The 144,179-nt window shown below is 43.8% G+C and overlaps 2 protein-coding genes across 10 annotated transcripts; one reads left to right on the top strand and one right to left on the bottom strand.

Annotated features, from left to right (window-relative positions):
* Positions 1-2,662: 2,662 nt before the first annotated feature.
* Positions 2,663-26,422, bottom strand: sod2 (superoxide dismutase 2, mitochondrial). Of its 2 annotated transcripts, none has more exons than XM_068044738.1 (5): positions 26,326-26,422; positions 26,024-26,226; positions 18,355-18,492; positions 6,707-6,886; positions 2,663-3,072 (listed from the first exon to the last, which is right to left on the bottom strand). In XM_068044738.1, exons 2-5 carry the CDS (start codon positions 26,109-26,111, stop codon positions 2,927-2,929), a joined length of 552 nt encoding a protein of 183 aa, XP_067900839.1. In that variant the 5' UTR covers positions 26,112-26,226; positions 26,326-26,422; the 3' UTR covers positions 2,663-2,926. The 2 variants fall into 2 exon arrangements, with proteins under 2 accessions (XP_067900839.1, XP_067900840.1); XM_068044739.1 differs by having other exon boundaries at positions 18,376-18,492; positions 26,326-26,420.
* Positions 26,423-32,476: 6,054 nt separating this feature from the next.
* wtap (WT1 associated protein) lies at positions 32,477-113,782 on the top strand. Of its 8 annotated transcripts, none has more exons than XM_068044730.1 (8): positions 32,477-32,498; positions 44,733-44,770; positions 44,854-44,909; positions 54,204-54,262; positions 84,232-84,359; positions 98,052-98,230; positions 102,616-102,770; positions 112,489-113,782. In XM_068044730.1, exons 1-8 carry the CDS (start codon positions 32,486-32,488, stop codon positions 113,088-113,090), a joined length of 1,230 nt encoding a protein of 409 aa, XP_067900831.1. In that variant the 5' UTR covers positions 32,477-32,485; the 3' UTR covers positions 113,091-113,782. The 8 variants fall into 8 exon arrangements, 7 of the variants coding, with proteins under 7 accessions (XP_067900831.1, XP_067900834.1, XP_067900832.1 ...); XM_068044733.1 differs by lacking the exon at positions 32,477-32,498 and adding an exon at positions 32,506-32,675; XM_068044731.1 differs by lacking the exon at positions 32,477-32,498 and adding an exon at positions 32,747-32,894.
* The last annotated feature ends 30,397 nt before the right edge of the window (positions 113,783-144,179 follow it).

Genomic DNA, 144,179 nt, shown 5'->3' on the forward strand with positions numbered 1-144,179 from the left:
AATTAGGGTTGGGCAATAAATGCTGGCATAGCCAGCAATGCCCATTTCCCCCAAACGAATAAAAAAAAAAATTGCCTTCAATTCCATAAGCTTCAAATGCCTTCTGAAAGTCCATTCTCATGTCCACTATTTTAGTCACCTCTTCAAAAAATTCAATCAAATTCATTAGGCCTATACTTTACTGGTACCCTTTACCTATGCTGGTTGGCTCTCTGATCAGCAGAAAATTTTCAACGTGTTCAGTCACCCTCTGTTTAAGCATAGACTCTAGCAATTTTTTGACAACAGATGTTTGGTCTATAGTTCCCTGCTTTCCCTCTCTTACCTTTCTTAAATAAGAGTGACATGTTCAATTTCCAAATTATAGTTAGGGTATCTGCGGCATCTGCAATGTTTTCAGTTACTTCCTTTAAAACCTTGGGATGGAAACTGGTCCCAAAATTGGTCACTCTTTAGTACTATGAATTTCTCCATTATTGTTACATTTATTTATTTAGAGATACAGCACTGAAACAGGCCCTTCAGCGCACCGAGTCTGTGCCGACCCATTTGTACTAATCCTACATTAACCCCATATTCTCTACCACATCCCCACCATTCTCCTATCACCTACCTACACTGGGGGCAATTTACAATGGCCAATTTACCTATCAACCTGCAAGTCTTTGGCTGTGGGAGGAAACCCACGCAGACACAGGGAGAACTTGCAAACTCCGCAGGCAGTACCCAGAACTGAACCCGGGTCGCTGGAGCTGTGGTGCTAACCACTGTGCCGCCCATGCTTACGTTAATTTTGTTGAGTCGCTATTGGGATGTCTGGCATGCTGATTTCTTCCTCAACTGTAAATACTGGCGCAAAGTAATTATTCAACATGCCTGCCATTTCATTATTTTCTTTGACAGCACCACCATCATCAGTTTTCAAGGGGCCATTGCTTTTGCACATCCTCTTTCCAAAGGTATTGTAAAAAAAATTGTGCTGATTTTAATATCCGTTCCAAGGTTGTTTCTCATACTTTTTTTTTAAAGCTTTGACTGCTTTATTGCTCTATAACTGCTTTGTCATCCTTTGCTACTCTTTGTATGTCACCCATTTGCCAGGCTGTGTGTTTTTTGCATTTTTGTAAGCTTTTTCTTTTAGTTTTGTGTCTTACCTTTTTAGTCATCCATGGCTATCTATGTTAACAAGTCGAACTCTTGGCCTTCAAGGGTACAAACTGGTTCTGTATCACATTAAATTCTTTTTTGAGCATCTCCCACTGATGATCTGTCATTTTACCCATTCACAGATTTGCCCAGTTTACTGTGGGAAGAATGCATTCATCTTGAGATGCAGCACAGATTCATCAGAATGCTTCTGGGGATAAAGGGGTTACATTATAAGGTTGCATAAATTAGGCTTGCATTCCCTTGAATATAGAAAATTAACAGGTGATTAATTAGGTTGATCAAAGAAGTTGATCAAGGAACTAATTCCTCTGGTGGCAGAGCATACACTTAAAATTTGGGGTGATGTTAGAAAGTATTTCCTCACAAAAAGGAAATCTGGAAGTCTCTCCAAAAAACTGGAGAGATTAGGTTAATTAAAAATTTCAAAACAAATTCTTGCTAAGGAAAGGTATTTAGGGTTAAGGAACCAAAAAGGGTAGATACAGATAATCCAGAATCTAATTGAATGGCGGAACAGGCTCGAGGCCTACTTCTGTTCCTATACACTGTTGAAGACTAAGATTTCAGTTTGCAAGCTATTAACAAAACTGTGATGACTTGCATAAGGAAAATGTTGGATAAAGCCTGAACTATAACACAGGGATCTGCTTATCAGTATACAGCAGTGTTGCATCACAAAAGAAAAAGTGGTTTCTGCACTAAAAAAAATTCAAACCTAACAGTATTACAGCTTTATAACCACTTTTCAAATTGTTTGTAAGTCAAACCTATACAGTGTTCAAAATGGCAGAATAGAAAATGACTAAATTTGTTCACAGTAGGATAGAAAAATTGAACATTAGCCCAGTTGCTTTGCACCCAGTAACAGCAAGCACTTGATACTTCAAGGCCTACCTTAGTAGCTTTTTAATGCACCAGCATTTCCAAAGTAAGATCCTAATGTCACATAGTGCTAAATATTGCCAAATTCAATTATATTTTAATGAGACATTCACTAAAACAGTTTGAAATGAGCATTACCATGTAAGATGGACAACATACTTGACTTTTGATATTTCTCCCACCCTTTAGTCCTACTTTATTGGGATCAATTATATTCCAATTCATTTTCCCTTGTTTCTATTCGATGGTCTCAATAGTTCGTTGAAGCTTGTATTTTTCCCTTTCCTTGGCACTCTAAACAATCGAGTAAAATATTTCATTCTTTCTCTTTGCTTGATTCAAACCCGTATCCCAGCAGTAAAAGGACAGCATTGTTAAGCACTAATGGCACCCAATCCTCACTAATTTTTTATTTTATAAAATTCAACTACAGGGAAGCACACTAACTGTTTAATCCCAATTTTCACTATAGTTCTCTGTAGGCACATCACACTAGCAAACAAGGATATTTTCAAAATACCCGTTACAAAAATGAATTTGTTTATAACTGACCATGCATTTGAGGGAACTTATTTCAGCACTACAGCCAGTGGCTAACAGAAAAAAAAACTAAATTTACAATTTTTTATTAGCGTGGGATTGTACAACACAAGTTCTTCAGAACCATAAGCATTTCAGAATGAAAGTAGTTGCCACATGTTTAGACAGGTTTTTTAAAAATTCAAAATGATACTTGCTGGATGCTTTCAAAGATTTAATGCTTTAAACATGGCCCTAAAAGCTGCAAACTGTTTCACAAATGTTATTGAAGAACATTTTAAAACAGCAATGGCAGGGTTCTGTTGGCTGCCTTGAATTCCAGCATGAATATTACTCATTTCATGGCAGCTTTGAGTCTCTCGCCTACATTCTCCCAGTTGATAACATTCCAGATAGCTTTTAGATAGTCGCCCCGGACATTCTTGTACTGCAGGTAGTAGGCGTGCTCCCACACATCTATTCCAAGAAGGGGAATTAGACCTGAAACATGTGACATGTTGGCTTTAGTGAGTCTACTCAAGGAACTTTGCATCAAACAATATGAGTTTTAACAATTTTACACATAAGCGTAGACAGAAACACAAACATCACTGAATAAGTATTTGAAAAAATGTAAAAGACAAACAGGATTTTTTTTCGTTCATGGGATGCGAGCATCCCTGGCAAAGCCAGCATTTATTGCCCATCCCTAATTGCTCTTGAGAAGGTGATGCTGAGCTGCCTTCTTCAATCAATGCAGTCCATCTTGTGTTGGTACACCCAAAGTGCTGTTAGGAAGGGAGTTTCAGGTTTCTGACCCAGTGACAGTGAAGGAATGGCAATATAGTTCCAAGTCAGGATGGTGTGACTTGGAGGGGAACCTGCAGGTGATGGTGTTTCCATGCATTTGCTGCCCTTGTTCTTCTAGGTGGTAGAAGTCACGGGTTTGCAACGTGCTTTAGAAACAGGCTTGACAAGTTGCAATATTGCATCTTGTATATGGTACATACTGCTGCCAGTGTGCGCTGATGTTGGAGGGAGGGAATTTTTAAGGTGGTGGATGGGGCACCAATCAAGTGGGCTGCTTTGTCCTGGATGGTGTCGAGCTTCTTGAGCTGCACACATCCAGGCAAGTGGAGAGTATTCCATCACACTCCTGACTTGTGCCTTGTAGATGGTGGACAGGTGGTGAGTTACTCGCCGCAGAATTCCCAGCCTCTGACTTGCTCTTGTAACCACAATATTTATATGGCTGGTCTAGTTCAGTTTCTGTTCAATGACAACCCCAGGATGTTGATGGTAGGGGATTCAGCAATGGTAATGCCATTGAATGTCAAGGGGAGATAACTGGTTCCCTCTTGTTGGAGATGGTCAAAGCCTGGCACTTGTGTGAGGCGAATGTTACTTGCTACTTATCAGCAGCCCATGGATGTCGTCCAGGTCTTGCTGCATGCGGACATGGACTGCTTCAGTATCTGAGTCATCGCAAATGGTACTGAACACTGTACAATCATCAGCGAACATCCCCATTTCTGACCTTATGATGGAGGGAATGTCATTGAAGAAGCAGCTGAAGATGTTTGGGCCTAGGACGCCACCCTAAGGAATTCCTGGAACAGTGTCCTGGGGGATAGATATTTAGCCTCCAACAACCACAACCATCATCCTTTGTACTAGGTATGACTCCAACCAGTGGAGAGTTTTTCTCCTGATTCCCATCGACTTCAATTTTGCTAGGGCTCCTTGAGCCACACTCAATCAAATGCTGCCTTGAAGGCAAGGGCTGTCCAGGTTGAAGAAGGACATTGGACTCAACAGCCTCCCTTCTGTACTGTAATTTCCAATGAAACACTCATTTTCCGTTTCATCAGGACTGTATATTATAGCATAATAATAAAAGCAGAATACTGCGGATGCTGGAAATCTGAAACAAAAACAAGAAATGCTGGATTCACTCAGCAGGTCTGGCAGCATCTGTGGAAAGAGAAGCAGAGTTAACGTTTCGGGTCAGTGACCCTTCTTCGGAACTGACAAATATTAGAAAAGTCACAGATTATAAACAAGTGAGGTGGGGGTTGGGCAAGAGATAACAAAGGAGAAGGTGCAGATTGGACCAGGCCACATAGCTGACCAAAAGGTCACGGAGCAAAGGCAAACAATATGTTAATGGTGTGTTGAAAGACAAAGCATTAGTACAGAATAGGTGTGAATAGACTGAATATTGAACATCAGCAAGTGCAAACCTGAAGAAAAACCTGAAAAAAACAGTGGGTAAGCAAACTGAACAAACCAAGATGAAATGAAATAAATGCAAAAAAAGATTGTAAAAAATGTAAAAAGGAATGCAAAAAAAAGGGAAGAAAAAATAACTAAAAATGAAAGTAAAATGGGGGGCTGTCATGCTCTGAAATTATTGAACTCAATGTTCAGTCCGGCAGGCTGTAGTGTGCCTAATCGGTAGATGAGATGCTGTTCCTCGAGCTTGCGTTGATGTTCACTGGAACACTGCAGCAATCCCAGGACAGAGATGTGAGCATGAGAGCAGGGGGGAGTGTTGAAATGGCAAGCAACCGGAAGCTCAGGGTCCTGCTTGCGGACTGAGTGGAGATGTTCCGCAAAGCGGTCACCCAGTCTGCGCTTGGTCTCCCCAATGTAGAGGAGACCACACTGTGAGCAGCGAATACAGTATACTACATTGAAAGAAGTACAAGTAAATCGCTGCTTCACCTGAAAGGAGTGTTTGGGGCCTGGGATAGTGAGGGGAGAGGAGGTAAATGGGCAGGTATTACACCTCCTGCGATTGCAAGGGAAGGTGCCCTGGGACGGGGACGAGGTGGTGGGGGTAATGGAGGAGTGGACCAGGGTGTCGCGGAGGGAACAATCCCTTCGGAATGCTGACAGGGGAAGGGAGGGGAAGATGCGACCGGTAGTGGCATCACGCTGGAGGTGGCGAAAATGGCGGAGGATGATCCTTTGGATATGGAGGCTGGTGGGATGAAAAGTGAGGACAAGGGGAACCCTGTCACGGTTCTGGGAGGGAGGGGAAGGGGTGAGGGTAGAGATGCGGGGAATGGGTCGGACACGGTTGAGGGCCCTGTCAACCACAGTGGGGGGAAATCCTCGGTTGAGGAAAAAGGAGGTCATATCAGAAGCACCGTCATGGAAGGTAGCATCATCAGAGCAGATGCGTCGGAGACAGAGAAACTGGGAGAATGGAATGGAGTCCTTACAGGAGGTAGGGTGTGAAGAAGTGTAGTCGAGGTAGCTGTGGGAGTCAGTGGGCTTATAATGGATATTGGTAGACAACCTATCCCCAGCGATGGAGACAGAGAAGTCGAGGAAGGGAAGGGAAGTGTCAGAGATGGACCATGTAAAGGTGAGAGAAGGGTGGAAATTGGAAGCAAAGTTGATAAAGTTTTCTAGTTCGGGGCGGGAGCAGGAAACGGCACCGATACAGTCATCAATGTACCGGAAAAAGAGTTGGGGGAGGGGGCCTGAGTAGGACTGGAACAAAGAATGCTCGACATATCCCACAAAAAGACAGGCATAACTAGGATATTATAGCCTTTTGTTTTCCACTGCTAGAAATACTGACAGTATCATTAGAAATAAACTAGGATAAACTATGGATGCCAGTGATAACAAAGGTTATTACCTTTTTTCTATTTTCTATGTTCTTTTTAACCTGTCAGTAACCACAAACCAGGAGGACAAAAATATCAGTTGCACCCAGTCAGTGCAATATAAAATGGGTAGGAATATGTTGAAATATGCTACCATTTCAGAAAGACCACATATGTAGAGTGTCTTTTTGATAATCTGATCACAGTAATTACAAATTTCTTCATACAAAATTGCAGAACCAATGGATTTGTCATCTCACAATCTGGAGACTTTAAAGAGTTCTGAAATCTTTCCATGACACTATGAAAAAGGTGGGATGGGTGAGGGTTTGTAAAGCTTCAGCTAAAACAAGAGAAGACAATCAGAGTCTAACCAAATTTAGAGATGGTCAGAATTTACCAGTAAAGTTAAATGATCATGGAATATAGAACAGCTAGTTACTATTTTGGACCATGTGCACTAATCCATGAGATCGGGAAAATGAAGATAAAAACAAAAAAGAATGACTAACCAGTTGTTCCTTGCAGCGGGTCCTGATTGGAAGCAGCAGCAAGCTGTAGCCTTCCTGAATCCTTGCTGTAACCCAGCCATCCCCATCCTGAGCCTTGAACACCTACTGAGATTGCAGACATCTTCTCCTTAAACTTCTCAAAGGAACCAAAGTCCCGTTTGATAGCTTCCATTAACTCTCCTAAATATAACAAAATACACAATGTAGTTAAGAAGCATTCACCAACCCAACCAATTTTTTTTTTATTACTTGTTTCATGGGATGTGGGCGTCACTGGCAACGCCAGCATTTGTTGTCCATCCCTAATTGCCCTTGAGAAGATGGTGATGCCTTCTTGAACCGCTACAGTCCATCTGGCGTGGGTACACCCACAGTGTTGTGCGGGAGGGAGTTCCCCAATTTTGATCCGGCAACAGTGAAGGAACGGTGATATAGTTCCAAGTCAGGATGGCGTGCGACATGGAGGGGAACTTGCAGGTGGTGGTGTTCCTACACGTTTACTGCCCTGGCCCTACTAGGTGGAAGAGGTCGTTGGTTTGGAAGGTGCTGTCGAAGGAGGAATGGTGAATTGCTGCATGGTGAGTGCATCTTGTATATGGAACACACTGCTGCCACTGCATGTCGATGGTGGAGGGAGTGAATCATTAAGGTGGTTGACAGAGTGTCGATCAAGTGGGTTGCTTTGTCCTGGATGACGTTGAGCTTCCTGAGTGTTCTCAGAGCCGCACTCATCCAGGCAAGTGGAGAATTCTATCACACTCCTGACTTGTGTCTTGTAGATGGACAGGCTTTGGGGAGTCAGGAGGTGGATTACTCACTACAGAATTCCTAGGCTCTGACCTGCTCTTGCAGCCACAGCATTTATGCGGCTGGTCCAGTTCAGTTTCTGATCAATAGTAACCCCCAGGATGTTGCTGGTTGGGTATTCAGCGATGGTAATGCCGTTAAATGTCAAGGGGAGATGGCTAGATTCTCTCTTGTTGGAGATGGTCATTGCCTGGCACTTGTGTGGAGCAAATGTTACTTGCCACTTATAAGCTCAAGCCCGAATATTGTCCAGGTCTTGCTGCCTATGGACACGGACTGGTTTCTGTATCTGAGGAGTTGTGAATGATATTGAACATCCCCACTTCTGATCTTACTATGGAGGGAAGGTCATTGATGAATCAGCTGAAGATGGTTGGGCGTACAACACTACCCTGAGGAACTCCTACAGTCCTGGGGATGAGATAATTTACCTCCAAGAACCACAACCATCTTCCTTTGCGCTAGATAGGACCCAACCAGTGGAGAATTTTCCCATGATTTCCATTGACTTCAATTTGGCTAGGGTTCCTTGATGCCACACTCAGTCAAATGCAGCCTTGATATCAAATACTCTCTCATGAAACAGATTCAAGACCATATCCTACCAGTTAAAGAACATGAATATTTTAAATGTTTTAGGCATTACAAAAGTAGGTTTAATGAGTACATTTTGACCCATTGTCTCATAGCAAGTTACTTTGAGACTGAGCCATCATCAGCACCAGAAACCACAGGTTACTGGACGTATGCACTGGAACCAAATTAGATTAATAACTCACTGGTCATCAAAAAACTTATTTGTTCACCCTTGCTAATCTACTGAGAAGTGCTCCCCATTCCGTCTGCTCAAATTAGCTAAATTCCATCTCAAGTAAATACAACAGTTGACAGCTCATGTCTCATCAGTTCTTCCAACCTGCTGCTGCCACTCCCTAGCTAAATCTCAATAATCTGTGGGCATCTAGATACTGGACAAGCCCATACCCATGAACCTGTTCCCCAGGCTGAAGCACAGCTGAGCTTAACTTCAGCGACACTGTCACTGAGAAGATGGGCAAAGATAGGGAATAATCACAGCTGCAGGATCTGCATAATTGACTATGTACCCCACATAATTCCAGACAGCAACTGTGCAATTGGATTCTCACTTTCCATTCCAAAAAAATTGGCTAACCCCAGAAAATGGGCATGGGTATAGAGGTGTGCAATGAACCTGCACCCATGCATTGCACATTAAATTAATGCTGCCTGGTTATATATATTCATGCAGCCAATGCTTATGCACGTCAGCAGGGTGCCCAATACTGTGAGTGGGCAAATACATGGCAGATGCAGTATAATGTGGATAAATGTGAGGTTATCCGCTTTGGTGGCAAAAACCGAAAGGCAGATTATCTGAACAGCGATAGATTGGGAAAGGGGGAGGTGCAGCGAGACCTGGGTGTCCTCGTGCACCAGTGACTGAAAGTAAGCATGCAGGTGCAGCAGACAGTTAAGAAGGCAAATGGTATGTTGGCTTTCATAGCGAGAGGATTAGAGTACAGGAGCAAGGATGTCTTGTTGCAATTATCCTAGGCCTTGATGAGACCACATCTGGAGTATTGTGTGCAGTTTTGGTTTCCTTATCAGAGGAAGGATGTTCTTGCTATAGAGGGAGTGCAGCGAAGGTTAACCAGACTGATTCCTAGGATGGCAGGACCTACGTATGAAGAGAGATTGGGTCGATTAGGCTTGTATTTGCTAGAGTTTAAAAGAATGAGAGGGGATCTCATAGAAGCCTACAAAATTCTAACAGGACTGGACAGACTAGATGCAGGAAGGATGTTCCTGATGGCAGGGGAGTCCAGGACCAGGGGTCACAGTCTAAGGATAAGGGGTAAGCCATTTAGGACTGAGATGAGAAGAGATTTCTTCACCCAGAGAGCGGTGAGCCTGTGGAATTCTCTCCCACAGAAAGCAGTTGAGGCCAAATTATTAAATATATTCAATAAAGAGTTAGATTTGGTTCTTAGGGCTAATGGGATCAAGGGATATGGGGCGAAAGTGGGAACAGGTTACTGTGTTTGGACGATCAGCCACGATCGTATTGAATGGTGGTGCAGGCTCGAAGGGCCGAATGGCCTACTCCTGCTCCTATTTTTCTACGTTTCTATGTTTTCTAATTTTAAAGTTGCCAGCTTCATCATTTCTCAATAGTGCTGAGTCACCTTGAAATCATGTTGACTTTAATGCAGCTTCTCTCACTACCAGTGCAATCTGCATAAAATATAATTTGTAAATATAAATCATGTACACACACTGTGTTTTGAGGTTGATTTAAAAAAACAATGGTATGCCACCTGTATCTGCAGATGTTACATGAAAGAAAATAAATGGAACTGCCCGAGTAAAACTAGCATGTTAAGTTTTCACGATTACCAAGAGATGGAACTCCACAGCCTAGTTGTAAGAGTCTTAAAACATACCTCCTTTCATAATTCCTTTGAAAATGTTGAGTTGAAACAGTGCTCAGATGTGTAGAAACTGTACGCCAAACCGATCTATATCCTGCTGTATCCTCTGACAATCCTCATCACTGTCCGCAACTCCACCAACCTTTGTGTCGTCCGCAAACTTACTAATCAGACCAGCTACATTTTCCTCCAAATCATTTATATATCCTACAAACAGCAACGGTCCCAGCACTGATCCCTGCGGAACACCACTAGTCACATCCCTCCATTCAGAAAAGCACCCTTCCACTGCTACACTCTGTCTTCTATGACCAAGCCAGTTCTTTTTTTTAAAAAAAAGTTTAGTTTAGTTTAGAGATACAGCACTGAAACAGGCCCTTCAGCCCACCGAGTCTGTGCCGACCATCAACCACCCATTTATACTAATCCTACACTAATCCCATATTCCTACCACCTGTCCCTATATTTCCCTACCACCTACCTATACTAGGGGCAATTTATTATGGCCAATTTACCTACAAACCTGCAAGTCTTTTGGCTTGTGGGAGGAAACAGGAGCACCCGGAGGAAACCCACGCAGACACAGGGAGAACTTGCAAACTCCACACAGGCAGTACCCAGAATCGAACCCGGGTCCTTAGAACTGTGAGGCTGCAGTGCTAACCACTGCGCCACTGTGCCGCCCATCTTGCCAGCTCCCCTCTGATCCCGTGTGACTTCACCTTTTGTACCAGTCTGCCATGAGGGACCTTGTCAAAGGCTTTACTAAAGTCCATATAGATAACATCCATTGCCCTTCCTTCATCAATCATCTTCGTCACTTCCTCAAAAAACTCAATCAAATTAGTAAGACACGACCTCCCCTTCACAAAACCATGCTGTCTCTCGCTAATAAGATAGTTTGTTTCCAAATGGGAGTAAATCCTGTCCCGAAGAATCCTCTCTAATAATTTCCCTACCACTGACGTAAGGCTCACTGGCCTATAATTTCCTGGATTATCCTTGCTACCCTTCTTAAACAAAGGAACAACATTTGCTATACCTGTAGCCAACAAGGATGCAAAGATTTCTGTCAAGGCCCCAGCAATTTCTTCCCTTGCCTCCCTCAGTATTCTGGGGTAGATCCCATCAGGCCCTGGGGAATTATCTACTTTAATGCTTTGCAAGACACCCAACACCTCCTCCTTTTTGATAGTGAGATGACTGAGACTATCGACACTCCTTTCCCTAGGCTCATTATCCACCAAGTCCTTCTCTTTGGTGAATACTGATGCAAAGTACTCATTTAGTACCTCGCCCATTTCCTCCGGCTCCACACATAGATTCCCTTCTCTGTCAAAAAAGGGCAAACCCTTTCCCTAGTTACCCTCTTGCTCTTTATATACGTATAAAAAGCCTTGGGATTTTCCTTAATCTGTTTGCCAGTGACTTTTCATGACCCCTTTTAGCCCTCCAGACTCCTTGCTTAAGTTCCTTCCTACTGTCTTTATATTCCTCAAGGGAATGTTCCAAGCCTTCCAGCCCTTACGAATGCTTCCTTTTTCTTTTTGACTAGGCTCACAATATCCCGCGTTATCCAAGGTTCCCGAAACTTGCCAAACTTATCCTTCTTCCTCACAGGAACGTGCTGGTCCTGGATTCTAATCAACTGACGTTTGAAAGACTCCCACGTGTCAGATGTTGATTTACCCTCAAACAGCCCCCCCAATCTAAGAAGAAAAAGCAACATGAAAAACTTTTTCACACAGCGAGTGGTTAAGGTCTGAAATGCGTTGCCTGAGAGTGTGGTGGAGGCAGGTTCAATCGAACCATTCATAAAGGGAATTAGACTGTTATATGAAAAGGAAGAATGTGCAAGGTTATGGGGAGAAGGCAGGGGAATGGCACTAGGTGAATTGCTCATTTGAAGAGCCGATGAAGACACGAGGGGCTGAATGGCCTCCTTCTACGCTGTAACAATTCTGTGATACACAACATCAACTGCATCAACCCTCTCTATTACCTCATCAAAAAGTTCAATTAAGTTAAGAGAATCACGATTTGCCTTTAACAAATCCATTCAGGTTTTCCTTAATTAATTTACACTTGCCCCAGTGACTGTCAATTTTGTCTCGGATTATGGTCTCGAAAAGCTTTCCCACCACTAAGGTTAAATTGACCGGCCTGCAGTTGCAAGATTTATCCTTACACCTCGTTTTGAACAAGGGTGTAACATTTGCAATTCTCCAGTCCTCTGGCACATATGAACATATGACCACCCCTGTATCAAGAGGATTGGAAAACTATGGCCAGTGCTTCTGCAATTTCTACCCTTACTTCCTTTAGCATCCTCGGATGCACCCCATCTGGTCCTAGTGACTTAACGTGCAATACAGACAGCCCAATACCCTATTTTTATCAATTTTCACCCATCCAGTGTCTCAACTACCTCCTCTTTCACTATGGCTTTGATAGCATCTTCTTCCTTAGTAAAGACAAATAAAGAATCAAAAGTACCTTTTTAATTCGTTCTTGCAATGTGAGTGTCATTAGCAAGGCCAGCATTTATTGCCTATCCTTAATAGCCCTTGAAACTGAGTGGCTTACTGTGCCATTTTGGAGGGCAGCTAAGAGTCAACCACATCGCTGTGGATCTGGAGTCACCTGTAGGCCAGATGTGCAAGGATGGCAGATTTCTTCCCCTAATGGACATTTGAGAGTCAGATAGGGTTTTACGACAATTTGTTTTGTGATCATCTTGACAAATATATGAATAGGAAGGGAATAGAGGGATATGGGCCCCGGAAGTGCAGAAGGTGTTAGTTTCGGCAGGCATCAAGATCGGCGCAGGTTTGGAGGGCCGAATGGCCTGTTCCTGTGCTGTGCTGTTCTTTGATCATTATTAAGGAGACTAGTATTTCATTCCAGACATATTAATTAATTGAATTTAAATTCCCCCAGCTGCCGTGGTGGGATTTGAACACACGTCCCCAGGCCATTAGTCTGGGCCCATTTAGTATCTCAGCAATGCCCTCTGCCTCTATGTGCAGATCTCCTTTTTGGTCGCTAATCGCACCCCCCCACCCCCTCCCACCTCTTACTACCCTTTCACTATTTATATGCCGATACAGGACTTTTGGATTTCCTTTTTATATGTTAGCTGCCAGTCTCTTTTCTCTCACTCAAATAAAATAAAAACAGAATTACTGGAAACACTCAGCAGGTCGAGCAGCATCTGTGGAGAAAGCAGCACAGTTAACGTTTCAGGTCTGTGACCTTTCATCAGAACTGGCAAAGGTTAGAAAAGAATTAGGTTTGAAGGAAGTGAAGATGGGGGGTGGGGTTTGGTGGGGAACAGAACAAAAGGGAAGGTGTGTGACAGGACAGAGGGCAGGAGAGATTAAATAAAGCTGTTAAGGGATAAAGGCAAAGAGTGTTAGTGCTTGTGGTGAAAGACAAAGCATTCGTCCAGAGTGTGTGTTAATCGCAGAGTAAAGAGCAGTTCTATCCAAAAGCACAAACATGAAAAACAAGCACAAGGATAAAAAATACAACAGAAAAAAAAAGCCAGTCATGCTCTGAAATTGTTGAACTCAATGTTGAGTCTGCAAGGTTGTAGAGTGCCTAATTGAAAGATCAGGTGCTGCTCCTCGAGCTTGCGTTGATGTTCACTGGAACACTGCAGCAGACCAAGGACAGAAATGTGGGCATGAGAGCAAGGGAAGAGGTGTTGAAATGGCAAGCAAACGGAAATCCAGGGTCATGCTTTCCGACTGAGCGCAGGTGTTCCACAAAGCGGTCACCCAATTTACGTTAGGTCTCCCCAATGTAGAGGCGACTGCATTGTGAGCAGCGAATACAACATACTGAATTGAAGGAAGTACAAGTAAATCACTGCTTCACCTGGAAGGAGTGTTTGGGGCCTTGGATGGTGAGGAGAGGAGATAAAAGGGCAGAGATTACACCTCCTGCGATTGCATGGGAAGGTGCCGTGGGAAGGGGGCGAGGTGTCAGGGGTGATGGAGGAGTGGACCAAGGTGTCGCAGAGCAAACAATCCCTTCGGAATGCTGACAGGAGAGGGGAAGGGAAGATGTATTTGGTGGTGGCATCACACTGGAGGGGCGGAAATGGCAGAGGCTGTAGGTGGAAATTGAGGACAAGGGGAACCCTGTCGCAGTTCTGAGAGGGAGGGGAAGGGGTGAGGATAGAAGTGCGGGAAATGGGTCGGACACAGTTGAGGACCAGGTCAACCTCAGTGGGGTGGGTGGGGGGGCATCCTCGATTGAGGAAAAAGGAAGACATATCAGAAGCACTGTTGTGGAAAGTTGCGTCATCAGAACAGATAGAACATAGAACAGTACAGGCCCTTCGGCCCACGATCTTATGCCGAACCTTTAACCTACTCTAAGATCAAACTAACTACCTACCCTTCATTCTACTATCATCCATGTACCAAGAGTCACTTAAATGTCCCTAATGTATCTGCTTCTACTACCACCGCTGGCAGCGCATTCCACGCACCCACCACTCTGTGTAAAGAACCTACCTCTGATATCTCCCCGAAACCTTCCTCCAATCACCTTAAAATTATGCCCCCTGGTGATAGCCCTTTCCACCCTGGGAAAAAGTCTCTGGCTATCCACTCTATCTATGCCTCTCATCATCTCGTACCCCTCTATCAAGTCACCTCTCATCCTTCTTCGCTCCAATGAGAAAAGCCCTTGCTCCCTCAATCTTTCTTCGTAAGAGACGCCCTCCAGTCCAGGCAGCATCCTGGTAAATCTCCTCTGCACCCTCTCTAAAGCTTCCACATCCTTCCTATAATGAGGCAACCAGAACTGAACACAATATTCCAAGTGTGGTCGAACCAGGGCCTTATAGAACTGCAGCATAACCTCGCGGCTCTTAAACTCAATCCCCGTTAATGAAAGCCAACACACCATACGCCTTCTTAACAACCCTATCAACTTGGGTGGCAACTTTGAGCGATCTATGGACATGGACCCCAAGATCCCTCTGTTCCTCCACACTACCAAGAATCCTGTCTTTAAGCCTGTATTCTGCATTCAAATTCGACCTTCCAAAATGAATCACTTCACACTTTTCCAGGTTGAACTCCATCTGCCACTTTTCAGCCCAGCTCTGCATCCTGTCAATGTCCCGTTGCAACCTACAACAGCCTTCCACACTATCCACAACTCCAGCAACCTTTGTGTCATCGGCAAACTTGCTAACCCAGCCTTCCACTTCCTCATCCAAGTCATTTATAAAAATCACAAAGAGCAGAGGTCCCAGAACAGATCCCTGCGGAACACCACTGGTCACCAAGCTCCATGCTGAATACTTTCCTACTACCACCCTCTGTCTTCTATGGGCCAGCCAATTTTGTATCCAGACAGCCAACTTTCCCTGTATCCCATGCCTCCTCACTTTCTGAATAAGCCTACCATGGGGAACCTTATCAAACGCCTTGCTAAAATCCATATACACCACATCCACTGCTCTTCCTTCATCAATGTGTTTTGTCACATCTTCAAAGAATTCAATAAGGCTTGTGAGGCATGACCTGCCCCTCACAAAGCCATGCTGACTGTCTCTAATCAAACTATGCTTTTCCAAATAATCATAAATCCTGTCTCTCAGAATCCTCTCCAATAATTTGCCCACTACCGACGTAAGACTGACTGGTCTATAATTCCCAGGGTTATCTCTATTCCCTTTCTTGAACAAGGGAACAACATTTTCCACCCTCCAATCATCCGGTACTACTCCAGTGGACAGTGAGGACGCAAAGATCATCGCCAAAGGCGCAGCAATCTCTTCCCTCGCTTCCCGCAATATCCTTGGGTATATCCCATCTGGCCCCGGGGACTTATCTGTCCTCATATCATTCAAAATTATCCTCGTGTTACCTATATTAAAATATGGCCAACAGTTTCACTTAGGATTAGGAATGGAAAAGAATCACATTACACATAATTACTTCAATATCTCCAGACATGGCAACAGATAACTCCTGTCTTGCCTGCCTCTTGGCATTAGTTACCACTCACCCAAGAGATCACTACAACAGTATGCATCTAAAGCACAGTTAAGCTAACTATGCAAAGTTTCAAGTTGTACAGCACTAAGTTAATGTACTTTAATAAATATTGACTCTAATCCAAAGAACAAGTTTTAAACTCTAACACAAAAACAAGAAATGCTGGATTCACTCAGCAGGTCTGGCAGCATCTGTGGAAAGAGAAGCAGAGTTAACGTTTCGGGTCAGTGACCCTTCTTCGGAACTGACAAATATTAGAAAAGTCACAGATTATAAACAAGTGAGGTGGGGGTTGGGCAAGAGATAACAAAGGAGAAGGTGCAGATTGGACCAGGCCACATAGCTGACCAAAAGGTCACGGAGCAAAGGCAAACAATATGTTAATGGTGTGTTGAAAGACAAAGCATTAGTACAGAATAGGTGTGAATATACTGAATATTGAACATCAGCAAGTGCAAACCTGAAGAAAAACAACCTGAAAAAAACAGTGGGTAAGCAAACTGAACAAACTAAGATGAAATGAAATAAATGCAAAAAAAAGATTGTAAAAAATGTAAAAAGGAATGCAAAAAAAAAAAAGAAAAAATAACTAAAAATGAAAGTAAAGTGGGGGGCTGTCATGCTCTGAAATTATTGAACTCAATGTTCAGTCCGGCAGGCTGTAGTGTGCCTAATCGGTAGATGAGATGCTGTTCCTCGAGCTTGCGTTGATGTTCACTGGAACACTGCAGCAATCCCAGGACAGAGATGTGAGCAGGGGGGAGTGTTGAAATGGCAAGCAACCGGAAGCTCAGGGTCCTGCTTGCGGACTGAGTGGAGATGTTCCGCAAAGCGGTCACCCAGTCTGCGCTTGGTCTCCCCAATGTAGAGGAGACCACACTGTGAGCAGCGAATACAGTATACTACATTGAAAGAAGTACAAGTAAATCGCTGCTTCACCTGAAAGGAGTGCTTGGGGCCTGGGATAGTGAGGAGAGAGGAGGTAAATGGGCAGGTATTACACCTCCTGCGATTGCAAGGGAAGGTGCCCTGGGACGGGGACGAGGTGGTGGGGGTAATGGAGGAGAGGACCAGGGTGTCGCGGAGGGAACGATCCCTTCGGAATGCTGACAGGGGAAGGGAGGGGAAGATGCGACTGGTAGTGGCATCACGCTGGAGGTGGCGAAAATGGCGGAGGATGATCCTTTGGATATGGAGGCTGGTGGGATGAAAAGTGAGGACAAGGGGAACCCTGTCACGGTTCTGGGAGGGAGGGGAAGGGGTGAGGGTAGAGGTGCGGGGAATGGGTCGGACACGGTTGAGGGCCCTGTCAACCACAGTGGGGGGAAATCCTCGGTTGAGGAAAAAGGAGGTCATATCAGAAGCACCGTCATGGAAGGTAGCATCATCAGAGCAGATGCGTCGGAGACGGAGAAACTGGGAGAATGGAATGGAGTCCTTACAGGAGGTAGGGTGTGAAGAAGTGTAGTCGAGGTAGCTGTGGGAGTCAGTGGGCTTATAATGGATATTGGTAGACAACCTATCCCCAGAGATGGAGACAGAGAAGTCGAGGAAGGGAAGGGAAGTGTCAGAGATGGACCATGTAAAGGTGAGAGAAGGGTGGAAATTGGAAGCAAAGTTGATAAAGTTTTCTAGTTCGGGGCGGGAGCAGGAAACGGCACCGATACAGTCATCAATGTACCGGAAAAAGAGTTGGGGGAGGGGGCCTGAGTAGGACTGGAACAAAGAATGCTCGACATATCCCACAAAAAGACAGGCATAACTAGGACCCATGCGGGTACCCATAGCGACACCTTTTACTTGAAGGAAATGCATGGAGTTGAAGGAGAAGTTGTTCAATGTGAGAACAAGTTCAGCCAGGCGGAGGAGGGTGTTGGTGGATGGGGACTGGTTGGGCCTCTGTTCCAGGAAGAAGCGGAGAGCCCTCAAACCATCCTGGTGGGGGATGGAGGTGTAGAGCGATTGGACGTCCATAGTGAAGAGGAGGCGGTTGGGACCAGGAAACTGGAAATTGTCAAAATGACGTAGGGCGTCAGAAGAGGCACGGATGTAGGTGGGAAGAGACTGGACCAGCGGAGAAGTTTTAAACTCTAGGTCATTTATGATGTTCTAAATGTTTTGCATTATCCCAGGGTACAAGTATACCAAAAGGGAAAAAGAGCTTTGCAGCGAAACAAGTTTTGAACTCCACAAATATATAACGCATCTGTAACTAAGACATCAATCTCAGCAATTTTATATCAGAGAAAAGCTGTCTTGCATTGCTTCTAGATCATATTTCATACAAGAAAATTAAATTGTGAATTAATATTTTTTGCTGTATTTGGTTGATTTGAACACAAGCATTCCTAATTAAATTACAAACCTTTACATAGTTCAAACCCACCTGTGGGTTCTCCACCGCCATTAGGAGACAGATTGGTCCAGAAAATAGAGTGATTTATATGACCACCACCATTAAATCGCAGTGCTGGCTGCAGAGCAACTTGAGTTGTTACATCACCTGAAATACATGAAATGAACTTTTAAGATCTGCTCATTGTGCAAAAAATTAAATACTTAGGGATAGTGGTAATGTCACTAGACTAGTAACCCAAAGCCCCAGGCTAATGCTCTGGGGACATGGGTTCGAATCCCACCATAGCAGATGGTGGAATCGGAATTCAATTAATAAATCTGGAATTTTAAAAAAAAAGCTAGTCTAGTGTTGACGATGAAAACATTGTCGATTGTTGTAAAAACCCATCTGGTTCACGAATATCCTTTAGGGAAGGAAATCTGCCATCCTTATCTGGTCTGGCCTACATGTGACTCCAGACCCACAGCAATTTGGTTAACTATTAAATGCCCTCTGAAATGGCCTAACAAGCCACTCAGTTGCATCAAACCGCTACAAAGTCTAAGAAAAGAAATGAAACCGGACAGTCCACTCGGCATCGACCCAGGCACTGGAAATGGCAAACGCAGCCCTGTCGACCTTGCAAAGTCCTCCTCACCAACATTTGGGGGCAAAATTGGGAGATCTGTCCCACAGACTAGTCAAGCAACAGAATGACAGTCATACTCCCAGAATCATATCTTGCAGACAATGCCCCAGACGCCACCATCACCATCCCTGGGCATGTCTTGTCCCACCGGCAGGAGAGACCCACCAGAGGTGGCGGCACAGTGGTATACGGTTGGGAGGGAGTTGCCCTGGGAGTACTCTACATTGACTCCAGATCCCGTGAAGTCTCATGGCATTAGGTCAAACATGGGCAAGGAAACCTCCTGCTGATTACCACCTACTGCCCCCCCTTGGCTGATGAATCAGTGCTTCTCCATATTGAACACCAATTGGAAGAAGCACAAGGTAGCAAGGGCACAAAATGTATTCTGGTTGGGGTCTTCAATGTCCATCATCGAGAGTGGCTCACTGCTGGTCGAGTCCTAAAAGGACAGACTGGGTCTGCCGCAGGTGGTGAGGGAACCAACAAGAGGGAAAAACCTACGTGACCTTGTCCTCACCAATCTATCGGTCACAGATGCATCTGTCCATGACAGTATTGGCAGGAGAGACCACCGCACAGTCCTTGTAGAGACACATTCCAGTCTTCACATTGAGGATACCCTCCATTGTGTTGTGTGGCACTATCACCATGCGAAATGGGATAGATTTAAAAACAGATCTAGCAACGCAAAATGAGGCATCCATGAGGCATGTGGGCCATCAGCAGCAGCACTGTATTCAACCACAATCTGTAACCCCATGGCCCAGAATTTCCCCTGCTTCACCATTACCATCAAGCCAGGAAACCAACCCTGGTTCAAAGAAGAGTGCAGGAGGGCATGCCAGGAGCAGCACCAGACATGCCTCAAAATGAGGCATCAACCTGGTGAAACTACAACACAGAACTACTTGCATGCAATAGACAGGGTAAGCGATCCCACAACCAACAGATCAAATCTAAGCTCTGCAGTCCTGCCACATGCAGTCTCGAAAGGTGGAGGACAATTACCAACTGACAGGAGGAGGCGGCTCCACAAAATTCCTATCCTCAACAATGGGAGAGCCCAACACATCAGTGCGAAAGATAAGGCTGAAGCATTTGCATCCATCTTCAACCAGAAGTGGCGAGTGGATGATCCATCTCGGCCTCCTCCTGAGGTCCCCAGCATTACAGATGCTAGTCTTCAGCCAATCAGATTCACTCCACGTGATATCAAGAAATGGCTGAAGGCACTGGATACTACAAAAGGTTATGGGCCTGACAACATTCCTGCAATACTATTGAAGACTTGTGCTCCAGAACTAGCAGCACCCCTAGCCAAGCCGTTCCAGTACAGCTACACAGCAATGTGGAAAATTGCCCAGGTATGTCCCGTGCACAAAAAACAGGACAAATCCAACCCAGCCAATTACCACCCTATCAGTCTACACCTGACGATCAGCAAAAAGTGATGGAAGGTGTCATCGACAGTGCTATCAAGCAGCACTTGCTCCGCAACAACCTGCTCACTGACGCTCAGTTTGGGTTCCGCCAGGGCCACTCAGCTCCTGACCTCATTACAGCCTTGGTCCAAACATGGACAAAAGAGCTGAACTCCAGAGGGGAGGCGAGAGTGACTGCCCTTGACATCAAGGCAGCATTTGACAGAGTAAGGCCGAGCAAAACTGGAGTCAATGGGAAACAGGGGGAAAACTCTCTGCTGGTTGGGGTCATACCTAGCACAAAGGAAGATGGTTGTGGTTGCTGGAGGTCCATCATTTCAGTCCCAAGACATCACTGCAGGAATTCCTCAGGGTTCCAGGCCCAATCATGTCCAGCTGCTTCATCAATGACCTTCCTCCAACACAAGGTCAGAAGTGGGGATAAAAGCAAAATATAGAAGTGGGGATGTTTGCTGATGATTGCACAATGTTCAGGACCATTCGCAACTCCTCAGATACTGAAGCAGCCCATGTCCATATACAGCAAGACCTGGACAACATCCAGGCTTGGGCTGTTAATTGGCAAGTAACATTCACACCACACAAGTGCCAGGCAATGATCATCCCAAACGAGAATTTAACCATCTCCCCTTGACACTCAATGGCATTGCCATTGCTTAAACCCCCACTATCAATATGCTGGGGGTCACGATTGACCAGAAACTGAACTGGAGTAGCCACATAAATACTGTGGCTACAAGAGCAGATCAGAGGCTGGGAATTCTGCAGTAAATAACTCACCTCCTGTCTCCCCAATGCCTGTCCACCATTTACAAGGCACAAGTCAGGAGTGTGATAGAATACTCTCCCACTTGCCTGGATGGGTGCAGCTCCAACAACACTCAAGAAGCTCGACACCATCCAGGACAAAGCAGCCCGCTTGACTGGCACCCCATCCACCACCTTCAACATTCACTTCCTCCACCACAGACGCACAGCAGCAGCAGTGTGTACCATCTACAAGATGCACTGCAGCAACTCACCAAGGCTCCTTTGATAGCACCCTCCAAATCCATGACATTTACCACCTAGAAGGACAATGGGCAGCAGATGCATGGGACCACCAGCTGCAAGTTTCCTTTCAAGCCACACACCATCCTGACTTGCAACTATATCATCGTTCCTTCACTGTCACTGGGTCAAAATCCTGGAACTCCCTTCTTAATAGCACCGTTGGTGTACGTACCTACACCCCCAGGACCGTAGCGGTTCAAGAAGGCAGCTCACCACCACCTTCTCAAAAGAATTAGGGATCGGCAATAAATGCTGACCTTGTCAGTGATGTCCACATCCCACGAACGAATTTTAAAAAATGGAAGCATGTGAGGGCCCTTGAGAGGGTGCAGAGGATATTTACCAGAATGCGCGATGCCAATATCATCACCCTCTATAAAAACAAAGGTGACCACGGTGACTGCAACAACTACCGTGGAATCTCCCTGCTCAGCATAGTGGGGAAAGTCTTCACTCGAGTTGCTTTAAACAGGCTCCAGAAGCTGGCCGAGCGTGTCTACCCTGAGGCACAGCGTGGCTTTCAAGCAGAGAGATCGACCATTGACATGCTGTTCTCCCTTCATCAGCTACAGGAGAAATGCCGCGAACAACAGATGCCCCTCTACATTGCTTTCATTGATCTCACCAAAGCCTTTGACCTAATCAGCAGACATGGTCTCTTAAGACTAGTAAAAAATATCGGATGTCCACCAAAGCCACTAAGTATCATCACCTCATTCCATGAGGATATGAAAGGCACAATTCAGCAGAGCGGCGCCTCATCAGACCCCTTTCCTATCCTGAGTGGCGTGAAACAGGGCTGTGTTCTCGCACCCACACTGTTTGGGATTTTCTTCTCCCTGCTGCTTTCACATGCGTTCAAGTCCTCAGAAGAAGGAATTTTCCTCCACACAAGATCAGGTGGCAGGTTGTTCAACCTTGCCCGTCTAAGAGCGAAGACCAAAGTATGGAAAATCCTCATCAGGGAACTCCGCTTTGCTGATGATGCTGCTTTAACATCTCACACTGAAGAGTGTCTGCAGAGTCTCATCGACAGGTTTGCGGCTGCCTGCAACGAATTTGGCCTAACCATCAGTCTCAAGAAAACGAACATCATGGGACTGGACGTCAGAAATGCTCCATCCATCAATATCGGCGACCACGCTCTGGAAGTGGTTCAAGAGTTCACCTACCTAGGCTCAACTATCATCAGTAACCTGTCTCTAGATGCAGAAATTAACAAGCGCATGGGAAAGGCTTCCTCTGCTATGTCCAGACTGGCCAAGAGAGTGTGGGAAAATGGCGCACCAACACGGAACACAAAAGTCCGAGTGTATCAAGCCTGTGTCCTCAGTACCTTGCTCTACGACAGCGAGGCCTGGACGACATATGTCAGCCAAGAGCAACGTCTCAATTCATTCCATCTTCGCTGCCTCTGGAGAATCCTTGGCATCAGATGGCAGGACCGTATCTCCAACACAGAAGTCCTCGAGGCGGCCAACATCCCCAGCTTATACACCCTACTGAGCTAGCGGCGCTTGAGATGGCTTGGCCATGTGAGCCGCATGGAAGATGGCAGGATCCCCAAGGACACATTGTACAGTGAGCTCGCCACTGGTATCAGACCCACCGGCCATCCATGTCTCCGCTTTAAAGATATCTGCAAACACGACATGAAGTCCTGTGACATTGATCACAAGTCGTGGGAGTCAGTTGCCAGCGATCGCCAGAGCTGACGGGCAGCCATAAAGGCGGGGCTAAAGCGTGGCGAGTAGAAGAGACTTAGTAGTTGGCAGGAAAAAAGACAGAAGCGCAAGGGGAGAGCCAACTGTATAACAGCACCGACAACCAATTTTTCCTGCAGCACCTGTGGAAGAGTCTGTCACTGTAGTATTGGCCTTCATAGCCACTCCAGACACTGCTCCACAAACCACGGACCACCTCCAGGTGCTTATCCGTTCTCTCCCGAGATAAGGAGGCCAAAGAAGAAGGTTCCAGCGATGAAGGATAGCAGCTACAAAGTTAGGTTGGAGAAGCTGGGGTTGTTCTCCTTGAAGCAAAGGTGATTGCAGGGAGATTTGATAGAGGTGTACAAGATTCTGACAGGTTTGAAATATGTAAACAAAGAAAAGCTTTTCTCATTAGCTGATTGTACAAGGACTAGAGAAAGACTTTTTTTTCCTGCAGCGAGTGGTAATGACCTGGAACTCGCTGCCTACAAGTGGTGGAAGAAGAGATGATGAATAATTTCAAAAGGAAATTGGCTGGGCACTTGAGGGAATTAGACTTACAGGGCTATGTGGTTAGAGATGGGAGTGCGACTGATTGGAATAAAAGCAAAATACTGCAGATGTTGGAAATTTGAAATAAAAACAGTGCTGGAAATGCTCAGCAGGTCTGGCAGCATCTGTGGAGAGAGAAACAGAATTAACATTTCAGGTCTGAGACCCATGATCATGAAGAAAAGTGACAGACTTGAAATGTTAACGATTTTGCCACAGATGCTGCCAGACCTGCTGACTATTTCCAACACTTTGTTTTTATTATGGGACTGATTGGATAGCTTTGCAGAGAGCCAGCATAGACTTGATGGGCCAAATGGCCTCTTTCTGTGCTGTTGCAACTCTATAATGTTAATCTTTTACCTTTCATTGTTAAGAATGCCGTAGAATATTGTGCCAATTTAGGAAACCTATTCTCAGCAGGATAATGATGCAGAGGCAAAACTTAAAATCCTGAAATCATTTAAGTTTTGAAGAGGATCTCAGCTTAATTATTGAAATAATGACAAGGGGAAGGACAGATTGCAATCCAAGTCTTCAAATAGAATTGAATTTGAACTTTCTGCAATGCAAGGTTTAGGCATGGGGAGGGGGGGGGGGGGGGGAAAAGGAGGAAAAAGACAATTCAAAAGCTGTCAGTTTGCATCTGGGCTCCTGTATGCAAAAAAAGTTGAGCAGAATCCAAAGCTGAGAAATCTGCTGCCTAAACCTACCCTGCATCATAGGCACCAAAAGAGGGACAGGTATGAAGACAAACACAGCATACAGCACAATCCACACGCATTTTAGATCAAAATTTTATACTGGCAATAGGAAAAAAAATACAAATTCCTCACTGGGCATTTTAGTTTTTCTCATTTGGGATCATAGAATCATAGCAAGTTTAAGGCACGAAAAGAGGCCACTTGGCCCATCGTGTCTATGCCAGCCGAAAAACGATCCACCTATTCTAATCCCACCTTCCAGCATTTGGTCCGTAGCCCTGCAGCTTACGGCACTTGAGGTGCATATCCAGACTCCTTTTGAATGAGTTGAGGGTCTCTGCCTCAACTCCCCTTTCAGACAGTGAGTTCCAGACCATCACCACCCTCGGGGTGAAAAAGATTTTCCTCATCTCAAAGAACAAAGAACAGTACAGCACAGGAACAGGCCATTCGGCCCTCCAAGCCTGCACCGATCTTGATGTCTGCCTAAACAAACACCTTCTGCACTTCTGGGGCCCATATCCCTCTATTCCCTTCCTATTCATGTATTTGTCAAGATGTCTCTTAAACGTCGCTATCGTATCTGCTTCCACCACCTCCCCTGGCAGCATGTTCCAGGCACTCACCACCCTGTGTGTAAGAAAACTTGCCTCGCACATCCCCTCTAAACTTTGCCCCTCGCACCTTAAACCTATGTCCCCTAGTAACTGACTCTTCCACCCTGAGAAAAAGCTTCTGACTATCCACTCTGTCCATGCCGCTCATAACTTTGTAAACCTCTATCATGTCGCCCCTCCACCTCCGTTGTTCCAGTGAAAACAATCCGAGTTTTTCCAACCTCTCCTCATAGCTAATGCCCTCCAGACCAGGCAACATCCTGGTAAATCTCCTCTGTACCCTCTCCAAAGCCTCCACGTCCCTCTGGTAGTGTGGCGACCAGAATTGTACGCAATATTTTAAGTGTGACCTAATTAAGGATCTGTACAGCTGCGACATGACTTGCCAATTTTTCTACTCTATGCCCTGACCGATGAAGGCAAGCATGCCATATGCCTTCTTGACTACCTTATCCACCTGCGTTGCCACTTTCAGTGACCTGTGGACCTGTACGCCCAGATCTCTCTGCCTGTCAATACTCCTAAGGGTTCTGCCATTTACTGTATAACTCCCACCTGCATTAGACCTTCCAAAATGCATTACCTCACATTTGTCCGGATTAAACTCCCCTCTAATTTTTCTACCAATCACTTTAAACCTATGCCCCCTCATCACTGACCTCTCTGCTAAGGTGACCCTTCACCTCCACTCTATCCAGGCCCCTCAAATTTTGTACACTTCAATCAGATCTCCCCTCAGCCTTCTCTGTTCCAAGGAGAACCACCCTAGCCTATCAAATCTTTCCTCATAGCTGCATTTTTCCAGTTCTGGCAACATCCTCGTAAAACTGGCGAATATTATAAAGCCCATTATTCCTCTCTTGCCAGCATTTTGGATTTTTTAAAAATCAGCTGATTAATATATAGTTTTTTGTTTAAATCCCAGGTCAGCCACATGAGCTGCATCACAAATCTTGTGCCCACTTACCCTTGGCCAAGGACTCTGCATACTTCTCCTCTACGATATTTAAGTTGTTAACATAGGTTGCATGATGCTTGTTATGGTGCAGCTGCATTATTTCTGCACTGATATGTGGCTCCAATGCACCATAATCATAAGGCAGATCAGGCAGTGTGTGCTTTTGTCTGGAGGCTAAACAACGCAAAACTGGAGAAATGTTGGAGACACATCTGCATGAAAAACAAAAACTATTAGCCAGTGAAATTAAAAATACACATATTCACAAGCATTCGTTAATTTTTTTAATACTTAAAAAGATTTTTCAATACCTTTACTTCCTTAAGTGTCAGAAACATCCATGTGATACAGATATACCCTAGAAATGAGCATCCTTAATATTAGTCCCCCAACGAGCACACACGTCATACGATAATAGCACAGAGCACGTTCCACATTCACACGCAAAATGGCCAAGCAAACTTCAGTGTTAATATATTGTAAATATAATTTCGGTCCAAGCTACCTTTTAGAAAAGACAGGTAAATAATGAGCACAATATTTAGCTCCGCCTCCCAAGAAGCAATGCATTTGAAATGGCAAATCATTATTGCAATGTCAACAGAATGTTTTTTGCTTTTGCTGTGGGCAGAAACAGGCAAAATACTGATGTTTGGAATTCATATCAGCGGTTATGAAAACATACATACATGCTCACTGAAGTTGGTGTCAATTTGTGGGAAGGTGGAAGAGAAAAACCTACCTGCTTCTTTGGATCGGTTCCCAAAAATATTGTACAAGTTTTACCAAAGATGGTTCTAAGTATAGATGGCTATAACATGGAACTTTCTACCACAAACTACAGTTGAAGCGGGGTGGGGGGGAAAAGAGAGGGGGGGGAGAGATATGTGGGGAGGGGGGGAGAGATATGTGGGGAGGGGGGGGAGAGATATGTGGGAGGGGGGGGAGAGATATGTGGGGAGGGGGGGAGAGATATGTGGGGAGGGGGGGGAGAGATATGTGGGGAGGGGGGGAGAGATATGTGAGGAGGGGGGGAGAGATATGTGGGGAGGGGGGGAGAGATATGTGGGGAGGGGGGGAGAGATATGTGGGGAGGGGGGGGAGAGATATGTGGGGAGGGGGGGAGAGATATGTGGGGAGGGGGGGAGAGATATGTGGGGAGGGGGGAGAGATATGTGGGGAGGGGGGGAGAGATATGTGGGGAGGGGGGGAGAGATATGTGGGGAGGGGGGAGAGATATGTGGGGAGGGGGGGAAGAGATATGTGGGGAGGGGGGAAGAGATATGTGGGGAGGGGGGGAAGAGATATGTGGGGAGGGGGGGAAGAGATATGTGGGGAGGGGGGGAAGAGATATGTGGGGAGGGGGGGAAGAGATATGTGGGGAGGGGGGGGAGAGATATGTGGGGAGGGGGGGGGAGAGATATGTGGGGAGGGGGGGGAGAGATATGTGGGAGGGGGGGAGAGATATGTGGGGAGGGGGGGGAGAGATATGTGGGGAGGGGGGGGAGAGATATGTGGGGAGGGGGGGGAGAGATATGTGGGGAGGGGGGGAGAGATATGTGGGGAGGGGGGGAGAGATATGTGGGGAGGGGGGAGAGATATGTGGGGAGGGGGGAGAGATATGTGGGGAGGGGGGGAGAGATATGTGGGGAGGGGGGGAGAGATATGTGGGGAGGGGGGGGAGAGATATGTGGGGAGGGGGGAGAGATATGTGGGGAGGGGGGGAGAGATATGTGGGGAGGGGGGGAGAGATATGTGGGGAGGGGGGGAGAGATATGTGGGGAGGGGGGGAGAGATATGTGGGGAGGGGGGGAGAGATATGTGGGGAGGGGGGGAGAGATATGTGGGGAGGGGGGGAGGAGAGATATGTGGGGAGGGGGGGAGAGATATGTGGGGAGGGGGGAGAGATATGTGGGGAGGGGGGGAGAGATATGTGGGGAGGGGGGGAGAGATATGTGGGGAGGGGGGGAGAGATATGTGGGGAGGGGGGAGAGATATGTGGGGAGGGGGGAGAGATATGTGGGGAGGGGGGGGAGAGATATGTGGGGAGGGGGGGAGAGATATGTGGGGGAGGGGGGGAGAGATATGTGGGGAGGGGGGGAGAGATATGTGGGGAGGGGGGGAGAGATATGTGGGGAGGGGGGGAGAGATATGTGGGGAGGGGGGGAGAGATATGTGGGGAGGGGGGGGAGAGATATGTGGGGAGGGGGGGAGAGATATGTGGGGAGGGGGGAGAGATATGTGGGGAGGGGGGAGAGATATGTGGGGAGGGGGGAGAGATATGTGGGAGGGGGGGAGAGATATGTGGGGAGGGGGGGAGAGATATGTGGGGAGGGGGGGAGAGATATGTGGGGAGGGGGGAGAGATATGTGGGGAGGGGGGGAGAGATATGTGGGGAGGGGGGGAGAGATATGTGGGGAGGGGGGGAGAGATATGTGGGGAGGGGGGGAGAGATATGTGGGGAGGGGGGAGAGATATGTGGGGAGGGGGGGAGAGATATGTGGGGAGGGGGGGAGAGATATGTGGGGAGGGGGGGAGAGATATGTGGGGAGGGGGGGAGAGATATGTGGGGAGGGGGGGAGAGATATGTGGGGAGGGGGGGAGAGATATGGGGAGGGGGGAGAGATATGTGGGGAGGGGGGGAGAGATATGTGGGGAGGGGGGGAGAGATATGTGGGGAGGGGGGGAGATATGTGGGGAGGGGGGGAGAGATATGTGGGGAGGGGGGAGAGATATGTGGGGAGGGGGGGAGAGATATGTGGGGAGGGGGGGAGAGATATGTGGGGAGGGGGGAGAGATATGTGGGGAGGGGGGGAGAGATATGTGGGGAGGGGGGAGAGATATGTGGGGAGGGGGGAGAGATATGTGGGGAGGGGGGAGAGATATGTGGGGAGGGGGGAGAGATATGTGGGGAGGGGGGGAGAGATATGTGGGGAGGGGGGGGAGATATGTGGGGAGGGGGGGAGATATGTGGGGAGGGGGGGAGATATGTGGGGAGTGGGGGGAGATATGTGGGGAGGGGGGGGGGAGATATGTGGGGAGGGGGGGGGGGAGATATGTGGGGAGGGGATATGGGGGAGGGGGGGAGATATGTGGGGAGGGGGGGGAGATATGTGGGGAGGGGGGAGATATGTGGGGAGGGGGGGAGATATGTGGGGAGGGGGGGAGATATGTGGTGAGGGGGGAGATATGTGGGAGGGGGGGAGATATGTGGGGAGGGTGGGAGCACTATGTGGGGAGGGGGGGAGATATGTGGGGAGGGGGGAGATATGTGGGGAGGGGGGGAGATATGTGGGGAGGGGGGGAGATCTGTGGGGAGGGGGGGAGAAATGTGGGGAGGGGGGGAGATATGTGGGGAGGGGGGCGCAGCATATGTGGGAGGGGGGGAGATATGTGGGGAGGGGGGAGATATGTGGGGAGGGGGGGAGATATGTGGTGGAGGGGGGCGATATGTTGGGGGGGGGGGCAGATATGTGGGGAGGGGGGAGATATGTGGGGAGGGGGGGAGATATGTGGGGAGGGGGGGAGATATGTGGGGAGGGGGGGAGATATGTGGGGAGGGGGGAGATATGTGGGGAGGGGGGGAGATATGTGGGGAGGGGGGGAGATATGTGGGGAGGGGGGGAGATATGTGGGAGAGGGGGGGAGATATGTGGGGCGGGGGGGAGATATGTGGGGAGTGGGGGGAGAGATATGATATGGGGAGGGGGGGGAGATATGTGGGAGGGGGGAGATATGTGGGAGGGGGGGAGATATGTGGGGAGGGTGGGGAGATATGTGGGGAGGGGGGGAGATATGTGGGGAGGGGGGGAGATATGTGGGGAGGGGGGGAGATATGTGGGGAGGGGGGAGATATGTGGGGAGGGGGGGAGATATGTGGGGAGGGGGGGGAGATATGTTGGGAGGGGGGAGAGAATGTGGGAGGGGGGAGATATGTGGGAGGGGGGGGAGATATGTGGGGAGGGGGGGGGAGATATGTGGGGAGGGGGGGGGAGATATGTGGGGAGGGGGGGGGAGATATGTGGGGAGGGGGGGAGATAGTGGGAGGGGGGGAGATATGTGGGGGGGGGGAGATATGTGGGGAGGGGGGGAGATATGTGGGAGGGGGGGGAGATATGTGGGAGGGGGGGAGATATGTGGGGAGGGGGGGGAGATATGTGGGGAGGGGGGGGAGATATGTGGGGAGGGGGGGGAGATATGTGGGGAGGGGGGGGAGATATGTGGGGAGGGGGGGAGATATGTGGGGAGGGGGGGAGATATGTGGGAGGGGGGAGATAAGTGGGAGGGGGGGGAGATATGTGGGGAGGGGGGAGATATTGGGGAGGGGGGAGATATGTGGGGAGGGGGGGGAGATATGTGGGGAGGGGGGGGAGATATGTGGGGAGGGGGGAGATATGTGGGGAGGGGGGGGAGATATGTGGCGGAGGGGGGGGGAGATATGTGGGGAGGGGGGGGAGATATGTGGGGAGGGGGGGAGATATTGTGGGGCGGGGGGGGAGATAGTGGGGAGGGGGGGGAGATATGTGGGGAGGGGGGGATATGAGGGGGAGATGTGGGAGGGGGGGGAGATATGTGGGGAGGGGGGGGAGATATGTGGGGAGGGGGGGGAGATATGTGGGGGGGGGGGAGATATTTGGGAGGGGGGGGAGATATGTGGGGAGGGGGGGAGATATGTGGGAGGGGGGGGAGATAAGTGGGGAGGGGGGGGAGATATGTGGGGAGGGGGGGGAGATATGTGGGGAGGGGGGGGAGATATGTGGGGAGGGGGGGGAGATATGATATGTGGGAGGGGGGGGATATGTGGGGAGGGGGGGGAGATATGTGGGGAGGGGGAGGGAGATATGTGGGAGGGGGGGGAGATATGTGGGGAGCGGGGGAGATATGTGGGGAGGGGGGGGGAGATATGTGGGAGGGGGGGAGATATGTGGGGAGGGGGGGGAGATATGTGGGGAGGGGGGGAGATATGTGGGGAGGGGGGGGAGATATGTGGGGAGGGGGGGGAGATATGTGGGGAGGGGGGGGAGATATGTGGGGAGGGGGGGAGTATGTGGGCGAGGGGGGGGAGATATGTGGGGAGGGGGGGGAGATATGTGGGGAGGGGGGGGAGATATGTGGGGAGGGGGGGGGAGATATGTGGGGGGGGATATGTGGGGAGGGGGGGAAGATATGTGGGGAGGGGGGGGGAGATATGTGGGGAAGGGGGGGGAGATCTGTGGGGAGGGGGGGGAGATATGTGGGAGGGGGGGAGATATGTGGGGAGGGGGGGGAGATATGTGGGGAGGGGGGGGAGATATGTGGGAGGGGGGTAGATATGATGGGGAGGGGGGGGGAGATATGTGGAGGGGAGATGTAGGGAGGGGGGGGATCTATGTGGGAGGGGGGGAGATATGCGGGGAGGGAGATATGTGGGAGGGGGGGGAGATATGTGGGGATGGGGTGGAGGTGGATGTGGGGAGGGAGGGGGGTGGGATGTGGGGAGGAGGGGGGATGTGGGGATGGGGCTGGAGGTGGGATGTGGGGAGGAGGGTGGGATGTGGGGAGGAGGGGGATGTAGGAGGGGTGGGGTGGATGTGGGATGTGGGGGGGAGGGAGGGGTGGAGGTGGGATGTGGGGAGGGAGGGGTGGGGTGGGATGTGGGGAGGAGGGGTGGGTGGGGTGGGATGTGGGGAGGAGGGGTGGGTGGAGGTGGGATGTGGGGAGGGTGGGGTGGAGGTGGATGTTGGAGGGTGGGGTGGAGGTGGATGTGGGGAGGGTGGGTGGAGGTGGGATGTGGGGAGGGAGGGGTGGAGGTGGGGATGTGGGGAGGGAGGGTGGGTGGAGGTGGATGTGGGGAGGGAGGGGAGGGGTGGGGTGGAGGTGGGATGTGGGGTGGGGAGGGTGTTAGTTTGCTCCGTTTTGATAGTTGGAGAGGAGACGAAACATCAAACTTTCCTACGCGAAATGAGGGATAGCTCGTTAGGATCTCCAGCTGCTGCCGCCGCACTCTTTTCAAATTAATTTTGATAACACTCACCTTTGAAGTAACTGACTTTGTTTAACACTATTCGGACTGAAATATGCGTTTCACGACCGGTCAAGGACACAATATGAAACCCCCGCTCAGGGCCTGTACATAACACCGCTCACCGTCCTTGACCTTTCAACTCAGACCCACCATTTTACTGACTCTGCTTCTTTTGGTTAATCATTTAATTTAAAACACACACAACAGTTATATTGCCTTTGATGTAAAGGTGCACAATATTGTTCGTGAAATCATTGTCTTTTTTTAATCTCCCTTTAATGAAAGTTGCGGTTCCACCCCTATTAGAACCAACGTATTTCCAAGGCCCAAGCTTTTTTTTCCCCACACGAACCTAATGCTCTATTCCTGCATCGCAATGCGGAAGGAATTATTTGGTTATCCGGTTCCGTGTGTTACTCCGCTTGCTGTCCCGCTATTTAACTCTGAAGTGCGTGTTCTTTTCCGTGATGCGTCTTACTCGTGCGTTTACTTATTCCTTGACACACATGGTGGTTTGTTTTAGGTTCACTTGATTTGTTTTCTTCTGTCCATTATCAGTCATATTAAAGAACAACGGCAACATTTTGTCTTTTTTATTGAGAGGTGGCATAGGACATTGCAACGACATCGGGGAAAGTGGTAGAAGGAGGGTGTTGGGTGAGTGAGAGCGGCGGCGGGTGGGGTAGGTTGTTTCTTCGTACGTATGCGTGCGTCGTGCGGATTCGGCGCTGTTGGGACGGAGACTATCGGCGCCATTTTGTGTAGGATTTTCGATCCTCGCAAACGACGGGTTGAATCAGAAAAGGGGTATACTTCTGTAGAACTGTAGTGATCCAGGCCCCTCCTCACACTGGGGGCCTTACAGCCAGGCTCACGGTTTGTGTTTCTGAACAATAACGTTTTGCCTTGTCTCCGGGGTTTTCAAAAGTGGAGAGCAACGCGCGTTTTCTCTGTTAAGTGTGTGCATTTGTTTTAAATTACACTAAGCGGGTCTTTTGCCTGCACCGTATTTTAAAGCTAGGCCTGAACTACTTAACACATGCTGTCGGCATCTAAATGGGTCGAACGACAGGATGGGTTTGTTTCGGGGGCGTCCAGTTGTTGTTGGGCCTTGTTACTTGTTTTACATCTCAGGAAATGGAATCCTTAAGGATCGTGGTTGGATGCAAAAATGGAGGGAGCGGGCTTGTAACACGAACGAGACAAACCTGTTTCCACAGTATAATGCATAAATCGTCCGATCTTTGCCCCCGACTTGAATTGATAGAGATTTTTCCAAACAGGCAACTTTTAACCGAATAGCGCAGATGGTGATTGAGTAGACATGTTTTCCTTTCTTTCTTGATTCTCGTTGAGATTTGGAGCTTTGGGCGGGATTGTAGGTCTTGACACACTAGATTAATCCGCTGTGTTGCAGAGTTATTGTGTTTAGATTTGTCTTAATGTGGATAACGTTTATAAAAATGTCCTGTTTATTCTGGTCACTGTCACCTTTACATGGATAGAACTGGTCATGTATATATGCTGGGTTGCTAATATTTGAAAAGTAAATTTCACATCAAACGTTTAAATATCCAAGGGTGAAAAGCTTTTACCAGTGTAGTATCTATTACACTGCAATGTGCATTTTGTTTTTTCGATTCCCTTGTATGTACTTTGTCACTTAGTGTAACCCAACTTCAAGAAAGGAATACAGATAAAGGTGGGTACAAGATAACCAATGTCGTTTAAGACAAAGATATGAGAAAATGCGGGGAGGGATCACGAGATTCAGGGGTGCTATAGCCATTTGTAATACCCAATTGAAGTCCAGGCTGAGATCAAAGAAATTGCTGGCAAAATAATGGTGAGGTAAAGGTATTTTATAAAATAAAATCCAACCATTTGTGGCGAGGATGAGATGCACTTGGAATTGAGTCGCCATAAATTGCTGGGTGGTTTGTGCCATTCTGTGGTGTATATCACATAAAAAAGGTCTCGCTGTCAGTCTCCCCATAAGATTCAAGAAATTGCTGGATTTGTGCCATGAATACAAAATAAACTTGCTGCAGGAAGTTAGGACTGGTATTTCACAACCTAACGACCCTTTTAATGATGGCATTTATGTTTCTGTAATGTCATTAAAACCTAGCAGTCTAGAATGGGAACAGTTAAAAGTGGAGTATACTGTCCCTACAAGTTTGTAAATTTTTAAAAACTTTTCCTTTGTATTTCAAATTTTCTCCTTTATTTTCTCTTCCTGTATTTAAATTGACACTCATTCACCCTGTATCCTTCATCATTTGCTCTATTTCTCTATCCTGAGATTTCAGTGCTTAAGGAGATAGACTATTGGTCCCATTGTTCAACTTGCACCAATTTGCAATGCAAAATTAATTAGAGCTGAATGATGAGGGGGGAAAAAATCCATCTCGTGGAGATGCCCAGCTCCAGAATATTCTGGGCCCAGGTAACCCAGAGACTGAAAATCAAATTTGAAATCTTCTGTATACCTTAGTGCTGGTATATGCATTACCAACTGCTTTGATCCTGAAGAAATAATCAAAGTTCTTGAAGACAAAGCAATTATCAACAAAAGCATCTTTCATTGTGCATTTGCAATTTGTGTTTCTTGCCCTTGTTTGGCCAAGAAGCCCTGAAGTGGTAAAAAGCAACGTGTTATATAGAACAATTCCTGTGAGATAGAAAATATTTTTTACACTCTCTCTCCAAAAATCTATTGCACTAAATTCAAATCAAGGTACCTACATCTGTACATTTAACAATACAACCTATAGCCAAGTGCTTCTTTCTTTCTCTCCAGTTTGCATGGTGTATCTTGTAATCCTAGTAGGAATTCCTACTGGTATTAAATAAGCCACAATAACCCAATATATTTAAGTGTTTATGTAAGATTGGAGATTTCATCTTAAATTTTCATATTGTAGTCTGGTGGATGTTCCCTGTCCTTTCACATTTCAGTATTGCTTTTCAAAATATAACTTGCAGCACTTATTGTGGGCATGTTGCATCAACCTGATTTTCCGATTATATGTAGTGAACACTGTAGCCAACAAATTGAGAAGTACTTTTGTCCATGTCTACTCTCTTCTATGCAAAACCGTTGGGGCAGTAGTATCTGATAGCTGAGATCCTGGAGCTGGTGGGTAACATGCACAAATTACTGTTGTCTATTATCCCCAGCAATGATGAATTTAACAAACCAGCAAGAAGGGCTCACAGGAGTTCGAGGTCCCGGGGGACTTGAAGCAGCGATGATGCCATTGCTGCTTGTCCCCCTTTAAATACATTCCAGTTATGCGGTCATTTTCTGGCCTTAAATAATGTAATTGTGAAAGGATCACCAAGAATCAAAGGTTTTAAGGGATGCACACACTTGAAGCAGCGATGATGCCATTGCTGCTTGTCCCCCTTTAAATACATTCCAGTTATGCGGTCATTTTCTGGCCTTAAATAATGTAATTGTGAAAGGATCACCAAGAATCAAAGGTTTTAAGGGATGCACACAGCCGATTCAAGGAATTATTCTGCTTGAACCAAAACTATATACATTTTAAATGATACCTTGGTAATTGATGCCTATGGCAAATGGTTAGAGCTGTTTGTCCAGGATAAGCGCGGACGGTGTAAGTGGTGCGGATTATAATGGAAAAAAAAACAAGGGAACTCTCCCAAAGTCCGTACTGGAGCTGGAAATGTCAGTGCCTCTCAATTGACATCTGAACCTGCTCAGTGTTTACTTAACAGCAATTGAAGAGTCTATGGTGGCGCAGTGGTCAGCACCGCAGCCTTACAGCTCCAGGGACCCGGGTTCGAATCTGGGTACTGCTTGTACGGAGTTTGCAAGTTCTCCCTGTGACCGCCTGGGTTTTCGCCGGGTGCTCCGGTTTCCTCCCACAGCCAAAGACTTGCAGGTGATAGGTAAATTGGCCATTGTAAATTGCCCCTAGTGTAGGTAGGTGGTAGGGAATATGGGATTACTGTAGGGTTAATATAAATGGGTGGTTGTTGGTCGGCACAGATTCGGTGGGCCGAAGGGCCTGTTTCAGTGCTGTATCTCTAAATCAATAAATCAAATCAAAGGTATTCAGGAAAAGTAGGGAAGGAAAGAGCGGAGGAATGGTGACATTATTGACTAAGGAGAATGTTAGTGCTGGGGAGAGAGAGAGGATGTCTGAGAGGGGTTAAGGATAGAATCTATTAGCTTTAACCAAAGAACAGTACAGGTATAATTACACTATTGGGTGTATTCTATAGGCCACTAAATAGTGAGAAATGGAGCAAATTTGCAAGGAGATTAGAGAGGTGCAAAAACTATAAAGTGGTTATAATGGGAGACCTTAATTATCTTAATCTAGACTGGGATAATAGTGCAAAGGGCAGAGAGGAGGAAGTGTTTCTGAAGTATATTGAGAGTTTTCTTGATCAATATGTTTCCAGTCCAATGAGGAAGGAGGCAATGTTGGATCTGGTTCCAGGGTATGAGATGGATCCAAGTGGATTAACTGTCAGTAGGGGAACATTTAGGAGTTAGTGATCATAGTATCATAAGGTTTAGGTTAGTTATGGAAATGGACAGGGAGCAATCCAGAGTAAAATTAATTAATTGGAGGAGGGGAGGGCCAATTTCAGTGGGGTGAGAACAAATCTGCAGAGGTAAATTGGAATCAAAGATTGGCAGGCAAAACTGTAATGGAACAATGACCTTTAAAGAGGATTGGTTAGGGTACAGTCGAGGTACATTCTTGTGGGTGGAAAAAGTAGGACGAATAAAACCAGAGCTCCCTGGATGACAAGAAATACAGATGCAAATGAAACAGAAAAGGATGCATATGACAGATGTCAGGTTGATTAATGCAAGTGAGAACAGGCTGAATATAGAAATTTCAGGGGGAAAGTGGAAAAAAAAGAAATGAGAAGCATGGAGTATGTAAGGAGACTGGTAGCTAATATAAAAGGGAATCAAAAGGCCTGCTATAGCCATATAAATACTAAAAGGGTAGTAAAAGGAGGAGTAGGGCCGTTTAGGGACTAGAAAGGGGATCCACACATGGAATACTTTGCATCTGTCTTTACCAAGGAAGTAGATGCTTCCAAAATCATAGTGAAGCAGGAGGTAGTTGAGATACTGAGTGGACTAAAATTGATAAAGAGGAAGTATTAGGCTGGGCTCTACTTTTAAAGTTGATAAGTCACCAGGACAGGATCAGATGCATCTGAGGAGATTGAGGGAAGTAAGGGTGAAAATTGCAGAGGCACTAGCCATAATCTGCCAATCCTCCTTAGATACAGGGCACTGGAGAATTTCAAATGTTGTACCTTTGTTCAAAAAAGGGTGTAAGGATAAGCCCAACAGTTACACACCAGTCAATTTAACCTTGGTGAGGAAGCTTTTAGAAACAATAATCTGGGACAGAATTAACAGTCACTTGGACAAATGTGGATTAATTAAGAAAAAACAGCACACGTTTATTAAGAGCAAATCGTATTTAACTTGATTGAGTTTTTTGATGAGGTAGCAGAGAGGGTTGATGGTGACATATGGACTTCTAAAAGGTGTTTAATAAAGTGCCACATAACAAGGTTGTCAGCAAAGTTGAAGCACATGCAATAAAACGGACAGTGACAGCATGGACATGAAGTTGGCTGAAAGATGGGAAACAATCATTGTGAAAAGTTTAGAGGGGATTTGCGAGGCAAGTTTTTTACACAGGGTGGTGAGTGCCTGGAACTTGCTGCCAGGGGAGGTGGTGGAAGCAGATACGATAGCGACGTTTAAGAGACATCTTGACAAAAATATGAATAGGAAGGGAATAGAGGTTAGTTTCGGCAGGCATCAAGATTGTCGCAGGCTTGGAGGGCCGAATAGCCTGTTCCTGTGCTGTACTGTTCTTTGTTCTTTTGTTCTTTGAACGGTCCTTCCTCCGACTGGAGGAAGGCACATAATGGAGTTCCCCAAGGATCACTATTAGGGCCACTTTCTTGATCTCTATTAATGACCGAGACTTGGGTGTGCAGAGCACAATTTCAAAATTTACAGATGACACAAAACTTGGAAGTTTTGTGAACTGTGAGGAGAACAGAGATAGACTTTAAGACGTAGGCTGGTGGAATGGGCAGACAAGTGACAGATGAAATTTAATACAGGGAAATGTGAAGTGAGACATTTGGTAGGAAGAATGAGGAGAGGTAATATAAAATGAAGGATCCAATTCTAAAGTGGGTGCGGGAGCAGAGGGACCTCTGAGTGTGAGTGCACAAATAGTTGAAGGTGGCAGAGGAGGTTGAGAAAATGATAAGACATATAGGATCCTGGGCTTTATGAATAGAGGCATAGAGTGCAAGCAAGGAGGTTGTGGTGAATCCTTATAAGACACTAATCTGGCCTCAACTGGAGTATCGTGCCCAATTCTGGGCACCACACTTCTGGAAGGATGCAAAAGCATTAGAGAGTGTGCAGAAAATATGTACAAGAATGCAGCCAGGGATGGGGAACTTCACTTACATGGATAGGTTGGAGAAGGGCTGTTCTCCATAGAGCAGAGAAGGTTGAAAGAAGATTTGGTAGGTGTTCAAATTCATGAGGGGTTTGGACAGAGTAGATAGTGAGAAACTGTTCCTGTTGGTGGAAGAGTCAAGAACCAGAGGACACCGATTTGTGAATGGCAAAAGAACCAAAAGCGGCATTAAAAATGTTTCCACGTAGCGAGCGGTTGGGATCTGGAATGCACTGTCTGAGATTGTGTTGGGGGCCCATTCAATCATGGCTTTCAAAAGGGTGTTGGGAAATTATCTGAAGAGAAAAAGTTTGTAGGGCTATAAGGAAAAGGCGGAGAGTGGGACTAGCTGAGTTGCTCTTGCAGAGAGCTGGCAGGGACACAACAGGCCGCCTGTGCAGTAACTATTCTATGATTCTAGATGCTATGCAAACTAGCAACTTTTGACAAATAAGATGCCATTCCAATTTATAAAATTGGGCATAGTGGGAAGAAACTCCTGCTTCTATTCATTTTTTTTTTTAAATGAACGAACATCATTTTGTGAAGCCAGATATTAAAACTGCTTTGGCTGAGTGAAGTTTTGTGCAAACTTTTGAGTGATGAGCGAGTCTTAGAGGTGTTTTTATCTAAGTAGATCCTGGGAATGCTACCCAAGGGTATTAAGTGCAACAGTGGGAATTTTTTTTGGGGTGGTAAACATCCTTGCAATCTCAAGTTTCTGTTGAGGTTCAGATTGTTTCAAAATTGTCACATTGTATTGCATTTTTGTAGTCATATGTTAGAAATGTCAAATAAGACAGTGGCATAGCAACATTAGCCTTCCTTTGGATTTTCGATGGCCTTTGTAAGCCATCGCACTGTATCCTCATGAGTAAGGTCAGAGCATGTGGACTTGGGGCAAGTAGCAGAATGGATAGCAAGCTGCCTAAAAACCAAGTAAGGGTAGCAACTCAGACTGGGAAAAGGTGGGAAGTGATGTTCCACAGGGATTGGTGCTGGGACCACTGTTGTTCGCCATTGATGTAAACAATTTGTACTCTGGAATCAGGTACAATTTTTTGCTGATAGTGCCAAATTGGGAAGCAAACTGGGGCAAATTATAAGAAGACATTAATAAACTTGCAGAATAAGTATGCAATAGGCAAATTAATTTCAATATAGGTAAGTGTGAGGTGGTGTATTTTGATAGAAAGAATGAGGTCATGTACTCCTTTTGAAAATAAGTTTCTAGATGGGGTGGTGGAGCAAAAGGGTCTAGGGGTACAGATACACAAATTAAATCAGGTTAATGAGGCTGTGAAAAAGCAAACAAAGCACTGGGGTTCAATTGAAAAGCAGGGAGGTTAAACTTCTATAAAACCTTGGTTAGACCACTGTGCACAGATCTGGATATGGAGGCACTGGACAAAGTGGAAAAAAGATTTATAAGGATGATACAAAGCTAAGAGGATTTAACTATCAGGAAAGAGTACAGACCAGAGCTCTTTTCTCAAATGAAAAAGGAAAACAGCCTGACACAGCTGTATATGATTATAAAAAGGTTAACAGGGTAGACTTGGAGAAAATGTTTCCATTTGTGGGGGAGTCCAAAACTGGGGGCCATAAATGTAGGGAATTGAGAATGAACTTATTTTTTACCCAGAGTGGTTAGAATGTAGAACTTGCTACTGCAGGATATAGTTGAGGTCAATAGCATAGATGCATTTAAGGGAAAGCTAGATAAATATGAAGGATAAAGGAATAGAAGGTTATGTTGATGGGGTGCGTGGGAGGAGGCTCAAAGGTTTACTGAAGAATGTGGCATTGCAGAATCAACAAAGGGGCATTTACCACTCGATTATTGTTAGATTCATGGAAAATGGAAAGCATAAAGTGGTCATTTACAACTTGCTTTTATTGTACTTTTGGGGTTAAAGAAATTCATTCTTCTGTAATAATCATGACTTATTTTGCATTCAACGTCTAAAAATAACGACATATTTGACTTAGTCATTTACGGCAGAGAAGGAGGCCATTTGACCCATCAAATCCATGCTGGCTCCGACGAGCACCCCAGTCGGCCCCACTCCCCCATAGCCCTGCAAATTTATTTCCTGCAAGTGCCTGTCCAGTTTTCTTTTGAAATCATTGTCTCCACTTCCACACCCTTGTGGGCAGCAAGTTCCAGGTCATTACCACTCACCGTGTAAAAAGTTCTTCCTCACTTTCCCCCTGCATCTCTTGCTCAAAATCTTAAATCTATGTCACCTAGTACTTGTACCATCAGTTAATGGAACAGTTTTTCCTTGTCTCACTTATCTAAGCCTGTTATTATCTCGTACACCTCTATCAAATCGCCCCTCAACCTCCTTTGCTCCAGGGAGAACATCCCCAGCTTTTCCAACCTAACCTTGTAGCTAAAATCCCCCGCCATGGAACCATTCTGGTAAATCTCCTGTGCACCCTCAAGGACGCTCACATCCTCCCTGAAGTGTGGTGATCAGAACTGCACCATGAAGTCTATATTGCTTCACCCTATTTCTTCTTCCAAAACGCATTACCTCACTTTTCTGCATTAAATTCCATTTGTCACTTGTTTGCCCATTCTGCTAGCTTATCTATGTCCTGTTGCAGACGGTTTATATCTTCCTCACTGTTTATCACACTTTCAAATTTGGTGTTATTGACAAATTTATATATAAAAATAAAAAATGCAGTGGTCTCAGCACTGACCCCTGGGGATCGCCACTGTCTTACCATCCTCCAGTTGGAGAAACAGCCATTTACTATGACTCGCTGTTTTCTGTCCTTGCGCCAATTCTTTTTATCCAATTGGTCACTGACCCTCCTATTCCGTGTGACTCAATTTTGTTAACCAGCCTTTTATATGGTACTTTATCAAATGCTTTCTTAAAATCCATATAGACAACATCCATCGCATTCCCTTCCATCAACCTTCTCTGTTAATTCATCAAAAAAACTCAGATTTGTCAAGCATGATCTGCCTTTTACAAATCCGTGCTGGCTATCCTTAATTAACTCAAACCTCTCCAAATGCCTGTTGATTTTTTTTTTTCCCTGAATATTATTTCTAAAACCTTACCCACCACTGATGTTACGCTAACAGCCCTGTAGTCGCTAAGACTGTCCTGATGGCCTTTTTTGAATTAGGGTGTCACATTTGCCACTCTCCAATCTTCTGGCACCTCCCCCATTTTTAGGGAAGATTGGAAGATTATGGCAAGCCCTTCTGCCATCTCCAACCCCATTTCCTTTAGCAATCTGGGATGCAAGCCAAGTGACCTATCTACCCAAAGCATAGCCAGTCTTTTCAGTAGCTCCTCACACTCAATTGTTACCCTATCCATTGCCTCTACTCTCTTCGCTTCTACCAATATTTTGTCAGATTCTTCTTCCTTCGTAAGCACTGATACGAAGTACTCATTAAGTATTCTAGCCTTGCCCTGTGCCTCTAAGCATATATTACCCTGTAGGCCCCACTCTAAAGGCCTGCTCAGGTATAAAATTGAAACCCGACCACATCCAATCCGTACTCGACCCGGGTCAGAGTCCTTTAATTTTTTTCCATGCCTGACCCGACCCGACTACCGTAATAAAGTTAATGATATCAAACAGGTTATTGTGCTGTACCTTGTCCAAATGTTGTGATCCTGTTCATCCGTTCTGGCAGCAGGCTATTCCTGCAGAATCATGCAGATAGAGTTGGGAATTGGGAATCTGAGCTTGATGTCGTCACCAGGAACCAATGGCACGCACTCTTTTTTCCCCCCCCCCCCCTCTCCCCCCCAACTTTCACACACGAGCGTCCATAGTGCATTGTAGTGTAGAATCACTTTTGGATGCATGAGCGCAATGATGTCATAGAGACGCTCACTGCAGAGTGTGGACTGCATGTTTCCCGCCATGACCTGAATGTTCAGTTGAAGATTACTTCCCATAGCAAGGCAGCACTGTCCACATCCAGCCCAACCCGAGTCCGAATGCTAGATTCGGAAGAGAGACCCAACCCGAACCTGACACATCATTGGGTCTAGTAGGGGTCGGGTAGCCATGCTTTACCCCACTCCACCTCTTACTATTTACATGCTGGTAGAAGGGTTTTGGGTTCCCTTTTATTTGGCTGCCATTCTATTCGCATATTGTCTCTTTGCCAATCTTATTTTCCTCTTCACCTCCCCTCTCAGCAAATTGTATTTGGCCTGCATCGCATTTGAAGAATTCACCTGGTATGCATTTTTTTTTTTTGTTTCATTATAATCTTGATCTCCCTTGCTTTTGGCTCACCTACCTTTGTCCTTGTTGGAAAGTACCTAGCCTGGACCCTAAACATCTCTTCCTTAAGGATAATCCATTGTTCTGTTACAGTTTTGCCTGTCAGTCTTTGGTTTCATTTTATCCTGGCTAGATCCCTTCTCATTGCGTTGAGATTAGCCCTCTTCCAACTTAGCTGTTCTACCTTGTATCGTTCTTTGCTTTTCTGCAATATGAGTTTCAACCTTATGATACGATGATCACTCTTACCCAAGTGCTTCCCCGTAGACTCTTTGTCCATTTGGCCTGCCTTATTTTCCAGCAATGCCTCTTTTCTCATTGGGCTGAGAACATACTGATCAAGGAAGTTCTCCTAAACACATTTCAAAAATTCCTTCCCTTCTTACCCTTTACTCTAAAATTATCCCAATCGATATTTGGGTAATTGAAGTCCTCCAATTTCACCACTCTATAATTCTTGCCCATCTCTCTGATTTTTCTGCAGATTTGCTCCTCTGTCTCTCTGTCTCGCTATTTGGAGGCCTGTAGAACACCCCTAGTAGGGTGATCATACCTTTTTTGTTTCTCAACTCTAACCAAATGGATTCTGTCCTTGCCCCCTCAAGGACATCCCTTCTTTCAAACAGTCTTCCCTAATCCGTATTGCTACCCCACCATTTTCCTTCTGTATCTTTTCTGAACAATGTATATTGTATATTTCGCGCCCAGTCCCTCACCATTTTTAAACCACATTTCCGTTATAGCCACTACATCATACTGCTTTTTGTGCTTGTAGCACAACCTTATTCATTACACTTTGTGCATTTTGTAATCCTGTCTTTGAATTCCTCTTAGCCCTTCTCAGTCCGCTCCTGTCTAATATGGAACTGCTTCCTTCTCTAGTACTGCCCAACACATTCACATTATGTACCCTATTCCTGTTTTCTACTTCTATAAGCTGGTGCCCATCTGCTGCCAATTTAGTTGAAACCCTCCCCAACTGCGCTAGTGAACCCCCCCACACGAGGGTATTGATTCCAGCCCTGTTGAGTGCAACCCATCCCTTTTGACTAGGTGCCTTCTGCCTCATTGATTTGTACAAATTCAACCAGTATAATAGTTGTAAAATACCAGAGAGCAATATATAACCCACTTGCTGCATTTTTATTCCTTAGTTTAAATAAACTTCCAAATTAGGATCAATGAAGAAGAACATGACCAATTTACAGAAAGAAATTGAAGTAATATATGTGGTTTATGCTTAATTGTCAACTATATCTCTTTAATCAAATCGGTTAGCCTATGTTAACAGTTGTATAGATTGTGAGCTACAGGATATTTCATGATGTGAACTAATTCTTTGGATCGGTTTAAGCAATAGATTTTTTTGATGTCAACATTTATTGTTTTTTGAGGCAGTTAATGTGTTCTCTGTCATTAGGATTACAGTGAGACTTGGTAGATAATGTGAAATTTTCACAAGAGCACAAGAAATAGGAGCAGGAGTAGACCATATGGCCCATTGAACTTGCTCCGCCATTCAATACAATCATGACTGATCTTAGGCTTAAATTCCACTTCCCCACCTGCTCGCAATATCCCTGGATTCCCTGAGACCAAAAATCTGTCTATCCCAGCCTTAAATGTATTCACAATGTTATACTGAGGGAATTTTCTTGTTTTGTCCACTTGAACTGTGATGCACATACTGCTGTTGTAGATTTTGGTTGCCATAATATTTTGAACTGTGAAAACACTGGGGTTCCATACTGATAGTAATACATCTGTTAGAGTGGTGGGAGGAATTTAGGGTGATATATAAAGAGTACTGGCTTTTATTTTCTGTGGCATTGGTACCATTATGCCAAACCCAGTGATGGTAATATTTAATTATTCCTAACTAATTGTAAGAAGATTGTGGCTAACAGCGTAGATTATTAACTTATCAACTTTTTTTTTCCAGATATCAGAATGACTAATGAAGAACCTCTCCCAAAGAAGGTAAGCACAAAAAACTATTAAGTAAACTATATCTGTGTCACTTGTAATAGCAATAACTAATGACCTGTTTTGTTCCACAATAGGTTCGCTTAAGTGAATCGGACTTCAAGACCCTGTCCCGTGATGAGTTGTGTTCCAGGTAGTGCTTTGCTAAAATCAAATTTGAAACTGGGAATAACTGTTTAATGTTCATAAGAAATTAATATGGCCTTTATTTACTTACAGTAGAGGATTAGATGGCATTTTAATCAAATTCCATGTTTTTCTGATGATCTTCCCCTACCAGATAGTGGTCAGGAGTCAGGGCCTTTACCTTCTCTCCAGTCTGGGGAATCTGAGGCCATTTGTGCTAACTTTTCCTTGAACCTGTTACTTATACTCCTCGGGTTGAATTTTAATTGCGCTCCGCGGTGGTGCACTTTTAGCTCGGCAGCTTTCTGACACGGAAGTGCCGCCGAGGTGCCCCTGCGATTTTACGCATGGGGACTCATTTAAATAGAGAGGGCAGAGTGGCCACCCCTGATGGCATAGAGGGAGTAGCTGCCGCGTCCCCGGCAATGGCGTCATGTGCCCCCATGCAGATGCTGGTGCCATTTTTAAAGGGCTTTAAGCCGTTAGCGAAAATGACAATTTTAAAGGTGTAGCATTATTAATTTTTTTATTAAATAAAAACTGTTATGATGGAGGCACTTCTCCAACCTCCTCAATGGTAATTTCATTGCCCGGGATAACTAAAAAATTACTTTTTCCCTAACTGAACTTTACCCCCCAACCTTCAAACTTGTACCCTTCAACCCCTTCCCACCAATCAAAATTGTTTTCCTGCTCCCCCACCCCTTCTGCCCTGAAAATTTTATTCCTCGCCCATCCCACCAGGTTCTCACCTCGGAACTCTGTATGGAGTTCCGAAGGCGCATGAAGCACGAATGGCAACCATAAAATTGGCGTGGGACGGCCCCCGCCTGCAGGTAAGTATATTTACATATTATTCATGTTAATTTAAATATGCAGATGAAGGTCCCATCGCTACTTGGGTTGGGGGGGGCGGTGGTTGGGCGCGGGCAGGTGGGTGCACCGAGGTCCCCCCAGCTGCTGCTAAAAGACGGCGGGCCCTTCTTGACGTTGCAGGTCGAGGCAGGCCTCTCCCCGCAGAATTTTACCGGCCCCCCCCATGCCGTGATCCGCGGCGTCGAGGGGCCGGTAAAATTCAGCCCCTCATGTTTGAAGGCTTTGAATGAAAGGGAGCTGTGGAGCAACAAGAAAACTGGCATCTCATTGGGTTAAATAAGGCTCTCTTGTCATTGAGCGGCAATTGGAAGCCATGATTTGTTTCCAAGACTCGCATTCCCTAAGTTTGTTTGTAGTTAGCAGTAGGTATCCTCCATTCAGTACGGATTAATGTTTAACTCTCGCATATGGAGGAAAGGGCTAAATTATCGATATTCCCTCAACATTATGTAACCATAGCACCAGTGTTCTGTCTTTGCTACTTAAAATGCGTTTTATATCCGGTCTGTTTGTTGGACTATAAATGTGTCTCACCGCACACTTCAAACAGAAAACACAGTTGATGACAACACCTACTAAGTTCAAAAAATCTGTGAAGAATAAAACATTTTCAGCAGTGGAAATGCATAGTAAAGCTTTGTGCCATTGCTCAAGAATGTGCCTTTATGCAAATGCTAAAGGTTGGATTTATGCTCACTAGGAGTTAGGTTTAAGTATCAGAGGGAAGAATTTTATCTCTGGTGATGTCTTTGTTTTTGTTTATCAACAATGTGAATAATAATGCAAATACAGTCCAGGATTGCAATGCATCACAGTCTCAACACCCAAGATTTTCCCCAGCACAACTGGATTTTCTTACTTGGTCTGTCTCTATTACCCTACTAAGATTATAGCGCTGTAGAATGTAGCAACTTGCAAAGAAAATTGAATCTTGACTAATTTCTCCCTGCTGAAGTTGCATGTCAGAAGACTTGTAGTGACTTTGGTGCTTTCATCTGCTGTGGTCAAGCTAATGCCAAGTCCTTTTTGTTCATGAATAACTTTGAATAGTTTGTCAGCTTCCTATGTTGCTAATTGGCACAGTACTTCAGCCCGTCTCCCGAACATCTTGCTCTCCTTTTTTATCCTAACTCTCTAGTTGCCTCTTGCAGAATCTCATCCAACAAACCAAACCCATCTTATTTCATACTATAAATCAACTGATAAGAATTTTGTTCATTGAAACAGCAGAGAAGGAGGCTATTCATCCCATCTTGCCTGTGACAGCCTTTTGAAAGAGCTTTCCAATCAGCCCACTCTGCTGTTGTTTCCCCATAGCCCTGCAAATTTTTCACCTTCAATTATTTATCACATTTACTTTTGGAAGTTACAATTGAATCTGGTTCCACTACCTTTCCAGGCAGTGCATTCCAGCTCATAACTCGCTGCCTTTAGAAAGAAAAAATTCTCGTGTCACCTCTGGTTCTTTTGCCAATTACCTTACAACTGTCTCCTCTGATTATTAGAAACAGTTTCCCTATATTTACTGTATCAAACCCCTTCTTGCCTTTGAACACCTACCTAATCTCCCGTTAACCTCCTCAGCTCCCAGGAAGGAGTACAGTCTTGGTTTCTCTCGTCTTTCCACATAACTACATAACTAGGGCGGCGCAGTGGTTAGCACCGCAGCCTCACAGCTCCAGGAGCCCAGGTTTGATTCTGGGTACTGCCTGTGTGGAGTTTGCAAGTTCTCCCTGTGACCGCGTGGGTTTTCACCGGGTGCTCTGGTTTCCTCCCACAGCCAAAGACTTGCAGGTTGATAGGTAAATTGGCCATTGTAAATTGCCCCTAGTTTAGGTAGGTGGTAGGGAATATGGGATTACTGTAGGGTTAATATAAATGGGTGGTTGTTGGTCGGCACAGACTCGGTGGGCCAAAGGGCCTGTTTCAGTGCTGTATCTATAAATAAATAAATACAGTCCTGCATGCCTTGTGCCATTCTATTAAATCCTTTTCAAAGTCATTGCATGCTTCTTGAAGTGCAGTACCCAGCATTAGCCGTAGTACTCCAGCCTAAAAGTGTTTTTTTGTATATAAAGGTTTAATATAAATTTCCTTGCTTTTAAAGTCCAGGATCCCTTATGCATTTTTAACAGCTGTCTCAACTTGTCCTACCATCTTCAAAGATTTGTATATATATGTAGACCCCTGGCCTGGCTTCGCCCCTTTTAAAATTGTATCATTTAGTTTATATTGCACCTCCTCATTCTTCTACCTCTGTTAAATTTCATCCACCATGTGGGTGTCCATTTCACCAGTCTGTCTATGTCCTTCTGAAGTTTGTTACTATCTTGTTACAATTCACTATTTACAACATTTCCAAGTTCATGTCATCTCCAAACTTTGAAATTATGCTCTGTATCTCCAGGTCATTTAATAGGTATCAAAAGATGCATATCCTAATACCAACTCCTGGCTAATACCACTTACCAGTTTGAAAAACAAAAGTTTGCCAATACTGTGTCCCTTTGCCAATTTTGTATTCATGCAGCCACTGCCCCTTTAATCCCATGGGCTTCAATTTTGCAAACAGGTCTTGTGTGGTACTTGCACAGCATTAACCGCACTACCCTCATTGACCCTACCTGTTAGTTCGTAAAAGAACTCAACAGCCGCAACAACTTGTATTTATATAGTACCTTTAAGACAATAAAATGTTTCAAGGCACTTCAAAGGAGCATTGTAAAGCAAATTTGGAAACCAAACTACATATATATTAAGGTAGATGGCCAAACGCTTGGTCAAAGAGGTAGATTATAAGGGGTGTCTTAAAGATGCATAGATAGGTGGAGAAATTTAGGGAGGGAATGAGGGAAGTCCTGAACTTAGGACCTAGGCAGCTGAAGGGGCAGCCACCAATCATGGAGCGAATAAATCAGGGATGCTTGAGCCAGAATAGATAAGCACAGATATCTCTGGGGATTGTGGGGCTAGAGGAGATTACAGAGATAGGCAGTGACGAGGCCATGAAGGGATTTGAAAGCGAGGATGAGAATTATAAAATTGACGTTCTGCTTGACCGCGAGCCGGTGTCGGTTGGTGAGCACAGGGATGATGGGTGAATGGGGCTTGGTGCAAGTAAGGATGTAGGCAGCAGAATTTGGGAATACCTCAAGTTTACAGAGTGTCGAATGTGGGAGGTGGGCCAGGAGTATGTTGGAATAGTCCAGTCTAGACCTAACAAAAGCATGGATGAGGGTTTCAGCAACAGATGAGCTGAGCTAGGGGCAGAGTTGGGCGATGTTAAAGGCGTGGAAATAGGCAGTCTTAATGCCGGGGCGGATATGTCATTGGAATCTCATCACTGGGTCAAATGTGACCCCAAGGTTGTGAACAGTCTGGTTCAGCCTCAGACAATTACCAGGGAGAGGGGTAGAGCCGATGCTCAATCAAGTTAGTCAAAGAAAGAACAAAAAAAAGTTAGTCAAACATGGTTTGTCTTTAACAAATCCATGCTGGCCTTGATTTGTTCACTCATATGCCTGATTATTGTCTCAAAGTTTCCCCACCACTGCTGTAAGGGCTATTGGCCTGTAGTTGCTGTGTTTTTCCCCCCCTCTTTTTGAACAGGGGTGTAACATTTGCAATCTTCAGTCCTCTAGCAACACTCCCATATCCAAGGCGGATTGGAAGCATGTGGCCAGAGCCTGCACAATTTCCAGCCTTGATTCTCTCATTAACCTAGGATGCATCCCACTTGGACCAGGTGACTTTTTTACATTTTGAATGCCGTCAGCCTTTTAAGTACCTTCTCTATCTATTTTATCCTGTCCAACTTCTCTACCACCTTCTCCTTTTACTATAACATTGGCATCATCCTGTGTAGTGAAGACCAATGCAAAGTACTCATTTATTACCTCAGCTGTGCCCTCTGCCTCCATGAGAAGATTGCTTTTTTGGTCCATAATTTGCACTACCCTTTTTCTGTTTAAATGTTTATAAAAAGCCTTGGTTTCTCTTTTATGTTGCCCATTAATCTATTCTCACAGTATTTTTTGTATTTAGCTTGGTTCTCTGCTATATTGTGAACCTGACATTTATCATAAGCCGCCTTTTTCTGTTACATTCTAATATCAGATTTCTTTAGTCATCCACAGAGCTGTAAGTTTGGATTCCCTTTTCCCCTCGTGGGAATGTGTCTTATTGGTACCCAGGCTATCTCCTGTTTGACTGCCTCATGTTGCTCATTTACTGTTCTACCTGCCAGTCTTTATTTCCAATCCAACTGGGCCAAATCTCTTTTCAACTTACTAAAATAATACCTCTTCCAGTTGAGTATTTTCAAAAAAACAAAGAACAGTACAGCACAGGAACAGGCACTTCCGGGGACTGTATCCCTCTAATCCCATCCTATTCATGTATTTGTCAAGATGCCTCTTAAATGTCGCTATCGTACCTGCTTCCACCACCTCCCCCGACAGCAAGTTCCAGGCACTCACCACCCTCTGTGTAAAGAACTTGCCTCACACATCCCCTCTAAACTTTTCCCCTCACACCTTAAACCTATGTCTCCTAGTAACTGACTCTTCCACCCTGGGGGAAAAGCTTCTGACTATCCACTCTGTCCATGCCACTCATAACTTTGTAAACCTCTATCATGTCGCCCCTCCACCTTCATCGTTCCAGTGAAAACAATCCGAGTTTATCCAACCTCTCATAGCTAATGTCCTCCAGACCAGTGATCTCTGTTCCCCAAATGCTCCCCAACTGACATGCTTCACTTGCCCCACTTTATTCCCTAGAACTAGCTCCAGCATTATTTCTTCCTTCACTGGGTTGGAAACATACTGATCATGAAAGTTTTCTTGTACACATTTCAGGAATACCTTCCCCTTGTTACCCGTTGTACTATTTTCCCAGTTTTTGTTGGGATAATTTACATCTTTGATTAATACTGCTAACACCTTTTTTTCCTTCCCTACCTTTGCTGCATACCTTGAGGCCAGGAATATTAGGTGCCCAATTCTTCCCATTCATTTGAGCCCCTCCATTATTGCTTCATGTGGCAATTTGCGCTTGTGATTCACCAACCTTATTTACACACTCGCACTCCAAACTCCACTGCTTTGCATTTTCCCCTCCTCCCCCACCACCCCCCCCCCCCACAAGTTTGATCCCTCTTATGTCTGAACTATACTTTATTCTAATGTTCTTTGTCTCTCCCTCCCAATTATCTGTGCACCTTGTCTTTCCTCTCTGATGCCTCATTCTGGTGTCCCTCTCCCCACAGCACTTGTTAACCTCCCTGTGATGACATTTGGTACTAGCCCTGTTGGGGTGCAACCCATCCATCTTCTACAGACCCTCCTGCAACAGAACTGGCCTCAAAGGCGCAGGAATCTGCAGCCCCCTCTCCTGCACCATCTCTCCAGTCACGTGTTAACCTGTCTCTCTTGCTGTCGCTATACTCACTAGAAAGTGGGAGTATTCAGGAGAATACCACCTTTGTGAACCTACTCATCAACTTCCTCGCTAGCTCCTGAAACTCTTGTCTGTAGGACTTCAACCCTTTTCCTTTACGTTGTTGTTTCAACCGTAGACTATCACTTAGTCATAGTTATTACAGCACAGAAGAAGGTGACTCGGCCCATCAACTCCTTACTGGCTCTCTGTAGAGCAATCTAGCCAATCCAATACCCCTGCTCTATCCCCATAGCCTTACAGTTTTATTTCCCTCAAGTGCCTGTCCAATTTCCTTTTGAAATCATTGACCATCTCTGCTTCCACCACCCGCATAGGCAACGAGTACCAGGTCATTACCTCTTGCTGTGTTTTTAAAAAAAGGTTCCCCCCCCCCCCCCCCCCCCCGAAACTCTTGCCCAAAACCTTAAATCTGTATCCCCCTAGTCTTTGTACCATCAGCTAATGGGAACAGCTGTTTTTTTGTCTCCCTTATCTAAACCTGTTATAATCTTGTATGCCTCTATTGAATCTCCCCTCAATCATCTTTGCTCCAAGGAGATTAACCTCAGCTTCTCCAACCTAACATTGTAGCTAAGATCCCTCATCCTTGGAACCATCTTGGTAAATCTCCTCTGTGCCCTTTCAAGGACCCTCGCATCCTTCCTGCAGTGCGGTGAGCAGCAAGGGACACTATACTCTATTTGTGGTCTAAAAAGAGCTTTATAAATATCCGGCACAACTTCCCTGCTTTTGTACTCAATACCTCTATTTATAAATTCCAAGATCCCATATACTTTGCTAACTACTTTCTCATGCCACCCTCAAAGATCTATGCACATGAACCCCCAGGGATCTCTCTCCCTGTACACTCTTTAGAACTGTCATTGAGTCGAGATTGGCTTTCCCTATTCCTTCTGCCAAAATGCATCACCTCATACTTCTCTGTATTAAGTTCCATCTGCGACTTGTCTGCCATTCTTCTAGCCTATCTATGCCCTGTGGCTGTCGATTGGCATCATCCTGTTTGCCAAACCTCCAAGTTTGGTATCTGTTACCCCTCGCAAAATGTTTTGAACCTGTTTAGTGATGCCCAGTGTTGCTTGTTCCTTGACCAGCTGTTTCTAATCATTTCGTTGTTTCTTCTCTGACACAGTTATTCCTACCTTTTGAAGGCTTGATGCCTCACTTTTTAACCATGTACCTAGGTTCTTCAAACCTTCTTGGTCCCTATTTTTAAGAAAGGTAATTATTTAGGCTATGTATCTTGATCAGTCTGCATTCTTATTCGACTTTTCTCTTTGGGCTGTGCTGGCAAAGCATATTTTAATGTCGATCCTGTGTCCTGGCTAGTATTTCTACCTCTATCGACATCACAAAGCAGGTCACATTGCTGTTTGTGGGAGTTTGATGTGTGCAAATTGACTGCCACATTTCCTACATTACAACAGTGACTACATTTCAGATGTACTTCATTGAATGTAAAGCACTTTGAATTGGTTGTGAAAAGCGCTATATAAATGCAGTTAGTTGAGAACATTAACAGTCAACTATGTAATGTGGGACTTGATACATGTAGACAAGACCTGTAGGGATGACTGCTTCCTTTCCCTGGAGGGCATCAGTAATCCAGTTGGATTTTTATGACATTTGTCCTCTTGGATTGGAAAACTGCCAATATCACTCCATTACTTAAAAGGGTAGGAGAGAGAAGCTAGGCGCTTATTAGTCTAATGTCTGTTGTATGAAGCTTCTAGAATCTGTTATTAGGGACAAAGTGACTAAGCATTCAGTTAAATATGGGCTATCAGCTCTGGTATGGATTTATAAAAGGTAAATCATGTCTGTCTAACCTACTTGAATTTTTTGAGGAAGTAACAAAAATAATAGTGTCTATGAATGTTATTTATATGGACTTCTGGAAGACACTCGACAAGGTTCCACCTAAGACACGTAACAAAACTGATGATGCACTGAATTGGAGGCAACCAACTGGCTTAGATAGGGACTTGGGTAGGAGGTGTGAGACAGTCGGGATAATGGATATGCACTCAGATTGGCAGGATGTGATTTGTGCTGTTCACCAGGGATCTGTACTGGGGCCTCAGTTTTTCCACTATACTTATAAATGATTTGGATGAAGGAATAGAGAGCCGTACATCTAAGTTTGCTGACAAGTAAATAGTGTGGATGGGAGCAGAAAGTTGCAAAGGGATTTTGATAGATTAAGTGAACGGACAAAATGGCAGGTGGAGGTTAGTTGGAAAAATGTGAGGTGGTCTCCTTTGGATTAAAGCTAGATAGATCGAGTATTTTTTTTAAATGGCCAGAAACTAGGAACTGTGGATGAATAGAGATTTAGGGGTTCAAATACAGAAATCACAGTTCAAGAGGGCTGAAATACAAAGGGGTGGGAATTACATTACAGCTGTACAGAACTCTGGTTAAACCCCATCTGGAGTGTTGCACAGATTCACCTAGGTTAAACTGAGGGCAGGTTACACAAGCTGAGTTTGTATTCCCTTGTGTATATAGAAGATCAAGAGATAATGTAATTGAGGTATTTAAGGTGATCAAAGGAATTGATGGCGTAGATAAAGAGAAACTATTTATTCTGGTGGAGGCCTGCATGAGGGGGCATAATCTCAAAGTTAGAACTTGGCCATTCAGGAAGCACTTCACAGAAAAGATGGTGGAGAGCTGGAAGTCTGTCTCCTGAAAGCTACTGAGTTGAAAATTTCAAAACTGACATTGGTTGATTTTTGTTATACAAGGGTTACAGAACCAACGTGGGTAGATGGAGTTAAATTACAGATCAGCCATTATCTCATTGAATGGTGGAAAAAGTTCGAGGGGCTGAATGATCTTAATTTTATTCCTGTGTTCAGTTTGGATTGTATGGGTGAATGCAGTAAGATGTAGTTTTTACTTATTGTATTTGCATAGAAAATAGTTGTCTAATATTTGACTCCCTTCTTTCCTCTAGATGGAAACAGCAAGAAGTCTATGTACATGCGTTAGAGACCAAGTGCTCAGAGCTCAGTTGTAAGTGGCTTTAGTTTGTAACATCTGTTCAATCAAAATAAGATTTTAAAAGAGGAGCAAAGATCCTTTTGTAATTGGTAATTAGGTGGCGATTGCCAGTTACATGGACTTGGACATTAGTTTTAGTACAGCATAAAGAATTATGTGATGAAGATAAATCATAGGGTTAAGGTTCTTTTCGATTAAGTGTGAACTTGCACACTTTGAGACAACTCTCTTCCAGTTCATCAAATCATCTGCAAAACCTGAAGGATGTAATTTTTTTGTTGCCTATGGAATTCAGCATGGCAACAAAACAGTCATACAGTACAGAAACGGGCCCTTCGGCCCATCGTGTCTGTGCCGGTCATACAGCACCCAACCATTCTAATCCCATATTCCTGCACTTGGCCCGTAGCCTTGTATGCACTTACTTAAAACCTAATTTTTTTCTAACCTTTGTCAGTTCTGATGAAGGGTCACTGACTTGAAACATTGACTCTGCTTCTCTCTGCACAGATATTACCAGACTTGCTAAGTATTTCCAGCACTTGTTTTTATGTCAGAAAACTTGTTGCTTAAATTTTCAAATAATGGTTAAATAAAAAAAATTCACTGTGTAACCTCTACTTGGCCAAAAGTATTTTACTAAGTTTTAAAATTGCTACCTTGCTGTATTTCTGTGTTTAATTATGTTCAATTGCTTACAAATGTGTACCACCTTTTATTTACTTCACTCCCAGCTCATCTTGTAAAAGAGCAGTACACAGTCATAGAATGGGTCATAGAGCAATTTTTTTGGCAATTTATAAATGCTCAAACTTGATTAAATAGAAAAAGCTTTACTGAACAGTGCACATTATTTTGACTCAGCTGCATGTATTTCGACAGAGCTATCGCTGAATACTTGGTGTATCTGTTTTGTACTCTCCACAACCACCTACAAGAGTAGAGTTCCACAGGGCCACATGCATTTGATGTGTTTTCCTAAACCTGAGGGCAAGAGGCTCAGCTGGCTTGAGAGTGCCTTGCTCTAATTGTATTTTATAGTTAAAAGCTTGCAGTGAGTAACATTATTTGAAAATTATATTTAACGCAGTCCTATGACTTTTAGTTTCAAATTAATAATTTTGTTCTGAGTATTGGAAAAATGGTCAGGTAATTGTGGGGATTGAACTCTTGAGGCTTTCAGGATACTCGTGTTTTAATTCAAATAATACATTTTTATTTTTTGTGAATGACATAATGCTCTTTCCAATGCATGAATGGAAAGAGCATGAATTTGTTGTTGTTTTCTTCCTGGTGGACTATAGATCTTAACCATACTCCATTATGGAGAGGGCACTGGTGCTTGCCGTAGTAAAGGAAACAAAAAGGAGCATTCTTGTGGGATTCAAAAGCATTGCTAGAACTGAGCTTTTAGTTTTAAAGATATGTTCAGCCATACATCTAAACGCGACAATGTAATCATACAGTAGTACAGCACAGGTGGCCATTCAGCCAATTGAGTCTATACCCTCTCTTTCAAAGAGCAATCCAGTTAGTCCCTCTCCCTTGCCCTTACCTCATAACCCTACAATTCTTTCCTTCAAGTATGTTAATTGTATATCAAATGGGGGTTAATTATATTCAGATGGTGGGCATTAGTTAGAGATTCTCATGTTCATGTATATGAGAGCAGGATGGGAATGTAGATGAAGGTGCATGCCATGCAATGTGTGTCTCCAAAAAAGTTTAGTTGTACAAAGACTAGGTTCCAGTGTTTTATCCTTCAATGGCTGGCTATCTGAGTTGTAACGTTTATCCAGTTCCCTTTTTGAGGGCTATTATTGAATTCGTGTCCACCACCCTATCAAGCATTCCAAATCACTTGTGTAAAAAAAAAAAATCCTTGTATCACCTCTGCTTTTGCCAGTCAACTTAAATTTGTGCCCTCAGGTTGTCAACCTTTCAGCAATTAGAAATTGTTTCTCCTTATTTACTCTATCTAAACCCTTCATGACTTTAAACACTTCTATCAAAATCTCCTCTTAACCTTCTCTGCTACAAGGAATACAACCTCAGCTTCTCCAGTCTATCCGCATAACTTAATACCTCATCCCTGGAGCCATTCTAGTAAATCTCTTCTGTACCCTCTCCACAGCCTTTGTGTCCTTACCAAACCATGGTGCCTAGGATTGGAAACAACAGTCCAGCAGGGGCCTAGCTAATGTTTTATATAGACCTAGCATAACTTCCTTGCTTTTGTGCTTAAACCTGTATTTATAAAACCCAAGATCCCATGTGCTTTATTAACTGCTTTGTTAACCTGTCCTGCCACCTTCAAAGATTTGTGCACTTACACCCCCCCCCCAGGTGTCTCTCATTTTGCACCCTTGAAAATTCTACCATTTAGAATGCATTGTCTCTCCTCATTCTTTGTTCCAAAAAGTATCACCTAACACTTTTCTGCATTGAATTTCATCTGCCATGTGTCTGCCCATTCTGCCAACCTGTCTTTGTTCTCTTGAAGCCTATTACTATCTTCTTCACTGTTTTTTCCACGTTTCATGTCAGTTACAAATTTCGAAATCATACCCTGTACCTCCAAGCCATTGATGTATATCAAAAAAGAACTGAACCTTGGGCAACTCCACTGTACACCTCATTCCAACGTGGAAAAGTAACTATTACCACAACTCTGCTTTCTTGATCCCTTAGCCAATTATGTATCCATGCTGCTACTTCCCCTTTTACCCATAAGCTTCAATTTTGCTAACGCCTATAATGTGCTTTATCGGATGCCTTCTGAAGTCCATACACACAACATGAACTGTGCTGCACTCATCCAAACTCTGTTACCTCATTTCAAAGCTCATTCAAGTCAATACAATTTGCCCTTAGCAAATCTGTGCTGTCTATCCTTTATCAGTCTGTGCTTGTCCCAATGGCTGTTAATTTTCTCCCAGATTATTGTTTCTAAAAGCTTCCTAACTACCAACCTTAAGCTTGCTCACTTGTAATTGCCAGATTTATTTTCCTCCTTTTTTTTTTGAACAACGGTGTAGCATTGGCACCACTCCTGTATCTGAGGAGGATTGGCTAGCACATCTGCAATTTCTACCCTTACTTCCCTCAGCAGCCTGGCATGCATCCCATCTGGACTCACTAACTTATCCACTGTAAGTACTGCAGGTTTTCTAGTACCTCCTGTTTATTTTTATCTCACCCAGTTTCCTAACAACCTCCTTGTTTGTCATAGCTTTGGCAAGTCCTGTTCCTTGATGATCAAGGATGCAGCGCACTTATTGAGTACCTCAGCCATGCCTTCTGTTTCCGCCAATAGATCTCCATTTTGGTCCCTAATCAGCTCTGCCACTCCTGACGAGCCTTTTGCTGTTAATATGCCTATAGCAGACCTTGAGGATTCCTTTTGATGTTAGCCACCAATTTAGTCACATATTGCCTTTTTTCCCCTCATGTTTCCTTTTCCCTTTCTCTTTTTATTCACCCTGATCCTTGTAGTATTAAGTTGAGTTCTTTCATATGCCCTCTTTTCTGCTTCATCCTACTCTCATTCAGAGAGCGCTGGCTTTGGTTGTCCTCCCTTTTTCCCTGTCTGGGAATATACTGGACTGTACCCGAACAATCTCCTCTTCAAAGGTCACCTGTTGTTCCATTACATTTCTGCCTGCCAGTCTTGACTCCAGTTTACCTTGGTCGGATCCCTCCTCAAGTCACTGAAATTAGCTTTGCTGTAGTTAAGTATTTTTATTATAGATTGCTCCTTGTTCCTCTCCATGAATAATTGAAACCTTATGATATTATGAGCACTGTTCCTGAGATGCTCCCTGACTGTGACATTCTCCCCTTGACCAACTTAATTTCCCAGGATTATCTCCAGTAAGGGATCCTTTCTCATTGACAGGAAATGGACTGAACAAAAAAATTTCTCCTGAGCATGCTTCAGAAATTCCTCCCCTTCTCTGCCCTAAACACAATCTTTGCCCCATTCAACTTTGGGGTATTATCACCACTGTATAGTTCTTGCATGTCTCAGTTATTTCTCTGCACATCTTCTCTATCTCATTCCCAGTATTTGGCACCTATAAAATAGACAAAGTAATGTAATAGCTGCTTTATTTCTTAAGTTCAACCAAATAGATTCTGTCTCAGAAGTCAATGATCTTTTTCTTTCTAGCACTGCAATATATTTTCTGTAATCAAAACTGCTAACTTTTTTTTCCTGAATATCTTGTACCTGGGAATGTTGAGTATCAAATACTCCACTTTTTGAGCTAGTCTGTTATCACCACTACATCATATTCCCATGTGGCTATTTGCACCTGCAGCTCAACAACCATATTAACTACACTTCATGCATTTACGCACACACACTCTCCAAAACCTAACTTCGCAGTCTTTGTATTTTCTATGATCCCACCTAGTAGAATCATAGAAGATCTAAGGCACAGAAAGAGGCCACTTGGCCCATCATGTCTGTGCCGGCCGAAAAACGATCCACCCATTCTAATCCCACCATCCAGCATTTGGTTCGTAGCCCTGCAGATTACAGCACTTGCATATCCACACTCCTTTTGAATGAGTTGAGGATTTCTGCCTCAACTACCCTTTTAGGCAGTGAGTTCCACACCCCCACCACCCTCTGGGTGAAAAAGTTTTTCCTCATCTCCTCTCTCATTTTTCTACCCATCACTTTAGATCTATGCCCCCTAGTCACTGAATTCTCTGCTAAGTTGAATAGGCCCTTCACCTCCACTCTATCCAGGCCCCTTAAAATTTTGTACATTTCAATCAGATCTCCACTCAGCCTTCTATGTTCCAAGGAGGACAACCCCAGCCTATCCAATCTTCCCTCATAGCTGCATTGTTCCAGTCCTGGCAACATCCTCGTCAGTCTCCTCTGTACCCTCTCTAGTGCAATTATGTCCTTTCTGTAATGAGGTGACCAGAACTGCGCACACTACTCAAGTTGTGGCCAAATCAATGAGTTATACCGTTCCAGCATAACCTCCCTGCTCTTATAGAATATAACTCAGCTAATAAAGGAAAGGATTCCATATGCCTTCTTAACCACCTTATTAACCTGTCCTGCTACCTTCAGGGATCTGTGGACTTTCGCTCCAAAGTCCCTCACTTCCTCTACATGTCTCAGTATTTTCCCATTAATTGTGTATTCCTTTGTCTTGTTTGACCTCCCCAAATGCATCACCTCACACTTTTCCAGGTTGAATTCCATTTGCCACTTTTCTGCCCATCTGACCAGACCATCAATATCTTCCTGCAGCCTACAGCTGTCTTCCTTGCTTTCTACGGCACAGCCAATCTTTGTGTTGTCTGCAAACTTCTTGATCATGCCCCCCTACATTTATGTCCAAGTCGTTAATGTATATCACAAAAAGCTGGGGACCCAGTACTGAGCCCTGCGGAACATCACTGGAAGCAGCCCTCCAGTCGCAAAAACACCTGTCAACAATTACCCTTTGCTTTCTGCCACTGAGCCAATTTTGTATCCACCTTAGTTAACGTTTCAGGTCAGTGACCCTTCAGACCCTTCACCTGTATCCAGTGAGGACAGGAAAATGGTGGTCAGACCTTCCGCTATTTCCTCTCTTGTTTCTTTTAACATCCTGGGGTACATTTCATCCAGCCCTGGTGATTTATCAACTTTCAAGGATGCTAATCCCATTAATACTTCCTCTCCCCCTATGTTTATCACATCCAATACTTCACACTTCTCCTTAACTACGATATCTGCATCGTCCCCCTCTTTTGTGAAGACAGACACAAAGTATTCATTAAGAGCAATACCAACATCTTCCGCCCCTACACATAGGTTACCTTTTTGATCTTTTACGGGCCCTACACTTTCTTTACTAGCCATAAGAGTCAAAGAGTTATACAGCACAGAAACAGGCCCTTTGGCCCATTGTATCTGTGCCAGCCATCAAGCACCTAACTATTCTAATCCCATTTTCCAGCACTTGGACCGTAGCCTTGTATGCTATGGCGTTTCAAGTGCTCAACTAAATACTTCTTAAATGTTGTGAGGGTTCCTGCCTCTAACACCGCTTCAGTCAGTGCGTTCCAGATTCCAACCACCCTCTGGGTGAAATTTTTTTTCCTCAAATCCCCTGTAAACCTCCTACCCCTTACCTTAAATCTATGCCCCCTGGTTATTGAACCCTCCGCTAAGTTTAGTTTAGTTTAGAGATACACCACTGAAATAGGCCCTTCGGCCCACCGAGTCTGTGCCGACCATCAACCACCCATTTATACTAATCCTACACTAATCCCATATTTCTACCACATCCCCACCTGTCCCTATATTTCCCCTACCACCTACCTATACTAGGGGCAATTTATAATGGCCAATTTACCTACCAACCTGCAAGTCTTTTGGCTGTGGGAGGAAACCGGAGCACCCAGAGGAAACCCACGCGGACACAGGGAGAACTTGCAAACTCCACACAGGCAGTACCCAGAATTGAACGCGGGTCGCTGGAGCTGTGAGGCTGCGGTGCCAACCACTGCGCCACTGTGCCGCCTAAGGGAAAAAGTTTCTTCCTAACTAACTTATCAATGCCCCTCATAATTTTGTATACCTCAATCAAGACCCCCCCCTCAGTCTTCTCTGTTCTAAGGAAAACAAGCTTAGCCTTTTCAGTCTCTCTTCATAGCTGAAATACTCCAGCCCAGGCAACATCCTGGTGAATCTCCTCTGCACCCTCTCCAGTGCAATCACATCCTTCCTATAGTGTGGTGCCCACAACTATACACTGTGCTCCAGCTGTGCCCTAACTAGCATTTTATACAGCTCCATCATAACCTCCCTGCTCTTATATTCTATGTCTCGGCTAATAAAGGCAAGTATCCCATAAGCCTAACCACCTGATCTACCTTGCTGTTGTCTTCAGTGATCTATGGACAAGTACACCAAGGTCCCTCTGTACTTCCTAGGGTCCTACCATCCATTGTATATTCCCTTGCCTCGTTAATCCTCCCAAAATGCGTCACCGCACACTTCTCAGGATTAAATTCCATTTGCCACTGCTCCGCCCATCTTAACAGCCCATCTATATCGTCCTGTAATCTAAGGCTTTCCTCCTCACTATGACACCACCTATTTTCGTGTTATCTGCGAACTTACTGATCATACCTCCTATATTCATGTCTAAATCATTAATGTACATGACAAACAGCAAGGGTCCCAGCGCCGATCCCTGTGATACACCACTGGTCACAGGCTTCCACTTGCAAAAACAGCCCACGACCATCACCCTCTGCCTCCTGTCACTAAGCCAATTTTGGATCCAATTTGCCAAATTGCCCTGGATCCCATGGGCTCGTACCTTCTTAACCAATCTCCCATGTGGGACTTTATCAAAAGCCTTACTGAAGTCCATGTAGACTACATCAACTGCTTTACCTTCATCTACACATCTAGTCACTGCCTCGAAAAATTCAATCACGTTAGTTAGACACGATCTCCCCCTGACAAAGCCATGCTGACTATCCCTGATTAATCCCTGCCTCTCCAAGTGGAGATTAATCCTATTCCTCAGAATTTTTTCCAGTAGTTTCCCAACCATTGGTGTTAGATTCACAGGCCTCTAATTATCTGGTTTATTCCTGCTACCCTTCTTGAATAATGGTACCACATTCACTGTCTTCCACTCCCCTGGTACCTCTCCTGTGGCCAGAGAGGATTTGACAATTTGTGTCAGAGTCCCTGCTATTTCCTCCCTTGCCTCACATAACAGCCTGGCATACATCTCATCTGAGCCTGGGATTTATCCACTTTTAAGCCTGCTATAACAGCTCATACTTCCTCCCTTTCAATGCTAATATGTTCAAGTTTATCACAATCCCCCTTTCTGATCTCTACACCTACATTGTCCTTCTCCATAGTGAACACAGATGAAAAGTAATCATTTAAAACCTCACCTCTGTCCTCCGGCTCCACACACAGATGGCCACGTTGGTTCCTAATGGGCCCTACTCTTTCCCTGGTTATCCTCTTTCCCTTAATATACTTATAAAACGCCTTAGGATTTTCCTTTATTTTGCCTGCCAGTGTTTTTTCATGTCCCCTCTTCACTCTCCTAATTACTTTAAGTACCTCCCCCCTACAGTTTCTAAACTCGTCTAGTGCTTCCGCTGTTTTCAGCGCTCCGAATGTGCCTTTTTTTTCCTGATCCAATCCTCTATATCCCTTGACATCCAGGGTTCCCTGCACTTGTTAGTCCTACCCTTCACCTTAATGGGTGCATGTTGGCTCTGAACTCTGACTATTTCCTCTGGTCTGATGTAGACTGTCCTACAAGTAGCTGCTCCCAGTCCACTTTGGCCAGATCCTGTTTTATCATACTGAAATTGGCCTTTCCCCAATTCGGTACCATTATTTCCGGTCCATCTTTCCATAACTACCTTAAATCTTAGAATTATGGTCACTATCCCCGAAATGCTCCCCCACTGACGCTTCTACCACTTGTCCGGCTTCATTCCCTAGGATTAGGTCCAGTACTGGCTCAAAAAGCTCTCCTGTATGCATTTTAAGAATTCCGCCCCCTTTAAGCCTTTTGCACTAAGACTGTTGCAGTTAAAATTGGGGAAGTTGAAATCCCCTACTATTACCCGATTATTTTTACACCTCCCTGAGATTTGCCTACATATCTGCTCCTCTATCTCTCCCTGACTGTTGAGAGGCCTGTAGTACACTCCCAGCCAAGTGATTGCCCCCTTTTTGTTTTTACGTTCTACCCACATGGCCTCATTTGAGGAACCTTTTGAGATACTATCCCTCCTTACTGCAGTAATTGACTCCTAGATCAACAGTGCAATGCCACCTCCTCTTTTACCACCTCCCCTGTCATGCCTGAAGATTGTGTACCCTGGAATATTGAGCTGCCAGTCCTGCCCCTCCCTCAACTGTGTCTCTGTGATAGCAATAATATCGTATTCCCATGTGCCAATCAACACCCTCAATTCGTCTGCTTTACTAGTAAGACTCCTTGCGTTAAAATAGATGCAATCCAGCTTAGCGTTTTTCACTTATGCCTTAACAGGTCTATATTTGCTCTGCCTTCCAGACTGACTCAGTTTCTCTTCTATACTTGACTGTGCATCACCCCCTACTGTACCTCCACTCTGTATCCCATCCCCCTGCCAAATTAGTTTAAACCCTCCCCAACAGCACTAGCAAACCTCCCAGCAAGGATGTTGGTCCCGTTCCGGTTCAGGTGCAACCCGTCCAACTTGTACAGGTCCCACCTTTGCCAGAAACAGACTCTGATCCAAGAAACTAAAGCCCTCCCTCCTGCACCATCTCAGCCATATATTCATCTGCTCTATCCTCCTATTCCTATACTCACTAGCACGTGGCACCGGGAGAAATCCAGCGGTTACAACCTTTGAGGTCCTGCTTTTTAATTTGCTACCTAGCTCCCTAAATTCTTGCAGGACCTCATCCCTCTTTCTACCTATGTTGTTGGTACCAATGAGTACCATGACCTCTGACTGTTCACCCTCCCCCTTCAGAATGTCCTGCAGCTGCTCCATGACATCCTTGACCCTAGCAGCAGGGAGGCAACATACCATCCTGGAGTCACATTTGCGGCCACAGAAACACCTATCTGTACCCATTACAATAGAATCCCCTATCATTATAGCAACGCACTCTTTTTCCTCCCCTCCTGTGCAGCTGAGCCACCCGTGGTGCCACAGAACAAAGAACAGTACAGCACAGGAACAGGCCATTCGGCCCTCCAAGCCTGCTCCGATCTTGATGCCTGCCAAAACTAACACCTTCTGCACTTCCGGAGCCCATATCCCTCTATTCCCTTCCTATTCATGTATTTGTCAAGATGTCTCTTAAACGTCGCTATCGTATCTGCTTCCACCACCTCCCCTGGCAGCAAGTTCCAGGCAGTCACCACCCTCTGTGTAAAAATAAAAAAATAAAAAAAAACTTGCCTCGCACATCCCCTCTAAACTTTGCCCCTCGCACCTTAAACCTATGTCCCCTAGTAACTGACCCTTCCACCCTGGGAAAAAGCTTCTGACTATCCACTCTGTCCATGCCACTCATAACTTTGTAAACCTCTATCATGTCGCCCCTCCACCTCTGTCGTTGCAGTGAAAACAATCCGAGTTTATCCAACCTCTCCTCATAGCTAATGCCCTCCAGACCAGGCAACATCCTGGTAAACCTCCTCTGTACCCTCTCCAAAGCCTCCACGTCCTTCTGGTAGTGTGGCGACCAGAATTGCACGCAATATTCTAAGTGTGGCCTAACTAAAGTTCTGTACAGCTGCAGCATGACTTGCCAATTTTTATACTTAGTGCCCCGACCGATGAAGGCAAGCATGCCGTATGCCTTCTCGACTACCTTATCCACCTGCGTTGCCACTTTCAGTGACCTGTGGACCTGTACGCCCACATCTCTCTGCCTGTCAATACTCCTAAGGGTTCTGCCATTTACTATATACCTCCTACCTGCATTAGACCTTCCAAAATGCATTACCTCACATTTGTCCGGATTAAACTCCATCTGCCATTTCTCCGCCCAAGTCTCCAACCGATCTATATCCTGCTGTATCCTCTGACAATCCTCATCATTATCTGCAACTCCACCAACCTTTGTGTCATCCGCAAACTTACTAATCAGACCAGCTACATTTTCCTCCAAATCATTTATATATACTACAAACAGCAAAGGTCCCAGCACTGATCCCTGCGGAACACCACTAGTCACATCCCTCCATTCAGAAAAACACCCATCCACTGTTGTCTTCTGTGACTGAGCCAGCTCTTGCTGCGTTCCTCTGCGAAGCTATCTTCCCCCAACAGTATCCAAAGTGGAAAATCTGTTAGAAAGGGAGATGGGCCCAGGGGACTCCTGCACTACCTGCCTAGTTCTTCTACTCTGCCTGGCAGTCACCCATTCCCTTTCTGCCTGAGCAGTCTTTACCTACGTGTGACCATCTCCCTGTGCGTGCTATCTATGATGATCTCAGCCTCACGGATGCTCCACAGTGTCTCCAGCCGCCGTTCCAGATCTGAAACCCGGATTTCTAGTAGCTGCAGCGGGAGACACTTCCTGCACACGTGTTCGCCGTGGACACTGGAAGTGTCCCTGAGTTATCCTCTTACTCTTAATGTATTGATGAAACATCTTTGAGTTCACCTTGATTTTGCTTGCTAGTATTCTTTCGTGCCCTCTCTTTGCTTTCCCAATTTCCTTTTGATTTCACCCCTCCACTTTCTTTACTCCTCTTGGCTTTTTATAATATTGAGTTCTTGGTGTCGGATATTTAAAACAAAAACGTCCCAAAGTTTAGCTTCTTCAAGATTCCAGCATCCATGAAATCCTTTTCAGTTTTTAAAATATAGATTCTCACCGCTGTTCGTTAGTTGCATGGATAATTTATACTTTGGAATTAGAAATACATTGCGGAATTTGCTGATTATGCCAAATTGGGTGTCTAATTAATACAATCTGTAACAAAATATAAGATGTTAATAAACTTGCAGGATGGGTGTGTAAATGGTCAGTGAATTTCAATAAAGTTAAGTGTATGGTAATCTGTTTGGTGGGAGAAATAAGGCTGCGCATTCCTTGGATATTATGAATATAACTGGGGTAGAGGAGCAAAGGGACCTAGAGTCCAGATTCGCAAATCATTAAAAACACAAGTTAACCAGACCATCAAAATGCAAACAAAACACTGGGGTTCAGTTCTAGAGGAGTAGGTTTCAAGTTATGTTAAACTTTTTTTTCCTTCTTAGTCATTACCTTATAGAAAGAGTCCACGCCAGCTCTCTCTAGAGCAAACCAATCAGTCCCATTCCTCCACTGTATGCCCATTGCCCTACAAGTTTATATCACTCAAGTGCTTACCCAATTTCACTTTGAAATCATTGATCGTCTCCGATTCTACTCTCCTTGTAGGCAGCGAGTTGCAGGTCATTACTGCTCTCTGCATCCTTAAACTTTAAATAGTGTCCCCCGGTCCTTGTACCATCAGCTAATGGGAACGGCTTCTCTTTGTCTATCTTATCTAAACCTGCCATCATAATGTACACCTCTATAAAAATCTCCCCTCAGTCTCCTTTGCTCTAAGAACAACTCCATATTCTTCAACCTGACGCAGCTAAATTCCCTTATCCCTGGAACCATTCTGGTAAACATGCTGTGCACCTTCTCAGCCCTTACATCCTTCCTCATATGTGGTGACCAGAACTAGATGCAGTACTCTGTGGCCTAACAAGCTTTCTAAAGGCTTAGCGTAACTTCCCTGCTTTTGTACTCTGTGCCTCTATTTATGAAGCCCAAGTTCCCCTATGCTTTGCAAGCTATCCTCTCAATAACGATCAATATAAAAGGGAACCCAAAAGTCTTCTACCAGCATGTAAATAGTAAGCAGGTAGTAAGAGGTGGAGTGGGGCCTGTTAGAGACAAAGGGTAATATATGCCTAGAGGCACAGGACAAGGCTAGAATACTTAATGAGTACTTTGCATCAGTTAATTTAACATCAAAGGAAGAGGAATCTGACAAAATATCGGTAGAAGCAAAGAGAGTAAAGGCAATGGATAGGGTAATAATTGAGGGAGGAGGTTCTGGAAAGGCTGGCTATACTTAAGGTCAATAAGTCAACAGGTCCACATGGCTTGCATCCCAGGTTGCTAAAGGAGGTGGGAGTGGGGATAGCGGAAGGGTTTGCCATAATCTTCCCTTGATATGGGGTAGATGCCAGAGGGTTAGAGAGTGGCAAATGTTACACCCTTATTCAAGAAAGGGTGTAAGGTCAGTCCGAGCAACTGCATGCCAGTTAATTTAACATCAGGTGGGTAATGTTTTAGAAACAATAATTGGGAGGAAAATCAACAGGTAATTGGAGAGGTTTGAGTTAATGAAGGATAGCCAGCACATATTTGTAAAAGGCTTGACTAATCTAATTGAATTTTTTGATGAAGTAACAGAGAAGGTTGATGAATGGAATGCAGTGGATGTTGTCTATATGGATTTTAAGAAAGCATTTGATAAAGTACCACATTAAGGCTCACTGTCAGCTTGGATAAGAAAAATTGACACAAGCATAGAAAACAGTGAGTCGTGGTAAATGGATGTTTTTCAGACTGGAGGGTGGTAGACAGTGGTGCTCCACAACGGTCAGTGCTAGGACCACTGCTTTTTTTTGGGGATGTATAAATAGCTTGGATCTCAAAATTTGCCGATGATGCCAAACTTGGTGTGACAAACAATGAGGATGATACAAGCTGCTTGCGAGGCTAGCTGAATGGGCAGACAAGTGGCAAATGGAATTTAATAGAGATAGGTGTGAGGTGATGCATTTTGGAAGAGGGACTAGGGTGAGATAATATAAACATAATGGCGCAGTTCGAAAGAGTGCGCAGGAGCAGAGGGACGTTGAGGTTCATCTGCGTCGATCTTTGAAGGTGACAACATACGAGCAGATGAATTAGGAGTAGGCCACTCGACCCCTCAAGCCTGCTCCACCATTCAGTAAGATCGTGGCTGATTTGATTGTAACCTCAACTCCACATTCCTGCCTACCCCGATAACCTTTCACCCCCTTGCTTGACAAGAATCTGTCTACCTCTGCCTTAAAAATATTCAAAGACTCTGCTTCCACCGCCCTTTTGAGGAACAAAGTTCCAAAGACTCTCAACCCTCAGAAAATTATTTCTCCTCGTCTCTATCTTAAATGGGCGACCCCTTATTTTTAAACAGTGACCCCCTAGTTCTAAATTCTCCCACAAAAGGAAACATCCTTTCCACATGCACTCTGTCAAGACCCCTCCAAATCTTTATATGTTTCAATCAAATTGCCTCTTACTCTTCTAAACTCCACCAGATACAAGCCGAGCCTGTCCAACCTTTCCTCATAAGACAACCCTCCCATTCCAGGTATTAATCTAGTAAGCCTTCTCTGAACTGCTTCCAACGCATTTACATCCTTCCTTAAATAAGGTGACCAGTACTGTACGCAGTACTCCAGATGTCTGCTCACCAATGCCCTGTATAACTGAAGCATAACCTCCCTACTTTTGTATCCAGTTCCCCTCACAATAAATGATGATATTCTGTTAGCTTTCCTAATTACTTGCTGAACCTGCATACTAACGTTTTGCGATCCATGCACTAGGACGCCCAGATCCCTCGGCATCTCTGAGCTCTGCATCTCTCACCATTTAGACTTTTTTATTCTTCCTGCCAAAATGGACAAGTTCACATTGTCCCACATTATACTAAATTTGCCAGATCTTTGCCCACTCACTTTATCTATATCTCTTTGTAGCCTCCTTATGTCTTCTTCGCAACTTACTTTCCTACCTATCTTTGTGTCATCAGCAAATCTAGCCATCATACCGTCAGTCCCTTCATCCAAGTCATTTATATAAATTGTAAAAAGTTGAGGCTCCAGCACTGATCCCTGCGGCCCACCGCTCGTTACATCTTGCCATCCAGAAAATGACCCATTTATGCCTACTCTCTGTTTCCTATTCGCTAGCCAATCTTCTATCCATGCCAGTATGTTACGCCCTACACTGAGCTTTTATTTTCCGCTATAGCTTTTGATGTGGCACCTTGTCAAATGCCTTCTGGAAATCCAAGTACAGTACATCCACTGGTTTCCCCTTTATCCACAGCACATGTTACCTCTTCAAACAACTCCAATTAATTGGTTAAACGTGATTTCCCTTTCACAAAACCATGTTGACTCTGCCTGATTACCTTGAATTTTTCTAAGTGCTCTGCTATAATGTCTTTAATAATAGCTTCTAACATTTTCCCTAAAACAGATGTTAAGCTAACTGGCATGTAGTTTCCTGTTTTCTCTCTCCCTCCCTTTTTGAATAAAGGAATTACATTGCTATTTTCCAATCTAACGGAACCTTCCTTGAATCTAGGGAATTTTGGAAAATCAAGGCCAGCGCATCAACTATCTCGCAAGCCACTACTTTTAAGACCCTACGTGGAGGCGGTGGCGTAGTGGTAATTGACTACCAATCCAGAGCCGAGGCTATAGAGACAGGTTGGGACGTGGTAGGAATATGGGATTAGTGTAGGATTAGTATAAATGGGTGGTTGATGGTCGGCACAGACTCGGTGGGCCGAAGGGCCTGTTTCAGTGCTGTATCTCAACTAAACTAATGCTCTGGGGACATGGGTTCAAATCCCACCATAGCATATGGTGAAATTTGAATTCAATTAATAAATCTGGAATTAAAAGCTAGTCTAATGGTGACCATGAAACCATTGTCGATTGTTGTAAAAACCCATCTGGTTCACTCATGTCCTTTAGGGAAGGAAATCTGCTGTCCTTACCAGGTCTGGCCTACATGTGACTCCAGACCACAGCAATGTGGTTGACTCTTAAAATGCCTTCTGAAATGGCTGAACAAGCCACTCAGTTCAAGGGCAATTAGGGGTGGGCAACAAATGCTGGCCTAGCGACATTCACATACCACAAAACGAAAAAAAACCCTAGGGTGAAGTCCATCAGGACCCGGGGACTTGCTAGCCCGCAGCTCCAACAATTTGCTTAGTACCACTTCCCTGGAGAATGTAATTTTCTTGAGTTCCTCTCCCTTCCATTTCCTGATTTACAGCTATTTCTGGGATGTTAGTTGTATCCTCTATGGTGAAGACCAATGCAAAATATCTGTTCAATTCATCTGTCATCTCCTTATTTTCCTGTATTAATTCCCCCGACTCACTTTTTGTAGGACCAATGCTCAATTTGTTAACTCTTTTTCAAAATGTCTATAGCAACTAATACAGGTGGGAAGTGTACAGTAAATGGCAGAACCCTTAGGAGTATTGACGGGCAGAGAGATCTGGGTGTACAGGTCCACAGATCACAAAGTGGCAACGCAAATGGATGAGGTAGTCAAGAAGGCATGCTTGCTTTCATCGGTCGGGGCATAGAGTATAAAAATTGGCAAGTAATGCTGCAGCTGTACAGAACCTTAGTTAGGCCACACTTGGAATATTGTGTGCAATTCTGGTCGCCACACTACCAGAAGGATGTGGAGGCTTTGGAGAGGGTGCAGAAGAGGTTTACCAGGATGTTGCCTGGTCTGGAGGGTATTGGCTATGAGGAGAGGTTGGATAAACTCGGATTGTTTTCACTGGAACGACGGAGGTGGAGGGGCGACATGATAGAGGTTTACAAAGTTATGAATGGCATGGACAGAGTGGATAGTCAGAAGCTTTTTCCCAGGGTGGAAGAGTCAGTTACACGGGGACATAGGTTTAAGGTGCGAGGGGCAAAGTTTAGAGGGGATGTGCGAGGCAAGTTCTTTACACAGAGGGTGGTGAGTGCCTGGAACTTGCTGTCGGGGGAGGTGGTGGAAGCAGGTACGATAGCGACATTTAAGAGGCATCTTGACAAATACATGAATAGGATGGGATTAGAGGGATACAGTCCCCGGAAGTGCCTGTTCCTGTGCTGTACTGTTCTTTGTTTTTTTGAAAATACTCAACTGGAAGAGGTATTATTTTAGTAAGTTGAAAAGAGATTTGGCCCAGTTGGATTGGAAATAAAGACTGGCAGGTAGAACAGTAAATGAGCAACATGAGGCAGTCAAACAGGAGATAGCCTGGGTACCAATAAGACACATTCCCACGAGGGGAAAAGGGAATCCAAACTTACAGCTCTGTGGATGACTAAAGAAATCTGATATTAGAATGTAACAGAAAAAGGCGGCTTATGATAAATGTCAGGTTCACAATATAGCAGAGAACCAAGCTAAATACAAAAAATACTGTGAGAATAGATTAATGGGCAACATAAAAGAGAAACCAAGGCTTTTTATAAACATTTAAACAGAAAAAGGGTAGTGCAAATTATGGACCAAAAAAGCAATCTTCTCATGGAGGCAGAGGGCACAGCTGAGGTAATAAATGAGTACTTTGCATTGGTCTTCGCTACACAGGTTGCTGCCAATGTTATAGTAAAAGGAGAAGGTGGTAGAGAAGTTGGACAGGATAAAATAGATAGAGAAGGTACTTAACAGGCTAATTGCATTCGAAGTAGAAAAAAAGTCACCTAGTCCAGGTGGGATGCATCCTAGGTTAATGAGAGAATTAAGGGTGGAAATTGTGCAGGCTCTGGCCACATGCTTCCAATCTGCCTTGAATATGGGAGTGTTGCCTCCTATCTTTGTGCAATTATATGCTTTTTCTTTAAGTTTGATGCTGTCTTTAACTGTTTTAGTTAACCACGGTTGGTGGGTCCTCCCCTTGGAATTTTTCTTATTGGAATGTATCTATTCTGCGTATTCTGAAATGTCCCCATAAATGTCTGCCACTACATCTCTATTGACCTATCCCTTAACCTACTTTGCCAATTCATTTTTGCTAGCTCTGCTTTCATGCCCTCATAATTGCCATTATTTAAGTTTAAAATACTAGTTTGCGACCCACTCTTCTCTCCCTCAAACTGAAAGTAAAATTCAATCCTATTATTCCAGAACGTGCTGTTCTAAGAAACAATCCCAAAAACATTCTGAGCTCCTCATCTAGGCTTCCTTTGCCCATCTGATCTTTCCAATCTGTATGTCGACTAAAATCCCCCATGATTATCGCTGTACCTTTCTGACGAGCACCCATTATTTTTTCCTTTTATACCCGGTCCTATTGTGTGGTTACTGTTAGGGGGCCTGTACACCACTCCCACAAGTGACCTCTTGCCTTTATAATTTCTCATCTCGACCCAAATCCCTTCTACATCCTGGCTTCCTGAACTGAGGTCATCCCTCTCTATTGTGCTAATGCCATCATTAATTAACAGAGCTCCACCCCCTCCCCCTCACCTTTTCCTTGTTTCCTGTCCTTCCTAAATGTCATGTACCCTTCAACCTGTGACCGGACATATTAAGAGAGTGGTTAGCAAAGCATATGGGATTTTGGGGTTCATAAATAGAGGCATTGAGTGCAAAAGCAGGGAGGTAATGCTGAACCTTTATAAAGCTTTGGTTAGGCCACAGCTAGAGTATTGCATCCAGTTCTGGTTGTTGCACATCAGGAAGGATGTGAGGGTCCTTGAGAGGGTGCAGAGGACCTTTACCAGAATTTTTTTTATTCTTTCAAGGGATATGGGCATTGCTAGCAAGGCCAGCATTTGTTGCGCGTCCCTAATTTCCCTTGACAACTGAGTGGCTTGCTAGGCCATTTCAGAGGGCAGTTAAGAGTCGGCCACATTGCTGTGGGTCTGGAGTCACATGTCGGCCAGACCGGGTAAGGACGGCAGATTTCCTTCCCTAAGGGACATTAGTGATCCAGATGGGTTTTTACGACAATCGATGATGGTCTCATGGCACCATTACTGAGACTAGCTTTCAATTCCAAATTTTTATTAAATTTAAATTCCACCAGCTGCAGTGGGATTTGAACCTGTGTCCCCAGGGTATCAGCTTGAGCCTCAGGATTTTTAAAAAATTAGATTTAGATTTAGAGATACAGCACTGAAACAGGCCCTTCGGCCCACCGAGTCTGTGCCGACCATTAACCACCCATTTATACTAATCCTTCATTAATCCCATATTCCTACCACATCCCCTCAATTCCCCTACCATCTACCTACACTAGGGGCAATTTACAATGGCCAATTTACCTATCAACCTGCAAGTCTTTGGCTGTGGGAGGAAACCGGAGCACCCGGCGGAAATCCACGCGGTCACAGGGAGAACTTGCAAACTCCGCACAGGCAGTACCAGAACTGAACCCGGGTCGCTGGAGCTGTGAGACTGCGGTGCTAACCACTGCGCCACTGTGACCGGCTTAGATAAGTTATTCAAGAAAAAATTCCATTAACTGATGGCACAAGGACGAGGAGATGCAGGTTGAAGGTTTTGGTCAACAGATGCAAGGGGGATATGAGTAAGAACTTTATTACGCAGAGCGTGGTAATGACCTGGATCTCTGCCTACGAGGGCGGTTGAAGCAGAGGCAGTCAACAATTTCAAAATGTCCTACTACCTTCAAAGATCTATGTACATGAACCCCAGGTTCCTCTGTCCCTGAATGCTCTTGAGAACTGTGCTCTTTAGTCTATATTGCCTCTGCCTGTCCCTTCTGCCAAACAAAGAACAAAGAACAAAGATAATTACAGCACAGGAACAGGCCCTTCGGCCCTCCAAGTCTGCGCCGATCCAGATCCTCTCTCTAAACATGTCGCCTATTTTCTAAGCTTCTGTATCTCTTTTCTTCCTGCCCATTCATGTATCTGTCTAGATACATCTTAAAAGACTCCATCGTGCCCGCATCTACCACCTCCGCTGGCAATGCGTTCCAGGTGCCCACCACCCTCTGCGTAAAGAACTTTCCACGCATATCCCCCCTAAACATTTCCCCTTTCACTTTGAACTCGTGTCCTCTAGTAATTGAAACCCCCACTCTGGGAAAAAGCTTCTTGCTATCCACCCTGTCTATACCTCTCATGATTTTGTACACCTCAATCAGGTCCCCCCTCAACCTCCGTCTTTCTAATGAAAATAATCCTAATCTACTCAACCTCTCTTCATAGCTAGCGCCCTCCATACCAGGCAACATCCTGGTGAACCTCCTCTGCACCCTTTCCAAAGCATCCACATCCTTTTGATAATGTGGCGACCAGAACTGTACGCAGTATTCCAAATGTGGCCGAACCAAAGTCCTATACAACTGTAACATGACCTGCCAACTCTTGTACTCAATGCCCCGTCCGATGAAGGAAAGCATGCCGTATGCCTTCTTGACCACTCTATTTACCTGCGTTGCCACCTTCAGGGAACAGTGGACCTGAACACCCAAATCTCTCTGGACATCAATTTTCCCCAGGACTTTTCCATTTACTGTATAGTTCACTCTTGAATTGGATCTTCCAAAATGCATCACCTCGCATTTGCCCTGATTGAACTCCATCTGCCATTTCTCTGCCCAACTCTCCAATCTAACTATATTCTGCTGTATTCTCTGACAGTCCCCTTCACTATCTGCTACTCCACCAATCTTAGTGTCGTCTGCAAATTTGCTAATCAGTCCACCTATACTTTCCTCCAAATCATTAATGTATATCACAAACAACAGTGGTCCCAGCACGGATCCCTGTGGAACACCACTGGTCACACGTCTCCATTTTGAGAAACTCCCTTCTACTGCTACTCTCTGTCTCCTGTTGCCCAGCCAGTTCTTTATCCATCTAGCTAGTACACCTTGGACCCCAAGCGCCTTCACTTTCTCCATCAGCCTACCATGGGGAACCTTATCAAACGCCTTACTGAAGTCCATGTATATGACATCGACAGCCCTTCCGTCATCAATCAACTTTGTCACTTCCTCAAAGAATTCTATTAAGTTGGTTAGACATGACCTTCCCTGCACAAAACCATGTTGCCTATCACTGATGAGCCCATTTTCTTCCAAATGGGAATAGATCCTATCCCTCAGTATCTTCTCCAGCAGCTTCCCTACCACTGACGTCAGGCTCACCGGTCTATAATTACCTGGATTATCCCTGCTACCCTTCTTAAACAAGGGGACAACATTAGCAATTCTCCAGTCCTCCGGGACCTCACCCGTGTTTAAGGATGCTGCAAAGATATCTGTTAAGGCCCCAGCTATTTCCTCTCTTGCTTCCCTCAGTAACCTGGGATAGATCCCATCCGGACCTGGGGACTTGTCCACCTTAATGCCCTTTAGAATACCCAACACTTCCTCCCTCCTTATGCCGACTTGACCTAGAGTAATCAAACATCTGTTCCTAACCTCAACATCCGTCATGTCCCTCTCCTCGGTGAATACCGATGCAAAGTACTCGTTTAGAATCTCACCCATTTTCTCTGAGTCCAAGCATAACATTCCTCCTTTGTCCTTTAGTGGGCCAATCCTTTCTCTAGTTACCCTCTTTCTCCTTATATATGAATAAAAGGCTTTGGGATTTTCCTTAACCCTGTTTGCTAAAGATATTTCATGACCCCTTTTAGCCCTCTTAATTCCTCGTTTCAGATTGGTCCTACATTCCCGATATTCTTTCAAAGCTTCGTCTTTCATCAGCCGCCAAGACCTTTATGTATGCTTCCTTTTTCCTCTTAGCTAGTCTCACAATTTCACCTGTCATCCATGGTTCCCTAATCTTGCCATTTCTATCCCTCATTTTCACAGGAACATGTCTCTCCTGCACGCTAATCAACCTCTCTTTAAAAGCCTCCCACATATCACATGTGGATTTACCTTCAAACAGCTGCTCCCAATCTACATTTCCCAGCTCCTGCCGAATTTTGGTATAGTTGGCCTTCCCCCAATTTAGCACTCTTCCTTTAGGACCACTCTCGTCTTTGTCCATGAGTATTTTAAAGCTTACGGAATTGTGATCACTATTCCCAAAGTAGTCCCCTACTGAAACTTCAACAACCTGGCCGGGCTCATTCCCCAACACCAGGTCCAGTATGGCCCCTTCCCGAGTTGGACTATTTACATACTGCTCTAGAAAACCCTCCTGGATGCTCCTTACAAATTCTGCTCCATCTGGACCTCTAACATTAAGCGAATCCCAGTCAATGTTGGGAAAATTAAAATCTCCTATCACCACCACCCTGTTGCTCCTACATCTTTCCATAATCTGTTTACATATTTGTACCTCTATCTCACGCTCGCTGTTGGGAGGCCTGTAGTACAGCCCCAACATTGTTACCGCACCCTTCCTATTTCTGAGTTCTGTCCATATTGCCTCACTGCTCGAGTCCTCCATAGTGCCCTCCTTCAGCACAGCTGTGATATCCTCTTTGACCAGTAATGCAACTCCTCCACCCCTTTTACCTCCCTCTCTATCCCGCCTGAAGCATCGATATCCTGGGATATTTAGTTGCCAATCATGCCCTTCCCTCAACCAAGTCTCAGTAATAGCAATAACATCATACTCCCAGGTACTAATCCAAGCCCTAAGTTCATCTGCCTTACCAACTACACTTCTTGCATTAAAGCAAATGCACCTCAGACCACCAGTCCCTTTATATTCATCATCTGCTCCCTGCCTGCTCTTCCCCTTAGTCACACTGACTTCATTATCTAGTTTCTTACAGGCTTTTGTTACTACCTCCTCACTGTCAACTGACCTCAATTGGTTCCCATCCCCCTGCCACATTAGTTTAAACCCTCCCCAACAGCGTTAGCAAAAGCACCTCCAAGGACATTGGTTCCAGTCCGGCCCAGGTGTAGACCGTCCAATTTGTAATAGTCCCACCTCCCCCAGAACCGGTCCCAATGTCCCAAAAATCTGAACCCCTCCTTCCTGCACCATCTCTTAAGCCACGCATTCATCCTGACTATTCTTTCATTTTTACTCTGACTATCACGTGGCACTGGTAGTAATCCTGAGATTACTACCTCTGAGGTCCTACTTTTTAACTTGGCTCCTAACTCCCTAAACTCTGCTTGTAGGACCTCATCCCGTTTTTTACCTATATCATTAGTGCCTATGTGCACAATGACAACTGGCTGTTCACCCTCCCCCTTTAGAATGTTCTGCAGCCGATCTGAGACATCCCTGACCCGTGCACCTGGGAGGCAACATACCATTCGGGAGCCTCGTTTTCGACCACAGAACCGCCTGTCTACTCCCCTTACAATCGAATCCCCTACGACGATAGCCCTTCCACTCTTTTTCCCGCCCTTCTGAGCAGCAGAGCCAGCCACGGTGCCATGGACCTGGCTACTGCTGCCTTCCCCTGGTGAGCCATCTCCCTCAACAGTATCCAAAACGGTATACTTGTTTTGGAGGGAGATGACCGCAGGGGACTCCTGCGCTGCCTTCCTGCTCTTTCTCTGCCTTTTGGTCACCCATTCCCTTTCTCCCTCAGCAATCCTAATCTGCGGTGTGACCAATTCACTAAACGTGCTATCCACGACCTCCTCAGCATCGCGCATGCTCCAAAGTGAGTCCATCCGCAGCTCGAGAGCCGTCATGCGGTCTAACAAGAGCTGCAGCTGGACACACTTCCTGCACGTGAAGGAGACAGGGTCATCAGCCTTGTCCCTGAGCTCCCACATTGAGCAAGAGGAGCATGATACGGGTCTGAGATCTCCTGCCATTTTTAATCTTAAGTTTAAACTTAGTTAAATGAAAAAGGAACGAAAAGTTTTTACCAATCACAATAAAACCAGAGAAATCGAAAAAGCCTTACCTTATAAACACCCCACCGAGTCCTTTTTTTTTTGGTTAGAGGAGGAGGGCGGGTGGGAGACACTACAAGTGTGGTGTCTCGGGTTCAGAAACCGCCCAAATATATAGTGTTTTACTTACCCAGCAGCCCCCTGGCCTCCGCCGAAAAACAAAAGGAAATTAAATTTACTTTCAAACTGACTTTCCCAGCTGCTCACTCGCTGCTCCCGAAAAAGCTGCTGCACTGAAAGGAAAGTTATTTTAAACCGCCCAAATATATAGTGTTTTACTTACCCAGCAGCCCCCTGGCCTCCGCCGAAAAACAAAAGGAAATTAAATTTACTTTCAAACTGACTTTCCCAGCTGCTCACTCGCTGCTCCCGAAAAAGCTGCTGCACTGAAAGGAAAGTTATTTTAAACCGCCCAAATATATAGTGTTTTACTTACCCAGCAGCCCCCTGGCCTCCGCCGAAAAACAAAAGGAAATTAAATTTACTTTCAAACTGACTTTCCCAGCTGCTCACTCGCTGCTCCCGAAAAAGCTGCTGCACTGAAAGGATTTCACCTAACACTTCTCTATTAAATTTCATCTGCTGGTTGTCTGCCTGTTCTGCTAGCCTGTGTCCTGTTGCAGTCGATTGGTTTTATCACTGTTTGCTACACCTCCAAGTTTGGTGGTATTCGCAAATTTTACTCTCTATTCCAAGATCCAAGTCATATATGCAAAACAGTGGTCCTAGCACTGAACCTTGGGGAACACCACTGTCTACCATCCTCAAGTCTGCAAAGCAACCGTTTACCACGACTCACTTCTGTCCCTAAGCCAATTTTTTATCCAAGCTGACATTGGCCCTCTGATTCCATTAGCCTCAATTGTGTTAACCGACCTTTTATGTGGTACTTTGTCAAATGACTTCATAAAATCCATATAGACAACATCCATTGCTTTTCCTTCATAAACCTTCTCCGTTACTTTATCAAAAAAAAAGTCAATTGGATTCGTCAAACAAATCTGTGCTGGCTATCCTTAATTAACTGAGACCTCTCCAAGTGCCTGTTGTATTTTCCTCTGATTATTGTTGCTAAAACCTTACCCACCACTGATGTTAAACTGACCTATCTGTAGTTACTGGGACCTTTCTTGAATAAGGGTGTCTGTCACCTTTGCCACACTCTAATCCTCTGGAACCTCACCCCTCCCTCCCCGCCCCGTATCTTGGGAAGATTATAGTAAGCTGTCTCCACTCCCTTTAGCAATCTGGGATGCAAGCTGAAGAGATCAGGTGACTTATCTACTCTAAGCACAGCCAGCTTTTCTAGTACATCCATCAATTTTCACCCAATCCATGACCTCTACCATCTTCACTTATGTTTTATCAGTATCCTTTTCCTTTGTAAACACTAATACAAAGCAGTCGTTAAGTATTCTAAGCATATATCACCACCTTCATCTCAAAAAGCCCCACCCCACCTCTTAATACCTGCTTACTATTTAGATGCCTGTACAAGATTTTTGGGTTCCCTTTTGTGTTAACTGCCATTCTATTCTGATATTCTGTCTTTGCCAGTTTTGTGTTCCTCTTCACTACCCCTTTCATCTTATTGTATTGCGCCTGGTTCTCGCTGGCAGAATTCACCAGACTTGTATCATACACTTTTTTATGTTTCATCATATTCTCTATCTCCCTTGTTATCCAAGGAGCCTGGCTTAGGTTCCCTTGCCTTTGCCCTGATTGGAATCTACCTAGCCTGTACCTGAAACATCTTTTCTTAAAGATCATCCGTTGTTCAGTCACTGCTTTTTGTGTCAGTCTTTGGTTCCATATTACCCTAGCTAGATCCCCTCTCATCCCATTGAAGTTGGCCCTCTTCCAATTTATAAATTCTACTTTAGCTTGCTTCTTGCTCTTCTCCATTACTAATCTGAACCTTATGATACGATGATCACTCTTAACCAAATGTTCCCCCACAGGCACTTGGTCCACCTCATTTTCCAGTAGCAGATTCAGCAATACCTCTTGCCTAGTTGGACTGAGAACATACCGGTCAAGGAAGTTCTTCTAAGCACATTTTTTTTTTAAATTCCACCCCTTCATACCCTTTAACATTATCCCAATTGAAATTTGTATAATTAAAGTCCCCCAGTATCACTACTCTATTGTTTTTGCACTTTGTTGGGAGTTTTCTATAGACCCCCCAATAGCAACAGAGACATGGAGGAACAGATTGGGAGGCAGATTTTGGAAAAGTGCAGAAGTAACAGGGTTGTTGTCATGGGTGACTTCAACTTCCCTAATATTAATTGGAACCTCCTTAGTGCAAATAGTTTGGATGGAGCAATTTTTGTCAGGTGTGTCCAGGAAGGTTTCCTGACTCAATATGTAGATAGGCCGACTAGAGGGGAGACTATGTTGGACTTGGTGCTTGGCAACGAACCAGGCCAGGAGGCAGATCTGTCGGTGGGAGAGCATTTCGGTGATAGTGATCACAACTCCCTGACCTTTACTATAGTCATGGAGAGGGACAGGAGCAGACGGGATGGGAAAATATTTAATTGGGGGAGGGGGAATTACAATGCTATTAGGCAGGAACTGGGGAGCATAAATTGGGAACAGATGTTTTCAGGGAAATGCACGACAGAAATGTGGAGGTTGTTTAGGGAGCACTTGCTGCGACTGCTGGATAGGTTTGTCCCGATGAGGCAGGGAAGGGATGGTAGGGTGAAGGAACCTTGGATGACGAGATGTGGAACAGCTAGTCAAGAGGAAGAATTCCTTCTTCCTTACTTAAGGTTGAGGAAGCAAGGATCAGACAGGGCTCTCGAGGGTTACAAGGTAGCCAGGAAGGAACTGAAGAATGGACTTCGGAGAGCTAGAAGGGGACATGATAAAGTCTTGGCGGGTAGGATTAAGGAAAATCCCAAGGCGTTCTACACTTATGTGAGGAACAAGAGGATGGCCAGAGTGAGGGTAGGGCCGATCAGGGATAGTGGAGGGAACCTGTGCCTGGAGTTGGAGGAGGTAGGGGAGGTCCTAAATGAATACTTTGCTTCAGTATTCACTAGTGAGAGGGACCTGGTCGTTTGTGAGGACAGCGTGGAACAGGCTGATATGCTCGAACAGGTTGATGTTAAGAGGGAGGATGTGCTGGAAATTTTGAATGATATGAGGACAGATAAGTCCCCGGGGCCAGACGGGATATACCCAAGGATATTACGGGAAGCGAGGGAGGAGATTGCTGCGCCTTTGGCGATGATCTTTGCGTCTTCACTGTCCACTGGACTAGTACCAGATGATTGGAGGGTGGCAAATGTTATTCCCTTGTTCAAGAAAGGGAATAGGGATAACCCTGGGAATTATAGACCAAGTCAGTCTTGCGTCGGTAGTGGGCAAATTATTGGAGAGGATTCTGAGAGACAGGATTTATGATTATTTGGAAAAGCATAGTTTGATTAGAGACAGTCAGCATGGCTTTGTGAGGGGCAGGTCATGCCTCACAAGCCTTATTGAATTCTTTGAAGATGTGACAAAACACATTGATGAAGGAAGAGCAGTGGATGTGGTGTATATGGATTTTAGCAAGGCGTTTGATAAGGTTCCCCATGGTAAGCTCATTCAGAAAGTAAGGAGGCATGGGGTACAGGGAAATTTGGCTGTCTGGATACAAAATTGGCTGGCCCATAGAAGTCCGAGGGTGTTAGTAGATGGTAAGTATTCAGCCTGGAGCTCGGTGACTAGTTCCACAAGGATCTGTTCTGGGACCTCTGCTCTTTGTGATTTTTATAAATGACTTGGATGAGGAAGTGGAAGGCTGGGTTAGCAAGTTTGCCGATGACACGAAGGTTGCTGGAGTTGTGGATAGTGTGGAGGGCTGTTGTAGGTTGCAATGGGACATTGACAGGATGCAGAGCTGGGCTGAAAAGTGGCAGATGGAGTTCAACCTGGAAAAGTGTGAAGTGATTCATTTTGGAAGGTCGAATTTGAATGCGGAATACAGGCTTAAAGACAGGATTCTTGGTAGTGTGGAGGAACAGAGGGATCTTGGGTCCATGTCCATAGATCGCTCAAAGTTGCCACCCAAGTTGAAAGGGTTGTTAAGGTGTATGGTGTGTTGGCTTTCATTAACAGGGGGATTGCGTTTAAGAGCCGCGAGGTTATGCTGCAGCTCTACAAGGCCCTGGTTCGACCACACTTGGAATATTGTGTTCAGTTCTGGTCGCCTCATTATAGGAAGGATGTGGAAGCTTCAGAGAGGGTGCAGGGGAGATTTACCAGGATGCTACCTGGACTGGAGGGCATGTCCTACGAAGAAAGATTGAGGGAGCAAGGGCTTTTCTCATTGGAGCGAAGAAGGATGAGAGGTGACTTGATAGAGGGGTACAAGATGATGAGAGGCATAGATAGAGTGGATAGCCAGAGACTTTTTCCCAGGGTGGAAAGGGCTATCACCAGGGGGCATAATTTTAAGGTGATTGGAGGAAGGTTTCGGGGAGATGTCAGAGGTAGGTTCTTTACACAGAGAGTGGTGGGTGCGTAGAATGCGCTGCCAGCGGTGGTAGTAGAAGTAGATAGATTAGGGGCATTTAAGCGACTCTTGGATAGGTACATGGATGATAGTAGAATGAAGGGTATGTAGGTAGTTTGATCTTAGAGTAGGTTAAAGGTTCGGCACATCGTGGGCTGAAGGGCCTGTACTGTGCTGTACTGTTCTATGTTCTATCTTTTTGATTTTCCTGCAGATTTGCTCCTCTATCTCTCACACTATTTGGAAACCTGTAGAAAATCCCCAGTAGTGTGATCATGCCCAATTTGCTTCTCAACTCTAACCTAATGGTTCTGTCTCTGCTCCCTCACAAGGGTATCCTCTCTTTCCAACACTAACATGTCTTCCCTAATTAATACTGTCACTCCACCTCCCTTTATTTCCTTCCCTGTCTTTTCTGAACACTCCTTATCCCTGAATATTAAGCATTTTTAAGCCACATTTCTGTTACTGCTAGTTACTTGTGCTTGTAGCTCACCAGCCTTATTCACCACACTGTGTATTGTGCATTGTAAACCTGTCTTTGTATTCCTTGTAGTCCATCTTGGTGTGTTCCTGTCTACTACTTTCTCTCGTGCTTTCCAGCACACACTCTCTTTTATGAGCCTTATTCCTCTCCTGCCTCTGTTACCTGGTGCCCATCCCCAACCACAGTAGTGAATCTCCGCACAAGGGCATTGGTCCCATTCCTGTTGAGGTGCGAGCTGTCCATATTGAATAGGTGCCTGCTACCCTCCCAATGTGCTGAGAATCTGAAGCCCTCCCTCCTGCACCATGCCTCAAGCTCCTCATTGTTTCTCCGTATCTTCCTCAGTAGCATGTGACACTGAGAGTAATCCAGAGATTACTATCTTCAAGGTCCTGCTTTTTTAACAACTTCCGTAGCTCCTGAAAATCCTGAAAAAAGACCAAAAACCTCAATACCTGCTCTCTCTTTGTCGTTGGTACTGACATGTACCACAACTTCTGACTTGCTGCCTTCCCCCTGAAGAATATTCTGCACTGTCTCCATGAAGTCCTTTATCCTGGCACCACAATGATGCTTCCAGAAATGCCTGTCTGTCCCCCTAACTATGGAATCCCTTATAACAACTACATTTTTACGCTTTGCTGTTCCCTGCTTGCAGTCCCTTGCCCATTGGTGCCATGGTTTGGATTGCCTTCCTTCAAGGTCTCCAAAGGTGAGTACTGGTTGGAGAGTGGCACACACGCCAAAGAGTTCTGCATTTCCTGCTTCTTGCTACTCTTCCAGTTGACCACCCACCTATTATTCTGTTGAACTCTCTCTGCCTGTGGGGTGACCACTTCCTGAAACGTATGATCCAGGAAACTCGTCCTCCTTGATGCTCTGCTGTGAGTGCAGCTGCTCCTCAAGTCGGAAACCTGAGCTCAAGCAGCTGGAGATGCTTTCTACACACATGGTTCCCCACAACATGTGAAATGACCTGAAGTTCCCACATGGTGCAGGAATTGCAAGCAACAGGTCTCAGCTGCCTATCCATAATCTTTATTTTATAAAACCAAAAAACTCTCTTCCCTCTTTTATGTCCTAATACTCTTATGAATTCACTTACTGCTATACTTATCCCGATTGAAATTTCAACTAGTTAAACTATAAGCTTTGATTAGACCACATTTGGAGAATTGTGTACAGTTCTGATCTCCATATTCCATTTGTTTGATGCCATAAGTCCTTTATGGTTTTGCACATGGTTTGGTATTTTTGCCTTAGTGGCAGTTTTGAGGACAATCTATTGTAGTTTTTCAAATTTCATCTTTAAGCTTCCATCGGAGGCTGAATTTGCTTGTTGCATTTGCCCATTTCATTCATCAACCCCAAGTAAAACTGGTATCTACCTTGCTATAACCATACGTTGAATCATATTGTCATTGAATAGTAAGAATCAAAGCCATGCCTTGTGTTTCCAGGTCATTAAAAACTGTATGAAAATTTGTGTACAGTGACTTTTATGTTAAAAATATCTAAATTGGAGGTACTGCTTTCAGAAACTACATCCGAATCTAGTTAAATCCAAGGCCACAACAAAATGGACATATAGATTAAGCTCATGCCAGTTTTATCTTGACTGGATAGAGTAGTGAAAAGTCTGAATTTTCAGTGCCTGCATTGGTGTGTTGTATGTGACAGAACCAAATGTGAAAAATGTAATCATGCCAGCTAAAATAACATTTAGAATGAGCTCATATAGAAAATCACATCATGGGCAAAGATTTGTTAACGTTGTGTATTTGTTTTCACCTCCATGTTACCACAGCAAATGATGTGAGTGGGTTAAGAGAGTCTGAAGAGAAGCTGAAACAGCAGCAACATGAGTCAGCTCGAAGGGAGAACATCCTTGTTATGAGGCTAGCTACCAAGGAACAGGAAATGCAGGAGTGTACTGTAAGTATTTGCTATTGCATTGGACCCTTTTTAATTTATTATTAGACATTGGTCTGCACTAACGAAGCTTCTTTAATTACTCTGTTCTAGTTCTTTAATAAGACAACCTGTAACAGAAACTATAATTTTTCTTTATCTCCATTTCAGAAACTTACAAGTTTTTTTCCAACTTTTTAAAGGCTTTCCTTATAACCAAAATACTCCATTCCAAGCAACATCCTTGTAAATCTCCTCTGTATCCGCTATGCAATGACATCCTTCCTATATAACGCAGTGAACGGAACTGCTTGCAGTACTCTGCCTGTGGCCTATCTAGTGTTTTATACAGTTCTGCCATAGCCTCCCTGTTCCTATACTCACTGCCTTGGCTAAAAAAGGAAAGTATCCAATATGCTGCCTCAACCACCTGACGTGCTACCTTCAGGGATCTGTGGACATGCACATTACGGTCCCTCTGTTCCTCTACATTTCTCAATATCCTACCATTTATTGTATTCCCTTGCCTTGTTTGCCCTTCCCAGGTGCATTACCTCACATATTTCTGGATTGAATTCCGTTTGCCACATTTCTGTCCACCTGACTAGTCCATTTGATATCTTTATGTGGTCTTCGGCTTTCTTCCTGACTACCAACCACACAGCCAGTTTTTGTATCGGCTGCAAACTTTTTAATCATGCTCCCTACATTTAACTCTGTGCTACCTTCAAAGATTTGTGTATTTGAGCGCCCAGGAATCTCAGTTCCTGCACCCTTTTAAAATTGTATCATTTAATTTAAATTAAATCTTATTTTTCCTTCCACAATGCATCATTTCACACCTTTGCATTAAATTTCATCTGCCAGTTGTGTCCTCATTTCTTCAGTCTATGTCCTTCTGAGGTCTGCTACTCCCTTTCTATTTACTACATTTAGAACATAGAACAGTACAGGCCCTTCAGCCCACGATGTTGTGCCGACCCTTTAACCTACTCTAAGATCAAACTAACTACCTACCCTTCATTCTACTATCATCCATATACCTATCCAAGAGTCGCTTAAATGCCCCTTATGTATCTGCTTCTACTACCACCGCTGGCAGCGCATTCCACGCACCCACCACTCTCTGTGTAAAGAACCTACCTCTGACATCTCCCCGAAACCTTCCTCCAATCACCTTAAAATTATGCCCCCTGGTGATAGCCCTTTCCACCCTGGGAAAAAGTCTCTGGCTATGTTTTTTGTTATCTGCTTGCTGCTGACAAATCAGGTTAACACCAATATACCTGCAGACTATAGTTCAGATTGAATAATTGCCATTTTTAATTTAGTACATCAATGCTTTTAGTCTGTCCTATAACCATGTGGAGATTTTACATGATTTTTTGCTGGTAAAATTAAAGTGCATGGGATTGGGGGTAGTGTATTGCAATGGATAGAAAATTGGTTGGCAGACAGGAAACAAAGAGTAGGGGTAAATGGGTCTTTTTCCGAATGGCAGGCAGTGACTAGTGGGGTACCGCAGGGATCGGTGCTGGGATTCCAGCTATTCACAATATATATTAATGATTTAGATGAGGGAACTAAATGTAATATCTCCAAACTTGCAGTACTGGGTCGGAGGGTGAGTTGTGAGGAGGATGCGGAGAGGCTTCAGGGTGATTTGGACAAGTTGAGTGGGCAAATGCATGGCAGATGCAATATAATGTGTGAGGTTATCCACTTGGGTAGCAAAAACAGGAAGGCAGATTATTATCTGAACGGCTATAAACTGAGAGGGGGGAATATGCAACAAGACCTGGGTGTTCTTGTACACCAATCGCTGAAGGTAAGCATGCAGGTGCAACAGGTGGTAAAAAAGGCAAATGGTATGTTGGCCTTCTGAGCAAGAAGATTCAAGTCCAGGAGCAGGAATGTCTTGCTGCAATTATACAGGGCCTTGGTGAGGCCACACCTGGAATTTTGTGTGCAGTTTTGGTCTCCTTATCTGAGGAAGGATGTTCTTGCAATAGAGGGAGTGCAGCGAAGGTTTAGCAGACTGAGTCCTGGGATGGTAGGTCTGACGTATGCGGAGAGATTGAGTCAGTTAGGATTATATTCGCTGGAGTTCAGAAGAGTGTTTAGAGATACAGCACTGAAACAGGCCCTTCAGCCCACCGAGTCTGTGCCGCCCATCAACCACCCATTTATACTAACCCTACACTAATTCCATATACCACATCCCCACCTGTCCCGATATTTCCCTACCACCTACCTATACTAGGGGCAATTTATAATGGCCAATTTACCTATCAACCTGCAAGTCTTTGGCATGTGGGAGGAAACCGGAGCACCCGGAGGAAACCCACGCAGACACAGGGAGAACTTGCAAACTCCACACAGGCAGTACTCAGAATTGAACCCGGGTCACTGGAGCTGTGAGGCTGCGGTGCTAACCACTGCACCACTGTGCCACCCACAGTGAGGGGGGGGGATCTCATAGAAACCCATAAAATTCTAACAGGACCTGACAGGGTAGATGCAGGAAGGATGTTCCCAATGGTGGGAGAGTCCAGAACCAGGGGTCATAGTCTGAGGATACGGGGTAAACCTTTCAGGACTGAGATGAGGAGAAATTTCTTCACCCAGAGAGTGGTTAACCTGTGGAATTCGCTACCACAGAAAGCAGTTGAGGCCAAAACAATGTATGTTTTCAAGAAGGAGTTGGATAAAGGGGTCAAAGGGTGTGGGGAAAAAGTGGGAACAGGTTACTGAGTTGGATGATCAGCCATGATCATAATGAATGGCGGAGCAGGCTCAAAGGGCCTACTCCTGCTCCTATTTTCAATATTTTTATGTAAGTCAGTGTTCACAGATCGTTGAACCTTCGGTGAGATCTAATGTCCAGATCCCTGTTGCTGACCATGAAGCTGCTAATAATCTAACTGCCCTTCATGGAGTTTTCACACTGATGTGCTTAAGAATTCTAAAATTCACAAGCCTTGATTTTTTCTGATTGGCGCTAACTCATTCATTTTAAATTGGATTTAAATAGCATTGATGAGCAAATCTAAGCTATGGTGTTTAGATTAGCTATGGCTAGTGGAGTGTCAGAGTATTTGGGGCATAGAAGGAGGCCATTAGCCCCATCAAGTCCGTGCCAGCTCTCCACGAAGCGATCCAGTTGGCCCCTCTCGATCCCTGTAGCCCCACAAGTTTATTTCCTTCAAGTGCCCATTCGGTTTTCTTTTGAAATCATTGATTGTCTCCACTTCTACCACCCTCGTGGGCAGCAAGTTCCAGGTCATTACCACTCGCTGCATAAAAAAAATTCTTTCTCACATTCCCCCTGCATCTGTTGCCCAAAACCTTAAATCTGTCCCCCGTAATCCTTGTACCATCAGTTAATGGGAACAGCTTTTCCTTGTCTAACTTATCTAAGCCTGTCATAATCCTGTGCACTTCGCTCTAATCTCTCTTCAATCTGCTTTGCTCCAGGGAGAACAACCCCAGCTTTTCCAACCTAACCTTGTAAGCAAAATTCCCCAAACCTGGAACCATTCTAGTAAACTTGCTCTGCACCTTCTCAGCCCTCACATCTTTCCTAAAGTGTGGTGACCAGAACTGGATGCAGTTGCTCTAGTTGTGGCCTAACCAGAGCTTAAAAAGGTTCAGCATAACTTGCATTTGTACTCTGTGCCTCTGTTTATAAAGCCCAAGATCCCACATGCTTTTCGAACCACACTCCCCATATGTCCCATCTTTAAAGATCGATGTACATGAGCCCCCTAGGTCCCTCTGTTCCTGCACATTCTTTAAAACTGTGCCATTAAGTCCATATTGCCTCACCCTGTCCCTTCTGCCAAAGTGCATCACCTCTCACTTGTCAGTATTAAATTCCATTTGCCACTTGTCTGCCCATTCAGCCAGCCTATCTGTCCTGTTGCATGCAGTTTGTATCATCCTCGCTGTTTGCCACACCTCCAAATTCGGTATCGGGGGCAAATTTTGGAATTGTACTCTATTGAGATCAAGTCATTTATATATAGCAGAAAAGGCAGTGATCCTAGCACTGACCCTTGGGGAACGCCGCTATCTACCATCCTCCAGTCGGAAAAATTTACCGCAACTCGCTGTTTTCTGTCTTTGAGCCGATTTTTTTATCCAACTGGATGCTGACCCTCCTATTCCAAGAGCCTCAATTTTGTTAACCAGCCTTTTATGTGGTACTTTGTGAAACACTTTCTTATCCATATAGACAGCATCCACCTCATTCCCATCATCAACCTTCTCTGTTACTTCATCAAAAATTCAATTAGATTAGTCAAGCATGATCTGCCTTTTACAAATCTGTGCTTGCTATCCTTAATTAACTCAAACCTCTCCAAGTGCCCATTGATTTCCCTCTTTCTCTTTCCCCCCCCCCCCCCCCCCCCCCCCGGCGATTATTGTTTCTAAAACATTACCCACCACTGATAAACTGACTGGCCTGTAGTTGCTAGGATTGTCATTACACCCTTTCCTGAGTAAGGATGTCACATTTGCCACTCTCCAATCCTCTGACACCTCCCCCTATCTAGGGAGAATGGAAGATTATGGTAAGCCCTTCCACTATCTCCACCTCCACTTGCTTTAGCAACCTGGGATGCAAGCCATGTGGACTGGGTGACTTATCTACCCTAAGCATAGCAGCCTTTCCAGTACCACCTCCACTCAATTTTAGCCCTATCCATTGCTTCTACTCTCTCCACTTCTACCGATATTTTGTCAGATTCCTCTTCCTTCGTAAACGCTGATACAAAGCACTTATCAAGTATTCTAGCCTTGTCCTGTGCCTCTAAGCATATATCACCCTCTTTGTGCCTAATACGGCCCACACCACCTCTTACTACCTGCTTTCTGTTTACATGCTGGTAGAAGATTTTTGGGTTCCCTTTTATGTTGACTGCCATTTTATTCTCATTCTCTCTTTGCCAGTCTTCTTTTCCTCTTCACCTCCCTTCTCAATTTATCATATTTAGCCTGGCCCTCACTTAAAGAATTCAGCTGACAGGCATCATACACCCTCTTCTGAATCCAGTCCATACCTCCATGATATTGGTATAATGGGAGAGTGCTGCACTGATGAAATTGCCATCCTTTGAATGGGTAGCTAAGCCATTGTTCTCTCTATTCTGAAAATAAATAATCCGTGGCAGTATTTGAAACGGAGCATTCCTTGCTCAACAAATTCCTCCAACATAAAAAGTTAGCTGGCTATTCATGTTGGCACAAAAAAATTGTCCCCCAGTTTGCTTACATAGAGTTGAAAATAATTCACTGTGCTGCACTTTAGGATATGTTGATATGGTAATGGCACTATGTAAATGAAAACAATTCATGCAAGTTTCTGTATAAGACACCCACCTTCCATGACAAATAAAGGAAAGAAATCTACATCAGTATTATAACTGCAGTAGACTCTCTGCCAGACAACACTAGTTCACATTACTAGTTGACCAACTCTCTAAAGAGATCTTGAAAAACTGCAGGGAAAAATTTGCTTCTTACGAGACCCAATTACCCTTTTTTGGTTCAGCCTTTTTTCTTAACACCTTAGACTACTTTTGTAATGGTTTCCCCAGCCCTGGTCACCCACACAGCTCATCTTGAAGATGGTAGTTAATGTTGGCGTACCGTTCTTTTGAGGGCCACAGTCCTATAATAATTTGCCCATGTAGCTCTGGACATTGGACTTTGAATATTTAAGAGTCAGAGTCATTTATAGTACACAAGGAGTCTATGTCGGCGCTCCATAGAGCAATCGAGTCAGCTCCATTTCCCCGCTTTATCCCCATAGCCCTTCAAGATTATTTCCTTTTAAAATCATTGTCCCGGCTTCAACAACCCTCATAGTCAGCGAGTTCCAGGTCATTACTGCTCACAGCGTTAAAAAAAAAAAGTTTGTTTTTTTTTACATTAGAATATTACAGCGCAGTACAGGCCCTTCGGCCCTCGATGTTGCGCCGACCTGTGAAACCATCTGACCTACACTATTCCATTTTCATCCATATGTCTATCCAATGACCACTTAAATGCCCTTAAAGTTGGCGAGTCTACCACTGTTGCAGGCAGGGCGTTCCACGCCCCTACTACTCTCTGAGTAAAGAAACTACCTCTGACATCTGTCCTATATCTATCACCCCTCAACTTAAAGCTATGTCCCCTCGTGTTTGCCATCACCATCCGAGGAAAAAGACTCTCACTATCCACCCTATCTAACCCTCTGATTATCTTATATGTCTCTATTAAGTCACCTCTCCTCCTCCTTCTCTCCAACGAAAACAACCTCAAGTCCCTCAGCCTTTCCTCGTAAGACCTTCCCTCCATACCAGGCAACATCCTAGTAAATCTCCTCTGCACCCTTTCCAAAGCTTCCACATCCTTCCTATAATGCGGTGACCAGAACTGCACGCAATACTCCAGGTGCGGCCTCACCAGAGTTTTGTACAGCTGCAGCATGACTTCGTGGCTCCGAAACTCGATCCCCCTACTAATAAAAGCTAACACACCATATGCCTTCTTAACAGCCCTATTAACCTGGGTAGCAACTTTCAGGGATTTATGTACCTGGACACCAAGATCTCTCTGTTCATCTACACTACCAAGAATCTTCCCATTAGCCCAGTACTCTGCATTCCTGTTACTCCTTCCAAAGTGAATCACCTCACACTTTTCCGCATTAAACTCCATTTGCCATCTCTCAGCCCAGCTCTGCAGCCTATTTATGTCCCTCTGTACCCTACAACATCCTTCGGCACTATCCACAACTCCACCGACCTTCGTGTCATCCGCAAATTTACTAACCCACCCTTCTACACCCTCATCCAGGTCATTTATAAAAATGACTTCACTTCTTCACTTCCCTTCTACATCTCTTGCCCAAAGTCTTCAATCTGTGTCCCCTAGACCAGTTGCTGCTCCACAAACCCCTGACCACCTCCAGGGGGTGGTCCCATTGTCTCCCGAGACAAGGAGGCCAAAGAAGACCTTGTACCATCAGCTAATGGAACAGTTTCTCTTGGTCTGCCCTATCCAAACCTGTCATAATCTTGTGCACTTCTATCAAATCTCCCCATAATCTCCTTTGTTCCAATAAGAACAATCCCAGCTTCTCCAACTTAAGCTTGTAGCTAAATTCCCTTATCCCTGGAACTATTCTGGTAAATCTTGTCTGCACCCTCTCAAGGACCCTCATACCCTTAAGTGTGGTGACTGAAAGTAGAAGGAATACTATAGTTGTGGTTTAACCAGAGCTTTATAAATGTTCAGCATAACTTCCCTGCTTTTGTACTCCAATTTCTATTTACGAGCCCCAAGATCCCATATGCTTTGCTGACGACTCTCAGTATGTCCTACCACCTTCAAAGATTTATGCACATGCTGCCCCCAGGTCCCTGCACACTCTTCAGAACTGTGCCATTAAGTCTATATTGCCTCTCCCCATCCCTGCTGCCAAAATGCATCACTTCACACTTCTCTGCTTTACATTCCATTTGCCGTTTGCCTGTCGATTCTGGTAGCCTATCTGTGTCCTATTGTCAATTTGTATCATCCTCACGGTTGCCACTCCTCCAAGTTTGGTATCGTCAGCAAATTTTGAAATGTTACTCTCTGCTCCACACCGGGCATCACATCCAGTTTGTACATGTGGTTATTGAATACCAATCAGTAGCCGGGGACCTGCCTCCATTAATCTTCCTCTCTGTTCCCCATAGTGACCTGCTATCGCCACAAGATAAGTTTAAGTCAGCACAGGGCAGTGATTTGACAAATGGCACAGTACCACAGCATGCAGTAGCTCTGCATCGTATATACTCCTTACAAGACTAAAAAAGAAAGTAGTTGACGAGTTATCTTATACATAGTCCCATATGACTCCTTCCAAACGATTTCCCCACATGCTTTGGGTACAGCAGCAACAACATGCTGTCATGTTCCCGATATGGATTGCTTTGTTCCACTCCGGTGGTGTGATATTTATTTATTCATTTTTTTTATTTATTTAGAGATACAGCACTGAAACAGGCCCTTCGGCCCACCGAGTCTGTGCCGACCAACAACCACCCATTTATACTAATCCGACATTAATCCCATATTCTCTACCACATCCCCACCATTCTCCTACCACTTACCTACACTAGGGGCAATTTACAATGGCCAATTTACCTATCAACCTGCAAGTCTTTTGGAGGTGGGAGGAAACCGGAGCACCCGGAGGAAACCCACGCAGACACAGGGAGAACTTGCAAACTCCGCACAGGCAGTACCCAGAACTGAACCCAGGTCGCTGGAGCTGTGAGGCTGCGGTGCTAAACACTGCGCCACTGTGCCCACTTTACTGCCCACTTGCACATAGTCATTATGGCACATAAGGCGGCTGTTCAGCCCGTCGAGTCCCTGCATTGCTCTAGCGAAAGCTGGCATGATGTCCCATTCCCCCCATTCTATCCCCGTAGCCCTGCAAAAGTTTATTTCTCTCAAGCACTCATCCAGTTTCCTTTTGAAATCGTTGATCGGCACTTTATATTAATACAAAAGCAAAATACTGCGGTTGCTAGCAATTTAAAATAAAAACAGAAAATGTTGGAAATACTAAGCAGATTTGACAACATCTGTGGAGAGAGAAACCGTTAACATTCCAAGTCATCATCTGAAAGGTCCTCGACCTGAGATGTTACCTCTTCTGAGTATTTCCAGCATTTTCTGTTTGTTGTATATCATTCCTACACTGCAGTTACTTCTTGTGAAGCTGTTTCCACACTTCACTCATCGATTTGGTTTCCTGCAGTGCTTATACATGCTCATAAACATGATAAATTATCCATTTTTGTAGATTTCTGATTTTTAAAAACAATTTGAGATTTAGTATAAATCTAGCATGCATTGTTGATTTATTAAAGGAGTTAGTTTGGCAAACAATGAATTAGCAACTACATTTGAGAAGTGTAATGTGTAGATCCAGGCAATGACCATCTCAAACAAGAGAATCTAACCATCTCCCCTTGATGTTCAAGGGCATTACCAGACTTGTTCCAGGGATGGCAGGACTGTCCTATGAAGAGAGATTGGGGAAACTGGGCCTGTATTCGAAGAATGAGAGGTGATCTCATTGAAAATACTTAAAGGGTTGGACAGGGTAGATGCAGCTAAGATGTTTCCCCTGGTTGGGGAGTCGAGAACCAGGGTACACAATTTCAAAATAAGGGGGAAGCCACTTAGGACAGAGATGAGAAGTTTCTTTACTCAGAGGGTTGTGAATCTTTGGAATTCTCTACCCCAGAGGGCTGTGGAAGCTCAGTCATTGAGTATGTTTCAAGCAGAATATGACAGATTTCTAAATACCAGTGATATAAAGGGATATGAGGATAGTGTGGGGAAAAAGGCATTGAAGTGGATGATCAGCCATATCGTATTGAATGGTGGGGCAAGCTCAATGGGCTGAATGGCCTACTCCTGCTCCTATGTTCCTATTACCATCACTGAATCCCCCACTATCAACATCCTGGGGTTTACCATTGACCAAAAACTGAATTCGCCCAGCTGCGTGAATGCTTGGCTACAAGAGCAGGTCAGAGGCTAGGAATTCTGTGGTGAGTAAATCATCACCTGTCTCCCCAATGCCTGTCCACCATCTACAAGGCACAAGTAAGGATTGTGATGGAATACTGTCCACTTGCCAGCTCCAATAACACTCAAGAAGCTCAACACTGTCCAGGACAAAGCAGCCTGCTTGATTGGCACCCCATTCATCACCTTCAACATTCACTGTCCACCCCCAATGCACAGTGGCAGCAGTGTGTACTATCTCCAAGATGCACTGCAGCAACTCACCAAGGCTCTTTCGACAGCACCTTTCAAACCCATGACCTCTACCACCTAGAAGGACAAGGGCAGCAGGTGCATGGGAGCACCACCAGCTGCAAGTTACCCTCCAAGCCATGCACCATCCTGACTTGGAACTATGTCGCTGTCCCTTCACTATCGCTGGGTCAAAACCCTGGAACTCCCTTCCGAAGAGCACTGTTGGTGTACTTACACCCCAAGGATTGTAGCAATTCAAGGATGCAGTTCACCACTACCTTCTCATGGGCAATTAGGGATCAGCAATAAATGCTGGCCTAGCCGGTGACACCCACATGCCATGAACAAATTTTTAAAAATGTGGATTGATTTGAGTGTGAAACCTGGCATATTTAAATAGTTAACAGAACAGAGTTAACTTTTGATGTGCTATTAGTTCTTGTCTATGGATTTGATGTAATTTTTGAGATGCCTCGTGAACTCCACAACAACACTATCAAAACTTGAGTATTTTGTTGTAAACACTTTAAATCGCTGATGCTTAAACTTCAGTTGTTGCCTGACTTTTCAGAATAAAATTATCTTTCTCCACATCCCTAACTCAAACGTACAGTGAGTGAATCCATGCAGGGATCTTGTGCTTTTGTTTTCAGTGCTTAACCAGAAATGGTGACATTTATAATTCTGGTATCAATTTCTCGTAGGAATATGGCAACTCATCAGTCTTGTTGAATGATTCCAATATTGGGATAACTGTCTCTGCATTAGTTTCTTTCCTCATTGTTACTATACACATTTCTGATCAGTTAAGCTTGTGAAAAATGGCTGGCTCATTAACAGGATATGTGAATCTGATCGTCATTCTTTCCAAACCTAGTTGCTTCTTCCTATATCTGAAAGAAGTTCAGTATAGTCAATTTAAAGATGTGCCGAATATTCTGGAAATGCATTGCTCTTCTAATGTTATATAACGCAGTATAGAAAACATGAATAACTACCTCAGGCTGAACAAATAAAGTGTGACTAGTTAGTTTGACGACTTCCCTGATTTATTTAGTTAAACCATCATATGTAGTTTGCTCTTTGAGTACAATGCACTCATAATATTGGATCTTAATTGAAGATGTATGATACTGGATCTGGGATTTGCATCTTGTAAGCAATCAAGAGAAGTGCCATACATAACAAAAGTTGACTTGTTCATAGCTCTTGCGATTGAACCAGCATTGCTCTGCAAATGGCCTTTGCATCACAGTCGCAATGTCTAACTGACAAAGTAGGAAGTGTTGTAATGCATATTAAAAGGTTGTGAAGTCTTAAAGAAAATGTATTGTCTGTGATTTTGACCAAAACAATCTCTAGAATTATCTTTGGATTATCTGGTATTTAATATTGTCGCTGGGCTGCTTTGCTTGATATCTGGCTTGGTAATATCAACAATAAACTGGCCAAACAAAAGCTTGTATGTTTTATATATGCTACATTGGCTAGCATAATGTTGTATGGGAACCACAGTCCAAAGGTTGCCAGTGGATGCTTTTGAAATGGGGCATGAACATCACAGTAAACTGCTTGAGTGCCAATGGCATTATTTATCATAACCATCACTGCTTTGAATCCAGGCAAGATTCATCTAAAAGCAAGACACGTGGAACAGATGCTTTTAGTTCAGTGGCTACTTTGTCCTTATTGACAGCAGTGTTTGTACTGGAAGATCTGCTTGAATCATTGCAGGATCAGACTGCTGAGCTGGGTATAAACTTTTTTTTAAAAAGTCGATATCAAATGGAGCTAGAAGTTTTCTCCAATTTCACCATCATTGCCAAAGCAACCGAAAACTTTTGTTTTTATGTTGTCCTGGAGCTGATCTGGATTAAACCCACACGTGTGCAACTTAGTTGAGTAGTGAGTCCAAAGATATATTTGCAGGAGTGCATTTAGAAGAAAATGGTTTCCGAAATGACCACGGAGATGAAGAATCAAATATGAATACCCTCTGTTTCTGTTGCTGTAAAGTTAAACTGTAATAGAAATTGGGCTTTAGCTTATGTGGAGCCTGAGACTAAACTTAAATGAAGTATTAAAGCCAGTATAACTGGTTACATGATTTTTATGTCCTTGATAGAGTGGACTACTTATGTGAACATAATTCAAGCAGAATACTCGATATGTTCCCATAATTCATTCTTGCATTTCTAATAATCCACTTATTAGTCCCCTCATTTCATTTAAGGATACATCAGACCTACTATCACTCAGGAAAACACAATCTCTTTTAAAGAAAATTAGAGATGTGAAAATAACCACATAAAATCAGTTAATAGTTACTTATCTTCACTGGTTTGTGCATGCACAAGTGCCTAACAAATATAGCAACTGAGACTTTGGTGTAGACCATCCAAAGATCAAAAGTCAGCAGCTGGCTTTCAGTAACCATGGGGGTCATTTTCAGCCTGGAAGCTGTTGGCCAAAGTACAAGATGTAGCCATTTTTATTCTATATGGTGAAAGGAGCTGATTCTATGCAACCTGTCTCTCCTGTCAAGTGAAAATTTCTTGTCTGCTCTTTTAAGATTTGTATGGTGGACTGCAGGCATTTGAATGAACTCTATAATTAATATCTATCAGATGGTCATGTGCAGTGCCCATTGTACTATACATGTATCTCTCTCATAATCTTGTCTCGCTTTCTGCTTAACTCATTTCCCAGCCAATCAAGAATTATCACGACCCACAGCATCTCATTTCTATTGAGAAGACTGAACAATCCCATGGGGAGAAATGCTGAATTCCTGTTAACTACATAAATTATTTGAACATCTCCATATGTGTGTGTGTGCATATGTTTTTTTCCATGTCCTTGATTGTTGCAGCCATATAACTGCTACATGTAGTGCACTGATTTGAGTTATGGTTCTAATGTAAGCATTTTGTGCGCCCATGATGGTTCAATGGGTAAACATGCAGTGTGGTGTAATACTGAGCTTTACAGACCAAGGCCTATGTATATGGATGTGAGATAATGCAAGACTGGACTGAGCTCTGTTGCAACTCTTGTATGTTTTCAAGAAGGAGTTAGATATAGCTCTTGGGTCTAAAGGGATCAAAGGGTATGGGGCGAAAGTGGGAACAGGTTACTGAGTTGGATGATCAGCCATGATCATAATGAATGGCGGAGCAGGCTCGAATGGCCTACTCCTGCTCCTATTTTCTATGTTGTTCCCCTTAAAGGCCTGTTCAGATATGAAATTGAAACCCGACCCTTTTGATTTTCTTTTTTCCCGCGCCCGACCCAACTCCCGTAATAAAGTTCATTATATCAAACAAATCTTGTCCAAATGTTGTGATCCTCTGTTCTGGCAGCAGGCTATTACTGAAGAATCGTGCAGAAGTTCCCTTCCTCAGCAAGGCAGCACTGTGTCTGGGTCCAGCCCGACCCGCCCTGAGCCTGAATGCCGGACCCGGAAGAGTCTTGACTCCTTCAGGCCTCTGAAGTAGAAGGGGGCAAAAGCTGAAACACATGTCGTCGGGTCTGGTCGGGTTCGGGTCAGGTAGCCATGCTTTGGTTCCAGTCCCTTTTCACTTCTCCAATGCATGTGAAAATAGTCTGTTGGATGGCAAAGCATGGCCACTGTCACAAAGCACTCTGCTTCTGAAGCCTGCTCAGTCGTAACTTGGCTTAGTTGCTGCGGAGAGGGGATGGAACATTTAGCCGGGGGGGGGGCGGGGGGGAGGAGATAAAACTTCGTAAGAAGGCACGCTAGTAGTTTGTATAAGATGGCATTGAAGAGACAAAGGAATGGTATTAACATCCTGTACATTGATGTGTCAGTATTGTCAAATGTGCAATAAGATGATGCCTCTTTGGTGACCGTATAACTTTTGCTTCCACCAGAACCAGATCCAGTACCTCAAGCAAGTTCAACTGCCGAGTGCTGCTCAACTTCGATCCACGTTGGTTGATCCTGCCATTAACTTGTTTTTCCTTAAAATGAAGACTGAACTGGAACAGACAAAAGACAAACTGGAACAAGCCCAAAATGAACTGAGTGCCTGGAAGTTTACACCTGATAGGTAAACAAACAAACAATACTCCCCAGTCAAGACCTCCCTGACAGTCCCACTGCAAGAATGTTATGGTGGGATGGCCAAGTACTCTTATCAGAGCAAGACAGCCTCAGCCTTTGAGCAAAAAAAAAATCCAGATTCATTTACTACTCAGCTTGTTATGCTTAATGTAAAACATTGTCAGATGAACGTTCTGTTTCAGCTTTTGCCCCCTTCTACTTCAGAGGCCTGAAGGAGTCAGACTGTTCCGAAGAGTGGGCCTGCATCCAACTAAAAAAAAAAAATTCTTGCCCAGTTTAGACACTTGAAATTTGTTTTTTATAGAAGAAAATAAAGGGAGGAAAAGAAGTCACTTTTCTGCAAAAAAAAAAGGGAGTGTAAAGTCTGCTGCACACTGTTTCTGGTGGCTGTGTTTGCAGTCTGAGTTTGGAGGAGAGAACGTAGCTTTTCTCATCTCAGACACTGAGCCTGAATTGAGTTGTTCGTGTAAATTCGTTTAAAGTAGTGGAATGCCCTGCACTCCAAACGTTGCGCTAGTGACCAATAGACACTGGAAGTCAATTTGGTGTAAGACTGAAGACTTCCTGCTTGTTCACGGTGAACTGTCAAGAGTTGAAAAAACATTGAAGTGACTTTAGAGCACAGTCAAAGGTTTCAATAATTTTTTGAACTGGCCATCAACTCTATGTAGAGTTGAATTTACAAGCCATATTTTCGTATTGATTCATTCTGAAGCAACCTTCCCTCTACCGTGATTATGGTTTCTTTAACTTCATTAACTAACCAACTTGTATGTACCAAACTGTGAGCAGTCTTATAAATGTAAGCGGATAACTTGAAATCTATCTCTTCGGATAGTTTTTTGGTCAGTGAAATTTAAACCCCTTCCATTGGCTAACTATTGGACGTAATGTTGCTTTTTCAAAACGTGCCATTTTTGTACTGGGGTTTTGATTGCTGAAGTGTTGCCATCAGTGACTTGTCTGGAATCACAACTGTGCAGTTGTTGAACCCAAGTGTATTGAAATTTAGTTTTATTCTAGGAATTGCAAATGATTACTGTACATCTAAAGGTTTGCACCAGATAAAATGTCACTTCGGGAAAATTTCACTTTCTTTTGTCATTGGAGGAACATTAAAACACATCTGTTGGAGCTAAAAGATGATATCGTGCCCTTCCAGTTCAACTTAGCTAATTGACATCCTTCATATACATTGCAGGAAATCTGTGTCTGGTATGTAACTAAAATCAATATGTTACCCGTAGGTTTCCATTTCATTCTGGTGTTTTTTTTTACATAGTGCTTTACTAAAATCAGTTGCTTCTCCTGGTTTCTATGATCAAAACAGACTAATTGGGCACAATATAAAAATCAACTCTAGCCCTGATTTCAAACAATGTGACACCAATTGTGCACCACATCATAACTTACTCAAGTCTTCATCTCTGAGCTAAGAATACCAAGTTTGGTGTACTTTTTTTCTTTATGGAAATGGGATGCTAACTATGTGTACCACACCACTTGCCTTATTTACAGTTGTTTCTTAACTAGACTGGAAGCTCCCAATTCCATAAATGAAATCCCTCAAGTACAGTAATTCTCCAGCGTATTTGCTTGTGAAACAAAATTTAGGTGGCAATTTTTTTAAAAAAAACTTTGCAGCTCAAGGTGATGAGATGTGGTCATGACTGGGAATTTTTACCGCTGTGCAATTCCAACCATTCTGGTGACCCATCTGGGAGGGAGAAAATATATACTGAAGTCCACAAACTAGTTTTTTTTGAATTTTGCTGTTTTTCCAAGTACTCATTGTAAAGTTCACAGTGCAATTTGCTGGTAAAGTTTCCCTATTTCCCTATTTCCATATTATGGGTCATATTCAGTTTTTGTTGTACAGTATTCTGTATAGTTTATTTTAGTACTGCAAGATGACCTGTTTCAGTGGAAAAAATAGTTCACAGTAAATGTACTTTTTAAAACTGCAAAACTAAATTCTTTGTTTAGTGAAATGTTTTGTGTTGCAACAGGATAAATGTCTGTACCAGTAAAGTTGGAATATCAAACTGGTAGAGATTCATTCAAGTCAGTGGAATGAACATTTTAATCGTGTTTGTCACAAAATAGACTTTTTTGGTTTTCCTTTGAACCTCCTTTGCTTAAAAGCACATGCCATGCTCTTTTTAAAAAGAAATATGATTGGATCAGTTTTAGTGCTCATTCTCAAAGGCCATAGCATTTCTTCATATTGGACCCCAGTTTTCAAATGATTTCTTATTGATAATGTGGGAAATCTCATCTGGCTCTTTCAGGGATGGCTGTGTCTTAAATTATATCCACAAAATAGTATTCAGGGTTGTATGAATTTGTAAAACTTTAGTTTTTTTAAATTAATCGCGTCTTGTGTCGCAGTCCAGCTGTGTCTTGTAAAATAAGAATTGTGTAGGTATGTGTGACTGTTTATGTCATTATGTATCAATTGTTAATGGTGCATACCATTTCTAAATATAGAAGAGAAACTGCAACAGACAACATGACCGATTGCCTGAAATCAAGTTCAGGCCACAACATAAATCTTTTTGTACCCAAGTATTTCAGAAGGACTGTTAAACTGGCGATGAATATGATTTCAACAATATTTCAGCTTCTTAAAAATTGACATTACTAAAGTGGATAGAAGAACGTGTTTCATCGGCAATTCAGTGACACTGTTAAAATGTCGTCTTTGATTCCTATTTTTAAGTCCTGTAGGAAAAGGCTTACACCAATATAACTTCATCAGTCTGATTCATATAGAATTTAATTTAACATTTAAGCTACTTGGGCATATGCTGTGCTTTTGGTCCACATCATTTGAGGGTATGGTTGTGCTTTTATTTTTCTTGGAGGTGTGGGGGAAGGAGACAACAGAATTGCACTATTGTGCATTGACTATCCTTGATTCTTTCTATACAATGCATATTTCTGCACCAATGATCTATCATTGGTTAATACAAGTCCAATTCCTGTACTTCCAATATTGATGCCATAACTGGTCGTTTGGTTCCTGTTTTAAACTTTGTGGTTATGAGGAATACGTGCATGGATTCAAAATAAGTCTACTTTTGGAAGTCGTACAGGTCTGTTACCACTGTTTTGTAATGTATAAGGATTCTGGTCTACATTGACAAACTGTTTGACAAACTTTGTGAACATGTCACCACTATATTTGGCACTTTATATGCCTCCTTTTGTGTTAAATCCACTATGGAAGCATCTCCGTTTTAAAATTCCAAATCTATATTGGGTTATGTGAAGATTTTCTTGCCTTTTGTATTTATCCTTTTTAAGTTGCATAACTGTTGTGAGTGGTACAATTTCACATGCACCAGCAGCTTTCTGGCCACTTGTGTTGCAGTTTTGTGCTTCCTTTGTGTGTTGGCAGGTCAATTGACCATTGGAGGCATCATGACCAAGCAAAACCATAGAAAAGCAAATACTGCGGATGCTGGAAATCTGAAATAAAAACAGAAAATGCTGGAAATACTCAGCAGGTGAGACAGCATCTGTGGAGAGAAAAACCGTTAACGTTTCAAATCCGATGAGAGGTCACAGACATGAAACATTAACCTCTCCACAGATGCTGCCTCACTTGAGTATTTCCAGCACTTTCTGATTTTATAACCAAGACTAAACCTGCTGCTGTCCTCACTCAATGTCCACATACGGACCCATTTCACTGTATAATCAGAAATGGGAGCTCAAGGCTGATTTCTCCCTTCTCCCAAGCCACCCTCCCAAAACAGGCACTTGGCTTATTTTTAGTAACCAGCTGCTTCCCATGCTAAAATCAGCTAGGCCAGTGCAGCCCTGGGATCAAGCCTGGGACCTGCTGGTTTGAATAATCTTCCCACCAGACCCCAGACAGTATCCGGGAGCTTTGAATAATTATAAATTCAGTTCAGACTGTTGTTTCTTTCATATATTGATGTTTCTCTGATATTTTCCTCTCCTGAGATCAGATTTTTATTGCTGTAAACTTATGCTTTTTCTCAACTAATCATACCTTTATTCAAGTTGAGTTTATACTATTATGAGAACTCTGGCTATTTTAACTCCATATAGGTTCAGCGTTACAACCAAAAATCTTGCAGGAACTGGCTGACATTTTCTTCCAGAGCATTTTTTTTTAAAGAACACAAATGATTTATGAAAAGCACTTAAAATGGGGAGATTTTAATATTGGGTTTGAAAATATGGAAGTAGTTTAAAATGCAAGTATCCGAGTGCAAGTGGCTTGAAATACAGTGGGCTTGAAATGTTTGGTCATTAATAGTATGATCATGTGTGGTGATCTCCAGTTTATGAAGAACTGTCGTTTCCTTCTGTGATGGTAAGTGTCTGTCTTTACAGCCAAACGGGGAAAAAGCTGATGGCCAAGTGTCGGATGTTAATTCAGGAAAACCAGGAACTGGGAAGACAGCTCTCCCAGGGACGCATTGCACAGTTGGAGGCTGAATTAGCTTTGCAGAAGAAATACAGTGAGGAACTCAAAAGCAGTCAAGATGGTGAGTGGACTGAGTTCTTGATTGCGTTTGTTGGGGGAACATGCTTTCTTCTAGGAGTAGCGCTTTTTGGTCTGTAACACACGAACGTTTGGCATTCTTTTTTGTCACTTCCATTAATCTGTATTAATAAACCATGTTAAAGTCTAGTATCTGCGATGGGGCGTGCATAGTATAAAATACAAAGTGTATTTTTTTGTTTGAAGTTTAATTCCAATTTTTTTTCTACAAAAGTTTAGCTTACATCAATAAAATATACATCAGCTTGACTAAATGGTAGGTAGCGCTCTTCTGAGTCAGAGGTTGAGAGTTCAAGCCCACTTCAGGGTTTGAGTACATAATCCAGTGCTGTGTTGTCAGAGGATTCCCTTTTTGGGTAATATTTTAAAAGGTTCTAATGATTAAAGTAGAAATGAGAGATCATATGGTGCTATTCAAAGGTCATGTTCAACATCCCTCCCTCATCTACTTCATCCAGTTACTGTTTGTAGAACAAAGAATAGTGGGTATCTGGAATGAGCTGCCTGAGGAGGTGGTGGAGGCAGGAACAGTAATGACATTTAAGAGGCATCGGGACAGGTACTTGAATGAGCAAGGCATAGAGGGATATGCTTACTTAAGGTTGAGGAAGCAAGGATCAGACAGGGCTCTAGAGGGTTACAAGGTAGCCAGGAAGGAACTGAAGAATGGACTTAGGAGAGCTAGAAGGGGACATGATAAAGTCTTGGCGGGTAGGATTAAGGAAAATCCCAAGGCGTTCTACACTTATGTGAGGAACAAGAGGATGGCCAGAGTGAGGGTAGGGCCGATCAGGGATTGTGGAGGGAACTTGTGCCTGGAGTTGGAGGAGGTAGGGGAGGTCCTAAATGAATACTTTGCTTCAGTATTCACTAGTGAGAGGGACCTGGTCGTTTGTGAGGACAGCGTGAAACAGGCTGATATGCTCGAACAGGTTGATGTTAAGAGGGAGGATGTGCTGGAAATTTTGAATGATATGAGGACAGATAAGTCCCCGGGGCCAGACGGGATATACCCAAGGATATTACGGGAAGCGAGGGAAGAGATTGCTGCGCCTTTGGCGATGATCTTTGCGTCCTCACTGTCCACTGGAGTAGTACCAGATGATTGGAGGGTGGCAAATGTTATTCCCTTGTTCAAGAAAGGGAATAGGGATAACCCTGCGAATTACAGACCAGTCAGTCTTACGTCGGTGGTGGGCAAATTATTGGAGGGGATTCTGAGAGACAGGATTTAAGATTATTTAGAAAAGCATAGTTTGATTAGAGATGGTCAGCATGGCTTTGTGAGGGGCAGGTCATGCCTCACAAGCCTTATTGAATTCTTAGAGGATGTGACAAAACACATTGATGAAGGAAGAGCAGTGGATATGGTGTATATGGATTTTAGCAAGGCGTTTGATAAGGTTCCCCATGGTAGGCTCATTCAGAAAGTAAGGAGGCATGGGGTACAGGGAAATTTGGATGTCTGGATACAGAATTGGCTGGCCCATAGAAGACAGTGTGGTAGTAGATGGAAAGTATTCAGCCTGGAGCTCGGTGACCAGTGGTGTTCCGCAGGGATCTGTTCTGTGACCTCTGCTCTTTGTGATTTTTATCGATGACTTGGATGAGGAAGTGGAAGGCTGAGTTAGTAAGTTTGCCGATGACACGAAGGTTGCTGGAGTTGTGGATAGTGTGGAGGGCTGTTGTAGGTTGCAACGGGACATTGACAGGATGCAGAGCTGGGCTGAGAAGTGGCAGATGGAGTTCAACCTGGAAAAATGTGAAGTGATTCATTTTGGAGGTCGAATTTGAATGCAGAATACAGGCTTAAAGACAGGATTCTTGGCAGTGTGGAGGAACAGAGGGATCTTGGGGTCCATGTCCATAGATCCCTCAAAGTTGCCACCCAAGTTGATAGGGTTGTTAAGGCGTTTGGAGTGTTGGCTTTCATTAACAGGGGGATTGAGTTTAAGAGCCGCGAGGTTATGCTGCAGCTCTATAAAGCCCTGGTTAGACCACACTTGGAATATTGTGTTGAGTTCTGGTCACCTCATTATAGGAAGGATGTGGAAGCTTTAGAGAGGGTGCAGAGGAGATTTACCAGGATGCTGCTTGGACTGGAGGGCATGGCTTATGAAGAAAGGTTGAGGGAGCTAGGGCTTTTCTCATTACAGCGAAGAAGAATGAGAGGTGACGTGATAGAGGTGTACAAGATGATGAGAGGCATAGATAGAGTGGATAGCCAGAGACTTTTTCCCAGGGCAGAAAGGGCTATCACCAGGTGGCATAATTTTAAGGTGATTGGAGGAAGGTTTCGGGGAGATGTCAGAGGTAGGTTCTTTACACAGAGAGTGGTGGGTGCGTGGAATGCACTGCCAGCGGTGGTAGTAGAAGCAGATACATTAGGGACATTTAAGCGACTCTTGGATAGGTACATGGATGATAGTAGAATGAAGGGTATGTAGGTAGTTTGATCTTGGAGTAGGTTAAAGGGTCGGCACAACAACGTGGGTCGAAGGGCCTGTATTGTGCTGTACTGTTCTATGTTCTATGTTCAAGCTAAATTTTTTAATGAGCAGGTCATGCTTGAGGTTTTTTGATTGCATCGGTTAGATAAAGGGAATATGATGGATGTAATTTTCAGAAGGGTTTGATATGTGTCAAGAGGCTAGTTATAAAAATGATTGCGTATAGTATTAAAGGCAATGTAGCTGCGTAAGTGGGGAGATGACTACGGGTTAGAAAGCAGAGAGCAAGGGTGAATAGATGCTCTTTTAGATTGGAGAAGTGTAGGTACTGGTGCGCCCTGGAATCTGAGCTGGGGCCTCTTTGTGTTCTGCTGATATAAATGTCTTTGATATAGGCATAAAAAGCAGGATGGTTGACAGAGTGGGCAGAAAAATGCAGTGCACAGGAATGTGAAGTATATTTTGGTTGGAGAAAGAGAATACCCTAAAAGATATGTTAAGTCAAGCATAAGTATCTAGGGGTGCAATTGCATAGATCTTTAATGGTAGGCGTACAGGTGGAAAAGGTCGCACAAAAACGCAAATTCAATATAGAGCTTTCTAAAGGGTCATTGAGTATAAACCAAGGAAGTGATGTATTTGTATAAGATATTCGTTAGGCCACAGTTGGAATATTTCAGTCCTGGGCAGCCCTTTGTAGGGATGGTATTGGGAGTTTAAAGTTATGGAAAGAGTAAAAAAGAAATGACATTATACCAGGTATGAGAGGTTATAATTACGAAAAAACATTTGGAATAGTGAAAGTTAAAGGAAACCCAATAACAGTTCCTAAAATTGGTTTTGAAAACTGTTGTAAAACTGTTTTGAGAGGATAAGTAATCAATTGTTTCCACTAGTGGATGAATCAATTTTGAGGCATAGACTATTATTACTGGAAGAAGGAAGGGATGTTTTCTGAGTGGGTTATTAAATATGGAGTGCTTCATTACAAGTGTCCATTGAGGCAGAAATAATAGAATTTAAATGGAAATTTCAGAAAAGTAAAGATTCTCAATCATACAGGATTGACTACATTTTCAAACTGTACAGTAAAAGTATAAAAATTTTGCACGGACTGATTGCCACCCATCCTGTTTTGCAAAAACACGTCTTTTTGGTTTTCACTTGTGCTTTTTTAGATTTGGCTCTGCATTGTGGTCGCCTTTGTTTAATTTGGGCTTTTTAATGAGTTTTATGCTGAGATGGGCTGCTTTGTAAGTTCTAATGTACTTTCTCTTATAGAAAGTCTTTGAACAAAAAACATTTCTTGTTTTAAGCATGGAAACTAAGGCTGGATTTTAAAACATGGATTTGGAGCTCACAATAGCTAATGGGTAAATCTGGTGGAATGCGAAGATATGTAGACTGGGAGTGTCCTTTGTTTGATCCCCAGTCTGATGGGCACCAATGGCCTCAATACCCTCTTGGCTTGGGATTGGAACTGCCACATTTTCTCTTAATTGATATTCAGGGATTCTGACTGAGAAAAATCAGTAGGTGGGCATCAGCTTGCGACAAGATCAGGCCAGATTGTGTTGGAATACATGTTCAAGTAAGATTGCTGACACTTGCTATATAGACTCTTGAATGAGAAACAGCGACTTGGGCCAGATCAGAGTGGACCTCTCTTGCAAGTAGCAGAGAAAACCGAGGCTAGGTATTCACAATTCACTCCACTTAAGCATGAAAGTGGTTGGCAGTTCCCCTGGTAGAAAAGCCACCCAATCCAGATGGGATGCATCCCAGGTTGCTGAGGAAAGCAAGGATGGAAAGAGCGAAGGTTTTGGCAACAATCTTTCAATCCTCCTTAGATATGTGAGTGGTTCCAAAGGACTTGAAGCATTGTAATGTTCTACCCTGCTCAAAACAAGGAAGAGATAAACCAGGTAACTACAGGCCAGTCAGCCTTATGTCAGTGTGGGGCAACTTCTAGAAACCATAATCCGGGACAGAGTTAATTGTCACGTGAAGGGACATGTTAATAAATGACAGCCAACATTGATTGGTTAAAGGTAAATCAAGTCGGACGAACTTGATTGAGTTCTTCGATTAAATAATGATGTGGACTGATGAATATGTATATGGGCTTTCAAAAGGCGCTGGATAAAGTGTCAGACTTGTTAGCAATATTGAAGCTTGTGGGATTAATGAGGTAGTATCAGCCTCGATACAAAACTGGCTGTGATGTATGAAATGATTTATTATGGCAGGAGGAATCAGAAGAAGCAATATTAACTAAATGACACAATTTTAAAGGGGGTGTGGGAACCGAGAAACCTGGGGATGTGCATAAGTCTTTGACTTCCATTTATTAACCTACATTTCGAAAAATATCTCAATTTTTCCCAGATTGATGTCCCTAAAAGTTTCCCCATTACTGACATTGGGCTGACTGGACATGGGTGTAACATTTGCAGTCCCAACTCTAAGGAGGGTTGGGACATTGTGCAGAGCCTCTGCAGTTTCCCCTCTTGCCTCAGCAACTGAGGATGCTTCCCATCTGGACTGGGTGACTTTTCTACCCTTTTTAGTATAGCCTCTTTTTTTTTATCCTACTCAATTTCTCCACTGTCTTTTTTTTTTGTGACAATGGCAGCACCCTCTTTAGTGAGGACCGATGAAAAGTGCTCATTTAGTACCTCTCAATAGGATGTCCTTATGTAGTGTATTCTGGGTTATCTGCCATTGGCCAAGGTCATTGGTCACTGTGACCTTGAGCTCTACCTCTGCTTGTTAAGGGTTTGGCAGAATTTTGGACTCTTGTCTTCATTTGCTTCATTTCTTGCTTTATTTAATACATATTATAACACAAGTCCTGAGTGGACTGTACACAAAATTTGTGGTGTTCAGTATTATTTAAATCTCCTGATTGAAAAAATAACAGGTAAACTTTCCCAGAGAAATATCCTGAAATTTCTTACTCAGCCGTGAAGATATTTATTTAAAAAAAAGACCTAGAGGTAAACAATGCAATGTAACCCCTATTACTTGAATCAAGAAAAAATGCTGTTTGTAGAATTAAATGGTGTTGTTGACATTGTTGCAGATTGGGGTCAGCTAGTACTTTTAATTTGAACGATTTTCAGTTAAGCAGATGTTAATTGTTTAGATAATGCTTCATGTCACTACGTAGGATGAAAGAAGGCCAGTAATGCAACTTTCACACATACCTCCAACTTCGAAAATTAAATCTGGGATCCCTGAAAAAAATTTAATTACAGCATAATCACACCCAAGGGGTCCAAACTACAGCCATGAGAAATGTGTGGCCCATACCTTTGAGAATCAAGGTCAGAAAGCTCAGTCCTATTTGCACCTATTTTTTGCTCACTCGTTTGCCTTATTTGAATTCTGGAGGTTTGGAAGTGCTGCTGCCTCATTGGTAGATCAATTCTAAATCAAGATATCAAGATCTGTTAATGAGCTGCTTGGAATATATGCAAATTAATGGAGTTAGCATGGGACTTTGGGTTTCTTTATGCAGCTTGAGCATAATATTTCCTTTTTTACAGTTTTTCATTTTTATTACTATTTGATATGCCATTTTAGAGTCACTTACATTTACTGCACACAGAGTTCATCTGGCCCAATCACCCCTGGGTGAAAAGAATTTCCCCTTAAATCCCCAATAAACTTCCGACCTCGTACCCTAAATTTATGTCTCCTGGTTATGAACCCATCAACCCAAGGGAAATAGGGACTTCCTATCCACTCTATGTAGACCCCTCATAATTTTATACACTTGAGTTAGGTCTCCTCTCAACCTCCTCTGTTCCAAACAGAACAACCCTAATCTATCCAATCTTTTCTCATAACTAACATTCTCCAGTCCAGGCAACATCTTTGTAAATTCCCTTTATACACTTTCTAGTGCAATCCCATCTTTCCTATAATGCAGTGACCTGAACTGCAGGCAGTACTCCAGCTGCGGCCTAACTCGTGTTTTATACATTTCCAGCATAATCTCCCAGCTCTTGTATTCTATGCCTCAGTCAATGAAAGCAAGTATCCAGTAGGCTGCCTTGACCACCTTATCTACCTGTCCAGCCACCTTCAAAGAACAAAGAAAATTACAGCACAGGAACAGGCCCTTCCACCCTCCAAGCCTACGCCGATCCAGGTCCTCGATCTAAACATCTCGCCTATTTTCTAAGGGTCTGTATCTCTTTGCTTCCTGTCCATTCATGTATCTGTCTAGATACATCTTAAAAGACGCTATCGTGCCCCCGTCTACCACCTCCGCTGGCAACGCGTTCCAGGCACCCACCACCCTCTGCGTAAAGAACTTTCCACGCATATCCCCCCCTAAACTTTTCCCCTCTCACTTTGAACTCGTGACCCCTAGTAATTGAATCCCCCACTCTGGGGAAAAGGCTTCTTGCTATCCAACCTGTCTATACCTCTCATGATTTTGTACACCTCAATCAGGTCCCCCCTCAACCTCCGTCTTTCTAATGAAAATAATCCTAATCTACTCAACCTCTCTTCATAGCTAGCGCCCTCCAGACCAGGCAACATCCTGGTGAACCTCCTCTGCACCCTCTCCAAAGCATCCACATCCTTTTGGTAATGTGGCGACCAGAACTGCACGCAGTATTCCAAATGTGGCCGAACCAAAGTCCTATACAACTGTAACATGACCTGCCAACTCTTGTACTCAATACCCCGTCCGATGAAGGAAAGCATGCCGTATGCCTTCTTGACTACTCTATTGACCTGCGTTGCCACCTTCAGGGAACAATGGACCTGAACACCCAAATCTCTCTGTACATCAATTTTCCCCAGGACTTTTCCATTTACTGTATAGTTCACTCTTGAATTGGATCTTCCAAAATGCATCACCTCGCATTTGCCCTGATTGAACTCCATCTGCCATTTCTCTTCCCAACTCTCCAGTCTATCTATATTCTGCTGTATTCTCTGACAGTCCCCTCCACTATCTGCTACTCCACCAATCTTAGTGTCGTCTGCAAACTTGCTAATCAGACCACCTATACTTTCCTCCAAGTCATTTATGTATATCACAAACAACAGTGGTCCCAGCACGGATCCCTGTGGAACACCACTGGTTACACGTCTCCATTTTGAGAAACTCCGTTCCACTGCTACTCTCGGGGATCTGTGGACATGCACTCCAAGGTCCCTCTGCTTCCCTACACTTCTCAGTATCCTACCATTTATTGTATAGTCTCTTGCCTTATTAGCCTTCCCCAAATGCATTACCTCACACTTCTTTGCATTGAACTCTGTTTGCCACTGTTCTGCCCACCTAACTTGTCCATTGATATCTTCCTGTAGTCTACAGAGCTCTTCATTATCAACTACACAGCCATTTTTTGTATTATATGCAAACTTATTAATCATACCCCCTACATTCAAGTCCAGCTGCCTCCACACAGTTTACCCTTTCAGTCCCTAATAGGCCCTACTCTTTCTCTAGTTATCCTCTTGCTCTTTATGTATTTATAAAACATCTTTGGGTTTTCCTTGATTTTACCAGCCAATATTTTTTTCATGCCCTCGCTTTGCTTTCTTTTTAATTTTACCCCAACACCTTTTATATTTCTGTAGGTTTTCTGCAGTATAGAGCCCTCCATATCTGTCATAAGCTTTCCTTTTTTTCTTAATCCTTTCCTTTAAGCCCCTTGATATACAGGGGCTCTGGATTTGTTAGTTCCACCCTTTTTCTTTAAGGGAACATACTTGCTCTGAACCCTCACTATCTCTTTGTTGAATGCCTCCCACCGATTTACCTTCAAATAACAGTTTCCATTTCACTTTAGCTAAATCACACCTCAGCTTAGCAAAAGTAGCTTTTCACCAAGTGAGAACTTTTATCCCTGGCCTGTCTTTGTCCTTTTCCATAACTACTCTAAATCTAACTGAATTCTGATCATTTCCACTAACTCTCCAACTGATGCACCTTCCACCTGCCCAGTTTCACTCCCTAAAACTAAGTCCAGAATTGCCCCCTCTCTTTGGGCAATGTGTTAGTTTTAAAAAGTTCTCCTGAATGCATTCTAAGAATTCTGCTTCCCCTGTGCCTTTCATACTAATTCTGTCCCAGTAAATATTAGGGTAGTTGAAATCCCCCCACTATTACTGCGCTATTGTTTTCGCACTTTTCAGAGATTTGCTTACATATTAGTTCTTCTATCTCCCTAACACACTCTGACTGGGAGTCTATAGTACAATCTCATTAGTATGATTGCCCCTTTTTTGTTCTTCAGTTCAACACATATGGCGTCATTTGAAGATCCTTGTACCATATCATCCCTCCTCACAGCGATAATTGTTGCCTTAATCAATATTGCGACCCCCCCTCTCTTTTTTTTTATCCCGCTCTTGTCTGAAAACCCTGTAACCAGGAGTTGCCATTCCTGCCCTTTTTACAGCCATGTCTCAGTAATAGCTGTAATATCATTTTCCCATGTGTCAGTCTGTGCTCTTGGCTCATCTGCCTTATCCTATACTTTTTGCATTGAAGTATATACCATTTAGCAATGCCAAACTCCCTTGTGTATTTTCTAGCTTTTGTTTCCTCTGCCTTCCAGACACACTTACTAATTTTCTGCCGTCCATTTCCAACTTTTCTTCTCTCCTTTCTAAATTTACTCTTGGGTTCCCATTCCCTTGCTGAATTAGTTGAAATCCTCCCCAACAGCACTAGCAAAACCAGCCTGTCTGGCTTCTACAGGTCCCACCTCCCCCATAAATGGGTCCAATGCCTCAGGGATCTAAAGCCCTCCCTCATGCACCATCTGTCCAGCCACATATCAGCTTGATCTATCTATTCATGGTTAATAACTGTAGCTAAAGTACATATAGCTGGAACATTAGTGACATTATTGCTTCTAACAATCCTAGCAAGTGCAATTTTTTTTGAAGAAAAGTGTTAATAGAAACCTCCTGAAATTTAAGATCCTTTTTGGAAGATCTCAACTTAGACATATTATAATTAGGAGAAATATTTACATTGCATTCCAACAGAAAATTACTGGCATTTTAGTTGCTTTTAGAATATCTGGGTATTTTTAGTTTAAAGTTCAATTTTAACACTTTTCTTTCAAGGCAGTATTACTTTTGTTTATTGTGTGTAATTGTGTTCTAGGAGTGTGTAACTGTAATAAGTATTTTAGTCTGATACAGATGTTCTGGGTTGGAAACAAATTCTCAATTCCCACTTACTAAATTATTTTTATTTCTGCGCAGAGCTGAATGATTTCATCATCCAGCTTGATGAGGAGGTGGAAGGGATGCAAAGTACTATCATGGTTCTGCAGCAGCAGCTGAAGGAGGCACGCCAGCAGTTGGCTCAGCTTCAAGGACAGCAGCATCACCAGGTGTTACACTCTGGCACCAGTAGGACTCCAATCCCTGAGCCTTCTGCACAAAGGGAGAGCATTACTAAAGATTGCAGCCGACTAGTGAATGGACCAACCAATGGCGATTCATCCCCACAAGGGAGAGCAGCAGCTGCCTTTCAAGACAAGACTAACCTTTACAGAGAATTAAGCAGCACGGAGGATGATTTCCCGTCATCTCCTGGTAGTGGGAATAAACTTTCAAACCACAGTGAAGAAAGGCTGGACCGAGCAGGCAGCAGTAACATGTATCAGCTAGGTGCTGGATATGAGAGTGTAGACTCCCCCACTGGTAGCGAGAACTCTCTTACTCAGCACTCAAATGACACAGACTCCATCAATGACCCTCAGGAAGATAAGCCATTTGTTGTGAAAGGTGCCAGAACTATGGGTTCCCGTCACATTCAGAATGGGTTGGACTCAGTCAGCACACAGGGGTCGGTTTTGTAACACTTAACAGGCATTATTCGCAGTCTTTTTATATAGTGTCATTTCGTTTGGCTGATGGCTGTCAAGTGACTGTTGAAGCTAGTGTGTAATTTTGTTTAAAATTCAGCCTTTTGTGTTTTTGCTTTCTTGGAAAACTGTTGCTACTGTTTAAATTTTTTTAAAACATCATATTGCATTGGCTGTTGCTGAAAGGATGTTGATACATGTAGACCTCAGCTATTTTTATATGATTTAATCTGAATAAAATGTATTACTACAACTTTAACATTGGGGAAAAAAGTTGTGTAAAACAGGACTCTTGTGTACATCTAGGACTCCAGTGAAACGCTATTGGCATTTTATCAGAACTCTGTCATACAGTCCTGCAACAAGAGAAAGTTGCACCATGTAGGTGTGTGACGATTAAGTAAGCTTGCCAGTTGCAGTAGTTATTTTTCCAAAGGGAGTTTGGATGTTGTACTTGCCATATTCAGGTTTGGGAAGTCTGTGGTTTGTTAACTACAAGACTTTTTTTTTCCCACCATGCATATGTGTACATTTTCCTCAGTGACAAGATTTTGTTAATGAATTAGTGTATATTGTTACCCAGTTTCTAGGCAAGAGTTGTTTCCTGTGTAATGCATATTCTGTGATTATCCCCAGAAATCCCTCACCTGTACTGACCAAACTTAATAAAGTCTTTTAATATCCTATATTTTGAATTTTACTTTCAGTGAGTGATTTGTGCTGTGATATACAGGTCAAAGTCTTGCTGGTTCATAGAAACATAGAAAATAGGAGCAGGAGTAGGCCATTCGGCCCTTTGAGCCTGCTCCGCCATTCATTATGATCATGGCTGATCATCCAACTCAGTAACCGGTTCCCGCTTTCGCCCCATACCCTTTGATCCCTTTAGACCCAAGAGCTATATCTAACTCCTTGAAAACGTACAATGTTTTGGCCTCAACTGCTTTCTGTGGTAGTGAATTCCACAGACTCACCACACTGGGTGAAAAAAATTTCTCATCTCAGTCCTGAAAGGTTTTTCCCGTATCCTTAGACTATGACTCCTGGTTCTGGACTCCCTCACCATCGGGAACATTGTTCCTGCATCTACCTTGTCAAGTCCTGTTAGAATTTTATAGGTTTCTATGATCTCCCCTCACTCTTCTGAACTCCAAATATAATCCTAACCGACTCAATCTCTCCTCATACGTCAGTCCCGCCATCCCATAAAACAGTCTGGTAAACCTTTGCTGCACTCCCTCTATAGCAAGAACATCCTTCCTCCGATGAGGAGACCAAAACTGCACACAATATTCCAGGTGTGGCCTCACCAAGGCCCTGTATAATTGCAGCAAGACATCCCAGCTCCTGTACTCGAATCCTCTCGCTATGAAGGCCAACATACCATTTGCCTTTTTTACTGCCTGTTTAGACCAGTCCATACTTGCTGCTAAAATGCCTTTCTCCTCTTGCCTTCTTGAGCTTCCCATGCAAGAGGACAGACTGAGATGGGCCTCTACCATATTTGAGATAGCCACTGGCTGTACGTGAGGAGTTTAGAGGGGCATACAAGATTTTCTTTTGTCCATTTCCTAACAGCAAAGCTGAAGTGGGAGTCTGGACTGGTAGAGATGCAAATCCGCATACTACTTCATGGCACATTGTAAATTGCCATGTTACATCTAGAATTGGCAATTTAACTGGACTTCAATCATAGAATCACAGAATTTTTCAGCACAGGAGATTTTTTTTTTAGCTCATTGTGCCTATGGTAGTTCTTTGATAGAACTGCCTCATTAAACCCATTCCCTGTCCTAGCCACATATCTTTTTAAAGTGCTGTGAAGTCTACCTTATCCACAATGTAGTACAAAATCTGACCCCTTAAGGTTTGGTTACAGGGAATTGAGAGAAGTGTTGAATTTTTAGCTGACATTGCCCAACCAGTAGTTTATCTGCCTCAGCTATAAACATTTCTGCTACTGGTATCAATGAACATTTAACTCAACTTCCAGCTACATTATGGGGTATGGTGGTGTAGTGGTTGTTACTGGACTACAGAGAATATCAATTCAAATCACTCCGAGTATTTGAGAATTTGAATTCAGATTTTTATAGGGGAGATGGTGGCACAGTGATAATGTCACTGAATTAGTAATCCAGAGGTCTAGGCTAGTGCATGGGACATGAGTTCAAATCCCACCACAGCAGCTGGTGGAATTTAAAAGCAATAAATAAACTCAACTAATAATTTCAGGGCGGCGCAGTGGTTAGCACCACAGCCTCACCGCTCCAGCGACACTGGTTCGGTTCGGGTACTGCCTGCGCGGAGTTTGCAAGTTCTCCCTGTGACCGCATGGGTTTCCTCCGGGTGCTCCGGCTTCCTCCCACATGCCAAAGACTTGCGGGTTGATGAGGTAAATTGGCCATTGTAAAAAAAAAAAAAATTGCCCCTAGTGTAGGTAGGTGGTAGGAGAATTGAGGGAAGGTGGGGATGTGAGGGGGGAAAAAATGGGATTAGTGTAGGATTAGTATAAATGGGTGGTTGATGGTTGGTGTGGACTCGGGCCAAAGGGCCTGTTTCGGTGCTGTATCTCTCTGTGACTCTAAAACAAAATAAAAACACGGACACAGGCCATTCATCCCAACATGTCCTTTTTGATATTCTTCACATGAGCGATAGTCCTAATCCCCTGTGCGTGCCTTATTCCCTATCCTTTTAGTCCCTCTTACAACCACCTATTATCAATAATTTATTTACACTTAATGTGATCTCTGCTTCAATCACTAACTGTATCTCACAGCCTCTGTTTAAAGAAAAAAGTTTCTCCTGCCCTCATCCTAAATCTTGCATTCTATGACCCCTTGTTTCAGATCCTTCAATTGCTGAAAGAGTCCATTTCTATTTGTCCCATCCATTAATAAGTATAAGTAGCTGTTACTGTGCATGCTGTTCGTCCCTTGTGTAATGGGTTTGTGCTTATCAGAGGAAACACTCAATTAGCCCGAACAGCCAATAAAGGGGAGGTGGGGGTTTAATGTCATTGTAGTTATTCTGAGTAATTGCTGAAACTATTGTTGAAGGACAGATTAAATCTACCATGGTTACTGTTTCAACAAAGGGTTATTAGTCTTGTAACAACTTTTGGCTCGAGTGTTTTCAAACAACAAACTTTAATACCTGTGGTTGGCACTGTGACCACAAAACAGTACATCAGAAACAGTGCAAAAGTTGGGAATTTGGTGTAAGTGAAACTCTCTGGTGAGTACTGTCTAACTGAAATTTAACTTTTTACTTTAACTTTTTAAACTTATAACTTTAAAAACTGTAAAAGATACTGCAACTTAGTACTTAACAGAAACTGCATGTCAGTGGCAGTTAAATTGTAAGTGGTTGCCTGAATAGGTGCTGATTCCTGTGAGCTGAATGAGCACTTATAACTTGCGTGTGACTCACAAATTGCACAAAATGAGACAGTAACTGATGATCCACGGAGTGATTGGCACTGAGTGAGTTGTGAACAGAGTGCAAAAGTTGGGAATTTGATGCAAGTGGGAATTCAGTGCGGAGGGGGAAGGGGTGCTGCTTTTTGTCTCAAATGTTTCTTGTGATTCGTGTAAGCTTGACCTGGTAGGTTTTAAAAATTTTTGGCCAGTGTTCCAGTGCTTAGTGCAAGTTAGTTTGCAGAAAAAGAAAAAACAACACTGTTAAGTTACTGAAAAATAATCTAGACTAAGATATGGCAGAGCAAAAAGTGTACCTGTTGACAGAGTGGTCGGCATTGAGTACTGTGAATAGAGTAGGAATTTTAGTGTAAGTGGGGAAGGAGGAGGGGGAAATGTAATGTGGTAGTTGTAGGGGATTCAATAATTAGGGAGACCGATAGAATCCTTTGTAAGCAGGATTGAGAGTCCCACATAGGGTATGTTGCCTTCCTGGTGCAGAGTGAGGGACATCTCGAGCCAGCTTGGAAGGATATTGGAGAGGGAGGATCAAGTTGTGGTCCATGTTGGGACCAACAAAAGAAGAGTAGGCGAGATGCCCTGTTTGGAGAGTACCAGGAACTAGGATCTAAATTAAAGTATAGAACCTCAAGGGTTATAATCTACAGAGTATTACCCAAACCACGTGCGAACTGGCTTGGAGCTAATCAGATTAAAGAGGTGAATGTGTGGCTGAAAGAGTGGTGTGGGAAAGAAGGGTTCCATTTCACCAGTATTGGGACCGGAAGGAACTCTACCGCTGGGATGGGCTGCACCTGAACTGGACTGGGACCAGGGTCCAAGCAGAAAGGATACATAAGGCAGTCATAAGGCCTTTAAACTAGTAAATGGGGAGGGCTCAGGTGGAAAAGGTCGTATTAATAGTTCAATAACGAAAGGGAAGAGAGTAGAATAACAAGTTGTGCTTTAGGAAATGCATGTAAAGGAAAACTAAGATTTAAAATGATTAAACCAGGCAAGAGAAATAAGAGTGAGTAAAACATGAGAACTGAAGGACAGATTAGGATGCGAGACCCAAAGAACCATTCTTTATACAAATGTACAGAGCATAAGAAATAAATGAATTGCAAGGACAAAGTCAACTTGGAAGGGTATGACATGGTGGCCACTATTGAGACATAGCTGCAAAAGGGTCAGGACTGGAAATTAAATATACCAGGTTATAAGATCCACAGAAAAGATAGGGAAAATGGTAGAGGGGGAAGGAATAGCCTTAGTGATTAATGATGAATTGATGGAGGATATAATGAGAAGTAAGCAGGCAATGGAGAGAATAGGTAGAATTAAGAACTAGAAAAGGATTTAAGATTCTAGTGAGAGTTGTGTGTAGGCCCCTAATAGCAGCTGTGAAGTGGTAGATCACATAAATGCAGAAATTAAACAAGCCTGTGGCAAAAGCAAAGTGGTTTTAATAGAGGGTTTTAACTTTAATATAGATTGGGACAAGCAGACTCATGTCAGGTAAATTTCTTGTGTCTGTGACAATTTTCTGTAACAATATGTCCTAGAACCTACAAGGGGACATGCCATATTAGATTTAGTAATGAGCAATAAGCCAAATTTAGTTAATGACCTAAAAGTGTAAATATTTATCTCATAGTGATTATAACATGATCAAATTCAACGTAGTGTTTGAAAGGGAGAAACCAGGAACTGCTACAAGGTTCTAGATTTAGGTAAGGCTGAGTTCATTGTGATGAGAGAGAGACTGTCACAGCAAACAGGACAAGTCTGTTAATGTATAAAGCAACAAAAGATCAGTGGGAGATGTTCAAAAATAATGTAATGTAATACAGAACCAACTTATACCCCTAAGGGGTAAGAGCTCTATTGCCAAAATAGACAGTCATGGATTACTAATAAGGTAAGAGGCAACATAGGACTTAAAGAAAACATACAAAAATGCAAAAAAAAAAGCACAGATACTTGCAAATGGGAAAAATACAAAGAACAGCAATGGATAACATTGTAAGAATTACAAAGAAGGAGAACTATGTTACGAGTGCTTCTATATTTTTAAGTATTTTGAGAATTCATATCTTATAGCTGGGTCACTGAGGTCTGGCTTTGAAAACAAATAGTTACTGGAAGGCACCTGTTTTCAAATAATTACCCAACAGGGGTTGTTTTTGACTTAGAGTCAAGATGTTTACAGAGAAGTGACAGGTCAAGATTTATAGAGGTCAGGAGGCTTGTCTCTTGTGACATTGTTTATGGTTTTGCTTTGGACAGTGAGTTGGGATATGGACAATGGACAGTTGGAGAAAACTTGCCAAGAAAACAAACCACCCCAACTCAGTCTGTTCCAGCAGTTTGGAAAGAGCCTGCCAGTTGTTCTCTTGAGCTGAAAGGCAAGTGTAAGAAACGGACTGAAACTGTGGTTGCATTCCTCCTGCAAGGCGTGTGTCTGAAACCTCTGCTGCAGTTCCTGGAAGCCTACCCAAACTGATCTTCAATGTCTCCTGAAAAGAACTGTTCTAGGAAGATTCCAGTGACATCTGTCTATTAGCATTTAGGATGCCAAAACAAAGGACATCTTTCCAAATCTTCTCCTCTTCAAGAATTAGCAAGTATTTAACCCAAGTTTTTTTTTAATAGAGCTCTAAAACGTAAATCCCTTTATTTTTTTTCCAGTTAACCGGTGTATGTGAGTGTGAGTGGCTAAAAAGGGAACTTTAATATTTCAATCTGTGTGTTTATACTTTACTTCATTACTGGTTAAGACTTGTTTTATAATCTGATAATTTTGTTTATTAAAGAAACCTAGTTGATGTGTTTTATTGAGGGATAAAAATAGAATGTGTAATTGCACCCCCCCCCCACCCCCGTATCAGTAAGTGGGGAAAAAAATTAAATTTATGTTGTGACCTGTGGAGAATTGGAACTAGAATAAACAGTGCGCTCCTCCTACCTCAGTCATAACATATAACTGGGGGCTCTTGGCGGGATAAACTCAACACCAATGACATACAATTGTAAGTGGCGTAATAATAATTGCAAAGAGGAAAAGAAAAAAAAAGGTTTCTTGTGTAGTAGATTAAAGTTTACTCTACCAGAATGTCTTTTAACAGTTCGTCACTTTTCTGGGGAAGGAGAATGTATCCCTGAGTGATTTGAGAAATATAACTAAAGTTAAACTAAAGGATTTGGCAGAACTGTTGGTGTTGGAGTTAAAACCAGGACTAAGAAAGCAGACATAATTGAAGTAATAGAAATTGGAAGAAGAAAGCAAACCAGAGGGTAGTGCAGTTAAATTAGCTAAAATTCATTTACAGATGAAGAAACTTAAGCAGGAAAAGAATTGAAAAAACTTGAGCTTGAAAAACTATTGACAATGAAAAAACTTGAACTAGAATTTCAAGAAGAGAAGGAAGAGAATTCAAAGTTAAAAAGCTGGAACGAAGACAACAGGGTGGCCTTGACTTCAAGGAAAATTCTGCTGAGGAAAAATCTGACTCTAGACCAGGACACAGCGGAGAGCTGTTTAAATTTGTACAAGCCCTCCCTAAATTTGAGGAAAAGGACGTAGAGGCATTTTTCATTTCTTTTGAAAAGATAGCCAAACAGATGAAGTGGCCAAAGGAAAACTGGACACTGATTATGCAAAGCAGGTTGATGGGCAGAGCTCATGAAGTTTATACCATGCTTTCTGAGAAGGCTTCTGCAGATCGAGAAGGCAAAAAAGGCCATTTTCGCTGCATATGTCTTAGTCCCTGAAGCTTCCCGGCAGAAATTTCGGAGCCTCTGGAAATTGTCTGGACAGACTTATATAGAATCTGAGAGGGTAAAGCAAAATAATTTTTATCATTGGATACAGGCACTAAAGATAGAGGCCACATATGAGAATCTTAAGGAACTAATTCTGAAAGAATTTAAAAATTCACTCCCTCCGTTAGTAAGAACCCATGTAGAGGACCAGGAGGTTTCAACAGCCAGACAGACAGCAGAAATTGCTGATCATTACAAGCTTGCTTATACGCCCAAACTCTTTCTCCATCACCCCCACAAACCCAAGAAGGATAGAAGGTGGGAGGGTGAAAGGAAGGCAAGTAGCTGGAGACAAGAAGGGACAGCCGGAAAAGCCCCAGGATCATCTCAGGTCAGAAAGGAAGATGCTGAGGGTGGATGTGAGGTCCGCAAGCTTAAGTGTTAGCATAGTCACAAGGTGGGACACCTTCTTGCAGAATGCTGGAAGTTGCCGGGTAAACCCATGGGACTTATTGGGGGATACAAAGCCAATGCAGAGAAAGGGGCCCTGGCTGAGAATACAGCAGATCAGACTGTAGCTCTGACTGTAGCTGTGAGGCTAAATACAAAAACCACTCTGAGTGCAGGGGTTGTGAACAAGGTACCTGAGAGTTATAAGGAATTCTTGTCAAAAGGAAAAGCAACTCCTTATCCCTCAAGTTAGGCAGGTAAACTATAGTTATATTTAGGGGTACAGGAGCTACCTAAACTTTTTTGCTGGGGAAAGGCATAACATTTCCACCAGAGAGCGCACTGAATGCCAAGGTTTTAGTGAATGATATTAGTGGGTAGGATATGCCTGTACCTTTGTATTAGGTGCATCTAAATTGTAACCTAATGTTTAGAACGGTAACTGTAGGAGTTGTCCATAGTTTGCCAGTAGACAGAGTTGAACTACTCCTGGGGAATGATTTGGCCGGAACAAAGGTAGTAGCTTCTCCAGTAGTCACGGAAAAACCAAGTGAAGTTAAAGAGACACAACAGTTACAGGAATTTTTCCTTCATGTGTAGTAATCCGAGCAATGGCCAAACGAGTTCCATTGTCGGAGATAAACTTGGCACCATAGTCAGATAGTCGAATATCTGAATCTTTCTTTGGGGATTTGGAAATGTTTAATAAGTCTCGTATCAAGGCTCAGCAAGCCGATCCAGAGTTAAATAAAGTGGCACAATCAGCTCCTACTGAAGCTGAGGCTAAGGAAGTTCCAGAAGGCGGGATTCTGAGGAGGAAGTGGACAAAGAACGGACAGTAGTTCATCAGATATCCTAAGTATCGCCGGGAACAATTAAGGATAGCCCATGAAATCCCTATAGCAGGACATGTGGGGACATTTTTACTGGTCAAGTCTTTGCAAGGACATGGTGCAGTTTTGTAAAACATGCTATACATGCCAGATTGTGGGAAAACCGCAACCTGCCATAAAAACTGGCACCTCTAATTCCCATACAGGTTATTAGGGAACCATTTAGTAGGGTGTTGGAAGACTGTGTAGGACTCTTATCAAAAACAAAAGCGGGACACCAATATATACTCACGATCATGGATATGGCTACTAGGTTCCTTGAAGCCATTCCCTTGAGATGAATTTCTGCTAAGGTAGTGATAGAGAGTTAACCCAGTTCTTCACTAGATATGGATTACTGATTGAAATTCAGTTGGATCAAGGTTCCAATTTTATGCCTAAAATTTTTCAGGAGGTTATGGGTAATTTGGGTATCTCACAGTTAAAGTCTTCAGCATACCACAGACACAAGGGGCTTTAGAAAGGTACCATCAGACCCTCAAAAGATGATCAGGGCATACTGTCATGAATATCCCCATGATTGGGATCAAGGGCTGGAATTTCTTTTGCTGGACACGAGGGATTCACCTAACGGCCAGAATTTTACCTTGGGCGGACGGGAGTTTGCCGCCAACATAAAAGTCTCAGGCTTTAATTGTCCCGAGGTGGGACTTCCACCCGCTTGAGGGAGGAAGTCATAGAAACATAGAAAATAGGAGCAGGAGTAGACCATTTGGCCCTTCGAGCCTGCTCCACCATTCATTATGATCCAACTCAGTAACCTGTTCCGGCTTTCCCCCCATACCCTTTGATCCCTTTAGACCCACTCCTTTTTGAAAACATTCAATGTATTGGCCTCAACTACTTTCTGTGGTAGCAAATTCCACAGGCTCACCACTCTCTGGGTGAAGAAGTTTCTCCTCATCTCAGTCCTGAAAGGTTTACCCCGTATCCTTAGACTATGACCCCTGGTTCTGGACTCCTCCACCATCAGGAACATCCTTCCTGTTAGAATTTTATAGGTTTCTGTGAGATCCCCCCTCACTCTTCTGAGCTCCAGCGAATATAATCCTAACCAACTCAGTCCTCATATGTCAAAAATGCCATCCTAGGAATCAGTCTGGTAAACCTTCGCTGCACTCCCTCTATAGCAATAACATACTTCCTCAGATAATGAGACCAAAACTGTACATAATATTCCAGGTGTGGCCTCACCAATGTCATTTATAATTGCAGCAAGACATCCCTGTTCCTTTACTCGAATCGTCTCGCTATGAAGGCCAACATACCATTTTCCTTTTTTACCACCTGTTGCACCTGCATGCTTACAGCGACTGCTGTACAAGAACACCTAGGTCTTGCTGCATATTCCCCTCTCTCAGTTTATAGCCGTTCAGATAATCTGGAGGCGGGCAAAGGCCCTTAAGTGGCAGTTAAATGGCCACTTAAGGGCCTTGATTGGCCTGGGGCAAGCGGACCATTTCTCGCCTTGCCCCCCCCCCCCCCCCAACCTCCGTAAAGTTGGCTGGAGGCAGGAGTGAGTAGGGAAGACCTTCCGGAACCTCCCACTCAATTTTGCGCCACCCCCACGCCACCATCCGGCTCATTGGGGTGGCGTAAAATTCCAGCAAATGAGTTTACCGGTTTTAGTCCTTTTGAATTAGTTTATGGACATGAAATAAGAGGTCCTCTAAAACCAATCAAAGTTTTTACAACACTGGAGCGAATCTTCCATATTAGATTATGTATCCGTGTTCCGGGAGCGGTTCATGAGAGCTTGCAAAGTGGCTCAGGAACACCTTAAAGCTTCCCAAACAACTATGAAAAAATAGGCAGACAAGCATGCCAATATCTGAACATTTCAACCAGGGGATGAGGTGTTAGTATTACTGCCTTTACAGGGCGAACAGTTGAAAGACAGTTCCGTGGTCCATAAAGTGGTCAAGAGAATTGGTGAAGTAAATTATTTGATTGACACCCCAGATCGCTGGAAAAAGAATCGGCTGTGTCATATCAATATGTTGAAACAATATTATCAATGGGCGGAGGATAAGCAAGCACAGGATGTCAGGTAGGGATAGTGAAGGATGAAAGGAATAGTGAGGATGAGGCAGAAGGAGGCCTAGACAATTCTCAATTGAACCTCCTCTGGTTAGCTAATACTGAATTGCTAGGGAGATTGGACACGATGCTTTCGTATTTAGACGTGGAACAACGAGAAGACCTAACAAGGCTACTCACAGCATTTAAAAGAGTCTGTAGGGACAAGCCAGGATGTACAACCTTAGCCACACATGATGTGAATGTAGGGGAATCTTTCCTATAAAACAGCATCCTTGCCGCTTAAGTCCAGAGAAACAAGCCCAGGTAAATGCAGAAATCCAATACATGTTGGAAAACCACCTAATTGAACCTAGTCAAAGCAGCTGGAGTTCCCCGATGGGATTAGTGCCTAGACCGGACTGATCAACTAGACTCTGTATGGACTACAGAAAAGTTAATGCAGTGCCAAAGGCAGACTCCTACCCAATTCCTTGCTTGGAAGACTGTATTGACAGAGTGGACAGTGCCATGTTTCTTACAAAACAGATTTGTTAAAGGGATACTGGCAAGTTCCTTTAACACACCAAGCTAAATAAATATCGGCCTTTGTCACACCGGATGATCTTTTCCAATGCTGAGTGATGCCATTTGGACTAAAAAATGCCCCAGCAACCTTTCAGAGACTAATAAACCAAGTGGTAGCCAGTGTTCCTAACTCTGTAGTTTACCTTGATGTGCTGGTATACAGTAACACTTGGAAGGACCACTTGGAACAACTAGAAGCTCTGTTTCACAAAATCAGCCAATTGTAATTTTGTATAAAGGTTGCCAAAAGTGAATTTGTGAAAGTGAGGGTGACCTACCTCGGGCTTGTAGTATGGCAAGGACAAGTGTTGCCAAGAACAGCGAAAGTACAAGCATTGGTGGAGTTTCCTACCCCTAAGATTAAGCAAGAAATCATGAGGTTTCTGGGGAAATGCAGTTTCTACCGTAAGTTTGTACCAAATTTCAGTACTATAGCTGCTCCACTGACAGATTTGCTACCGAGAAGGAAAACTAAGGTAGTGTAGTCAGGGGAGTGCCAAGCATCTTTTGAGAGTCTGAAAGTCATTTTGATTAATGAATCAGTGTTGGCTGTTCCAAATTTCACTAAGCCCTTCAAGATAGCAATTGTTGCTAGTGACCTGGGGTCGGTGCAGTCCTGTTACAAGATGACCAGTTGGGCATAGAAAGGGCAGTGGGATACTTTTCCAAAAAGCTAAATCGACACCAAAACAGATATTCAACAATGGTAAAAATAAACTAAATTATTGGCTCTAGCATTTTGAAATCCATGTCCACCACGACTACAGAGAGACACTGGCATATACTGATCATAACCCCCTAGCCTGTGTGGAAAAATTCAAAAACAGAATGCCAAACTATTTCAATGGAGTTCACTATTAAAACCTTATCATTTAAAGATTATCCACATTGCGTGCAAAAATAATGCAATTGCAGATGCTTTATCTAGAATCTAACTTGATTTGAATTATCTGAATGCAAAGATGGTACAAAGCAGAACTGTATTAGCTACAGGTAAAGAGTGAATGCATATGAGTGTGAAAATGTGTTGTAAATTTTTTTCATCATTTTTTTCCACACTTTGTAATGAAACACATTTATTCTTGCAAGGGTGGAGGTGTTAAGAGTGCTTCTATAAAGTTTTTTTTTGAGCACTTATGTATTTAAGAGCTGGGTCACTGAGAGGTCTGGTTTTGAAAACAAATAGTTACTAGAAGGCACCTGTTTTCAAATAATTACCCAACAGGGGTTGTTTTGACTTGGGGAAGATGTTTACAGAGAAGTGACAGGTCAAGATTTGTAGAGGTCAGGAAGCTTCTCTTGTGACATTATTTATGGTTTCACTTTGGACAGTGAGTTAGGATATGGACAATGGTTTGAAAACATAGTTGGAGAAAACTTGCCAAGAAGAACAAACCACCCCAACTCAGTCTGTTCCAGCAATTTGGAAAGAGCCTGCCAGTTTTCCATCTCTCAAGGAGCTGAAAGGCATGTGTAAGAAGCAGACTGAAACTGTGGTTGCATTCCTCCTGTAAGGCCTGTGTCTGAAACCTCTGATGCTGTATTTCCTGGAAGCCTACCCAAACTGATCTTCAACGTCGCCTGAAAAGAACTGTTCTAGGAAGATCCCAGTCAGAGCCATCTATACTCATTTTGGATGCCAAACCAAAACAAAGGACATCTTTCCATATCTTCTCTTTCATCTTCAAGAGTTAGCAAGTATTTAACCTGTCTTTTTTGTCTTTTTTTTTTGTAATAGAGCTTTAAAACGCAAATCCCTTTTTTTTCTGGTTAACTGGGGTGTGTGTGTGCGCGTGTGGGGGGCTAAGGTAAAAAGGGAACTTTAATATTTCAATCTGTGTTTATGCTTTACTTCATTGCTGGTGTTACGACCAGGTGAAAGAGGGGTCTAGGGGTTCCTTCTCAGCCTTTTCCTGGTTTGACCATAATAGGGTTTAATTTTTACCAGTGTTTTAGCTTCCCCTCAGTGAATCCTTGTTTACTGCTTTCCAATTGTAATAGCAAAGAAATCAACCAGACAGGTTTTCTTAGATTTAAACAAGGTGTAAGTTTATTAACGTTAAAACTCTAATTCAGTTAAAACTAGGAATGCACAACACGACCACGCCAGCATGCAGCTGCGATAAACACAAGCAACTCAAGGTCCCTCTGACTCTCTGTACTCCCTAAGGTCCTACCATCCATTGTATATTCACTTGCCTTGTTGGTCCTCCTAAAGTGCATCACCTCACACTTCTCAGGATTAAATTCCATCTGCCACTGCTCCGCCCGTCTTACCAGCCCAACTACATCATCCTGTAATCTAAGGCTTTCCTCCTCACTATTTATGACACCACCAATCTCCATGTCGTCTGCGAACTTACTGATCATACCTCTGTATATATCTCATGCAAGGGCTTTTCATCAGGGCGGCGCAGTGGTTAGCACCGCAGCCTCACAGCTCCAGTGACGCGGATTCAATTCTGGGTACTGCCTGTGTGGAACAAAGAACAATACAGCACAGGAACAGGCCATTCGGCCCTCCAAGCCTGCGCCGATCTTGATGCCTGCCGAAACTATCGCCTTCCGCACTTCCGGGGCCCATATCCCTCTATTGTCTTCCTATTCATATATTTGTCAAGATGTCTCTTAAACGTCGCTATCGTATATGCTTCCACCGCCTCCCACAGCAGCAAGTTCCAGGCAGTCACCACCCTCTGTGTAAAAACAAAAAAACTTGCCTCGCACATCCCCTCTAAACTTTGCCCCTCGCACCTTAAACCTATGTCCCCTAGTAACTGATTCTTCCACCCTGGGAAAAAGCTTCTGACAATCCACTCTGTCCATGCTGCTTTTTTGGAGTTTGCAAGTTCTCCCTGTGTCTGCGTGGATTTCCTCCGGGTGCTCCGGTTTTCTTCCACAGCCAAAAGACTTGCAGGTTGATAGGTAAATTGGCCATTATAAATTGCCCCTAGTATAGGTAGGTGGTAGGGGAATATAGGGACAGGTGAGGATGTGGTAGGAATATGGGATTAGTGTAGGATTAGTATAAATGGGTGGTTAATTGTCAGCACAGACTCGGTGGGCCGAAGGGCCTGTTTCAGTGCTGTATCTCTAAATCAAATCAAATCTTAGGGGATGATTGGTTCCCTTTTCTCCTGACTGTAGGTGGGATTCTTTGCTAAGCTTCCCTTTGTCCACTGGGACACTCCTGCTTGCAGCTTTTTGTCCAGATTCTACTGCACTTCCCTGCAGCACTTCGACTAGATGAGGCATCACCCTCATGGTTTCTCTGCCCTCTTGCGGGACTTTCTTTGTCTCTGCAGGTTTCTATAAATGGTGGGGTGCTTCTAGTGTCTGCATTTACATAGGAGGATGTGGGGTCTAACTTTTCAAACATTTTGGGGTTGGCTGACCAGACAGTAGGGGGTTTCCATTTGGGATTCCTCCCTGACTTCATGTAACCTGCCCCCTTTGTCCCTTTTTCCCCTTTCCTCTCTAAGTTTTTGCCAGCCTTGTCCCTTTTTGTTCTTGGCAGGAGTGCCTTACAGTTCACCAGCTGGAGAGCCCTCTAAACACTGATACAGGACTTAGGGGTGCAGATTTCACTGTAGGTTGGGGTTTCCCCTCAACTTGGCACATGTGGCAACTCCTACAGTACTCCACCACATCTTTGTGGAGTTTTGGCCAGTAAAACTGCTGTCTTTTGTGGGCTTTGGCTTTTTGTATACCGACATGTACAGCCACTGTTATCTCATGGGCCATTCTTAATATTTCTATCCGGTATCTCTGCAGCACCACTAACTGGTGAACCACTGTTCACTCCTTTCCCTCAGGTCTGCGAAGAGAACTCCACTGCCTCATCAATACCTCATTCTTTAAATAGTAGCATTCAGGGATCCATCTGCTTCACTTTCAGACTGGGCAGCCTGTGCTAACTCTCTCAGTACTGGGTCGGCTCACTGAGCCTCAAGTAGGGAAGATTCATTTAATTCATTCCCTGGGTCTTCTAACTTTCCAAAGAAAGTCTCAGACAGACAGACCTCATGGTCATCTACTTGTAGTGCCAATTCAGTCTCCTCTGGGGGAGCTGGTTTGGCCATGGTCCGATTCACTACACATTCAGGGAAACTGCAAAGGACCATCTCCTGCCACTGCCCCGTCTTTCTGACCTCCTGCGGTCTCTCCTTCACTACTGGGGAAGCTACCGCCTTCGCTCCCGCCAGATCATTACCTAGGAGCAGGCCAAGCCCGTCCACAGGAAAACTAGGGACAATCTCTATGGTCACCGATCCCAAAACTAGGTCACACTCCAAGTGCACCCGATTTAAAGGTACAGGCATACACTGCCCTCCAATACCATTCACCACCATTCTGGTGTCTACTGCACTCTCTGAGGGAAAGGTTAGGCCTTTTCCCAGTAAAAGGGATCTAGTGGCCCCTGTGTCCCTAAGGATTACTATGGGCTTGCTTGCCCCACTTGGGTATGGGGTTACTCTCCTTTCAGACACAAAATCCTGATAACCTTCAGGAATCCTATTAAATTTTCCTGCACTTGCAGCAATATGCTTCCTGGGCCTTACTACTGCTGCAGTTAAAGCCACAGTTAGTTCATCTGTGCTTTCTAACAGGGTCCCTTCTCCTGCACTGAGTGGGTGTGCCCTGATTAACCCTACAGATTTTCCCTGTAGTTTCCAGCAGTCAGCTCTTAGATGACCTGCTTTGTTACAATGGAAGCACACAGGTCTCTGGGTCTCACTCCTACCTACCTCCTATCCTTTTTGGCTGGAGGAGGGCCCCCTTTTCTTTCTCTCCCGGGACTGCTTGGGCTTCTATCACCTTCCCGCCCTCTGTCCTTTTCGGATTTGTGGTGGTGGCTGGGGAACTGACTTATTGCTGAGAGCAAACTCAACAGCCAGAATTGCGGCTTGCCGGGCTCTATGAACTTTCTGTTCCTCTACATGTGTCCTTATGGAGAATGAGAGAAAGCTTTTCAATTCCTCGAGCAAAATTACCTCTCTGAAATTTTCATAGCTGGGCTGCATTTTAAGAGCCCTCGTCCACTGGTCAAAAGCCAGCTGCTTACTTCTCTCAAACTCCATGCAAATTTGATCAGCTTGCTTCTTGAGGGTTCGAAATTTCTGGCGATAGGCTTCCGGTACTAGTTCATAGGTTCCGAGGATAGCATTTTTTGTCAGTTCATAACTGCATTAACTCTCCTCTGGCAACAGGGAATAAACCTCATGGACGTTTCCTATTAATTTGCTTTGCAACAGCAGAGTCCAAGTCTCAGCTGGCCACTTTAATTGCCTTGCAACTTTTTCAGATGATACAAAAAATGCTTCCACGTCTCCCTCATTGAATTTTGAGATCAGCTGAGTAAATTTTAACAATTCAGTACCCAGCCCTGAATTATGATCCTCCATATTGGCCATGCTTTCACTGAGGTTACTCTGTCACCGCCAGCACCCCCCCCCCCCCCCCCCCCCCCCCAGTTAACTCAAGCCACCTCGGGTCTCTCTCCTCGCATTCCTTCTGGAAGGTTCTTTCTCTCTCTCCCTTTCTCTTTCTCTTTCCCTGTCTTCTAATTCAAGTTTCCTCTGTCCCAATTGTATCTTTGCTAGCAATATCCTGTCGGAGTCTATTTCCAACCCTGTTTCTGCTTCAGATTCAAAGGAAAAATGATTGGCCACGAGTCTTAGGTGTTCAGAATTTCTAGCCTTGGCACAGACAGTGATCGTACACTGCTCAGCCATTTTTCTCAAATCCTCCATAGACAGTGCTTTTAACTTACCCCAAATGACTTCACCCTGGCTTGGGAAGTTACTAGCTTCAGTCACAGATGTGTTAGTATTCTAGCACACACAACCACAAGAAAATCTGTATTGAAATCTTTTCTCTTTTTGATTGGGATCAAGTTGACTTCCCAGTTCCAATTTTTTGTTTGTCTGTGGGTCGAATCCGGACACTAGCCCCCAAATTTCTGTTACGACCAGGTGAGAAAGGGGTCTAGGGGTTCCCTCTCAGCCTTTTCCTGGTTTGACCGTAACAGGGTTTAATTTTTAAAACACTGTGCTTTAGCTTCCCCTCGGTGATTCCTTGTTCACTGCTTTCCAATTGTAGTGGCAAAGAAATCAACCAGACAGGTTTTCTTAGATTTAAACAAGAGAAGGTGTAAGTTTATTAACCTTAAAACTCTAATTTTGTTAAAACTACTAAGAATACGCGACACGACCACGCCAGCATGCAGATGTGATAAACACATACGTAGATAGAGACGGAAGAGGAGAAAGAATAAAGGGGAAAAGTTTGAAGCAATAGCTGGAGTTTATTTCCTGTCTTTTGAGCTCGATGTAGAGTATTTGATTGCAGTTAAATCTTGCCATTTTGTTGGGGCCCAGTGCATGCTTTCAAATTTGTTTCGATGTAGGAGTCTTCTCTCTTGAGGTTTAAGTGGTTTCAGTGGATTTGATTTTTTTGATTGAGGTACAGCACTGAAACAGGCCCTTCGGCCCACCGAGTCTGTGCCGACCATTAACCACCCATTTATACTAATCCTACGTTAATCCCATGTTCCTACCACATCCTCATCTGTCCCTATATTCCCCTACCACCTACCTATACTAGGGGCAATTTATAATGGCCAATTTACCTATCAACCTACAATTCTTTTGGCTGTGGGAGGAAACCGGAGCACCCGGAGGAAACCCACGCAGACACAGGGCGAACTTGCAAACTCCACACAGGCAGTACCCAGAATTGAACCCGGGTCGCTGGAGCTGTGAGGCTGCAGTGCTAACCACTGCGCCACTGTGCCGCCCTGGAAGTGGATCTGGAAGTTCGTGACAGAGAGAGCCAGGGAGAGACATTCCTTCTCTTTTGTCTTCAAATTGCAGTCTCTGTCTTCAACCTGTTCTGTGAACATAATTCCAAAACCCTGGGCCAGCAGGTTGATCATGTGACTAGGTTTTTTCAACAAACTCTCCTGTATTTTTTGTGGGATTCTCCATCCTAGCAGACACCCTCAGTGGGGGCGGGGGTGGGTGGGTGGCGATTGAATGCTGGCTTATTACACATTCAATGTCTGGTGATCAAAATCCTTTTTGGTTAATTGGATCAGGGAGCAGTTCCATTGTCTCCTCCAGGCACTGTTTCTTAGAATGCAAATGTTTCCAGCCACTGCTGTGATCTTTTTAAACAAGTGATCTTTTCAGTCCAGCAACAGTTTAAAATTAATATTTCATATGACAAAATTAATATGCTTCATTCTTGGCAGGTGGGGTCTTTATGACACTGGTTAAGATTTGTTTTATAATAAACTGATAACTTTGTTGTTCATTAAAGAACCTTGGTAGCTGTGATTTATTCTGGGATAGAAATAGAGTCTATGATTGTATCGGTTAGTGGGAAAAAATTTAAATATATGTTGTGACCTGTGGAGAAGTGGAACGAGAATAAACAGTGCACTCTTTCTGCCTTGGTTGTAACAACTAAAAGAAATTTGTGAGGGATTTCGAAACCAACACACAACTTTTACTATTATATTAAACAGGAGCAATGTATGTGCCTTGACAACTGATGATAGTAATACTGTCAACGTAAATAAGGAAATGGCAGACATGTTAAGTTACTTTGTGCCAGTATTTACAGTAGAGGAAGAGGTCATCCTAAGGAAACTAATATTGAATCAGGGATAGGGATTCATCAAAATGAATGTTAGCAACATAACTGAGGAAAATAATGGCACTAAAGAGGGACAAATCCCAAGGACCCAAGGTTTCCATCTCAGGGTTTTAAAGGAAGTAGGTGGGAACATTGCAGATACCCTAACTATAATCTTTCAAAGTTCTATTGCTTCAGGAACTGTTCCTTCAGGTTGAAATATTGTGCACGTCACTCTACTATTTAAGAAAGGTGAAGGAGGAAAACTGGGAATTATAGACCAGCTAGCCTAAATCTGTTGAGAGAAAACTAACAAGTCTATAATTAAGGATAGGGTGACTGAACACCTTGAAATTTTCAGCTGATCAGAAAGCAAGCATCGATTTGTAAAGGGTAGGTTATGCCTAATGAATCTGATTAAAGTTTTTGAAGAAGTGAGTTAAGTAGTGGACAAGGGGAACATAGAACAGTGCAGCACAGTACAGGCCCTTCGGCCCACGATGTTGTGCCGACCCTTTAACCTACTCTAAGATCAAACTACCTGCATACCCTTCATTCTACTATCAGCCATGTACCTATCCAAGAGTCGCTTAAATGTCCCTAATGTATCTGCTTCTACTGCCATATCTATGGATATTACTTACAGAAGGCATTGGATAAAATTCCTCAGAAGCGACTTAGCTAAAGTTGAAGCCCATAAGATTGAAAGCAAATATTGACCTGGTTAGAAAATTGGCTGAGCAGCAGGAGGCAGAGTAGGGCTAACGAGCAGGTACTTTACTTGGCAAAAAGTGACTAGTGATGTCCTGCAAGGATCTGTGTTGTGGCCACAACTATTCACTGTATTTCTTAACGCCTTAGATGATGGTAAAGAAAGCCACATGTTCAAATTTGTTGATGACACAAGGATAGGCAGCATTGTAAGCAATGTAGATGGAAGCATAAAATTAGAGGTATTGATAGATTAAGTAAATGGGCAAAACTGTGACAAACAGATTTCAATGCAGGCAAATGCAAGGTCATCCGCTTTGGACTTAAAAAGGATAGAACAGGGTACTTTCTAAATGGTAAACTAGAAACAGTGGAGGTCTAAAGAGACTTGGGTCCAGGTATATAGCTCATTAAAATATGAACAGGTACAGAAAATAATCAAAAAGGCTTATGGAATTCCGGCCTTTATATCTAGAGGTCTAGGATACAAGGGGTTAGAAGGTCATGCTTCAGCTATACAAAGCCCTGGTTAGACACACCTGGAGTAGTGTGCACAGTTCTGGGCGTCACATCTTGGGAAGGATATATTGGGATGGAGGGTGTGCAGTGTAGATTAACAAATTGATACCTGGACTTCAAGGGTTAAATTAGGAGGAGAGATTACCCAAACTAGGATTATATTCTGTGGAGTTTAGATGGTTAAGGGGTGATTTGATCTACATTTTCAAAATATTAAGGAGAACAAGTAGGGTTGATAAACTATTTAGGATGAAGGGTGTAGTGCAAAAATTAAAGACAGATCTTTCAGGATTGAAGTTAGGAAATACTTCTACAAACAAAAAAATCATAGAATGGTTACAGCACAGAAGATGACCATTTGGCCTGTCCCATTCCTGCTGGCTCCCTGCAACACAAACTCACCTACATCCACTTTCCCCCCTTTACCCCATACCCTATAATTTCTTTTAGATAATTATCCAATTCTCTTTTCAAAACCACAATTGAATCTGCCTCCATCACACATTCAGGTAGCGTATTCGAGATACTAGCCACTCACTGTTTAAAAAAAGTTTTTCCTCCTGTCTCCATTGCTTCTTTTGTCAATCACAAATTGCTGCTTTCTGATTCTGGATTCTTCCACCAACTGGAACCATTTTTCTCTATCTATTCTGTCCAGACTCCTCCATGATTTTGAACACCTCCATCAGATCTCTTAATCTTCTCTTCTCCTTGAAGAGACCCAGCTTCTCCAATCTATCTACATAACTGAAATTCCTCATCCGTGGAACTATTCTTGTGAATCTTTTCTGCACCCTCTCTAATACCTTCACATCCTTCCTGAAGTGTGGTGCCCAAAACTGGACACAATACTTCAGTGGAGGCAGAACCAGTGTTTTATACAGGTTTATTATACCTCCTTGCTTTTGTACTCTATGCCCCTATTTATGAAGTCCTGAATCCCAAATGCTTTATTTATTTAGAGATACAGCACTGAAACAGAATTATTAACTGCTTTCTCAACCTGCCCTGTAATCTTCAATGATTTGTGCACATATACCCCCAGTTCCTTCTGTTCCTGCACCCCTTTTAGAATTGTACCCTTTAATTTATATTGGCTCTCTTCATCCTTTCCACCAAATGACTCACTTCACACTTTTCTGCATTAAATTTCATCGGCCACTTGTCCACCAATTCCACCAGGTTGTCTGTGTCCTCTTGAAGTTATCACTATCTTCCTCAGAGTTCAAAATGTTTCCAAGTTTTGTGTCATCCACAAACTTTGGAATTGTGCTCAGCACACCCAAGTCTAGGTTATTAATATACATCAAGAGAAGCTGGGGTCCTAACACCAACCTCTGGGGAACCCCACTATATACCTTCCTCCAGTCCGAAAAACAACCATTCACCACTACCTTTGTTTCCTGTCACCCAGCCAATTTTGTATCCATGCTGCCACTGTCCCTTTTATTCCATGCGCAAACTTTGCTAATAAGCCTGTTATGTGGCACTTTATCAAATGCCTTTTGGAAGTCCATGCACACCACATCAACCACACTACTCTCATCAACCTTCTCTGTTGCCTCATCAAATAAACTCAAGCAAGTTAGTTAAATACAATTTGCCCTTAACAAATCCATGCTGGCTTTCCTTAAATTAATCCGCATTTGTCCAAGTGATTTTTAATTTTGACCTGAATTATTGTTTCTAAAAGCTTTCCCGCCACTGAGGTTAAACTGACTGGCTAGCAGTTCCTGGGCTTATCCTTACACTGTTTTTTGAACAAAGGTGTACTGTTCTCCAGTCCTCTGGCACGATCCCTGTATCTAAGCAGGATTGGAAGATTATGGCCAGTGCCTCTGCAAGTTGCACTCTCCTTCCCTCGGTATCCTTGGATGCATCTCATCCAGTCCTGGTAACAACTTTAAGTACAGCCAACCCATCTAATACCACCTTTATTAATTTTTAGCCAGTCTAGTGGCTTAACTACCTCCTCTTTGACTATGACTTTGGCAGCATCATCTTCCTTGGTAAAACAAATGCAAAGAACTCATTTAGTACCTCGGCCATACCCCCTGCCTCCATGCGTAAATCCCCTTTTAGGTCCCTAATTGGTGCCACTCCTCCTTTTACCATCCTTTTACTATTTATATGCCTATAAAAGGCTTCTGGATTCCCTTTTATGTTAGCTGCTAGTCTCTTCTCAACTCTCTCTTTGCTTCCCTTACTTGTTTTTTCACTTGTGGTTGTCACTTGCGTCATCCACATGACATAGTCATATACCCCCTTTTTCGGCTTCATCTTCCTCTCTATCTCTTTGGTCATCCAGGGAGCTCTGGATTTGTTTGCCTCACGCTTCCCCCTCGTGGGAATGTACCTTGACTGTACCCAAACTATCTCCTCTTTAAAGGCAGCCCATTGTTTCATTTTTGCCTGCATTGACTGCCAATCGTTGATTCCAATTTACTTGGGCCAGATCCATTCTCACCCCATTGAAGTTGGCCCTCCCCCAATTAATTGCTTTTACTCTGGATTGCTCTTTGTCCTTTTCCATAGTCAACCTAAGCCGTACGATAATATGATCACTGTCCCCTAAATGTTCCCTTACTGACACTTGATTCACTTGACCTTACTGCCCAGAACCAGATCCAGCAATGCCTCCTTCCTCATTGAATGTACACATACTGATGTAGAAAATTCTCCTCCATATACTCTTGAAACTCTTGCCCCTCTCTGCCCTTTACACTATTACTATACTAGTCTATATTAGGACAATTAAAGTTACCCCATTATAACTATAATTCTTGCACCTCTCTGTAATTTCCTTGCAAACTTGTTCCTCTATATGTTTCTCACTAGTTTGTGGCCTATAGAGTACACCCAGCAATGTAATGGTACCTCTATTTTTTCTTGGCTTTAACCAAATTGATTCTGCCTTGATCCCTCTAGGACATCCTCTCTCTCTCCAGCACTGTAATGTTCTCAATCAATATTGCTACCCCCTCCTCCTTTCTTTCTTTCCCTATCTTTCCTGAACACCTTTTTATCCAGGAATATTTAGTGCCCAGTCCTGCACTTTTTTGAACCATGTCTCTGTTATTGCCATACATACATATTTCCAGTTGGCTATCTGTGTCTGCAGCTCACCAGTGTTATTTACCACACTTCGTGCATTCACATACATGCACAGTAAACCTAGTTTGGACCTTATTACAAAGAACAGCACAGGAACAGGCCATTTGGCCCTCCAAGCCTGCGCCTGCCTAAACTAAAAACCTTCTGCACTTCCGGGGACCGTATCCCTCTATTCCCATCCTATTCATGTATTTGTCAAGATGCCTCTTAAACGTCTCTATGGTACCTGGTTCCACCACCTCCCCCGGCAGTTAGTAACTGACTCTTCCACCCTGGGAAAAAGCTTCTGACTATCCACTCTGTCCATGCCGCTCATAACTTTGTAAACTTCTATCATGTCGCCCCTCCACCTCCGTCGTTCCAGTGAAAACAATCCGAGTTTATCAAAGCTCTCCTCATAGCTAATACCCTCCAGACCAGGCAACATCCCGGTAAACCTCTTCTGTACCCTCTCCAAAACCTCCACGTCCTTCTGGTAGTGTGGCGACCAGAATTGTACGCAATATTCTAAGTGTGGCCTAACTAAAGTTCTGTACAGCTGCAGCATGACTTGCCAATTTTTATACTCTATGCCCCGACCAATGAAGGCAAGCATGCCGTATGCCTTCTTGACTACCTTATCCACCTGCGTTGCCACTTTCAGTGACCTGTGGACCTGTACGCCCGGATCTCTGCCTGTCGATACTCCTAAGGGTTCTGTCATTTACTGTATACTTCCCACCTGCATTAGACCTTCCAAAATGCATTACCTCACATTTGTCCGGTTTAAACTCCATCTGCCATTTCTCTGTCCAAGTCTCCAACCGATCTGTATCCTGCTGTATCCTCTGACAATCCTCATCACTGTCCGCAACTCCACCAACCTTTGTGTCGTCCGCAAACCTACTAATCAGACCAGTTACGTTTTCCTCCAAATCATTTATATATACTACAAACAGCACTGATCCCTGCAGAACACCACTAGTCACATCCCTCCATTCAGAAAAGCACCCTTCCACTGCTACCCTCTGTCTTCTATGACCAAGCCAGTTCTGTATCCATCTTGCCAGCTCCCCTCTGATCCTGTGTAACTTCACCTTTTTCACCAGTCTGCCATGAGGGACCTTGTCAAAGCCTTTACTGAAGTCCATATAGATAACATCCACTGCCCTTCCTTCATCAATCATCTTTGTCACTTCCTCAAAAAACTCAATCAAATTAGTGAGACACGACCTCCCCTTCACAAAACCATGCTGCCTCTCGCTAATAAGTCCGTTTGTTTCCAAATGGGAGTAAATGCTGTCCCGAAGAATCCTCTCTAATAATTTCCCTACCACTGACGTAAGGCTCACCGGCCTATAATTTCCTGGATTATCCTTGCTACCCTTCTTAAACAAAGGAACAACATTGGCTATTCTCCAGTCCTCTGGGACCTCACCTGTAGCCAATGAGAATGCAAAGATTTCTGTCAAGGCCCCAGCAATTACATTCCCTCTTACTCTGACCCTACCTAATACCTCATGATTTCCTACTCTAGTGCTGTCTCTCCCAATTCACTGTGCACCTTGGTTTTCCTCTCTAATATTACCTTCTGGTTCTCACACCCCAGCCAAGTTAGTTTTAACCCTCACCAATAGCACTAGCAAATCTCTTCACAAGGACATTGGTCCCTGTTCTGTTCAGGTGCAACTCATCTGGCCTGTACAGGTCCCAACTCACCCAGAACCAGTCTCAATGTCCCAAGAATCTAAAGCCCTCCTTCTTGCACCATCTGTCCAGCCATGCATTCATCTGCTCTATCCTATTTCTAAACTCACTTGTGCATGGTACTGGAAGTAATCTGGAGATTACTACATTTGAGGTAGTTTCTTTCCTAGCTCCCTAAACTCTGCCAGCAGGACCTCATCCCGCTTTCTACCTATGTTGTTGGTACCAATATGGGCTACAACTGCTTGCTGTTCAACCTCTCCCTTCAGAGTGCTCTGCAGCCACTCAGTGACATCACTGACCTTGGCACCAGGGAGGAAACATCTCATCCTGGATTCACTTCAGCAGCAGAAACACCTGTCTGTTCCCCTATCAAATCCTATTGTTTTTAAAATATTCTTCCTGCAACCCTGTACAGCTGAGCCAGCTGTGGTGTTGTGGACTAGGCTGTGGCTGCACACCCTAGAGAACGGAATATTGGTTGGAGAGTGGGATGGACTCAGGGGACTAATGCACTACTTGCCTCATCCTTCTTGACTGCCTGGTGGTCACCCTTTCTCTCTCTGCCTGCATACTGTTATGAACACTGGACTTTGTGGTATGATTAACTTTTAAAAACAATGATTTTTAATGCAGTGTAAAAAGGATTCAGAGAAGACATATGACCTCACAACAAGTCTGCCCGGACTCAAGCCAGGCGTCTTGGTTACCATGAATACAAGGATCCAAGTTCAAAGACTTTTGAAAGCAGAGTGCAAGGTTCTAACACCTGAAGACGATGGGTTTCACTCTCCCAGACTCTCAGATCGTAAACAGGGCACCAGGGGCTATAAAAATGCAAATTTGAGTTGCAATTGCTAACACCTGGAAATCGAGGAAGCCCTAGTGGTTTTGCTATGGCCAGACTTATGGACTCTGAGTATTAGATCAGGAAAATGACAATTGACTTTTGAGTCTGGATAAATTCAACAGGCTTTCCTAAATCTGATGGGCGGTAAGGAAGACAGTAAGAGCAGCAGATGCAGCCTCAGAAGAGAGAGAGAGAAAACAATTGTTCTCAGAACACTGATATAGCAAAAGGCTGCTAAGATTTGAAATCAGTTTGAAGGCTTGAGGTTTACATAGAGTCATAGAGTTATACAGCACAGAAACAGGCCCTTCGACCCAGCGTGTCTGTGCAGGCCATCAAGCACCTAACTATTCTAATCCCATTTTCCAGCACTGGGCCCGTAGCCCTGTATGGTATGGCATTTTAAGTGCTCATCTAAATACTTCTTAAATGTTGTGAGGGTTCCTGCCTCTACCACCGCTTCAGGCAGTGCATTCCCGATTCCAACCACCTTTTGGCTGAAATTTTTTCCCCTCAAATCCCCTCTAAACCTCCTGCCCTTGACCTTAAATCTATGCCCCTTGGTTATTGACCCCTCCGCTAAGGGAAAAAGTTTCTTCCTATCTAACCTATCAATGCCCCTCATAATTTTGTATACCTCAATCATGTCCCCCTCAGCCTTCTCTGGTCTAACGAAAACAGCCCTAGCCTTTTCAGTCTCTCTTCATAGCTGAAATACTCCAGCCCAGGCAACATCCTGGTGAATCTCCTCTGCACCCTCTCCAGTGCAATCACATCCTTCCTATAGTGTGGTACCCAGAACTGTACACAGTACTCCAGCTGTGGCCTAACTAGCATTTTATACAGCTCCATCATAACCTCCTTACTCTTATATTCTATGCCTCAGTTAATAAAGGCAAGTATCCCCTATGCCTTCCTAACCACCTTATCTACCTGCGCTGCTGCCTTCAGTGATCTATGGACTATCCATTTTTAAGCCCACTGAAACAGCTAATACTTCCTCCCTTTCAATGTTAATATGTTCAAGTATATCACAATCCCCCTCTCTGATCTCTACACCTACATTGTCTTTCTCCATAGTTAACACAGATGAAAAGTAATCATTTAAAACCTCACCCATGTCCTCCGGCTCCACACACAGATTGCCACTTTGGTCCCTAATGGGCCCTACTCTTTCCCTGGTTATCTTCTTGCCCTTAACATACTTATAAAATACCTTAGGATTTTCCTTTATCTTGCCCGCCAGTGTTTTTCATGTCCCCTCTTCGCCCTCCTAATTACTTTTTTAAGTACACCCCTACACTTTCTATACTCCTCTAGTGCCTCCGCTGTTTACAGTGCTCTGAATCTGCCATAAGCCTCCATTTTTTTCCTGATCCAATCCTCTATATCCCTTGACATCCAGGGTTCCCTGGACTTGTTGGTCCTACCCTTCACCTTAAAGGGTACATGTTGGCTCTGAACTCTCACTATTTCCTCTTTGAATGACTCCCACTGGTCTGATGTCGACTTTCCTACAAGTAGCTGCTCCCAGTCCACTTTGGCCAGATCCTGTTTTATCATATTGTAATTGGCCTTCCCCCAATTCATTACCTTTATTTACGGAGGGGAAAAGACCAACTGGGTCACCAGAGCTTGCCTTATTAACAGACGACTAGTCGAGTATGCTCGGAAGAAGTGAGCGAAGAGGACATTGGCTTTGTTAAGGACTGGGGATCCAACCTGTTGCAGCTGGAAGGAGTTTGGGACTTTTAACTGCAAAGATATCATTTTGAGGAGATTACTGTGTAACGTATAAATGTAGTGTGGGGGGTTTTCAAGTGTGTTAATAAGTTAATGGGAAATACCTTTCTCTGCAATTTTGTGTATTGGCTACCTACTAAGTACTGTTTAGTTAATGTTGATTTTTAATTTAGTTATAGTAAAAGTCTTGCCATGTGAAATCTTGACATGTAGTCCTTTAATCGGTCTGGGGAGTTCATATCTCATTTTTAAAGTTAATGGTCTCAACTGAGGTCGTAACAAATTGGGGGCTCATCTGGGATATGAATTCATAGGCTGTAAAATTTGCTACAACTTAAATGAACAAGATTGCACAATTACTTTTGGTGTACTCAAAGAAAAGTCAGCATGTCTACTTTTAACGCTCAAGCCTTTGCGAAGAGAGAAGATTTGACTCTCAATGATTTAACACAGTTAACAATGGATGAGTAAATTGCTGCAGCAGAGTAAGTGGGGGTTAGTTTAAAATCAAAAGCTAAAAAGGCAGAAATTGTTGAACTGTTGGCTCAGCATTTTAACCTTGAGGAAGAAAAGAGTGACCTTGGTAGCAGTCAGATTGAGTCACCTAGAATTCAATTACAAATGAAGCAACCGGAACTTGAAAAAAGCAAAGGAAAAAAGACCATTAGAATTTAAAATTAGGGAATTTGAACTTGAAAGGAAAGAAAGAGACTTACAGAGACAAAGCAAAGTCATGAAATTTGCACTAGACAAAGAAAAGCTTAGATTATGCAGAGTGCAGCAGGAAGGTTTGAGGATGAATCTGATTTAACTCCTGGTTTTGATTTGGCAAGGAATATTCACTTATTGCCTAAATTTAGTGAGGAAGGAATTGAAATGTACTTTGTGTCCTTTGAAAAAATTGCTACAAAGTTGCAATGGCCAAAAAAAAGTTGGGCAATTTTATTGCAAAAAGTGTGTTAGTGGGGAAAGTGTGTTAGAGGTAAATTCAACACTTTCAGAGGAAGAGTCAAGTGATTATGAAATGGTTAAGATGGCTGTTCTCAATGCCTATGAGTTGGTACCAGAGACTTTCAGATAAAAATTCAGGAACTTAAAAAAGCAACATAGCCAGACATTTATGGAATTTTCTATAGAGAAGATGGTGTTTGATAGCTGGTATAGGTAAATGAAGATTAAGCATGACTTTGAGAACCTTAGGGAAGTGGTCCAAATGGAAGAATTTAAAAATAATGTCCCTTCAGGAATAAGGTCCTAACTGGAAGAACAAAAGTTGGTAAAATGAGGGATGCCACAGCAGATGATTATGAATTGGCCCACAAAGGCAGTAGTTACAGGCCCCAGTATGAAAGTTTCCAGAGAGGTTGGAGAGACAGGGAGTTTGTTAATGAAAAGAGATCTGGTTTTAGTGAGAGAAAGAGTAAAGGAGTAGATAAAGGCAATCCTCAGAGTAGTAAGAAAGATAATCAGATTAGGCTTGAGTCAAAAGGACAAACGTATTATTTTTGTAATAAAAGAGGGCATATAAAATCAGAATGCTGGAAGTTAAAAGGCAAGCTAGTAGCTGTGGTAGGTTTATCCTGTCCTGAAAAGGATGTCTCAATCGGAGGTGCTGCTGACAAGCCAGTGGGTTTGGTGATTTTGAATAAGGAGCAGGGGTGTTCTCCCCTGTGCGCTGATGAATTAAATCAGGTCACTTAAGGTTCTAGAAGTTTTGTGTTGAAGGGTAAGGTGTCCTCATATCCATCTAGTGCAGCAGATAAATCAATTGTTCTGCTTAGATATTCAAGGACAACCCAGTCATTAATGGTAGCATCCCCCAAATAGGTCAATGAATGCACAAGTCCTAGTCTGGGGCATTGAGGGATGTTATTTATCCATTCCATTGTATAAGGTTAATTTACAATGTGATTTAGTGACTGGTCCTGTAACAGTGGGAGTCATCCCTGATTTGCATATTGAAGGTGTGGATTTGTTGCTAGGAAATAACTTAGCTGGGGATAAGGTATTGGCATCTCCAGTAGTTTTGGAAAAGCCAGTTGAGGTTGCTGAAACTGATGTTCTGCAGGAAGAATTTCCCAAAATCTTTCCAGATTGTGTTGCAACAAGATCCTAGGCTCATAGGATTAAACAAGGTGAGAAGGACTCAGTGATTATAAAGGACAAGCTGGATGTCAGGCTGGCTGTAACCATTTTCAGGAATTTGGGTAGCGAGGCTTAATTGCTTAGCAGATCATCGTTGATGGAGGAACAACAGGCAGACCCCAATTTAAAGAAAGTATCTTAGACAACATATTCTGAGAGGGAGGCTGAGAAAATCCCTGAGTGCTATTATGTTAAAAATGGCATATTGATGAAAATGTGGAGACCTCCACATGTGGAGAATTAACATTAAGAATTAACATCTATGATGATGACCTCCCCAGAGGCACGTTGATTATGACTGGGGTATAGTTCATCAAGTTCTTGTTCCCCGGGGTACCACGGTGAAATTTTGAGAATTGCCCATGAGGTTCCAGTAGCAGGTCATTTGGGTATTCAGAAGACACAGGCTAGGGTAATGATGCATTTTTACTGGCTGAAGCTGCAGACGGATGTGGTTGACTTCTGTAAGACATGTCACATATGTCAGATAGATGGGAAGCCTCTGCCTTTGATTAAGCCAGCCCATTAATTCCAATACCTGCTTTTGAGGGATTGTGTCAGACCCTTACCCACAACTAAGTCAGGTCACATGTTTCTCCTACCATCATGGATTTGTCCATTTGGTTTCCAGAGGCAATACCCTTGAAAAAGATCACAGTGAAAGTTGTGATTGAGGGGTCTTGTCAGTTTTTCACTCAATATGGGTTGCCAAAAGAAATTCAGTGAGACCAGGGGTCAAATTTCATGTTAGGGGTATTTCAAGAGGTCATGTGTAATTTGGGAGTGAAGCAAATCAAATCGTCCACTTATCATCCGCAGTCACAAGGTGTTTTGGAAAGATATCACCAAACCCTAAAGAGCATGATTAAGGCCTACTATTTTGAGATTGGGATAAGGGGATGTCATTTTTACTATGTTCCTGTGAAAATGAGGGATAGAAATGGCAAGATTAGGGAACCATGGATGACAGGTGAAATTGTGAGACGAGCTAAGAGGAAAAAGGAAGCATACATAAGGTTTAGGAGGCTGAAGAAAGATGAAGCTTTGAAAGAATATCGGGAATGTAGGACCAATCTGAAACGGGGAATTAAGAGGGCTAAAAGGGGTCATGAAATATCTTTAGCAAACAGGGTTAAGGAAAATCCCAAGGCCTTTTATTCATATATAAGGAGCAAGAGGGTAACTAGAGAAAGGATTGGCCCACTCAAGGACAAAGGAGGAAAGTTATGCGTGGAGTCAGAGAAAATGGGTGAGATTCTAAATGAGTACTTTGCATCGGTATTCACCGAGGAGAGGGACATGACGGATGTTGAGGTTGGGGACAGATGTTTGATTACTCTAGGTCAAGTCGGCATAAGGAGGGAGGAAGTGTTGGGTATTCTAAAAGGCATTAAGGTGGACAAGTCCCCAGGTCCGGATGGGATCTATCCCAGGTTACTGTGGGAAGCGAGAGAGGAAATAGCTGGGGCCTTAACAGATATCTTTGCAACATCCTTAAACACGGGTGAGGTCCCGGAGGACTGGAGAATTGCTA

This window comes from Heterodontus francisci, chromosome 13 (assembly GCF_036365525.1).
Source record: "Heterodontus francisci isolate sHetFra1 chromosome 13, sHetFra1.hap1, whole genome shotgun sequence".
NCBI lineage: Eukaryota > Metazoa > Chordata > Chondrichthyes > Heterodontiformes > Heterodontidae > Heterodontus > Heterodontus francisci.

Excerpts from the sequence above, each read along its gene's own strand:
- sod2 (XM_068044738.1), bottom strand. The coding sequence starts at position 26,111 with ATGCAGCTGCACCATAACAAGCATCATGCAACCTATGTTAACAACTTA. Across the intron at positions 18,493-26,023 it reads TGCAGAGTCCTTGGCCAAGG|GTGATGTAACAACTCAAGTT; the intron begins GTAAGTGGGCAC and ends CATGTATTTCAG. Across the intron at positions 3,073-6,706 it reads CCCGCTGCAAGGAACAACTG|GTCTAATTCCCCTTCTTGGA; the intron begins GTTAGTCATTCT and ends CACATGTTTCAG.
- wtap (XM_068044730.1), top strand. Across the intron at positions 54,263-84,231 it reads CAAGTGCTCAGAGCTCAGTT|CAAATGATGTGAGTGGGTTA; the intron begins GTAAGTGGCTTT and ends ATGTTACCACAG. Across the intron at positions 102,771-112,488 it reads ACTCAAAAGCAGTCAAGATG|AGCTGAATGATTTCATCATC; the intron begins GTGAGTGGACTG and ends ATTTCTGCGCAG.